Source organism: Clarias gariepinus, chromosome 28 (assembly GCF_024256425.1).
Source record: "Clarias gariepinus isolate MV-2021 ecotype Netherlands chromosome 28, CGAR_prim_01v2, whole genome shotgun sequence".
Taxonomy (NCBI): Eukaryota; Metazoa; Chordata; class Actinopteri; order Siluriformes; family Clariidae; genus Clarias; species Clarias gariepinus.
Window position 1 is genome coordinate 5,102,953 of NC_071127.1, and position 137,048 is coordinate 5,240,000.

The 137,048-nt window shown below is 38.7% G+C and overlaps 4 protein-coding genes across 6 annotated transcripts; 1 reads left to right on the forward strand and 3 right to left on the reverse strand.

Moving 5' to 3' along the window:
* Positions 1–18,727: 18,727 nt before the first annotated feature.
* LOC128516030 (cysteine protease atg4da-like) lies at positions 18,728–30,954 on the reverse strand. Of its 3 annotated transcripts, none has more exons than XM_053490324.1 (11): positions 30,865–30,954; positions 29,769–29,998; positions 29,616–29,699; positions 29,350–29,523; positions 28,981–29,278; positions 28,835–28,896; positions 28,554–28,690; positions 28,380–28,458; positions 27,957–28,033; positions 22,164–22,283; positions 18,728–21,903 (listed from the first exon to the last, which is right to left on the reverse strand). In XM_053490324.1, exons 1-11 carry the CDS (start codon positions 30,879–30,881, stop codon positions 21,730–21,732), a joined length of 1,452 nt encoding a protein of 483 aa, XP_053346299.1. In that variant the 5' UTR covers positions 30,882–30,954; the 3' UTR covers positions 18,728–21,729. The 3 variants fall into 3 exon arrangements, with proteins under 3 accessions (XP_053346299.1, XP_053346298.1, XP_053346300.1); XM_053490323.1 differs by having other exon boundaries at positions 27,957–28,036; XM_053490325.1 differs by lacking the exon at positions 30,865–30,954 and adding an exon at positions 30,692–30,824 and having other exon boundaries at positions 27,957–28,036.
* Positions 30,955–31,867: 913 nt separating this feature from the next.
* Positions 31,868–67,473, reverse strand: mast1b (microtubule associated serine/threonine kinase 1b). The gene is made up of 27 exons (XM_053489819.1): positions 66,907–67,473; positions 57,264–57,292; positions 54,495–54,583; positions 54,128–54,206; positions 53,959–54,025; positions 53,621–53,781; positions 53,315–53,390; positions 50,689–50,898; positions 49,950–50,051; positions 48,671–48,803; positions 47,613–47,680; positions 46,867–46,943; positions 46,364–46,572; positions 43,352–43,490; positions 42,820–42,952; positions 42,505–42,670; positions 42,318–42,419; positions 42,087–42,209; positions 41,649–41,758; positions 41,316–41,470; positions 40,969–41,219; positions 40,488–40,682; positions 39,853–40,082; positions 39,605–39,727; positions 39,381–39,517; positions 39,017–39,183; positions 31,868–37,722 (listed from the first exon to the last, which is right to left on the reverse strand). The coding sequence occupies exons 1-27, from the start codon at positions 66,943–66,945 to the stop codon at positions 36,419–36,421; spliced, it is 4,674 nt and encodes a 1,557-aa protein (XP_053345794.1). The 5' UTR covers positions 66,946–67,473; the 3' UTR covers positions 31,868–36,418.
* Positions 67,474–75,870: 8,397 nt separating this feature from the next.
* Positions 75,871–79,148, forward strand: rtbdn (retbindin). Its single transcript, XM_053490150.1, is given in 6 exon segments — positions 75,871–75,997; positions 77,021–77,201; positions 77,336–77,423; positions 77,537–77,662; positions 77,803–77,899; positions 78,724–79,148. Coding segments are annotated over 5 exon segments (804 nt in total). The 5' UTR covers positions 75,871–75,997; positions 77,021–77,050; the 3' UTR covers positions 79,066–79,148.
* An 8,917-nt stretch (positions 79,149–88,065) lies between these two features.
* On the reverse strand, positions 88,066–89,861 carry junbb (JunB proto-oncogene, AP-1 transcription factor subunit b). Its single transcript, XM_053490371.1, has one exon. It carries the CDS (start codon positions 89,572–89,574, stop codon positions 88,588–88,590), a length of 987 nt encoding a protein of 328 aa, XP_053346346.1. The 5' UTR covers positions 89,575–89,861; the 3' UTR covers positions 88,066–88,587.
* Positions 89,862–137,048: the final 47,187 nt, after the last annotated feature.

Below are 137,048 nucleotides of genomic sequence, written 5' to 3' on the forward strand. Positions count from 1 at the left end.
GACTGAGTGTTATGTGCGTGTGTAAATCATTACAGTATAGAGGTGTACAACGGTGAAAACTGGGTCTTCAGGATGACCTCCAGTATGAGCAATAAAATGATTATCCCTGCAAAAAATTATACCATGTTCAGTAGCTCTTGAATAACTGTGAATGTATTTAGTATATACTGTAAGAAATGCAACACTCTGTGTTGTGCTATAATGGGAAAATAATGAAAGACAGTAAAAGACTGGTGGAGTGCGGAAGCAGTGTCAGCAGAAGTGAATTAAATTTTCTGTACGCAGTGTTTTTATCAACTGACACTGTCACACGCAGCTTTACAGAAATCCATTTTACAATCATAAATGTATCGCTAATGAGCAGGCCAGAGGCAATGGTGGCAAAGAAAAAAACAAGGATGATCAGTGGAAAGAGGATGCACCTGAGCTGAATTTTGAGTGTCATGGCAAAGGCTGTGAATACTTATGTACATGTGATTTTTAATAAATTTACAAATATTTCAAACAAACTTCTTTCACGTTGTCATTATAAGTGTTATAGAAAAATTATGAATTTTATGCATTTTGAAATATGGCTGTAATATAGCAAAATGTGGACAAAGTGAAGCACTGTGACTTCCTTTATGGATGCACCGTATTCACGGAAAGTTCACTGGAAGAAAAAAAAAGTATGGCAGGAAAAGGCACACAAGCAACAGGGATAACCTTAAGACAATTGTCAAGCAAAGCTGATTTAAGAACTTGGGAGAGCTTTTTAACCAAGAAATGTGGTCATGCTGGATCAGTGTATCAAGATCCACCACACAAAGACATCTTCAGGAAATTGACTTACTGTTGCAATCCTAGCGTGAAGTCACTCCTGAACTAGACACAACATCAGAAGCGTCTTACCTGGGCTAAGGAAAAAAAGAACTGGTCCACTGCTCAGTGGTCCAAAGCCATCTTTTTAGTAAAAAGTAATTTGGCAATTAAATTGGAAATCAAGAGATTTTTGAGCATTTCATGCTTTCATCTTCTGAAAAGCTTTATGGATCTGCCCACAGTGCCATATCCACCACTAACTGGTTTGCTGACCATGATATTACATTGCTTGATTGGCCAGCCAACTAACCTGCCCTGTACCCCATAGAGAATATATGGTCTATTGTCAAGAGGAAGAAAAGAAACACCAGACCCAACAATACAGACAAGCTGAAGGCTGATATTAAAGCAACCTGGTCTTCAACAATGCCTGAATAGTGTCACAGCCTGATTCCTGCAGGATTGCGCAAGAATCTCCAACAAAGTATTGACTGCATAGATGAACAGAAATTGAGAATTTCAGAATTGTAAATCCTGTTTTTGATTGAGATTAGTAAATATCTGTATACTTTTAGATACTTTTAGATACTTTGAAGTAAAAGTAATTAATCTATAATATAAGAGCCTTTAACTTTTTAAAGACACACAAAGCAGGCTAGTGGGTGTTTCCAAATGCATGCTTCTGTGCCCTGACAAACTGGCACCTGGTCCAGGGTATACCCCACCTTGGGTCACCTGGGATAGGTTACAGGCATTCCACACTTTGCAGTATAAAGAATGAATAGGTGTGTGAGTGTTTCTTCCTACAGAGTAGATATAGCACCCTGCAGAGTTTTTTTTTTTTTTGTGTGTCTGATAGACATCAGGATGCTGATGTCTATCAGAGACTGCAGAATCCACAAAAACACACAATAAACAAAACAAACAAAGCAGGCACCTTTCTGGATATGCGTTGATGACATTTATATCCATACTTTTCATAAAAGCAGTGACATGTCCAGTTGGTGCAATGATTGATGCCTGGTCTGAATTATTTCTTGTGCGAGCAATCAGACATATGAGATATCAAGCACTTATGTGTCATTTGCACTTTGACATCTGGAGTTTTGTTTAAAAATTGATGAAGAACTGTCACAAAAGATAAAAACTTCACATCTTTGTCACTGGCTAAAAGATAATGTGAAATGTGACAGGACTCTGTTTGGCGCCATAAATAAGATCCAACAAGAACTTTCAACTCCAGCTAAAAACACTTCTGTATGCAAGAAATTCTCAACACAAGTGTTTAGAACTATTTATTTCTGTTATTTGTGCCATGCTGATGGTGTATGATTCAGAAAAGAAGCACAGCGTCACAAGTAAATGGATCCCAAGATTTTGTTTCAATTGTTTTACATAGAAATGGAGAAGTGATGCACTCATACATGGATGTAAAGAAGTTCGAGTTGTATATGTGTTTTTTAAGAAACTGAACATTATAACTGTAATAGTTCTCCATTTTGCTAAATCTCTGAGTCTTATTTTATTTTTATTTATTTTTTATTTTTGGTGATCAATGAACATTTTGTTTAGGTATATTTCACTTATGTCTGGAGATTTATCAGTGGTCTGTATGGTAGAGTATCTTAGATCTGTATGATAGAGGATTTGTGGACGAATAGGCCTGGAGAGGAGGACAAAGACGAAAAAAGGAAAATCTGTACATATACTTCACAGTTTATACTTCACAGTTTAATTCTTCTGTTTTTTTTTTCTCTGTAATCATGGTCTAATAATGTTATTTGTTTCACTTTTAATTCAGTATCGCTTTCGCTAGAAGTCAATAATTATCCAATTAATTTCCAGTGAAGCAATATTGTAAATATATAAATAAAATGTTGTTGAGCTAGATCAGTGCTAGATAATTGGTCACTTGTAAAAACACAATGTAATCTCACTGTAATTGATGACAAAATAAGTATATAATGACAACAACAACGATTTAATAATAAAAATAATAATAATAAAATGAAGAAGAAGAAGAAGGAGAAAAAGATGCAACAATTTACAACAAACAATGCTTGCTTCAAACAATAATTATTAAAAATACAAATTATTCATATTTCTTTATGGGTATTAATACTAAATTTGGTGAAAGCTTCAAAAAGTATATGGCCTGAAATAAAAATCTTGCTTAAAATAAAATATTTCGTGCAAAATTTATGCCCCCCCAAATTAACAACAGTTGTTTTGTTCAAATGCTCCAGATTAGAAAGGCATCTTATGTTATATGGCCATATAAAATAGAATTCTACTGTTTATTTTGTTTAAAAAAAGCTATAAAATAATAATAATAATAATAATAATAATAATAATAATAATAAAGTAGAAGAAGACATACATGAGAGTGTTTTGTTAAAAGCTTAAAAAGCAAAAAATCTATAGTGTCCATAACCATGTCAAAGTCATGTTGCAATATTATAACAATTTAGCATTTTAGAATAATACACTTTTTCAGGTTTATGTCTTTTCATGTGAAATTAAATTTTTCATTTGAATGGCAATTAAAATTATTAAAAGATATCACTCTCACTCTCACTTATCTTCTATACCTCTTTATCCTGTACATTAAAATATATGAATTCTAAAAAGTTACGGACACTACATTAAAGGCCATATTTAACAAATGTGTTTCTTTTTATCTGAAAAATATAAATATGTATGCATATTTTCAAAAATAAAGCATGGATTTGGAATAAGTAAATATTATTATTTTTTTTAAATATATATAAAAACTTAATTTTTTACCTAGGCCTGACACTTTTTAGCAGCGATACAGAGTTTTGGACCTAGGCTTTTTTCCTGTCTATTGAAGTTATAAATAATACAAATAAAATAATAAGGACACACCCACATGCCTTTTCATGCTACTGAGAAAGCAAAATGCCCGGGTGGGTGTTCATTCAGGCTGAAACACACACAGGCTTGTGTCATGTTAAAAAACCCTTATTTTTTCTCAACTATATAGGTATCGTTTTAGATTGTGTCTAGTTGTGCAATTTCAGGGTATCACTGTATACAAAATGCATTGTGGGAAGTGCAGAGGTTATGTGACTGACTCTCTCGTTCTCACTCTCTCACTCAGTTCAGTGTGTTTTGTGGCCGTGTTGATATCAGACACGCCCGATTAGCAAATGGAAAGCAACACAAAGCAGGAATACAGATCGCTTGCAGAGGAACATGTGATTACCATGTCATTAAGCCATTCGTCCTCAGCAAGTGACAGTCTCTGTGACATCATGAACACACTGACATGTGATTGAAGTGTGCTCTGTTCTTCAAGGTTAATGGTGGATGTCTTCCCTTTGCTTTTGCTCCATGCTTCTCTTGTTGACCTTGGAGGGCAATTAAATGCTCATTACAGTGTTATAAATACATTAACACTACATTAGTTAGATAAGGTACAGTAACATGAGTAATACCCTCATAATATACATTTGCACACAAACAGGCAATATGAAAGGAGAAATGTTGGGTATATTATTATTATTATTATTATTATTATTATTATTATTATTATTATTTGTTAATATAGTTATTAAAAGAATCTGAAAAATGAAATGTACTGTGGATGTAAGTCAGATAAAATCAAGCTCTTTACAATTTTGAAGGTTTTTAAAGTTTATCTGCAACAGGAGAGAGACTTGACATGCTGCTGTTATTCACCCTGATGCAAAATAGTGTCGTCTTCACAAGCTGAAAGTAGAGACAGTGTACTTTGGACAAGAAAATAGTTAAGGCTCAATTCAATAAAATTTAATGGTTTTTAACAGCCCAGGCACTCGTCAAATAATTTACTTTTCTTGTCTTCGGTCTTTATAATGTGAAGTGACAAATACTAATGGAAAAATGCACTTTTGTTTAAACAAGCCACTGATAAGTTGTACCTTACTGTTCACTTATTTGGCATTTCCATGAGAAACAAATCTGGCGGGCCCAGCTTGTCATGTTGTAGCTCATGTTGTAGTCTTACCCACACACTCGAATACCACATGCTCTCTACGTCAAGGGTTGCCATCATGTCCCTTGGAGATCTATCAAGTTCCAAAGAAATTTAGTTTGCACTATATCAAAATGTTGATGATGTTAATTACAAAAATAGTAGCATATCTTGAATTGTGTTGCCATGAGATGATAAATAATTAATATATTCCACCAAGAGGAAGTGCAATGTGGCCTAAAGTACACCTTAATATTTAGTGATGGACACAATCAAGTTTAAATGATGTCATGCAATAAAGCTTTATATTAAGCCATGGTCATGTGACCCAATCCTAGCTCGCTAGCTAGAATACATATATGCAGCTATAACACAAAAGAAATCCCATGTTAGCTAAAGCGAACTTAAAGTCCATGTTTTATTGTTTAGTACTGGATGTTGCCTTTTTGGTGCAATGCAGCACCTTGGTTTGGGATCCAGTAAAGTAGATGACTTGTCAACAATAATTGCCAATCCCCCATACCCCTTCCCTCCCGATTTGGAGGGTCCCTCCAGGAGAGTCCTGTTTTTAAGTACCATCTCCAGACTGTCCCATATTTCTTTTCTATATTTTATTTATAGAATTTCACACCTACCCCTTTTGTTATCATAACCTATTCCTAGTATTATGTGTGTGTGTGTGTGTGTGTGTGTGTGTGTGTGTGTGTGTGTGACCAAGGTTGGCTAAGGAATATTTTTCAGCTATACTCTCATACACTATCAAACTCTCTCTCACAGACTATCAAATCTGCTTACGCACAACATAAAACAGCTCAAATGCACTATCATACATTGTTGAATGTGTGAGAGGGTGTTTGATAGTAAAATGAAAAAGATTTTGTAAACACAAGAGAGCAAGAGAGAGAGAGAGAGTATTGACAGAGCTGCCAACTCTCCCAAATTTTCCACACTTTCATATTCAAAACCATCTCCTGTGGAAGATGCGAACTCAAAACTGAGCTCTAGCCTTTTTTTGCCGAGTCAGCTATAAATGGCTTTTATTCTGAATTCAAAATGCTTTCGCTCAATACATGGGTGCAGCATGACTGGACCGCACTGGCACAAGGATCCGCCCATTTGTTCGGTCCCAGTGAAGAGAAATAATATTTATGTAATCTAGTTGAAATTAACACACATTTACAGCTGTTTTGAAGTAATCATCAAACTCAAAAGAAGGGATAATAATAAGAATTATTAAAATAAATCAACATTCAAATGCATTTACAGACTGCAGGAAAGTTCCTGGAGGATTAATGAGTATATGAGGGCAGGGATAGAGTGAGGCAATAGAATAGAATAGAATGAAATAGTTGTCATGTGTGTCATGTGTGCACAAGAGAGACAATCATACATCTATTGCAATCCCACTTTTCATTCAGTTCACTTTGGTGGACTTTTTTCTACTACAGTTTATAATATCTGGATTTTCCTTTTTTTCTCCATGTTGAGGGCAACAAGTTCCCTCTCTGCCCTCATACTCTCTTTGTGTTCTACAGGTCCTGCAAGACCGCTGCATTTCACATCATAATTTTTGTGTTTTGTTGTATTCTCTTTTAATAAGGTGCATTATCAAATAGTAAATAGTGTGTAAATAATTTTACTGCCCTTATTGGCATCATAGTTGGGGAACTACATTTACATCTACATTTACATTTAGGCGTTTGCCAGATGATCTTATCCAAAGCAACTTACAGTACAAAAGTGCTTTGAAGTTTCTGTCATTGGACAGATCCTTACACACAGGTTACTAGGTGATAACCTAAAAATAATATTCATCAATTACTCTTTGCAAGGTTGTTTTTTTTTTATAGGTGCGGGGGTATGATTAATTTGGCAAAATGGCATATGCAGTGGGTAGAGTAGGCTTAGTAGTAGTAGAGTAGTGGTAGTACAGTTGTACTAGTAGAAGCAGCAGTAACAGGAACAGTAGCATCAGTGTTAGAATTAAATAATCAATTTTAACCATTTTAGTAATATGATTTTTGCTATCATAGAAATTTTAATTATGCAATCTGCATGTGTGAATCCTGAATGCAAATTTCACTCAGGAACTCTGCCCCAGGCGAAAAATTCTAGAGGAAAAATAGAGAGAAATGGCAGGCATTTGTCGGATTTATGGTGTACAAAAAGAGGTTTAAGAGTCACAGAGTGGGTGTGATGGTGATGATTAGCTTCATTAGGTCGTCTTGCATCACTAATCCTTACTGTCTGAGATTTACAAGCGTGCAATGCTCTCTAAGTTTCAGTGAGTGTGTGTGTGCGTGCCTGTGTATATTTGTGTGTATTAATCAGTAACACATACTATTCAATTCAATTCAATTCAATTTTATTTGTATAGCGCTTTTAGCAATTTTCATTGCCGCAAAGCAGCTTTACACAGTCAAAAGAGTTATTTAAGTTTGTATGAAATGTGAATTTGTATGAATCAAAATGGTCAGTTTGTCCCTGGTGAGCAAGCCGAGGGCGACAGTGGCAAGGAAAAACTCCCTGAGATGGTAATAGGAAGAAACCTTGAGAGGAACCAGACTCAACAGGGAAACCATCCTCATTTGGGTGCAACAGAAAGCAGTAAATGATCTGCATTTATACAGTGTGTAGGGTGGGAGGCAGTTCAGCTATAATAGCTGATGTTAATTGATGTTAATATGGAGTTCAGGTAGTTATTGAAGACCCAGGTAGACTTGTAAGAAGTTCCAGTCATGAACTATCGAACTGTCAAGTCCCCAGAGAAACAGTTGCCAACACCAGTCAAGGCCAGAACCATCTTCTAGGTAGAGAGAATCATCCCCAGACACCAGACGCATCCCAGAGAGACACACGGGGCATCCATGTGACGAGTGACTTCAGCCAGAAGAGGGGCACCAGGATGGGTCAGACAGGTCCGGAGGGCAGAGGGAGTCTGGATCACTGGCAGCTCAGGAACGACATGTGTAGCTCGACAGAGAGAGAGAGAAAGAGTGAAAGGGGGAGACAGGAGGAGAGAAAAAAGAGAAAGAGGGGGGGGGAGAGAAGAAGAGGAGAGATGGCAGTTAGGTATGGTCACAGTCACACAATGTATAATGTGAATGTATATTAACTGTAGAGTGCAAGCAGAGACTCCGGCAGGACTAACTATGACAGCATAACTAAAAGGGAGAGCCAGAAGGAAACACAAACATGAGGGCTTCCTGACATGTAAAGCAAACAATCACCTCACCGTCAGCAAACCTGAGTGGTCAATGAGAGTGAGGAAGACAGCATCCAAACATACCAGTTCACCATAATACTCTACGTCCATGAGTCCCCCAGATCTGCTTCTTTACCTATGGCAAATCTATTTATAAAAATGCTTGGCTAAATAAATAGGTTTTTAGCCTGGACTTAAACACTGAGACTGTGTCTGAGTCCCGAACACTATTTGGAAGACTATTCCATAATTTTGGGGCTTTGTAAGAAAAAGCTCTGCCCCCAGCTGTATTTTTCATAATACGCGGTACTGACAAGCAGCCTGCATCCTTTGATCGAAGTAGGCGTGGCGGATCGTAAGACACTAGCAGTTCGCTCAGGTACTGCGGCGCGAGCCCATTTAATGCTTTATATGTCAAGAGTAGTATTTTAAAATCAATGCGAAATTTCACAGGGAGCCAATGGAGTGAAGATAAGATAGAGGTGATGTGCTCATATCTTATGGTTCTAGTGAGGACTCTCGCTGCTGCATTCTGGACTAGCTGAAGCTTATTTATGCATCTAGCTGAACAACCAGACAGTAAGGCATTACAATAGTCCAACCTAGAGGTGATAAAAGCATGAACTAGTTTTTCTGCGTCGTTTAGCGACAATAAATTTCTTATCCTGGCAATATTTCTGAGGTGAAAGAATGCTATCCTGGTAATATTATCTACATGTGCTTCAAATGAAAGGCTGGAATCAATGATCACACCAAGGTCTTTCACTGTTGCATTTGATGGAACAGAAAGGCCATCTAAAGTTACGGTGTGATCTAAAATTTTACTCCTAGCTGTATGCGGTCCTATGACTAGAACTTCTGTCTTATCTGGATTTAGCAGAAGGAAGTTAATAAGCATCCAATTTCTTATGTCCTGCACACATTGCTCAATTTTAGTAAGCTGTTTTTTCTCATCAGGTTTTGCTGAGACATATAACTGTGTATCGTCAGCATAACAATGAAAACTAATACCATGCTTACGGATTATGTTGCCCAGAGGAAGCATGTAAAGGGAAAAAAGCAGTGGACCTAAAACTGAACCCTGCGGAACGCCAAACTCCACTAGAGAACATGCAGAATAATCACCATTTAAGTCTACATACTGATAATGATGGGTCAGATAGGATCTGAGCCAGGAGAGGGCTGTACCCTTAATTCCTACTACATTTTCTAATCTGTGAAGAAGAATACTATGATCAACGGTGTCAAAAGCTGCACTGAGGTCAAGTAATACAAGCATAGTTACACAACCCTGATCAGAGGCCAATACAATGTCATTTACTACTTTAACGAGTGCTGTCTCTGTACTGTGATGAGGCCTAAATCCTGACTGATACAGTTCATGTATGCCATTTCTATGTATATATGAGCATAGCTGCTCCGCTACTATCTTTTCCAGAATCTTAGAGATAAAGGGGAGGTTTGATATTGGCCTGTAACTGGACAGCTGACAGGGGTCGAGGTCAGGTTTCTTAATTATTGGTTTAATAACTGCTAATTTAAAAGATTTTGGAACATAACCAATGCTGAGTGAAGAATTAATTATTCTCAACAGGGGTTCTGTTATTGCTGGTACTATCTGTTTAAGAAAATGTGTCGGTACAGGATCTAATATACAAGTTGATGAATTTGAAGAAGAGATGAGTGAAATTAGTTCATTCTCTTCAAGGGGAGTAAAGTATTCTAGGTTCTGATCTGACATGGCTAGATTAACATTTGCATCAATTACATTGTTCGGTTTCAAAACCTCAATTTTGTGCCTAATATTTACAATTTTATTATTAAAAAAGTTCATGAAGTCCTCACTATTGCATAATGTTGTTGTGGAGATTTCTGCAGTGGTCTTATTTCTGGTTAATTTGGCTACAGCATTAAATAAGAATCTAGGATTATTTTTGTTATTTTCTATAAGAGTGAAGAGATAGTTCAGGATGCTCTCCTTCCATGCTATTTGAAATACTAGTAATTTAGTTTGACGCCATTTACGTTCTAATTTCCGAGCGGTCTGTTTTAAAGTGCACGTGTGATCGTTATACCAGGGAGCAAGTTTCTTATCTCTAATAATTTTTCTTTTAACTGGAGCTACATTATCTAGGGTATAGCGAAATGTCGACTCTAAATATTCAGTCGCCTGATCGAGTTCTGTGGGGTCAGACGGTGATCTAATCGAAGTTGGGAACTCTGGGAGATTACTGATAAAACTCTGTTTGGTAGTTGATGTGAATGTACGTTTCATACGGTAGCGCGGCGCTGTGCGTACATTATTACTGTGACACACTTGAATTGAGACAAGATAGTGATCCGAGATAACTTCAGATAGTGGAATTGTGAATAAATTTCTTATACTTAATCCGAATAATATTATTAAATCTAAAGTGTGACCTGCTTTATGAGTGGGTCCTACTACACACTGATTTACTCCTACCGAGTCCAGTATGGACATAAATGCTGTTCTCAGAGGGTCTTCTGGGTTTTCAAAATGAATATTAAAATCTCCAACAATTAACACTTTGTCTACAGAAACGACTAGGCTGCTACTACATGGCTAAACAGTGAATTAGACACATAGTGCATTATAAGACAGGAAATAAGAAAAAAATACTTTTTTCTGATAAGTGGCATGTAAATGACAGACCATGTATGCACGTGTTCATGTTCGCGTGCATGCATGTGTGTGTGGGTTGCATAAGTGGAATGCATGTATTTAAAAGGTAAAGTTTTCAGTGGTGGATGCTGGCATTTCATTCATTCATTTGAATATTTTAAACAGGTGTGTCAACGCCGCACCTTAGCCAAGAACTTTGTGCACACTCCCCAGATCACTCACACACACGTGCATATACTTACTCACACATGCTCACACACACGCACACACACGCACACACACACACACACACACACACACACACACACACACACACACAGATCAAAAGAAAAACACAGTATGTTCAATGCAATAGTCTGGTGTATGCTTTTAATAAACATACCTAATTATGATGCAATGGTTTCTTCCAAATAACTTTACTTAGCATGTTATTCATTCTATTTATTTTAACCATTTTAACTCTCAGTGTATTCATTAATATGTTCATTAAATGCATATAGCTACTATAATTAATGTGAAATTTCACATTTTATGACAATAAATGCAGCTAGAAGCTGCTACATGACATATCTTGTCATTCTTTGATAGAAAAAAAATAGTGCAGCACAAGGATTATAATATACAGCAGAAAAAAATGATTGATGACTGCTAGCTGTCTTGTGGGTAAAATTGAATCACTAATTAGGTTGTGTCTGTTCACTGGCATAGACATAAACAATACTCAGAATGTTTCAATTATCCACTCTAATTATCATCCAAACATCTCACTGAGTGCTCATACATAAGCTTTGACTCATAATTCTAACATCCTTCTGTAAATGAAAGAATTACTGAATCAGGATTTAACAGAAATGTGGATTATACCCAACAAAATTAGCCCTGGATGCAGCTATATATCATAGCTTTATCTAAAGTAAACAAAAGGAGTTATTTATAAAAGGGAACATGGAACACCCCCAGAACAGGGTGCCAATCCATCACAGGGTACACACATACTGTACACACATCACACACTACGGGCAATTTGGGAATGCCAGTTAACCAAATCTGCATCTTTTTGGACTGTGGGAGGAAATGAGTACCTGGAGGAAACCCACCAAGCACGTGGAGAACATGCAAACTCCACACACAGACCCCTGGTGGGAATTAAACCTAGAACCTGCAGGTGTAAGGTGACAGTGCTAACCATTAAGCCACTAGAAGTCTATACCTATACTTATCACACAAAAATCTGAATTAAAATTTTTTAATAATTATTCTACCATCATCATTTAGCAAGGTTTGGCCCATAATCTGTTACCTACTAATACCGCAATCTCACCTACGCAGTTTCATCAGGATTTACTGCAATTTTTGGCGCTGTGATTAGGTTGCCATCTTTCTGTGTGTCGGTACTCGCATAAAAAAAAAAGGGCAGTGGTGGCTCAGTGTGTTAAGGCTCTGAGTTACTGTATGGATTGGAAGATCGGTGGTTTGAGCCCCAGCTCCGCCAGGTTGCTGCTGAATATGGGATTTCATTTTTAAAAAAATAACTTCTGAGTACTTACAGTAAATGGCGGACCTATTGCATTAGATCACTCGTTACATCAAAAAAGTAATCCAAGTACTCTAAAGTTACTTTGTAACGCGTTATACCTAACACTGCTGGTTAGAGTGGCAGTTCTATAAACAAAAAGTTTTTAAGTTATCGACACCCTAATGGTGACTTGTGAGAGTGTTGTTTCAAACAACCCTTTCTCAACAGAGAAGGTGGCCTAAAACTTCACTTATTACCTGCTTAAAATGCTGTTCTTTCATCACTATACACATGCACAATATACCATTGCTGTCATTCGGGTCACTTAAGTCAAGGTATGAATGACTGTGAAACCATGTGTATAGTGATGAAAGAACTGCATTTAAAGCGGGTAATAAGTGAAGTTTTAGGCCACCTTCTCTGTTGAGAAAGGGTTGTTTGAATTAGCCATCTTGAAGAGGGACTACGGGATGGTTTAAAAGAAGAATAAAAGAGGCCATGTCCATCATCTATACCATGAGTGAAACAACTCTGAGCACAGACTGTGTGGATGAGAAAATACTGTAATCTGTGAAAATTATCTTGCAAAAATACTGTCAGCTCAGCATTACAGCACAACTGATTAACTCCCCTACCACCAAAGAACTTATAATGGGCTTAGAAAGGAATGTGTGGCATCGGGAAAGTCTGTTGGCATCATCATTTTGTATGACAATTGGTGCATGAAGAAAAAGTAATCTTGCAGTAAGAGGACCCAGAGGGTGAGGGTTGGTGGCCCTAGCCCTTGCCATCCACTGCAGCTACAGTACATGGTCCATGACCACCATTAAGTTCTGTCTTTTACTAATTACTAATTGTGAACACATTTACACAGTCACAGTGTAAAAGAACTCACTACCACATTCATGGTGGGAAAAAAAATGCTTTGTGGCACTGTTGCCAGTGTTTACCATCCATTTATTAAGGAACCTCCAGCTAGGGACAATGAAGGCAAATATTGGTCATTATATTTATTCTCATTTGTACAACGTGTGGTAGAACCTGTGGTCAAGAATCACACACTACAGGCAATTTTGGAATGCCAATTAGCCTAATCTGCCCCAGCGAAAAAAATATACACTTTACTGTATTACAAATATATTGAATTCAAAGCAACCCCTTTCTTCACTCCTTGACACCACGGGATATTGAATGTCAACTTGTGTACACTGTTAAAGCTATCTAAAAAGGCAAGCTATTGCATATAATTAAAAGACCAGAGGAGAGATGCTATGTTCCACCCTATGTCTTTCTTGTCCTAAGCTGTGCCAAGAGCATCATGGTCTACACTTGAGGTGTGAGATGTTTTCATTTTCATGACACCGCTAGTACTGGCATTAGACTACAACTACCAGAATTCTGCATGGTCTACAAACATGGCTGCCATTGATTATAATTTACTACAATGCAAATCACATAAGAATTTCTCATCCATTCACCTGGTTACCGATTTTGCATCACCAAATACACACTCACCCACAATCACCAAATTACTCATACTTTCACATTCATGTTGTGAAAATATGCTTTGTGTTATACTGTAGTTGACATTCATTACCAAGCCTTGCTTATTATTATCAGTAGTTCCTGATCCTGTTTCTGGTTTTACATCTTACTCATGCCCTGCTTATGCTGTGTGCTAATTGCCTGACCTTTGTCTACGCTTCGATTGTCATTCTGGTTTACAAGTTTATTTTAATTGCTGCGCTAAAAAAAAAAGGTTTGTCCAACCTGTCGAACCATTTAAACCTGACTATTGCAGAACATTTAGGAAGTAATCAAAAGGTTCTCGAAATAAACAAGGACCAATCCTCTGTAATAACAGTTTTTTTTACATCACAATTTTACAAAACAATCACAGACAAATACTGTAAGAGCAGAGGTAAAAAGTGTTACCCCAGCTACAGTAGGTTAGGTTAGCAAAGACATTTTTGCAAACTGTTTCAGGAAATGTTTTTTTTTTTTTTTTTTGTAATGCATGAACTGCATTCTAATAACACTTTGAGGAATATCATGAAAGTGAGAATGCCAAGCATGTATGGCTCCTATGCAGGAAATATAATATATACAACATTACTCCAAGAACTAAGGTAGTAGATAGCAATGTTGTGATTCTTTTAGAATATGGTGGCACTGATCAGGGAAGGAAGAATTTAATATTGTTTTTGAGAAAATTTGGAATAAAAATTTGGCTTCAAAGGACAGGGAAGATAAGGTGCGGGAGAACTACAGTATATGTGGCAGTGATAGAACTTTAGATGCTGATGGTACTGAGAGGAAAGTGTGTGGAAGTGCTGGATAAAGGAGATGAAATATTCATGACAGCGAACATGTAAAGATCAGGGAAGGATGCCTTAGATGTTTTAAAGAAGGTTGGTGGGAAATTCGTCCATAAGAGGCCGGAAAAGTGTAGTAACCAACCAAATGATTCCACTTGGTCCTAGAGCTGGTCCGAGCAGGTGATGAGAAGGTGAGGACCAGCAGAGCAGTGAGCATGCAGCAGCAGAGGGCTTGGAAAAAGTGGGAAAAGGAAGCCCAGCTGGAACGGCATTAAAACATGAAACAACTGGCATTTGCTTCTATTTATACTTAATTACATAATTCCATGTGTTATTTTATAGTTTTAAAATTTCCAATATTGTTCTAGAATAAATAGATAGAAAATTCCAATCTTTGTGTCCAATCTTTTTACTGGTACTGTGATGCGCATATATTACATTTTCATTACAGCATTTGACAGACACCCTTATCCAGAGCAACTTGTTATCTCATTATACATCTGAGCAGTCAAGGGTTAAGGGCCTTGCTCAAGGGCCCAGCAGTGACAACTTGGTCATGATAATGGGGTTTGAACCTGGCACATGACATACTTTGGTGCTCTGGATTTACTTTTGTTGTATGTTGGACATCTATCTATCCATTCATACATTTAGTTATATACAATATGCATTCATAAATCTTCCTGCATTATCCATACTGTAGGCCTCTCACATCTTATCTCTCATCTTCATATAAACAAACTGATGTGTGACATTTTTTCTACACAGCATTACCCACACAACATTGTTTCTGATAAAAAAAGTACTAATGGTGTTATATACCGAAAAATATGAATGATTTTTGGTTTTTATGGTTCAGCGCGTTTAAAACACTTAAAGAAAATCATGAAGCAGAACAGGAATCTGAAAACCAGGGTGCGGCCATGTGTATTCTCTGTTATCTGTGTGATGTGTGTATTTAGAAGATTCCTATCTAAAATGATAGCTGTCTTTTAGAAGTAAAAGGTCTTAAATACAGATCATTCTACACCTTCATACACACCCACACACATATGCACAAATACACCTGGGCACATTCTCAGCACACAGGAATGGTGGCCTTTTTAACTTTCTCTATATAAAGTTGTTATATAAATGGAATGTAATGAATTTTAGTCACAGTTCCATAGAAAAGGGGCATGACTACAGCGCTATGTGAATTATTTCTTTAGACAAGCCCCACCCGGTATGTAGATGATTGTACAGTGCACTCGATTAACATTAACTAAATCCAAGAGCTTCTGTGATGTGTATCAGCGACTACACCCTACAACCTCTTAAAGTTTCACGAAACTGCAAACACATGCACTATGACCTACTGCACTCCAGAATGAGCTTTATAATGCATACTTTATGATAGTGGTTGACCAAATGTCTGCCCTGGCAATTGTGTACTACCTTGAAATTCAATCTCAAAGAAAGCATTGGCATTAAAAAAAAGTGTGATCTGGATTCACAAACAAAAAATATATATATATGTCAGAACACCTCGCTTTAAAAGACTTGTGATGACAAGTTGAGGTTATCCCATCATGAACATGAATGTCATGAAAATCTTAGGCTTGTAATTTTTTTCTTTTTTTGAACTGGCATGTTTTACTCAGACAGACTTATTGTACACATTATTATATAAGAATTTGCTGTACAAGATTGAATTTATTTTACGGGTTTTCTTAAATTACCACAGGGTCAAAAACAGAAATACAAAAATACACACTTAATATTTGGTTGATTGCCATGTTTGTGGCCATTGTTCTGTTGTAACAATCACCAGGTTTTAACTATCTAAGTGATAATTTGTGTTTCTGCTGAAGAATTCTAGATACTCCTCCTTTTCCATTAATTTGTGCAATGCACCAGCTCCACTGGCAGAAAAACTGCCCAAGCCCCTGATATTTCCACTACCATGACAAACAGCTGCTACAGTGGTTGAATGTCACCTTTATTTCATCCAAACATACTTCTAATCCAAACCTTTCTCCAGAAGCTTATAGTATTTCTTTGCCCATGGAGTCAACTGCAACTTAGTAAAGATAAAAGGTATGGATATTGGAGCATATTAGATGTGTATACTGGTATTCCAGCAACTTGTAGTTCATGGCAGGCCTGTGCTAAGGTGGTTTCTGATTTGTTCCTGACCAGATGAACCAGGTTCCTCTCACATGAGCAAGCTAGTATGGGTTTCATTTCAGACCTTGACAAAGAATCTACACCTCCCAAAAACTTAAAATATGTACATATGTTTTAACTGAAGCTCCTTGGATGTTTCTTTTGTACTGTGTGTTGGTCACTACAATGAGTGTATTTTGGCATAGACAAGCTACCAGCTGTAGGACATGATTATCAACAGAAGGTTGAGAGGCCTTGGGCTAGGAAAATTAAAAGACATTCCAGGACTTAAGGCTGCATTTTGGCTTAGTGGTTAGCACTGTTACCTCCAGGGTCTCTGTTCAAAACGCAAATCTGTGCTAATGAAGTTTGCATGTTCTCTCTATGCTTGTTGAGTTTCCTTCCACAGTTCAAAGACATGCAAAGTGCCTGAAGTGTGTAAAAGAGAGTGTGAGTATGCGCCCTGTGATTGATTGGCACCCATACTCTGCCTCATTACTGATCCATTATTGAGGCCTCAATTTCAGTTTTCCTGCTTTAATTTATTACTCACTCACTCATCATCTATATCATTTTATCCTGTATTCAGGGTGGGCCTGGAGCCTATCCCAGGTGACTTAGAGCACAAGACGGGGTACACCCTGGACAGGGTGCCAATCCATCACAGGGCACACAAACACTCATTCACTCACTACGGGCAATTTGTGAACATCAAATTTGCAGGTCTTTGGACTGTAGGTGGAAACCGTAGTACCCGGAGGAAACCCACCAAACACGAAGAGAACATGCAAACTCGATGCACACAGAGACACAGGAATCAAACCTGGCCGAAAAGGGAACCCAGACCCTGGAGGTGCAAGGCGACAGTGTTAACCACTACACCACTGTTCTGCCTTCTAATTTATCTTTTTTTAATTTTTTTAAATGGATCCAGAATTCATTTCAGGGTCATTCTGTGTATTGAACACTTTGGGTCCTCATCAAGTTACAGGATGATCACTAAGGGTCCTAATGTTGGTAGACAGTAATGTATTCTCATGCACAGTATGGATTCTCATGCAGTCGTACAGAAAACTTGCCATAATTCTGTGCAGAATTGCAGCAGTAGGAGCTCCAGTTGAAACCACAGAGAGCTGCAGATCTAGTCTAGCTGGGTGCTTAGAGGAACCGGTTAAAGTACGTAAATGATTTGGCAAGAACTGAGAGGATAACTTTGAACATAAGAAAAAGACAAAAATGACATGGGTGAGGCAGCAATGAATTCCTAACATAGTAGTGGAAAAAAAATTATGAAAAATAAGTTAGTTACATTATATAGACAGGTTTAACAGTGCTGTCTATGAATTTACAGTGCATAATGCAGAGCTCCAGAAACTGATGTGTCTAACCCAGAATCTCTACATGTTTTCCATATACTATGTTCAAGTCATTCTGGGACTTTTACATAATCTGCGATTATGTTGCAGTGTATGTTTTGTTCATTAAATAAATAAATAAATAAATAAATAAAACCAAGAGAAAAAAATCTATTAGTTTATCCTAACCAAAACAGACAAAACGCATCATAATCGCCACCTTACGTTTTTTGCAAAATATATTAAAAAATTTTTTGTTTGCATTTTTATCTTAACATGCTAAAATACCACTTTATTCTCACTGCATGTTGTATGTGTCTGTAGGTGTATGCGGACATGAACCTTTTGTTATTTGTAACATAAAATGTTTGACTCGTTGAAAATTACGAGCTTCTGAGCTGTTCGACACTTTGGTGCCATTCAAGTACGCTCACCTAATAATTATAATGTTTCTGACAGTTTCATTCATTGCAGGGTCTTTAGTGTTCCTGGGATAGGTTCCTGTCTCTCCTTTTTTAAATTTCTTTTATTTTGAGCCCAAAGTCAAAAAAGTATTTTCTAAAAATAAACTAGAATTGTGTTTGTAGGTACAAACACATATTACATATTAAAGATTAAATAGATAAGCAATAAGGATAATTTTTTCCTTTTTTTATGAAAGATAAATAAGCACACCTGTAGGTTTTATTTTAGTGTTATTATAGGAAATTAATTACTATACAATACCCTCATAGCAAAGTATAAATTTAACATAGTGATGTTGTAGCAGATTTAATCTGTCAAAGATGGAAATAAAATAGTTTACAGTGGTAATCTTCACCTCACACATTTTCATTCCTCCTTAGTTGTTTTATTCTCTGGAAGGCTTAAAAAATACAACTGCAATCATATCATGTGTTATCAAAAATGCAAAGGGTATGGCCAGAGGTTTTCTAAATACTTTCTCATTGTTATCAGTCACACATATAAAAACTGACAAGTAAAAACAGTTTATAGCTATAGCTTTAGGCTATAACTATAGCTATAGGCTGTTTATAGCTGCAATAATCTACATGAAAATAGGAATTAACCTGTTTTGTAGACATTCCACAACTTTGAATGGATGCATAATGGACAGATGTGCAGGTTTAGAAAGAACATTATTATTTTATAATACGCAGAATCATAGCACTCAGGAGCATTATGAATGGCAAAATAATGATTTTCTATTCAGAAAGCATATAAAGCATCACTGCATGGTTATACTAAAGACAAAAAGACAGAGACACATTTCGACCAAACATACATCGATTAGCCATAACTCTACGGCCACCTGCCTAATATTGAGTAGGATCAATTTTTTGCCACCACAACTGTAATGCACGGTTCTGACTCCCTTCTATTGGAACCAACATTAACCATTCCAGAAATTGAGTTGCAGTAGCTCTTCTATTGGATTAGTCATTATGGGCCTGTCTTCGCTCCCCATGACCCTGTCACTGGTTCACTGGTTTTCCATCCTTCTAATCATTTTGTTAGGTCCTGACCTGAAACATCCCATAAGAGTTGCAGTTTTGGCGTTGCTCTGACCAAGTTATCTAGCCATCACATTTTGTCCATTGTTAAAGTCACTCTAATCCTTATGCTTGCTTATGTTTTCTGCCCACAACACATCTACTTCAGGAAAAAAAAGTTTCACCTGCTGCCGAAAATATCCCACTTACTTACAGCCACCACTGCAACCAGATATTGTAACTGTACACACTGTGAGATGGGCCAAACTGCTACACAACTCCAAACCGGCAGCCTTTGTGGGATAGTCCCGGTCTGCAGTGGTCAGGACCTACAGTACCAATAGGGATTCAAGGAAGGAAAACCAGTAACAGGGGCAAGGCTTACTGATGCACATAGGTAGTAAAGGCTAGCCTGTATAGCCCGATCCATTAGAAAAGCTACTAGAGCTCAAATTGCTGCAAAGGGTAAAGCTGGGTTTGATAGAAAAGTATAACACACAGTGCACTCAAAATTAAGTGGGTGGTTACGTTATAGATTATCAGTGCAAACGTTTTTTTCTTTTTTTTTTGTTTTTTGCTGAATACTGCAGCAGGGTGGACAGGTTTGGTGAACACAGCTATACATTTTGTCATGTAATTACATGACAGGACAGCAGATCGGTCTCAGATGCTTAACGATGCCCTGGTTTCAGTCGAGTAAGAAAAAGCTTCCAGCGTCACGAGTGATGGATATACCGATCAAGTTACACACAAACATACACACACACAAACTTTATCCCTCCTTAACTTCTCGCATTCAGCACACAACTTTCACTTTTGTTCATCACCAAACCCGTTGCATACAACTTCAAGGATAAGGTCATATTTGAAAAAAATATGTTCCTTTTTTTGTTTGAAAAAGTATTTCATAATGTTTTCTAAATATAAATAAAAATTGCAGCGACAGAAATACAACCTTGACTTTAACAAAAACATAAATGGGAGACGAGGACACAAACTAACATGAATCCCCCCAACCCCCCCCCCAAAAAAAAGAATCAGAGACACACATATAAACACACACATACACATGTATACACACAAAGAACAATACACTTTAACTTTTAAAAATACAGTTCACTTATGACTACACTTATGTTAAATATGTACTGTATGAGCCTTATGATACATTTGTATTAGTCTCCACCCACATATTCCTGCCCCATGGTTCCCCTACCAGGGAACAGAGAAACATTGGCCCAGACACTGTCAATTTTGCTCCATGGATGGCTGTGGCCGTAAACTTTTAATCTCATCACATGTTTATTGAGATGATCGGAATTATTGTCCAATTACCACAAACCGGATTCAGAGCACACTAAAAAACTGTTTCTAATGAAACTGAGGATAAAAGTGTAAATATGTACAGTTTAGTATTTAGAGCTTTTAATCAGTGTTGCAGAAAACAAAGCACTTGCTTTATATGTCTATATTGTTGTAGTGTGTTTAATTAAACAGTACGTTTCACTTAAAGTAGATTTAGTCGGTCGAGTCAATCAAGTCAGTAGTTTTCCTTACTTATAACTTACTTTTACACTGAAGCTATGAGGCTAACCCGGGAAGTACTTGAAGCTTACAGCCGATAGGTGAAGGCATACAATGACTATTTAAAAGCTTACGGTCGATAGCTGGAGGCTTATAGTCTCTATCTGAAAGTTTGCTGTTGCTAGTTGAAGGCCCATAGTCCATATGTGAAGGTTGCTGCCGCTAGTTAAAGGTCTACAGTCACTAATTGAAATCTTACAGTCACTAGATTAAGGCTTATAATCTACTGAAGAATTACCGTCACTAGTTGAAGTCTCTATGTGAAGGTCTGCATTCGCTAGTTAAAGGCTTATAGTCTCTATCTGTAGGTCAGGAATCGCTAGTTCAATATGAAAAAAACTTACCTATAAGCCATTAGTCTCTATCTGAAGGTGTACAGTTGCTAGGTGAATGCTTGGAGCTGCTGGTTTAAGGCTTATATTCAAATCTAAAGGTTTACAGTCGCTAGTTGAGAGCTTATAGTTTCTAGCTGGTGCAAGTAGAAGGTTTTTATAGCTGTTACTTTGAAGCTTACAGTCGCTATAGATAAAAGCTTATGGTTTCTGGTTAATGACTGCAAGTCACCTTTAGGATCTACAAAACCCTGTTTCTAAACCCTGAGCAAGTGCCTGACGCGTAGAAATCTGATCAGAAATGTGCTTAAATAAATATTCTAATTTCATTAACAAATTGTGACTGAGCAAGCTTTACAACAGCACAAATTCGTCCATGCTGCTCCGCTTACTCCTTCGTCTTCCTTGGTCTCTGGGGAGGACAGGTACTCCTGGGTCAAAGGTCAACTCCAGCTGTTCATGCTGGTCCTGCCCACTGCCCTCCACGAAGGTGAAGATGGGATACGTGTCTGTGGATGAGGTCAGAGTCTAGAGGAGGATAAAGAATGAAGAAGAATTTTTTTTTAGAAAGTATGTAAGCAGTCAGACAAAATGATAAAATAATGTACAAATTGCAACATTTCCAAATAATAAAATACATTAATAAAACTAAATAGCTATACAAAATAGCAAATTAAAGAATAAGAAACACTAATTTCCTAATTTCCCTTATGACACCGCCCTTTTTTTCAAAAAGTTACTTAATTAAATGTGCATGTGATTCTGTGTGTATGTACTTCCATAGTTACCGTGGTGACTTCGGAGCGGAGCGTGTCGAAATCCCTCTTGCTCTTAGCATAAAATCCCAGAGTGCAGCTTGGGTCCATGCGGTGAAACGGCAGCTTCCTCGCCGTCTTACAGTGAAACGACTGCAAACATATAGCACCATACAGTATACTGTAACCATAACAATGGTAGCTGGTATCACTAACTAACTAGTCCTGCTTCCTCTCTGGATTAGGTTAATTTTCATAGCAATGCAGATAAAAAGATTAGTTGGTGTAACTCCTGTGATGATGCAGTTCTTTGATTTTAGTGTAGATTTGAGGACAGAAAATTAAGAGGCTGTGAGTTATCTTGTGCTGCAACAATCAAAGTCGAGTGCCACTTCATATTCAAGAACACGTTTGGAGAATGCACATGCTGTTATTTTTTTTCTGCTTGTTTTACAACCTAATTTTTATTTAACTTTCAAAGTTCAAAGTTCTACTGTAAGCATCCACCAAATAGACATAGGAGTAAAAAAAATAATATATATATATATATATATATATATATATATATATATATATATATATATATACACACACACACACACACACACACACACACACACACAGGTCTTTCTAAAAAAATTAGCATATTGTGAAAAAGTTCATTATTTTTTGTAATGTACTGATAAACATTAGACTTTCATATATTTCAGATTCATTACATACAACTGAAGTAGTTCAAGCCTTTTAATTATTTTAATATTGATGATTTTGTCATACAGCTCAGGAAAACCCAAAATTCTTAGCTCAAAAAATTAGCATATCATGAAAAGGTTCTCTAAACGAGCTATTAACCTAATCATCTGAATCAACTAATTAACTCTAAACACCTGCAAAAGATTCCTGAGGCTGCACAACGAGAAGAGGTGACCAGACCCTGAGGAAGATTGTGGAGAAGGACCGATTCCAGACCTTGGGGGACCTGCGGAAGCAGTGGACTGAGTCTGGAGTAGAAACATCCAGAGCCACCGTGTACAGGCGTGTGCAGGAAATGGGCTACAGGTGCCGCATTCCCCAGGTCAAGCCACTTTTGAACCAGGAACAGCGGCAGAAGCGCCTGACCTGGGCTACAGAGAAGCAGCACTGGACTGTTGCTCAGTGGTCCAAAGGACTTTTTTCGGATGAAAGCAAATTTTGCATGTCATTCGTTTGGAGGAAGACTGGGGAGAGGGAAATGCCAAAATGCCTGAAGTCCAGTGTCAAGTACCCAAATTCAAAAATTCAAATTTTATTTGTCACATACACAAACATACACAGTACGAAATGTAGTGAAATGCATTATACGACTGCCATTGACCCTAAAAGAGAGTTAAATTTTACAAATAAGAAATAAATATGAATAAAAGAAATACGATAGAAATTAAATTAAAAAATTAAATTAAACTAGGAAAAATAGAACTAAAAATAAAAATAGAAATGTGCTAGGAAAAAAAAATAGAACTAGAAATAAAAATAGAAATATGATGTACAAAATAGAAATATACTGTGCAAATTGAAATATACTGTACGGTGTGTGCAAATATGCATAGAGCAAAGTGTCTTAGTGCAGAGGTTATTAAAGTGTCTTTGTGCACTGGTCCAGGATGTAAACGTAAAACTGTAAAATGTAGTGTAGTTGTGAAGGTAGGTGTGCAAGGTTATTAAAGTGTCTTTGTGCAATGGTCCAGGATGTAACGTACGACATGTAGTGTATATATGAAGGAAGGTGAGCGTGTAATTGTCCATAGTGTTCATGGATGTAAGAAGATTGATAGATTTGACCAATTATGAAAATATTGTGTAGTTCTGCATAGTGGTGTGGTTGTGGTTGAGAGACCTTATCGCCTGCGGGAAGAAGCTCCTCCTCAGTCTCTCTGTGTTGGCCTTCAAGGAGCGGAATCGCTTCCCAGACCGCAACAGAGTAAACAGTCCGTTATTTGGGTGGCTGAGGTCCTTCACGATCTTCCTGGCCTTGGTCACAAGTCACACTACCCACAGTCAGTGATGGTCTGGGGTGCCATGTCAGCTGCTGGTGTTGGTCCACTGTGTTTTATCAAGGGCAGGGTCAATGCAGCTAGCTATCAGGAGATTTTAGAGCACTTCATGCTTCCATCTGCTGAAAAGCTTTATGGAGATGAAGATTTCATTTTTCAGCACGACCTGGCACCTGCTCACAGTGCCAAAACCACTGGTAAATGGTTTACTGACCATGGTATTACTGTGCTCAATTGGCCTGCCAACTCTCCTGACCTGAACCTATAGAGAATCTGTGGGATATTGTAAAGAGAAAGTTGAGAGACGCAAGACCCAACACTCGGAATAAGCTTAAGGCCGCTATCGAAGCATCCTGGGCCTCCATAACACCTCAGCAGTGCCACAGGCTGATTGCCTCCATGCCACGCCGCATTGAAGCAGTCATTTCTGCAAAAGGATTCCCGACCAAGTATTGAGTGCATAACTGAACATAATTATTTAAAGGTTGACTTTTTTTGTGTTAAAAACACTTCTTTTATTGGTCGGATGAAATATGCTAATTTTTTGAGATAGGAATTTTGGTTTTTTTATGAGCTGTATGCCAAAATCATCAATATTAAAACAATTAAAAGGCTTGAACTACCTCAGTTGTGTGTAATGAATCTGAAATATATGAAAGTCTAATGTTTATCAGTACATTACAGAAAATAATGAACTTTATCACAATATGCTAATTTTTTGAGAAGGACCTGTATATATATATATATATATATATATATATATATATATATATATATATATACACACACACTCACCTAAAGGAATTTTAGGAACACCACACTAATACGGTGTTTGACCCCCTTTCGCCTTCAGAACTGCCATTCTACGTGGCATTGATTCAACAAGGTGCTGAAAGCATTTTTTAGATATTGTTGGCCAATATTGATAGGATAGCATCTTGCAGGAGATTTGTGGGATGCACATCCAAGGCACGAAGCTCCCATTCCACCACATCCCAAAGATGCTCTATTGGGTTGAGATCTGGTGACTGTGGGGGCCATTTTAGTACAGTGAACTTATTGTCATGTTCAAGAAACCAATTTGAAATGATTCAAGCTTTGTGACATGGTGCATTATCCTGCTGGAAGTAGCCATCAGAAGATGGGTACATGGTTATCATAAAGGGATGGACATGGTCAGGAAAAAAAGCTTAGGTAGCCCGTGGCATTTAAACGATGCCCAATTGGCACTAAGGGGCCTAAAGTGTGCCAAGAAAACATCCCCCACACCATTACACCACCACCACTACCAGCCTGCACAGTGGTAACAAGGCATGATGGATCCATGTTCTCATTCTGTTTACGTAGATTCTGCAAATTCTGACTCTACCATTTGAATGTCTTAACAGAAATCAAGACTCATCAGACCAGGCAACATTTTTCCAGTCTAAAACTGTCTAATTTTGGTGAGCTCGTGCAAATTGTAGCCTCTTTTTTCTATTTGTAGTGGAGATGAGTAGTACCCGGTGGGGTCTTCTGCTGTTGTAGCCCATACGCCTCAAGGTTGTGCGTGTTGTGGCTTCACAAATGCTTTGCTGCATACCTCGTTTGTAACGAGTGGTTATTTCAGTCAAAGTTGCTCTTCTATCAGCTTGAATCAGTCGGTCCATTCTCCTCTGACCTCTAGCATCAACAAGGCATTTTCGCCCACAGAACTGCCACATACTGGATGTTTTTTCCCTTTTCACACCATTCTTTGTAAACACTAGAAATGGTTGTGTGTGAAAATTCCATTAACTGAGCAGATTGTGAAATACTCAGACCGGCCCATCTGGCACCAACAACCATGCCACGCTCAAAATTGCTTACATCATCTTTCTTTCCCATTCTGACATTCAGTTTGGAGTTCAGGAGATTGTCTTGACCAGGACCACACCCCTAAATGCATTGAAGCAACTGCCATGTGATTGGTTGATTAGATAATTGCATTAATGAGACATTGAACAGGTGTTCCTAATATTCTTTTAGGTGAGTGTATATAATATATATATACATACATACAACAAAACATTTATGACATACAACAAAATATTTATGACATTTGTTCGAATGTGTGATAGTATATTTGGGGCAGCAATGCTAGACAAGGTGTAAAGTAGACAAGCAAGAACCTTACGACTAAAATATAAAGCCATTTATACTTACACAAATGTATATACACAATCGTACAGTATGATGGAGATAGATCAGTAAAGAAAGGACGCCTGTCCAGGACAGTATCCAAAATCGTATTTTTGTGCTCAATTAAGGTATCATCATGGCTGATCATCATCACAACACGAGGATGCAGCTAAAGTGTGCTGAAGCCATGCATCATTAACCATCACAACAGCACAACATTGAGTGTGATACTCCACAAACACCATTTACTATCACCAAATTATGATTTTTTTTTCTTTATTTAACCAGTAATTTTGCTCCACCAACACATATCCTTCCTTGTCTGGCAAAACTAATAACCGCAACTGGCAATTACAATAATTGTCAGTCACTAACTGTTGCTAACAGGGGTGAAAGTAGGTTTAAATTCTTACTGGTACTACATAGCCAAAAGGTGAGGAGAATAAACCATGGAAGTCGTGGATAGTCCTGTAAATCATTTAACCTTCCCCTTACAATCCCACATATTCCGCTTCAGAATATCAGCTCCATTAACTTACGGGTTCTGGGTTAAAATCCCAAATCCCAAATAAAATCTAGTGCGCTATGTAGGGTGTCCACACACCAAGTAGTGCCCTTGATCTGGGGTTAGAAAGGGATTTGGGATTCAAGCTTGTGTTAGAAGATAGTTAGCATTTTGGAAGGCAGCTGCTCTCTCCTCAGTACTGCGGACCGTACAGATCTACATTCACCCATTATTAGTGTAATTAACCACTGTGATGTGGAGAGATACATATAGGTAATGAACCCAGTAATGTTACTGTCTATTATCACCACTCATGGAATTCCTCTCATTCATATAGATTGCTTAGTCTAAACTAGTGGTCACTAAACTTTTTTCCTGCGGCTAAGATGAAATGATGACGAGACGTCACGGATATCAATGAACAGCGACACTGACGAAATCAGCATGCAATATTGCTGATGGGACGAGACTAAAATGTGGTTTAAAAAAATAAAAACTAATAAAACATGTCTTTATTTTCATCATAACTTAATTTTCGTCACAATCCGCTGCAATACAGTGTTTATTCATTATGCCACGAGCAGCAGTGTTTCCCAGGTCACGGTGTGCGCAGTGATGGGATGATACAAGCTCAGTCTCCTTTAACTCTTTGCCATCACAGCAGTATTACTCGAGACAAAGAGAAGAGATGATATTTGGGCCCATTTTTATGAGGCAGCGTACACAGCTTGAATCAAACTTGATTCATGCAAACACACATGAAACACTGGCATAATACTTACGGGTTCCTCTGACTAAAACTAGAGTTTTAATCGACTAAAACTTGACTAAACAAAAATAGGATAAGATTGACTGAATATGATAAAAACTAACAGGGACATTTTTCCCGGGACTAAGACTACAGTTGATAATAGCTGCAAAAATTAACACTAGTCTGAACTAACTTTCGTTAAGATCCAGAGATTTACGAGTCATGTATGTTTTTGCCAAACAAGCAAAGGTTTTGCGTTGGTTCACACGGAACAAAAACACTATTGTTTTTCTTTTATTTATTATTTCCTTCCTTCCATTTTTTAAGGACTCTGTACAGACCTATTAAATGTTTTGGATTCAGAATGTCTTGTTCCATACCTCTAAGGGGAAGTTGGGCTGAGAGACATCTACAGCAGCCTGACAGAAATGAGGATCCAAATACAGCAGCTGATCATCTGCTTAAAGCGGAAAAAAACATGCACTTTGACATCAGATTTTCATGATCATGTAACCATTATGAATGTCCAGATTTTCCCCCACAATAAGACACTCTGGGCTATAAACCCTCAGCCCCAGACTAAACTTTAAATGAAATAGAAACAAGCTCAACATGGCATAGCTTTCAATTCAGCGCCCTCTGCTGGTGGAGTCCATGGTTGGCTTCCCTGAGCATTGCTGAAGTTCAGCATTGATGTCTTGATTGTAATGTTTCTGTCAATTCTTCATGACTTATGTCTTGATAATAATAATAATTAAAAACATGCATCAGCTAATTTTAAAAAACATGTTTTTCTCACTCACCCTGAAACCCAACAAAGTACAGTGAGTGCTTCGGCTTTCCTCCGATTATTCCCACACAGCACTTCAGCTGAAGCAGCCTCTTAAGGATTGAGCAAAGAAAACATCAACAGGACTGTGTGTAAGTATGTGTGAGCATGGGTGAGCGTGGGTGAAAATGTGCGAGAGTGTCCATACCTTCACATATGGGATATACGCAGGGTTAAGCGTATCTCCGCCCAGTCTCACAGGCACCAGGATAATCACGGAGCGAAATCTCACCATAAGCTCGTCCTGATGTTTCTTGCATACCCTCATCACATCGGTCACATACACTACACGCACAAAGACACTTTTTCTCTCTTGAGTTCTTAGAAGTGGCTTTAAATAAAACTTGATATAAAAACTGTTTATGTCTACTGAAGAGGGGTGGTGGTAGGGAGATAGATAGACAGATAGAGTTAGTTAGTTAAACTCACCAGTGCAGTCTTGAGCGACATACACAGCCAGGTCACTGACTTCAGATGACTCTACTGCCTTCCTGTAACCATACACACACAACCCTTATAGCAGGACGCATTATAAAATAAGGCAAAAAATGTCCCTTGTTGCCGTCGTGTCTTACCGCAGCATGTGAGCGGCAACAGAGGGCCCGTACCAGTCACCCGCTCGTTGCCCTGAAGACTGCCCCAACTCAACGAGCCGATGCAGGCCAAACGGAGCGGACGGCGTGTCCCCAAACCACGCAACCAGACGACGGTGTCCAATCTCCTGCCCATGCTCAACCTCATCCAGTATGGCACCCTCACTCCGCCTCCTCTGACCCCCCTTCTGGCTCCGTCCCAAACCCAGCACAAGGGGTCGAGAGGTTCTGAGCTCCAAGTCGTCTCTGGTCTTTTGCTGAGTTCCAGGCCATATCCAGTCTGAGAGTAGAAGAGCATGTGCACAATAAGTGCGAGTGTGTGAAAAAATGTTTCAAAGAGCATGTGTGTACCTGAAGGCATCGTGTGTAGCACTAGTGCTTGTGCAAGCAGCATCTGGGCAGAGCGTAACGTGCAGCCCCATCCACTGTCTGAGGTCAGAGATGATCCGTGCAATGAGGAGAAGCCTCTCCTGTAGGTCATCCAGAACAGAGACGAGAACACACACCGGAACAGCTGCCTCTCATCTAACACAAACACACACACACACAATTTTTAAAGGTGTTCTATGTATGTGTATGTAGATGTTTGTTTGTAGATGTGTATGTGTGAGACACACCTTCATGACCAAGGTGGTATGTGTGACCCAGCATACACACAGAAGAGTTTTTACTCAGACGAGGTTTAGTTTTCAGAGTCCAGCCTGAAATATACATAGCTCAGTAAAACACACACACACCATGTTCAAACCATAGGACAGGTTGACACACACCTCCGTACTTCACACTGTTCCATGCTGACACAAGTCTGCTCTTCAGCCTGGGTTTGTCCTTCACTGCCTCTGAGGAGTTTGTGAGCTCTGATGAGTGTGGGTAGTTCGAGGGTCCGGGGTGAGGCACAAATTCAAATGACTCCAGGTCTTCTGTGGAGTTAACTTCATCAGAGGTCACAGAGGTCATCATGTTGCGTTGCTGGAACTGTTCACCATGGCAATCTGAGAACCTGTATCCAACCAGATAAAAAAATAAAAAACATGCATTTTTCGGCTGCTCCAGGTGAGGGGCCACCACAGAGAACCATCCTATCCACAAACAACTTTGGCACAGGTTTTAGGCCGGATGCCCTCCCTGATGAAACCCTCCCATTTTATCCGGGCATGGGGCTGGCACTGCATCCACTGTGTTGAGTACTCCAGCCACTGGATGCACTGCCGGTCCCAAGAAACAAAATAATAAGAAACAAAGAGATTATTTTTAACCTACTTTCCTTTGAAAATGTCACAACAGTTATAGCACTAGTAGTCACGGTCATATTGATTTCATTCTATACATGTTATATTTTGCAATCTGACCACATACAGTAAGCATATGAGCGACATCTGGTTAACCGGATCACAATGGAAAAGAGGTGGTTTAACCATCTTGTGTTATACATAGTAGATTATATCAATCTTTATTGTGTTTAAAATAAAAAAATATATATTCTTCTAGTTTATGCATGCAAAACTAAACAGAAGCTTAGGCTTCAAAAAAATATGAGAATATTAGCAGTGTCCCAAACAAACAGGTGTTATATGTGGTAATAATTTTAAAATATATACAATAATTTAATGTATTTTATGTTTAATACTGGCAGAAACGTTAACCAAACCAACACCTAAACAGACATTAATCAATGTAGTGATTGATGGCTCACCTGGCTTACAGAATGATTAGAATGTTTACAACTGTACACAACTTCTAATGCTGAAGAATAAAACAAACACAGTAAGGAGGTTTAACTTTCCGGTCAAGTCATCCAACTTCCTGTAGACAGGATGCACGCCCCAACAGCCAAATATCAGATATACTATTAGACTTTACACTTACCGTGAATATATTCGCATTATAAAACATTGTTTTTTTTAATGATTCTTTAGGGATTATGATTCCCGCTTCATAACAGACGCTAAAACTTTATGATATACCTTCTAGTTCCTGTTTACTCCGCTCTTCACCTGGCAACGCAGGACGTATCGCGCAGCTGATTGGCTGAGACTGGACACGTCACAGGCAAGGAAGCCAATCAGAGACGCTCAAATGGAGGTTAAAGCCGGAAATAAAATCTGGTTCTCATAATAATAATAATACATATCTAAAAAGTGTTATTAGGTTCAGCTTTCAAGATGTAAATTTTAAATAAAAAGATGTATGCACTAATAAATAAAGAAATAAATGCATAACAACTTTTAGTTGTAACCCCAAAATTTCGTTAGTATACAAATGTAATTCATTATTGCAATTAAATAATTTAAACTACATTAATACAGTGTGTAAAATATGATGTAAATATATAAATATGAAACTTTTGTAAAATATATTGTAAGTGTAGAAAATAAAACTTTCTGTAAAATAAAATATTAAATATTAACTTTCTGTACGATTTTTTTTTTTAAACCGCCTCTTAGTGTCTAAGCTGTGATTGGTGGATCGCCATGTCAATCAACTGTGGCGCGCTAACGTTGACACGCGCCTCAGATCTCCATGTCAATAACTAGCTGAGTGAGGAATCAGTCAGTTTGAGCGCTAAGGCGATTTTTAATGGCTGTGTTTTTAAAAAGATTAATGTTCCAGCTGTCGAAAGAACGAGGTAAGTGATGAGGTAAGAAATGTGAATAAAACCAGTGGTAATGTTAGTATTAAATCTGGTTAACAAGGTAAGTGTGTGCTGACAGACACAGTAGCTAGGTTAAGGAGCTAAGTTAGCTAACGTTAGCTGTGTATAAAGCTAATTGTAAAAGGAGCAGAGCGTTTTATGCATTAAAACAAGAAAGTGTGTTAAACCAGCCTGATGTGCTGCACAAAACCACAGAGAAAAAAAAAAAAAAGTGTGAAAGGAGAATGTCAAATCATGAACCACAACAGTAGTCACTTTAATTCTTCTTTTTTTATTCTTATTACTGCAGTTTAGCCTCTTATTTTGCATTGCTTCACAACATTGCCTGAGAAACAAATGGAGAAAATGTAGGCAATAAATAAACAATAAAAAAAATCAAGCATTCAATGATAGAAATGCAAAAAACAAAATAAAATAAAATAAAAGAAATGTGTAAAGGAAGAGTCCATTGATCTATGTACATGATCTGAACATGATCAGGATAATCAAGATATAGTGAAATAATATTAATAATATAAAAAAAGTAAAAAATCATAAAACCCAAAAGCGAACAAATAAAACCTGGCATACAGGCGTCCAAGAATTTTGTCCAGCAGGTGTCAGTGTTAAGCAGAAACATTTCTAGAAGCACGAGATGTGATGCACAACCATCATTTATTGCCCCACAATAGTCAACAACCTGTGGTCAGTTTGGTAAAAAAAAAAAAATCATGAATCCACTCATCTTAACATCTGTCACCATTTTAGTATTTAACTGTACAGTGCATATTAGTCAAGGAAACACATTTACAACTCCTAAAACATGTGCGCACACACACACACAGTGCCTTGTCACTTGGTCACTTTCTCTTGGACACCTTCTAAATCTATTAGATAAATAAAGTGCGCTCTTTACAGTGATTTTTTATTCTGAAACAACAAAGTGGAAAATGATGTACAATGCCTACATGAAGCTAGACACCGAGACAATCAAATAGTTCTCACACACACACACACATCATCATCATCAACAACATCTACAGAACAGAGCAGAACATACAGTACCTAAGAAACATCTTTGTGATGTAGAAGTCTACAGAAATAAAACCGTGAGTGGATGCGGTGTACATGTGTTAGCCTTACATATACAGACATATTTAGGTGTTTACCTTGTACATATCTGAAGAATTGTTTTTTTATTGTTTGAAAAGTGTTTCATTTAGAGAGAGTTTATTAAATGTGTCACACTCAATTCTACAGTTTTTTTTTTTATATATTTTATAAAATTAATATTGTAACCCATTTAGAATGAACAAGTGGACAAAGTGATATTGAGAAATGAAATACTATGTTATCAGCTTTATATCACCCTTTACATCACCCTATCATATCTTTAGCATCATTCCTATATGTACACAGCACAGCTTGGACAAATCGTACAAACTGTTCTTATTTGAGATCTTAACCTTTTTTTTTCTTTGCCATAACTCCTATAAGCCTTCTATAAGTTAAATTTAAACAATATACAAACACAAGACAAGTTTATATATTTTACAGTTTTTTTTAATTATTAATTAATTATTGTTTTTGAAGGGGAACAAGCCAGAGGAGGTATGTTTCTCCTGAGGTTTGGGCTAATGTCTAGGATAAAAGGAAGCAAATACGAGGCTAGCCAACTCTGATGTAAAAGCCCTGTCCACTAGAGGGCAGGTTAAAGCTGGACCACTGAAACTGCATGCGATCATGTCGTGTCATTTTTCATAGCCAGGTTAACGGTGAAAATGAGGGAGGTGACAAGGTTTTGATATTGTATACTAACGCTGATATAAACTTTAAACATTACAAACCGCAAACTGTTAAACATCCACAAACGGTGATAGCACAACGCAACATGGAGACACATTACAGCATTGTTTATCTAGTGACATGATGGAACATTCTGCATGTCAGCTAAGAAGCAGAGCGATACTCAGTGTAAACAAGCAAATCTCATCATTATTTGCCACTTACTAACTGTCTGAAATCACATCTACATACACACACAAAGTATAAAATGTAGTCAAGTAAGAAATATTAAAGAAAAAGATGTCCAAACAATATGTGTTCAAATACACACAAAGCTCTAATTGCATATGTAGAAAGAGATTAACACGCACTCAAGTTCCTAAATTCTTCAATATCTTTAAGTTTACATTGTTCTATCATTTCCTCTCCACATTGGTTGTTTAAAGCCCCAGAGAATCACAATCTGCAATTTTAAGTAAGGCAAAGTAATCAGTGCCAGGGATGGTGTGATGGTACAACTACTTGTGATTGAGCTGTTACTATAGAAACACTAATGTTTCTTTAAAAAAAGATATTGTGTTGTAGAAAATGAATCACAATTTTGACTTCAACAGCACTGTGGTATAAAAAGAGGTTCATGTTGGTCATATCAGTGAGTGATGTGAAGTGGACGGAGCTAATCTCACTAAGGCTGATATCGGATGTCCTGCCACACTGATTTCATTCTAAAAATGTGTCCATACTTAAACTGTCTAAATTTTGACCAACCAATAAATAAAAGCTAGCCGTTGAAAGAGAGAGAGAGAGAGAGTCTAAGGTAATTTTAGCCATTAGAGAAAGAATGCTAACCATAGAGAGGGAAAACTACCTTAGACAGCTAATCTGTGAGACAGAGCTTAGAGAAAGAAAGCTAGCCTAGTGAGTGAAAGCTAACTTTATAAACAGAAAGCTCATGCATTAAATTAGGTATTCTGCCGTAATGCCAATTTTATCATTGGTAATTTGAATGGTCTTAATTCATGGGAGTTTTAAGCAGTTATAAAAGGGGTTATCAATCAAGGGTGCTTGTTAGAATGTTAGCCCATGTCCACCGGAACATGAGTTTCAATAGAACACTTAAACTGGGAATACACTACACAACTTTAGACAGGATTTTTTACAGGATTCAAAATCCTGCCGAATACTACCTGGTCTGCACCAGTTAGCACAATTTGCGGCCAGTTGGCGTGAGAAGTTGGCACAGAAATCTGTAAGCGTGTGAGGGTTACAGACAAGAATTGGCAAGTTTGAGGGAATAACAGACTGAGAACAGACTCTTTCTGAAATGAGTCGTAGTATATCAAGTATATCAAAATCTCCCCTCACCTACACAGTCGTAGTTGATAAAGTAGAAACGCACAAGAGAACGTTGCTGTTGAGAATTTTTATTTAGTAAAATAATTTAATATTAGGTATGGTGTGAAAGTTAACTTCCTGTTTTTTTTTCTCGTTGTGTTTTCTTGGGGCTCACAAACCAAATAAATGCATACTGTCTGTTGTATCGGAGGGTGGAAGTATGCAAGTGTACCCAAGAGTGGGGCATAATAATAACCTAAATGCTGTCTAGTTGGGAAGTGGCAAATAAATTGTGCCTCTTGTGAAAGTTCCATAACTCCATAATCTCGCATACATGTTTATTTTTTTTCCTCTTTCTCTTTTACTTAAAACTTTAATCTTTCTCTACTAAGAGTTGTGAAGGTTTGGTGCGTTCATTTAGAGTGGTAAGTGTTGTCTATGATCACCCGCAGTGTAGAAGCGTAGCCACCGTTTTTGAGTCTGTATTTAAAAAAAAAAAATCAAGATCTTTTAGGATTATAAAAGTTGTGTAGTTATTCCCCAGCTGTGGTGTTGCACTCCACATTCTCTGGGACTGTAAACACTTAATTTACGCCTCACACACTTCCTCGGGTTTGTCGAAGGGGTTGTCACAAAAACAGATCAGTTTCAAGCTCGGACTGTTGCAGGACCAATCAGATGTGTACGATTGTATGTGCTCAAATAAAGCATTGCGTTCATTCCATTTTATTAGCAAACCTTAGATTTTGCATTTTGCATCTTCAAGTATGCTGACATAATTTATTTGCCATTTTGCTATAGAAAAGATAATTGACAGGTTCTGCCACCTATCACAGATGAGAGCATTTAATATGACATCACTGACATGCTGTTGCTATAGAGACCGGGCAGTTATGACAATCGCATTTGTACAATGTTCACTAGCATCAGGTCTTTGCGTAGTATTTATTTAATTTTTTAAAATAATATTTTCTGTATGAATTGTCTTTTCACGATATTTAACATGCAGCTACACAGACAGCGCTTCTTTTTTTTTTTTTTTGCTTTTTTATGTGTACAATATTTTGGTGTTAAATTGCCATTAAAGCTGCAGTATATAACTTTTACTTCAATAAATATAGTTTCAATATTGCATATTTTACCATTTAGCTACATTTGCTGGCTAACTAACGATTTTTAAATGATCATGTATTTAAATTTGTGACTGGCTGTTTAAATCTTGCTTCAGATCCACCCATTATTGAACTTGGCAAAATCAGAATGTGGCACTGAAAAAGCTTAAACGTTAAATTTGAGTTTTGGACTCAAATTGGTCAAAATTCCCAAAATTCATTTCTCAAAAATTCCTCAAAATTCATTCCTCAAAAATTTCTCAAAATTTATCATGGCTCAACACCACAACCCTGGGCACTACTTTAATACTACTTAAATGTAAACAGGTATGGTACTCACTACTCCCAATGTTTTAAATTGTTCTCTGAATCCTTAAAAGTTACATACTACAGCTTTTAAAACTGTCTATACACATACACGCATCTAAGGACAACTGATTGAGAGCACCTTTTTTAAAATTTTGGATACATGTTAATTTGGTGGTTGTGGAAGTATTAGGTCATCGCTAAAGTGTCACTTACAACACATCTCCCTCAGACGTTACGAACAGGAAGTTCAGGAATGCTTGTTAGAGCTCTTTGACTTGGAGGATCCTGGGCCAGGCCATGTTCCGGTAGCTATGCGCCAGGCCCCAGACGAAGCCTCAGATTTTCCCAGCGTACCGGAGCGCTTGTCCTCGCTTGTTTTGGTGCTTGAGTCCTTTCCCTTCCCCCCGTCCTGTGATCCCAGTTTCATGGGCCCAAGCACAGTTTTTGCCACACTGGTGAGCTGAGTGACAAAGCTCGAGCGGTCACCAGGGGAGACAATTCGGGATTTGCCGGTGCTGGGAGATGGAGTAGAGGGAGAAGGGGAAGCTGGGCTTTCCTCCAAAACCTCCAAGTGAGAGCGCTCATCTCGGAGGGTGCGGATAGACCCGGAATGGACTGAACTCTTCTGTTGTTTGGATTTTAATTGAAGCACTCCTGTTTCTGTCATTGGAGGTGGTGATGCTTTAGCCTTGCACTCGCTGCTTCCACTTCTTACTTCCATTCTAATCTCTACAGTTTGGGGAATTTTCACAGGCTTTCCAGGTTCCGCCAGCCCAGATTTAGCTTTTGAGTCATTCTCCCATGCTGCTTTTCCTTTCTCTCGCTCTTTTCCACCCTCACCATGCCAATCTGGTGTTTTCGGCACAATGGTTCCTATGCTCAGTAATGGAATCTTTCCTCCAGGTTTTTCTTTCACTTCAGGGATTGAATCCTGCATGATGGTGGTCTTTTGTGCAAATTTATCTTGCTTTGCAGGTTCACAGATTGCTGTATTTATGGCTTTGATAGAATCATGGGTTTTGGAAGAACCTGTTGCCCCTGTTCCTTCAGACGATTTGTCCTTTTTGTGTAGTTTTAAGTCAGGGACAGAAGGAGAGTCCGGCTTATTTGTCATTTGGAGTGTGTCTGCAAGCGCGTTTTCACCTTCAATCTCCTGCAGGCTTTGCAGCATGCGGTATTCCTCCACACCATGTTTTCTCAGGCCACCTTTTTTCTCTGCCGATGATGGAAAGGAGGCAAATGATTGTGGAGAGGGCGGAGCCGGCTTCTCTGTGGACTGCACCCGTGTGAGAAGAGGTGAGCGGGGCCGTGTTATTGGTGGCGAGGAGTGCAGCTTGGCAGGGAAAGTAGGTGTGGTGCTGGGTGTGTTCGGCGAGGGAGTGTGTGCCAGTGGGGACAAAGGGACGCTCCCGGCTGATTTACATCGAGATGAGCGAAATTGGCGCTGCAGTTTAGGGGACAGGCCGTGTAGAGAACTTGGGCGCATGTGATGAGATGTTGCTGGAGAGTTTGGTGTAGAGGATGCTGGAGAGCTGCTCTGGGATGACATGCCTAAGGACACAAAGAGAAAGGGATACAAGGGGGGGGGGGGGGTTGGTTAACGACAGGTTAGTGTCAGGTTAATAGCCAGGTTTATATAAGGAGAATGTATCTAGTTAATGTGTTAATAGGAATAATTAATAGTATATGCTATGGAATTGATACTAGGAAATAATATAGCTAGATTAAATTAATTAAACGTTTTACATGTATTCTTATTTAGATGTTTTTATTGCAACAGACTGACATTTCAGCTGAGGAGATGTTTTCAAAATAAAAAAAATAATATTAAGTTCAAAGTTTTTATATTATAATGGATTATACATTTTATATTGATATAATTAGATAATATGTGGGTTAATAATATATCCTTTACAAACACTGGGTTAACAGTCTGGGAAATATTGGTGTTGATGTTAATACTGTAGTACCGTGGTGGCTAAAAGTAGACAAAAGTGAAATAAATAAATAAAGTTAATAAAATAAAGTTTTAATGACCCCTTTTTTTGAAAATAAAGACAAGATCTTAAGAATAATTTGTCATTGTACACAATAAAATTGTTATACAACAATAAATATTTAGTATGAAATTATTTCTTCTTTAAAATCTGGCATAGGGTCAAAAAAACCTTCTAAGTACTCTGGTGTCACTCGTTCAATCCATGCCTGCTTGATCAGTTCCTTAAGATCGTGTACAGAAATTTGCCACAGAAGGTCACAATTTACTTGAGAATAGTTTTAGCTATTTTAACGCAGAGGTGAACATCCTTACATCAGGAATTTAAAGTTCTGTCACATATTCGTCCAGCCATTACCTAAACCACCAGCTGTAATTGGAACAACTCTTCAGCCAGACAGGCTTGAACTTCTGTAATTAGTGCCATTTATAGTGTTGGATTAAAAATAGGCCAGAGATAGACCAGTCTAATATACACAACAAAGTAAATTAATATCCACAAGAGAGTAAAGGCATTAGAAACATCAAGAGCTTTTATAATTGAGTAGAGTAAGCATCATCCCCTCACTGAGGCTTCTTTAATTGAACATTGCGTCTTCTTAATCGGTTTACAGTCAAGAATAATTAAACGTAAGTTAGATCATAATGTAGAAATGTTATATGCAAATATATAGCAAATAACTGGAACATTCTAAGCAGAAGAATAGACTATCATTACTCCTTAATCAATTATTAGAATGTATGTGATTGAAGGGATTCAGTCTTCTGGCTTATTTTAAGCATCTAGCAGTCCAGTTGTAGTATGCTAGTCGCAGACGTGTCTTTAACGTTATAGTACAAGTCACTGACCGAGGTGGGCGGAGTCAGGGGGTGAGCGGGCATACAGGCCATGGGTGGGAGAGCCAGGGAGACTGTCACCGGATGACAGAGAGCGGTTCAGAGATGAAAGACTGCGGCTGGTGTGAAGCAAGTTCGACTGCTTTGTGATCTTACGGAATAAAGAACTTCGCTTCTTACTGCATGAGATAAAGAGAAGAATATGGATAGAAAAAAAGGGGGGGGTAAGAAATTATGATAGAATTAAATACTGTTTTGTATAAATTGTATGAATTAATTGAGAAAATTCTTGTTTTAGTAAAAGTTCAATTTACACCCAAGCAACGCAAATCAACATCTTACAGCTGAATTATAAACATGGAGAGGGGCGAGTCACCTGTCTTGTCCCTCTTTGGTGATGGATTTCTTGTTCCGTCGTGCCATCTTGGCCCTTGAGCTGGGCTTTCGTGCCGGTCCGATCTTAATGGATGTGTTTTCAAACGGAGTTGTAGTGACAGTCACTTTATTCCCACTCTGAAAACAAAAACAAAGTGTGTTTAAAATGCCAACTCTATTTAAACAAATCAAACATGAAGCAGATGTCTGTTCAGGCTTTTGTACCTTCAGAATAAGCTCCACCACTTCTGTATGAACCAGACCATGCACAGACTCTCCGTTCACATGTGTGATGAGGTCACCAGCACACAGACCTGCTTCCTGGGCAGGGCCTCCACACTCCACATGCTGCAATTTGATGGTAGGAACCGAAAATTATTGTTTTTTATTGTTAAGCAAGATGTGTGTGTGTGTGTGTGTGTGTGTGAGAGAGAGAGAGAGAGAGAGAGAGAGAGATGAAAAGGCTCTCTTACCCAGACCATGTGGTGGACACTGTAGACATTGGTGTCTCCCATGTAGACCCGGATTGCACGCAGCGTGAAGCCGTACCTTTTCCCTGACCGCTGGATAGTGATGGGAGAACGCACAATGCTGACGCATGGAGAGTAGTCCCGGCTGGGAGATGAGTCACGAGATGACGGGTTGGATGATATGGAGCGGGGAGACATGGGACTCGCCAAAGGAGATGTCCCATGCTGCTCCACTGCAGAAAAACATATAAAGCACATACAGTAAATTTAACAAATAAAAGATATAAAACATAAAATGCACAAGAGAATAAGACGGTGTGAATGAACTGAGAACAAACCAAAAACATGTTTTTTGTTATATAAATATACAACATAATAAATGAAGGAAAGAATATTTCAAAAATCTAAAATAAACAATAAATATGTTAATAAAATAACAATAAATAGTTTAAAATTCTAAAAACAAACAGCTGAAACAAAGAAAATGAATTAAATAAGAAAGTGCAAAGATAGAAAAAATTAATATAATTTATATGTAAAAAAAAAAAAGGGGGGGGGTATTATACATTAATAAAGACTTGAAATTAATGGTAACTGAGTCATACAGTAAGTCATGCCTTGCTGGTGAGATTTCTGACCTGCAGGTATAATGACGGACAAGGCTGAGGCAGAGGCTGACTTTATAACCTTGGCGCCAGAGCGGGTTGGAGTGTGTTTCTCTCCATCAGTAGGGAGGTGCTGATGTCGTGTTCGCCGCAGAACCACTTCACTTGGGGCTCTGGGTCCGAATGGTGCTGAGGTCACAGCTGAATCGTTAGGTTTCAGGAGTTTATCTGTCAATGTACAACGAGGAGAGGGTGGGGATTTATTTACCTAGAGAACATAATCACATCTCATAAACAAAAAATTATTTTATCCTCTTCAACAGCAAAATTGGATTTCTGGAAAATGTAGAATGCAAATCCAGTTAGCCATTAGTGACCAATGTATTTAAAATATTGTTCCCATAGAAACTGCTATTTTCTGTCAGCTCCAAGTAAAGCATCACCCATTGAAGACATCATGCTTGGTTACTGTTCCCATGCAGATATTCGCATTGTAATGCACACCATCACACACCTAATCCTTGTGCCACTAGTGCCGCACTGGATGACTCTGCCACAGTTCCAGCTGAGCTGGAGGCCATTGTAGGACCCTCTAGTGACATCCCTCTGGTTTTGACTGGCACATGGCGAGTGTGTGTGTCTGTATCTGTCTCTAAAGGAGAGGTGACACGGTGCGTGTCAATGAGGGCTGAGAATCTGCGGCGGACACCAGGGGGACTGAAGTCGGACTCTGTGAAGGAGTACTCTGAGCAAGACAGACGCTTCCTGCACACATACACACAAACCCGCAATGCCCTCAGTCACTAGAAGAATGAATGTGATGGATCATTTGCATATACTGTATTTAAACTCTCCACTCACATCTCAGGAGAACCAGTCCTCCATGTTTTGTCTCTCAGAGTGAAGCTGCCCAGACTCTCCCTCTTGGCTCGGTCCTCCCGATGACCTCGCGGCTCCCTGCGAGTCACCACAGGCTTGTGTTCCAGCTGGGACAGGTGCTCCATGCTGCTGTATACCTACACACAAGGCACACACTACACATAATCTTTATCAACATAGAGTATAATGGAAAAAAGAATAAGTGGCAAGTCTTACAGTCATAGACAGGCAGCGAATGATGAAGTGTGTAAGGAGGAGAAAGATTGAAAATGTTTAAAGAAAGATGGGATACAGTAATCTAAAAAAAGGTGTAACCTTGCTGAAGCGAGGCGAGCAGGAGGAAAAACGGCGGATCTCAACAGGCTCATCGTCATTGGTGTCATCTTCATCAAACGAGTGAATGTGATGGTAACGGTCTGAACGTGCTAAAAAAACAGATTTTTAATTCTCTAAATAAATATAAAAATTCTATTCATGATTCTATTTTATAAATGTATTTATAAAATATAATTCACACAATGCAATATATATAATATAGAATAATACACAGATAATTGACTTACTTGCAAAAATTATTTGTTCATTTAGACATTACATGGAAACTATAGCGCTAGTGGTAGTCAGCATATATATAAAATAAACAGGAAGCCATGATGAATTAAAGAAATTACTCTGCATAAATAATTTTCAGCTACATGAACTCAAACTATAATAACTTAAATTAAATAGAAAGCACAAGTTGAGTGTACTGACAGTCGAAGTAGCTGGTGTCCTCCTCCGACTCAAGCTGGGGTACAAATTCAGCTTTCTGCCTCAGTAAACTGTTCCAGTCCAACTCAGCAAAGAACGGGTGATGCTTTACTTCTACCGCACCTCCTGCTCTCACACGCACACAAACACAGCATTAGTGTACAGTACCTGTGCCTAGGATAACCAGAGCTTAACCTGGTTTAGTTTAGCTAGCTTATTTTAGTCTGAATGTACCTGTGCCCAGGCGGTGCAATGGGTTGGTCTGAAGCAGGGCGGAAATGAGGTGCTGGGCATCAACTGGGAGCGCTTCATCAGCTTCAGGCCACACAATGTCATCTACACACATTACACAGGATATTGGTTTAAGTTACATAAACATAAAAGGTAAATCAGTAGGATAGACCAGCGTGTGGTTTCTTACCAGTAATGACCTGCCCAAAAAGCTCCTCAGGTGTGTCCCCAAAGAAAGGCACACAACCTACCAGGAACTCATAGAGGATGATGCCCATGGCCCACCAGTCCACAGGTTTACCATATCCCTGGCGTAAGATGACCTCTGGGGCAATATACTCGGGCGTGCCGCACACCTGAGGTAATAAATAAATAAATGACGTGCAGACACGCTATATTGCTTCTCTGGACATACATTTGTTTAATGTTTAACTTAATAATCCAGCTATAGTATAGAAGTCCTATTGTTTTACACTGTAACCATGACTGCATGTTGTGTGTGTACCTGTTTATCTAGGAATTCTCTGGTGTCCTTTTCGATGTGGCCCTCGTATAGATTAGTCGTGAGACTCATCAGGCCCATTTTAGACAAACCAAAATCGGTCAGCTTTATGTGTCCCATAGAAGTGATCAACAGACTGTGAGAGATAGAAAGAGAAAAAGCAAGTAAGAGATATAGTGTGAGATAGAGATAATCATTGAGCAGATAAATAGCAAGAATGAGGGTGACAAAGTCAGAAATCAAGCACAAAAAGACAGACAGAGGGTAAGAGATAAAAAAAGACAAAAAGATATATGAAAATATTGGTTGTCAGATTATTTTTAACATTTTACGTTATCATTTTACTTTATCATTTTACTGAATTCATGAGTTAAATGATCACAATGTGTAAATATGTAATATTTAAATATGTAATATAAAAATGACTTTAGTTATTTAGTAAATAGGAATGGGGGTGTTGGTGGAAAGCATTGTTACACAATCAACAGACTGTGGGTAGTGCACAGTCTACACACTACAGTCCACACTGTCTTACTTGTCAGGTTTAAGGTCCCGATGCACCACACCATAGTTGTGGATGTACTCGAGAGCAAGGACGGTCTCGGCAAAGTACATGCGTGCCATCTCTACAGGCAGCGCTCCGATGTGCTTCAGCAGCGTGGCACAATCTCCCCCTAACACAGGCACAATAAGTCAGAGTTGTGGTTACTGCTGTTACACAAGTATAGTATACACTGCCTTCATGTGTTTGGGAGCCCTGCGAAAATTCCTCTGTAGCCTGTTTCATACATTTTTACATTAATGTTTTTCACGGCTTCATTCAGACACACTCATGACTGTTATGGAGAAAACCACATAATTATTGCCACCAACTTTTCAATTCAATTTTATTTATATAGCGCTTTTAACAATGGTCATTGTCTCAAAGCAGCTTCACAAAAAAAATTAAAGATTTTTTTTTTTTTTCTAGAAAAGAAAAGAAAAGAAAATATTTGGAAGTGTGTATGTGTGAGAAAAATGTGTCTAGGTAATAATGAAATGAATGAATGATGAATGAAATGTCTCTGATGAGCAAGCCAAGGGTGACAGCGACACCAACAACAAGTGATACACCAACAACAAGTGATAATAAAGGAGGGCATTGTTTGTTTGTTTTGGTGCTAATAAAAAAAAAAGCACAACAGTATTCATTGATGTTTAACTTGCAACACATGCAGTTGTTTTCATTTCTATACTGCAAACCTTTTATGTGGCAAAGCCCTTAATGCTGGGCACACACTGGGGTTTTGTGCTTTGTTGTGAAGGAATGTTCTTCTGGACCATTCAGGTAAGCTCCGATTTCTACAACAATATTCAATATTTAAAATGAGCCTATTGTTTATTACCAGCCCAAGACAACAAAGAAAGTAATCCAACTGGGTGAAAACCTGGCAACATGACTCACAGCTTCTAAAGCGTTATTACCTAGACTGTCAAGACTATACATAACATGTTATTTCATGCAGTTCAGGGTTGTGCCATATGCACATATGCAGTTGATTTACCAGAAAGGACTTTTCAGTTTTTTTGTGTGCTAAACTGAACTTCAGGGTCAAGTAATAGCGATTTTATTTGAAAAAATAAATATATATATATATATATATATATATATATACTATCTATATATACTATCTCTACTATATATATATACTACATATATATATATATATATACTATCTCAGGTTTCATTCCAAATATGCAGTTTATTATTATATATATATATATATATATATATATATATATATATATATAATAAACTGCATATTTGGAATGAAACCTGAGTTTATGCAGTTTATTATTATTATATATATATATATATATATATATATATATATATATAATAAACTGCATATTTGGAATGAAACCTGAGATAGTTACCTATACGCACTGAATGACACATAGATAGTATGCGCGATTCCTTGCGCCATCTGCTGAGAGAATAGAGAGTTGCAGGTTGGAAAAGGCAGGAAACGGCATGACCGGCGCGCAGCTGTCAGCGATTTCACGTAAATAAGAGCAAAATAGCTTTATACTGGCTTTTATTGGTGCAATTTTAAAAATGTAAGCATACAGGGTGATTAAGCTCACAGAACTAGGAAAAGTCATGAAAGGAGGGTCCTGGATTTTGATCGAGTGTGAAGTATTTTTTTTTTTTTTACCCCCTTGCGGTCAAATGACCGCTGCTCGGCGCTTCTAGTGTTAAAGTGATATGTACAGTAAATATTACTAGGTCTTACCTAGTATGGTTTTCATAGTGAACAATCTTCTAACTCAGACATGGCTTACCTGAGGTATGTTTTCATCCAGCAGTGGGACACAATATGTTTCATCAGTGTGTTAACATCACTATAGATATAACATGTATGTATAGATGTAATGCACAGAACTTTGATGATTATTTATTCATTCAATCATCTTTTATAGCGCTTATATACTATACAGGGTTGCGGAGGGTCCTGGAGCCTATTCCAGGAGATAATAATGCACAAGGCATGGTACACCCAGGACAGGTACCAATTTATTTCAACCCACATGCAAATGGAAAATTGGGAATCCCAAGTCTCTGGACCATGGGAGGAATCAACCAAGCACGGGGAGAACATGCTAACTCAATGCACAAAGACGAGGTAGGAATTAAACCCTCAACCATGGAGGTACGAAGCCACAGTGCTTGCAGCTATGCCACCTACTTTAATGTTTATATTCCTAAATAATGAATAAACATGCTTTGTGAGGAAGCAGCTGATGAAAAGCTCTGAGCTGTTGTATATTTTATTCATGCAGGTTCTGAAACAAGCACCTGCAAGGAACATCTGGCACCTCAGCCATAAAACTTTCCCCTGCTTAGAAAGTGATTGATCCATCTGAGCAGTGTTTATGACCATGTATTGTTGTGCTAAGCTTGTGCAGATGGATGACTTAATCCTGAGTGTCCCTATAGACGGCAAAAGAGGAACCACCAAGTGCACCCCAACAGCTGTGTTTATCATGGAGGGGAAAAAAAACATACATTTGAAGTCATTTGTTCAAACTGCAGCTGAAGAAAAATGGTATTAAATGTATTTAAATTATGTTTAGTTAAAAACAAAAGAAACTACTTATTGTAATGCTTTAGTCAGGGGATATGTGTTACTGTTCCTGGACTGTTACTGTCAGTGTGGTACTGTAGTATTGTTTGCCCTGTCTCTGCCCCTTGTTCTGTGATTGGTTTGTTTTTTCAGTTTGTGCAACTGTACTGTGTTTACTCCCTGACTTATCTGTGTTTACCTAGCTGTTTCTGATTGTATGATAAAGTTTTATTGTATACTGTATACATCTTTTAAGTCAAAGCCTTTTTTATTATTTTGAAGAAAAGGTATCATTGTGAGTTTTCTAGTAATGTCTCAGCTCTTGTTCACACAAGAGGCCTGATTATTTTTCAGGAGTTGCCCTAGGTCTTGTTTCTATAGATTTTCTTTATAGGATTATGGCTGCTGTGTGTATGTAAGTGTATTTTTGGTCGTCTCACCCTCCACGTACTCCATGACCATGCAGAGATGTCTGCGGGTCTCGAAGGAGCAGAACATGCTGACCACGAATGGGTTCTCAGCGAATGTGAGGATGTCTCTTTCCACAAAGGCCTGCTGGATCTGGTTCCTCAGGATGAGGTTCTGTTTGTTGATCTTCTTCATGGCGAAACGCTGACGGGTTTCCCGGTGACGCACCAGGTACACCGCCCTAAACACACACACTCAGCATTTTAGTATATTAAAAACTTTATTAGATCTGATTGAATACACGTCTTGAATGATACTTTATTGTACATACAGTGTATATTATTTATAAGCCTTTCTAGAGTTACAAAAGATTGCATAACATTTCTTTTTGGCCAGGCAGTATATAATGGATACAGGGAGGACACAGTTACATACAGTATATACAGTATGTATGGATTAATGGGGAGACCGATAAATGGATATACGGATGTAGAGATGGATAGGCTAGGCTTGGTGGAACTAGAGAGTTTCTCACCCATATGCTCCGTTGCTGATCAGTTTGATGGTCTGGAAGTCAGCTTCTCCAGGAGGTTTTATCATTTTCATCTTCCCCTGAGAGAAATACAGAGCAGCACTTGCTGAGTTAAAGACGTGCACACACACACACACACACACACACCATATTCTCTGTCTGAGCTGCATAAAGATTACTTTTTAAAGAGGTTCTGGAAGCTTCTATAAAAGCAACACTCCACATCCGTAGCCTCAGTCTGAAACATTAGGGCTAACTCAAATGCGCTTGTGAAAAAGAAAATTACTGTCTTATTCATCAGCATTTAAAGTTATTTGGAAAGTTACTTTAGAAATGGCTTAATTATACTCCTTGGTCTACTAAAAAGAATCTGAGGATTGTCCATGAAAATGTATGTGTATATTAAAACTTTAATAATATTCAACACATATTGCTTCTGAAAATGGTCAGTCCCTAAAGTGGTGAAGTTAATTAAGAGATTGGGAATGTAATCAGGCTAAATGGAGGACAGCAAATGGGTCTTTAAATTTTAAAGCTGTGTGTGTGTGTGTGTCTGTGTCTGTGTGTGTGGTGTAAAATTGTGTGTGTAAAATTGTGTGTGGATAAAACTTTTAATGCCAAAAGACTGTCTTTTCCCATAATGCATGAATTGCAGTTTGATAGTTTTGACAGAAATAGTTGCATGTAGGTTAAAGGTAAACCCTGCACATATGTATCTGTGTGTGTATGTGTGTGTTCGTGTTGCTGACCTCTGTAGAGTCATCAGTCTCTGGTGTGAGGGGTCCCTCGCTGTCATAACTTTCCAGATTGACCATTTCTGAAAAATCAGATACATCAAATCAGTCCGTGTGTTCACAACACAGTGCTGCTGAAAGACTGGATTCTGACTGGTCAAAAGGTGTAAGATGTAATTTCTCTAACAGCAGCTTGGGCAGTTTCTGTCTGCCCCCTAACAGTGTTTTAATTGTGTTTTTATAATAGTGTTTTAATGTTCTAGTCACAGAGGAAGATTATATTATTACATGGAATAAGATTACATACTGACAAATGACCCTCTCATGTATAATGACAAAAATTTACATTAACTCTATTGCATAAAGAAAAAACTAAATGATTTCAAGTTGTATTCATATGCCTCTAAATCTTCTTAGGTGAAAGCTGATAGCAAACTGATTCAGTAGTTATAAATGTCTGTGTATTGCAAGTCCAACATGCTTTTGCCTTTGTTTATCATTTGGAGTCCAAAGATGTGATTTTGGCAAATAACTGACCATTAATGTATGCAGTAACCATTTTAACTGTTGGTGCCAAGGTTCACCTTGACCATCAATATGCCGCCTGTTTACATTCTGCATCAATGTAGCTTACATTTCTTTGGGATCTCTATTCATTTCAATAGAGACAAAAATAAAAGAAGCTGGTGAGGAAACTAGTCGCTGGAGCTGCTATAACATAAGTGCAAACAGAAACTTACTTGTCTAAGGGAGGTTCCACAACATTAACTCTGACAATTAATGCTTAAGATATATTGTGTTACTCTAATAAATAAGATTAAAAAAATATGGTCGACAAATTACAACTTAGCATAGGCCAATGGAGTCTTAGTGTCAGTCCAAAGTGTTGTGTCAGTTAGGGCAACCAGCATAAAACATGCTAAATCTATAGGCGGATCATGTTGCAGTGGTGTAATAGGAATTCAACAAAAATACACACTTTAGGGTGATAACAGTTACTCAGCCTAATCACATCATCCTGTTGCTGACTGTTTTCCAATGTCACATGTATTTTTTGTGTCTCAGTGTCTCACCCTCCAGAGGGTCTCTGGTCAGGCCGAGCTGGCTGATAATGTAGCGTGGGATGTCCGTCTTCATCAGTTGTCCCTCTTTGGCGTGATCCTCGGCCGCCTCTAGCAGGTGGTAAAAGTTCTCTGGGTTAAACTCCTACAAGCAGAAAGGGGGCCATATTTCATTATGATAAAACTTCCTGTTCAGGAGGAGCCTTTCACATCAAGCTTATGAAAATTAACATTTAAACATGATTATGTAATAGTTTGATGTATGCACTCTTGTGGTCTGTAAAAGTATGTTTTGCAAAAAAAAAAGGAGAATGCAGTCTTATGACTCTTCATGTGATTTTTAATACACTCATTAGGGGCAGTGGTGGCTCAGTGTGTTAAGGCTCTGAGTTACGGATCAGAAAATCAGCGGTTGCAGGTTGCCGCTGTTGGGCCCCTGAGCAAGGCCCTTAACCCTGTCTGCTCCAGGGTGCTGTAAAATGGCTGACCCTGCGCTCTGACCCCTGGCATATGCGAAGAATTAAGCATTTCACTGCATATCTGACTGTGTATGTAACAAATAAAATTTAAATGTAATTATAGTTGCTTATACAGCTTACACTCTAGAGCCGCTGTCTGGACTTTTGATAGCACTGGAGCTGCTACTTTATCTTGCGATACTTTATCTTGCAGAGAGAGAACAGGGATTATAGATTTTCCATTTATCCTAATGTCAGACAGAGAGGCTGGAACTTTTAAATCACACGCTGGTGCAGGGAGCTATTAGCATGAGTACCTCAGAGTTAGGGCGGGGGGGGGCACTGATCGCTCTTACACACACAAACACAGCATGGAGGACTTCCAATCTAAATGCAAATGCCATCACAGGCCCGTTCCTCTCGGTCTGTCTGTCTGCTATGCTCTCTTGGGCAGTAACATTATAGCGTGTAAAGACGTCGGTCTCCAGCGCAATTTGATTTGGGATGGAGCAGGAGTTTAGTGTAGCTCTGTGTTACCCAATGCATTAGGGAAGCAGAGATGGAGAGGCAAGTCCTATAAGCGAAACAACAAAATAAAGCTGTGTTCTCTATAACATGTTAACATCCTTCTTTGCTTTAGCTTAGTGAACTAATGAATGATCTCTATGCTAAATGTCACTCATCCTAATAACAAGCAAGCTATTAGCAAGGTCTTAACTCGTGGCAGAATGCTCAAGCTCATTATGTTACCCATAATGCAGTGGTGTTTAATATGGCATCTTCTTTCCTCTTTTATAAATTGTTCTTGCAGTGAGAAAACTCTAAACTCTTACCAGACATTCCAAGAGTCGAGCTGGGCGAGAGATGATGATGAGGAGCTTCTTCACGAGTTCCATGATAAAGGTCAGCTCTGAGCTCTCTGAGCGTTCATACGCCTGAGAGACAGACAAACAGAGAGAGAGAGTTGTTTGTTTAAGATAACCTGTATATATTATCTGTGCTAAAACTAAGTAATGTAGTCATAAAGGGCCTGACAGAGAAGGTGTGTGTATCTAAGCAAGGAGCATTACACAAACTTTCTTAGTCAGCAAATGATTAGTTTTGCCTAAATAACTGAAAATCCCCATTACTCTGACTTCCATTATATTTCTGATAGATAGATAGATAGATAGATAGATAGATAGATAGATAGATAGATACCACCAGACAGAAAGAGTTAAATATATAGATGGACAAATAGACAGACAGGTAGATAGACAGACAAGCATGCAGGCAGATAGATAGAGAGACAGACAAATTAGCCAATGAACAAACATACCAAGAAAAATGCACAATTAGGCAGATAGATGAAGTTAAGGACAGAGACAGACAGAATGGCTAAAAAAAAATACAGCCAGACAGGAATTATTTGCTGATTTTATATTTGTGTGTGTGTGTGTGTGTGTGTGTTTGTAAGTGCTTCATTATACAGAGCTCTCAGTGTGCAGAGCAGAAAATAGCAAAACAGCAGAACAGTGTTGCTGACTCATAGGGGAAAGGCACACACAGGGTTTTACACACATTCCCTCTTACATCGTGCAGCAGTTTGTCGAGGTTTTCCTGCAGCTCGTAGAAGTAGACGGTGGTAATGAGGTCGTCTCGGGATTTGTTCAGGCAGTCTCGGGCAAGCTCTATGATCTGGTGGTGGATGAAGCTCAGGACCCCATCAGCGAGTGGGAGCACGTTGTCCGGTGAGAATGTGTGGATGAAGTCTGCTAAGCGCCCCTCCATCTGTGCCGTCGCCTGACATGAGTGCACGCACACACACACACACACACACACACATATGTAGTTGACATCCCACCTTGACTCACTCATTCTCTTTAGTGATTATCCTGTATAGGGCCACGGGGGGTCTGGAGCCTATCCCGGGCGACTTAGGGCACAAGGCAGGGGAACACCATAGACTGGATGCCAATCCATCCAGGACAAAAGCATACATTTACACACACACACACACACACACACACAGTATGAGCAAGTTGGAACACTTGACCAATTGACCTAATCTGCCTGTCTTTGGGCTCTGGGCGGAAACTGAAGTACCCAGAGGAAACCCACCAAGCACAAGGAGAACATTATCTGCCACCATTGCTATGGAAGAGTGCTGCATTAGAGCCTGAGACTTATTTATAGTGTATGTGTATTAAATCATTTTTTAGAGGGAATACATGTAGGTTCAGCTAACGGGCCTGGCGCATTTGGTTTGTTGTTTCAGTTGTCCTAGATAATTTAATAGAAGTTTAATAATGTCTGTGTTAGGTCTTCTAAAAAACATGGCTGAGTGAGCACTGAGGAGAGAAAGAACCTTTTAAAGTTTTCTAAAGGAATAGATCGGATTAAGGTTTTGACTGCACTTTCGTTAAAAGAACATCAATGTAAACTCACTGAAAGTTGCTCTATGAGACATTTTATCCACGTTAATGTCTCTTGCCAGGAATTATGATATGCAAATAAGTTAAGTGATGGACGGCCCTAAGAAAATAACTCATGTGTGTTCCCTCACAAAATTCTGTATCAAAATTCTCCATATGGATTTATTAATAACTCAATTCATTAATAAAGTGATGACCAGATCCCCTACTATCCCAGATATTAAATGTATCAAGTGCTTAAATGACATCATAGCATTCAAGTTCCTTGTTAAACTGAAGCCACCTCTTCAAGCAGGACAGTACGCTGAACTGTTCCCAAGCATAGTTTAGAGAGATCACACTACTCAAACCAACTGGACTTAAGCATGATTCATGCTACTGCATCAAGTCTACGCCATAGGTTACACAAATGGCCTACAGCATTTATAGTTGTGCATCAGTGTGTCTGTGTTGCTCTGCAATTACACCACCAAACCACTAGCTAGTAGTTGGGCTCCTATTCCACTGCGCTGAGTGTCTTTACCACTCTCTGCTAAAGTTTTTCTATCTACTACAAACAATGATGAAAGAAACTGAGTGGATCTTGTTAAAGCTGATAAATGTATAACAACGGTTACTTTTACTGTAGTTACTGCACCGCAGAAAAGAGAGAACACGAAAACAGTCAGTATGAAACACTGAAACTAATGAGGCAGAAGGAGGCATAGAAGAAGAAAAAGTAGGAATTGCCATGCTACCAGTTGGACCAAGCACAGTCATTGTGGTCTTCCTCACCACAGGCTACACTGTAGGTTGCAGCCAGTGGCGGCCGGCCCATAGGGGGCGCTGGGGCACCGCCCTCCCTGATAAGAGGGGCTAAAAATGTAAAATATATTTTTACAAATTAAGTTTTTAAATTCGGTTTACCCACCAGTATGTGCCTACATGCGATATGAATAACATATACAACATTTCCCACCTAGTAACATTCATTCACCAGTGAATTTCCACAGACAGACTTGTATCGTTTCTGTCATGGGCGCTGAGAAAAAGCGCCCCTGAGTGCAGCCAAATAGCCTGTCATGTAGCTGTTGCTAGGGAAAATTAATAAATATGCGGCCAATCAGGTTCTCAGAATTTTATGGTCTTGGGGCGCTGAAAATTCTGCCCCAAGCAGCAGAAAATACCGCGAGATTTAAGTTTTTTTTCTTCTGAGGCGCGGTCAATCAGAGTAATGATGGCGAACTTAACGAGCGAAGAGCAGTTTCCACCAAATTCGGTGAGATCCTTATTAATATACCCGTTTTAGACTGTTGTGTTAAATTGCATTTTTAAAACTGTTTTTCTTTGTGTGAACCACTTTGAGATGCAACTTTGCTTGAAAGGTGATCCAGCTGATCATACCCTTTGATGTTGATTATTGTATTTGATACTCTCTTAAGCATGCATGGCGTATTATACAATGGACATTTGTTCATTTACTTTATCTGTGAAACTGGTGATTTTGAGGAGGAGATTAAATCATTACTGTTAATTGTAATTATCGTCTGACTGTTGATTTTAATTCTTATATTGGACTAAGCAAAGAAATATTTTGTCACATCAGCCCCACCAGGAAAAATTTTCACCAGCCGCCACTGGTTGCAGCATAAGGTACGCGGCTACGCAGTATCTATGAGAAACCAATGGCTTAAGCTTGATTTTACAAACAAGGCTCCTGAATTTCAAATAATACATATAAACATAGTTCCTCTGGTCCATTTACAATGATGTTAAATAAATAGTGTATGTGTGATTGTGTGTACCTTTGGGAAGCGCTCTTTATACACGTGGTTCATCATCATGATCTCATTGTCACAGCAGGAAGCAGATCTTCCAGGACTGCAGTAGTAACCAGTTATTATACAAAAAGGAAAAAGAAATAATAGGATGAGCTTATTCAACAGAGGGACAGAGACAGAAGACATTAAAGAAAATAAACAGTCCCTCAGAATGTTAACTAAAGTAAAAGTGTGCTAAAATGTATTCTAAAGTATATACAAGTTATCTTATCGTATTTCCATATGTACGAAATATGTCTTATCTGGTTTCAACAATTGTCCAATGTGTACCTAAGGCTGCGTGAGCGTGGGCGTGTATGGGGAGAGCTCCGACCCCCATCATCATCTGTGATGCTCTCGGTACTGCCGAAGTGTTTGGTCAGGAAGAGCAGCTCGTCCATGGAGGGCTGATAGGACAACTGGTGCAGACGCTCCTGAGATGAGCTGGATGACTGAAGCATTAACAGAGACAGAGAAAGAGAGACTCTAAATGACCTCCTGATTAATTCTCTCAGTTGATTAAGAAACAGCACTGCTGCAATCAGGGCACATAAACCGCACCAAGAACCCTTTATGATCTAAATAATCTCATTAGCACAGTGTGTGTGTGTGTGTGTGTGTGTGTGTACCGAGCTGGGTGTGTTGGTGCCATAACCAGAAGATGGAAGAGAAGCCAGTGACCAACGGCGACCATCTCTATGGACAGAGGAGGAAAAGGAAGGAGAATCGAATGCAAGATGTTATCTGTGTGTGAGAGAGAAAGATAGTGTGTGTGTGTGTGTATATGTGTGTTTTTACCGTCTGGAGGAAGCTGTGAAGGAGAAGTGAGACGGATTGCTGGGAGAGAAATTGCGAGGGCTGTCAAGCGGGCTGCTTCCTGTGGAGGCAGGAAGACAAATAGCAGCCATGTTAAAAACCCTAATAGTGATCAGAACAAAGACAATGTTAACGCATTACATCACTCTTTCTGTGTGTACAGGTTAAGGTATAACACTAATGCTAACCTGGAGCCTTCATGTTTTATTGCTTGTTTTTATCTGATTAGCCTCATAGTCAGTCTTCTACTACAGCCTCACTGTTGGACTTACTTTTGTGACTAAGTGTGAGTGTGTGTGTTGAGCGTGACTGTATTTGTTAGAAGCGTTTGTTGATGTCGTGTTCTTACCAAGGTGTCCAGGGAGAGGAGAGTGAGCACGAGGTAAAGTGGGCGAGGTCGAGGTGAGGATCAGACTCTTCCTGTTACTGGCTCGGCAGCTGGAACATGAAAACAGCTCACATGTTTACCCCTCTCTCTCTCACACACACTCACACACAGCAAGGCAAAGATGCTCTCTAAGGTGGAAAGAGAGTCATTGAGCTAAAACAAACAGAGTCAGAGTCTCTGAAAGTATGTTATGCAACACACACAGGCTCTTACTCCATCTCCTCTTTTCATCTTTCGCTGTAGGGAGAAAAAGAGTCTGCACTTGTGTGTGAGTGTAAGGATGCCGGGTGACGTGTGTGTGTGTGTGTGTGTGTGTGTGTGTGTGAGAGAGAGAGAGAGAGAGGCAAAGTCCAAATGCAATTTCTTTCCCCCCAGTCTCCTCTGACACAGAGAGGAAATGAGGACAAAGAGAGATTTTCTTGGACAGAAGATTTAGACTAACTTGCGTTTTATTCATATTTATACCCCTTAAAAAGGTATATTTATAGTTCAGCCTATCATGTTTGAAGAATAAAGTGTTGTGTGTCCAACAGCAAGAGCGCCATTGCCTCCATGGTGAGGTGAGAGCATCAAAACGTTGGGCTGCTTCTACACTGAGGCATTACACGACATAAACCCTGACTGGAGCGGTGCATCAGGACATGTCAGATTAGAATATATTCCCACTGGATTAAAAAAACAGAGTCTGAGGAGATGACAGGAGGCTTCAACCAGACAACAACCCCAACACCACAGCAATGGTTAAAGGTTTCAAAAAACAGTTAAGTCAAGTCTCTTCATTTAAATCCCATTTAAAACGTATGAAGAATTCCTGAAACTGTGGGGTCCATTATCTGGACCCTCTTAGCCCTAAGGGATTTGGGAAAAGAGAAAAAGAAGCACAGTGCTGCAAAGAGCTCACTTTGTCATACTGTAGCATGAGACAAAGTTAGCGCTTTGTATCTGGACGCTAACAATGGATCCAAGTTATCGCTGCTGATTAATATGAGATCATGCTAACAGCTCACACTAGGGTTTATTCACTGCTGTCAGAATGAGCTCATGTTGAGTGTGAATCCATTGTTAGTGCTGATGTAAGCTTCTACAAAGAGCACATGAGCATCAGAACTAGACTACACAGCAATAAAAAAGGTGGCCTGGTCTGGTGGATCACATCTGGTGGAACAGATGGCACTAAGATGCACTATTTGAAGAAGACAAGCCAATGGAGGTCTTCAGATACTTTGACACCAGCCTAAACATTGTTGCTGACCAAGTTACACTTCTTTACAACAACAGTGTTCCCTGATGGCAGTGTCATTTTCAGCAGGATAATGCCCCCTGAACAAACAAGTCAGATCCATGGAGGCCCCATCTCACATCTTACAGGACATAAAGGAGTTGCTGGTTGTGCCAAATACCAGAGCTGTTTTGGTGGCACAAGAGGACCTACAATATATTAGGCAGGTGGATTTTAATGGTATTGTGTAAAATTATACAAAGCATCAGCTAATGTTTAAATCAATTAATTAGAATGAAGCCTGTCTTAGCCTGTAGGTCCACAACAGCACCACGGCCAGGCACACCTCCACCTTCATCACCAGCATTTCCACCAGTGATCAAAACAAATATAAAAGCTGTTTTCTAAACATGAAGCAGTGCTTACACGCCCAGAAAGTTCTGAGTGACATAACTAACCCTCCTGGGCAGAACATCTCCATGTCACACTTATTCACAGAGTGACAGATGCAGACTGACCGGGGAGATATGGAGGGAAAGCTAAACAGATCATCTAAGATACAGCAAGGGGAGAGGGAAAAAGAGAAATTGTAATAAAGGAAGAAACATGGGAAAAAATGAAATGGAAGAGAACTAAAAAAAATGTATATGTAAGCAAAGGAAAGAGGGAAAATAGCAGCTGGAGAGAAACAAACAGGAGCAGACAGATGAATAAAGACAGATAGAAAAAGGAAAAGAAATGGAGGGAGAGAAGGCTACAGAGAAAGAATAAACATAGCCGAGAAGAAAAGAAGAGTGACAAAGGGAAAGAGACTGAGAGGAAGAGATACAATAATTGAGAGGAAGGGGAAAGGCAGGAAAATAAAAATTAGAGTGAACATCTCAGTGCAGGTGTGTCTTTCCTTAGCTGTGTCTCACAGATTAAGGGATTAGTAGCGCGGGTGTAGAAAATACTCCCAGAGGCAAGGAAGCCATTTTGGCTCGAGCCCAGCACCCTGCAGTCTAGTTTCAGCTAACACAGCATTATACCAGACTACTGCTCACTGTCCTGGACTAACACACAGGGAGGGGTTTGTGACCGACATTAAGGGTGGAGCACTAAGATTCACTTCTTTCATATTTAATGTTTTCCATTTTTGCTCCCAGAAATAAAGCAGCACACACATTTGTCTTGTGTTCAGTGTGTTAATGAGAAGATCCTGTGTGAGGAGTGAGCAGTTACCTCCCACGCTCACTGTGTGTCAATCTGTGTGCGTGTGTGTGTATGTATGTGTAAATACACAAACGGCTAATGAACTGTTACTGAGCCGGAGCAGTTTAATGCGAGTGTGTGATGGTTTAGACGTGCACTCAGTGTGAAGCGGAACTGGTGGCCTCCAGTGTTTATAAATCACATTAGTGTTGAGGGTTAAACTGTGTGTTTAATGCACTAGAGTGTGGTGAAGTTTTCCCCGTAATGGTCATTCTACACACAAAAAAAAAAAAAATACAGATATTGAGTGTGTCACTCACCTGCTGCTTTTACGTGGCAAAGGAAGATCCTTCTGGGTGGAAGCGGTGGACAGAGGGGAGAGAGAGAGAGAGATCAGATCAGATCAAACACAATGACAATTCTGATACAGCGACAATCAACACTTATTCTCCCTATTCTGTCTCTGTCTTTCTGTTGGTCTCTCTTTCTATGGTATGTCTTTTGTCTCTTTCTACTGTACTGTACATCTGTCTTACTCTGTCTCTCTCTTTTTAGGGTATCTGTCCCTGTCTGTCTTTGTATTTCTGTCCATCTAACTGGCTAACTCTTACAGACTGTCTTCATCTCTTTTTGTTTGTCTGTATCACTTTCTGTCTCTCTCTATCTCTGTGTCAAATTAATATTCTCCGTCGTTTTTCTTTTTCTAACTTTCAGTTGGTCTCATTCTGTCTGTTTTTTTTCATATTTTTCTGTCCATCTTTCTGTCTCTATATCTTTCTATCTGTGTCTGTGCATGTCTCTCTCCTGCTCTCTGTGGGACTAAAACCAAGTGTTAGTAAATGAGATCCCCCAGGACATTGTCAGAGACAGAGAGAGAGAGACAAAGCGAGAGAGAGATGTAAACATCCTGTGCTTGTCTCTCTGTAGTGCTTAGAGATTCACAGTTTTTGTAATTTTTGTTTAATCATGTGACATCTTTAATGAGTTGTTTTCACAATTAGTTTGATCAGTACAGTAAGAGAGTGTGTCGCTCTGTGGTATACGTTCAGCACCACGGACAGCGGTGAAATGTCACACAAACATGAACAACGTGTGTGTGTGCACGCGCAAGTGTGTAAAATAAACTCAAACAGCAAAAGTCAGCTCACACTCCAATATGTGTTGTTTCCGTGCTAGGTGAACACTTCCTTAAGCATGGCCCAGGAGCCTGTAAGCCAGCTAAGTCATTACACACACACACAGTTTCTGTTTTCCATTCATCATTGCTGCTCTGACGCATCCAGTGTGTGTCCTGTGACTCACAGTCACTGAGAGGTTTATTTCTAAAATCCCTGTGTGTGTCTGCTCTACTCCTCATAGAAAAGCCTTAGAGACATGTTCACTCTGAGGAAAGACGGAGCTCAGTGAGACACTCGACTTACCACTGATCTCACACATACACACCCGGTCTGCCACTTTACATTATAGACTGAAGTGTTTTATAATTATATAATTCAAATACATAATGTCAATACATAAAAAAAATAATAATTCAATACATAATGTCATGCCTGTTTCTGAGCCTGGATCTGCACATGGCCCAATAAACCCTGACTATAGTCTAAAGCACTTGCTGAGTTAACCTTCACCACTCTACAGGGTTTAATACACAAATCAGCTCCTCACACTCAACACACTAATTTTCCTGATGTCATTTATTTACTGTATGACGTACTTCAACAACAAGTTTTGCTCCTGTATTTTCTTCTATCTATCTACATAGGATCTCTCTGCGGCGGGACAACCTTATTTTATTCTTAATATTATTACTATAAGATTGTTCTCTGCATTCCTTCACAGATGGCATGGTGACATAGTGTTTAGCACTGTCACCTTGCACCCACAGTCAAGCTTTCAATTCCCGTCTCTTCCTGGGTCTGTGTGCATAGAGTTTGCATGTTCTCCCTGTTCTTGGTGGGTTTCCTCCTGGTACTCTGGTTTCTTTCTACAGTCTATACTCATGATGGATGGTGTAAAAATGTCAGGATATTATTGAAACTCTGCTCTCCTGATATAGAATCACTTTTTTAAACCATTTTAGTTGCAGAGAGAATTCAGCTTGTTCATTCTTGTTGAAGTGTGCAGTATATCCTACCACATGCTTGTTGAAAGAATTACAGCAGCAGAAATAAAACACTTCACATTCTATGCTTACTGTCTTATGGGACTTTAACAAGGCAAATCTCAGCTATGAGCTACCTCAAATTTAGACAGTGTGTCACCTAAACCACCAGACAGCAGTATTTACTCAACCACTGCTACGCTTTGACCAGTGTTTATTCCACTCAACTCCAACTTCTAGGCAAAAGCCTAAAATGTGCCAAACCTTTAGTGAGAATGTTGATAAGTTAGGGATAATAGTGAGGGTGTCAAAGATCTACCTGCCCTGACAGCGCAGCCCTATATGCTTATAGTGGTTATTTTTACATAATGGCCCAGGGATCATTTCCAAGAACACTTTAACCCAGGTTAAGATGTTTTTGATCAGTGAGAAAACAAGGAACCTTGCCTGGAAAAGGTGGTCTCAGGCACAAAACAGATGAATTTGCAAATCCGTGGACATGGAAGCGGACCGCTGTTTAAACACTATGTCTTCTCCAAGATCTCAAATTCAAATTTTATTTGTCACATACACAGTACAATATGTAATTAAATGCTTATACGACCGCCTGTGACCTTAAAATTTTTAAAAACAAAACAATTGACAAGAAATAAGAGAAAAATAAAAAAAGAAGCAAGAAATAAATAAATAGTTTAACTATATGAAGTTAGACCAAAGTATAAAAAATTTTAAGAATATATAAGAAATATAGAACTTTTCCGTATAAGACAAAATAAATGTAAATTTAAGTATAAATGCAAATAAGAAGTGGAATGAATGGAAAATGTCCAGAAGGGTGCAAGTGTGCAATATGTGTGCAAATGTGCAATGTCCATGGTTGTCTGGTCTACAGTGTATTGGGGTGTGTGCACAGATGAATAATTTTCATAAGTGACCATTTCTGTGCAATGTTGCAAAAACACGGAGTCCTGTGTGTTAACCTGGTTGAGAGACCGTATCGCCTGCGGGAAAAAGCTCCTCCTCAGTCTCTCTGTGTTGGCCTTCAGGGAGCGTAAGCGCTTTCCTTATAAACAGAGAGAACAGTCCATTGCTGGGATGGCTGAGGTCCTTCACTATCTTCCTGGCCTTGGTCCAGCACCGCTTGCTGTAGATTGAAGTCCGGCTCTGTAGAGCTCGTCTGTCCTGCATGGTGCTGTTTCCAAACCAGGTCGTGATGTTTCCCGTCAGGATGCTTTCTATGGTACAGGAGTAAAAGTTTCTAAGCACCTTGGAGGGCAGTCTGAAGTCTCTCAAGCGCCTGAGGTGGTAGTGACTCTGCTGGGCCTTTTTCACCACGGTGTTGATGTGACAGGACCATGACAGGTCCTGCGTGATGTGAACACCGATCTCACACAGATTATCACACACAGATCTCTGTGTGCACGTAGCACACACCAATCATATCTTCTGACTTCAAAGCTGATACAGTAGGAAGGCATGTGAGATTGTTGCTCTTGACTATTTTTCAAAATGTAAATAGTATTAGGAATACAGCAAAAGTTATCTTCCTTGTTGTCTTCCTTTTTTTTTTTATTGCAACTCAAGTGTATAAGTGTATACTGCCACCTGTTCTATCGGAGCGCGTATTGTTTTATGACTAAAGAGAACAATAATAATGTAAACATTGGTCTGCAGACTAGTTGAGGGGGGGATCAATCATTCCTGAGCATAGTGTAAATCGATTGTATCAATTATAATGTGAAAACCCCATGAGTGTCATCAGCTGACCTGGAAAAGTTCTGTCAGGACAACATATTTTTTATTATGATCCAGACCAAATATAACAACATACTGTAGTTTACCAAAGCACACCAAAGAACAACTCAAGTGTCTCTGCTCAGCAATGGAAGAGGTTTCTCAGCTCACAACTCATCCTTAATCTGGAAAGGTTTGCAAGAAATCAAACAACAAACTGGAAAACCCCTCACTGCACACAAACATGCAAGCTGGGAGATGACCTAAATAAATTCTACTGGAGGTTGACTAAGGCAGCTGGACCAGACAATGTGTCATTCTACACTTTAAACCATGTGGTGAACAATTTGCCCCAATATATACAGACATTCTTTGACTTCGAATAGTCTCTGCTTTTTTCAAATCATTAATGACAATCCCTGTCTAAATATACTATACCACTTATAAAGGTGCATCTTAATAAATTAGAATGTCATCGAAAAGCTGATTTATTTCAGTAATTCCATTCAAAAATTAAGCTTATATAAACATATAGGTTTATTAGACACAAACTGATAACTTTTAAGTGTTCGTTTATTTATTTATTTTTTGATGATTATGGCTTACAGCTAATGAAAACCCAAATTAAAATTAAAATATTACTTAAAATAAATGTAAAAAAAATTTAATGTTGAAATGTTGGACTACTGAAAAGTATGTACTAACATGTATAGCACTCAATTCTTGGTCGGGGCTCTCTTTGCATGAATTACCTGGTTTAAGGACTAAAAGGACTGGACTGTTACTCAGTAAGCCCTCTTTTCAGATGAAAGGTAATTTAGCATTTCATTTGGAAATCAAGTTTCCAGAGTCTGGATGAAAAGAGGAGAGGCACAGAATCCAAGTTGCTTGAGGTCCAGTGTACAATTTGTAGAGTCAATGGTGGTTTGGGGAGCCATGTAATTTGCGAGTGTTCGTCGACGACACTGTGTTTTATCAGGTCTAAAGTCAGCACAGCAGTTTATCAGGAAGTTTTAGAGCAGTTCATGCTTCCCTCTGCTGACCAGCTTTACGGAGATGCTGATTTCATTTTCCAACAGGACTTGCACCTGCCGCACTGTAAAAATTACTAATACTGTACCTGGTTAAAGCACATGGTATCTCTGTGCTTGATTGGCCAGCAAACTTGCCCAACCTAAACCCCATAGATAATTGTGTAGACTAGTGTGAAAAGGAAGATATGAGACATCAGACCCAACAACACACAAGAGCTAAGAGCCGCTATTAGAGCAACCTGGGCTTCCATAACACCTTAGCAGTGTCACAGACTAATCGCCTCCATTCCACACCGCATTGCTGCCATAATTTATGCAAAAGGAGCCCCCGAAAAAGTATTGGCATTTCACCCTGCAACACCTGAACAACCTGTGCTAAGACTCTATTCATCAGCATTTAATATGATTGTGCCGGAGTTTCTCCACACTATGCTTACTGTGCCTGAGTCTCTGTCTGTGGATCACTAACTTCACTAACTGACAGTCAAGAGGCAGTGGGTTAAGGTAGGAAAATAGACCTTTCACCATATGCACAGGAACACCACACGACTGTTCTCTCTCCTTTTCTTTACTGTCTATATACTGATGAATTCACCTCTTTCAGCTCCTTTGTCAAGCTCCCAAAGTTTTCACACATGATACATTTCATTTGCTTGACTCAGGACATGTGCAGCAATAACAGCCTTCAGACTGTAGAGTTGATAATAGGAAAGCCCTTGTAGGAGAGTCCTTTCATTCATTTCTCAATTAACTAGCATGGTTACAGCTGAAGAGCTAGTCTCTAGAATTAAGAAGCTCAACAGAGTCCTGAGGCAGGTGAAGAAAATCAACCTGCCTTAGACAGTGCTGATCCAGACTGCCATCATGGAGTCTAATCTCCTATCACCCATTACTGTCTGGTAGAGTGGAGCTACCAATCAGAACATGCAAAGCCTGCAGTGCATCAACTGCTCAGGCAAGAAGATCACTGGCTGTGATCTCCCTCCTATCAATAGGCTGCAATAACCAAGCAGACTGCAAGAAGAAGAGCAAGAATAAGAAGAAATAAAGGAGAAGAACATTCACACAGCACAAAAATAATAAAAAATATGAAGAAATAAAGAGAAAGAAAGAAGATTTGAAAACCAGGAAGAAAGAAAAGGAAGAATGTATGATTCATTAATGATTCATTGGTCAGTAGTCCATCCTCTTGGTTTTGTTAATCTGAATCTATCTCTTTCTCACACACACACACACACACACACACACACAGTGAGCAAGTCTTTCCTTTAAATTAACTAAAAGTGATTCATAAACACGCTGACCACTAATAATCTCGGTCTGGACGAAAAACCCAAAGAGGCAAATGCAACTCATATTCCATTTTCTGTGTGTGTGTGTGTGTGTTCTTCTCTCCAGGCTTAATGTTGTCACGTTCAGACTCAGCTGCTGCTCATTACTGCCCCCTTTACATCAGCTGCAAATTTACGCATGACCATGCAGCTGCTGTTTTACCTCTCTGATGTGATCGCTTGCAGATCTTTCTCTTTCTCTCTCTTTCTCTCTGGTGTAATTCCCCGCTGTGGATTTCCTGTTTTAGTACTTCCTGTGTTAACAGTCTTTCCATTGTGACTCTGTACTGTTTGTCATTAAGTTCATTGTGCAGTGGTATCCAAGCTCCGGGTTTCCGATTGGTGTTTCCTGACAAACATCCTGATGGACGCATCAAAGTGTTACGTTTGCAGACATGTTATTACAACGGTTAAATATGATTAACGTGTCATTGTTTGATAAACCACTCGGTCCCATGCTGCCAGGGGAAAGTAATCAACTTCAGCATTATCTCCTGCTACATCACCCTGTGCATGTGTGTGTGAATAATTTCCTGTAACAGCATGACAGGCCTATGTTCTGCGTCTCTGATATTCACCCCTTCATTGTTTTTTGAAATTTGTAGACACACCCATGGTGGGTGTACATGTGTGTGTTAGTTCATGTGCATGCCTTTGAGCCTTTCACACACATACCTCTCTCACAATGCATTGCCGAGGAGAGACACACTGATTAGACAGAGCGAGATCTTCTAAACCCCACACACAATCTGGTGTCATGTTTACTCACTGACTCACAGCACACTCCAACTGCATGAGTAACAAATTGCCCAGCTCCACACGTCACACCAGCTCTGACGTCACGTCCGTCCCACACATGTATGCACGTGCATTATTTAAATCCTCTGAGTTGGCCAGGATGCCCGCTGCCTGACGTTCATAAATGTCCTGTTTTACTCTCATGGCGTGCTTCATGCATTAATTTAATAATTTCATTTAAGAACAATCTCGGTCTGGAATTTTTTTTAATATGATTTCATTTGCATATTTGTGTGTGTGTGTGTGTGTGCACTCCTCCTGCGCCATCATTGTCTAAATGTCGAGGAATGTTAAAAAAAAATCAAATCAAGTGTGTTGCACTATAAGAGGAAAGTAATCCACAACCGGGTGCTGTGATGTGACCTGATGCAAAGGTACACTAACAGCACATCTGGAAGTGTTTTGTTCCTCTCATACTACATTAATTTACTACAGCTACATCCAAGTCTTCCAACACCTTGTGCTTTTTATTCATTTCTACTTCTCATTTAATGCACCGGCTATAAACACACATTCCCTTTACAGTCCTCTCTAATGAAGTTAAAAGCTTGTTTTGTTACAGTCAAATAAAAAAGAATTAAACCTTTCTGTCCCTTACTGTATATACAGTATTAGAAATCTTCCAGAGTTACCTCTGACACTGGAGACTCCTTACATCAATGTTAACCTTAATCTCCTTAGAGAAGCAGCATTTACACAGGCTTCTAATCTGTGGCTGTACAAGTTATCGTAAATGATTTGTTACTATGGAAAGATATGATAGCAATAATAAAGATCGATGTGCAATTAATCAACGCCTTCTGACCAAACAGGACCCAGAATGCAACAGTGCTGTGGTGCAAAACTGACTTTTTGGCCCATCTGTTTTCCGCTGTAAGAAGAACATGCATCACTACAGCTGAGTGGAGAATGCATTAAACAAGCTGCTCACTTCCCCATAATGCATCTCTCTCTCTCTCTGTAGTGTCATAAACAAATGAAATCATAGATCTGACCCCTGACCTTTGTTCCTCAGAGGCTGGGTGCTGAGCCATATGGTGGCGACAGGGCAGCCTGGCAGGGGTGTTAACTGTCTCTTCTGTGCGATTGTGTGAGTGTGTGTGTTTGCATGCGAGTGTGTTTGTGTGCGTCAGATGGAGTGAAGAGACCCAAAGGACAGAGAAAGCCGTTAGAGGACAATTATTTTCCTGTCAAGATAACAATCCTTCCCCCGTGTCGAAAACGTGCGATACAAGATAAACACGCACGCACACACACACACACACACACAAAATCATGCAAGCGCATCTTTACATTTGTTTACTCAACCAGTGTATACAAAAAAATAACAGCACATATGTGTCTGTCAGTCTCAGAGCAGAAGGTGTGACCTTTATGTCTGCTAATGTCAGTAAATGAGGCGGGGCTTATATGTCTGCTAGTGTCGGTGTAGCTTATATGTCTCCCCAGTGTTAGTGAAGAAGGCGTGGCCTATATGTGTCCAAGTGTCAGTGAGGGAATCGTGGGCCATATGTAGACCAGTGTCAGTGAAAGAGGCGTGGCTTATGTGTCTGTTAGTTTCAGTGATGGAAGCTTGGTCTATATCTCTTCTAATGTCAGTAAAGGAGGTGTGACCTTAAATCAAAAACACTCGTTTAAATTCCCTAACAGGCTGTTTATTTTCTACTTCTGTTTTGCATTTGCATATGCAAAATGCTTTAATAACAAAAAACTTGGTAAAAATGAAAATGAAAGCATTTTGCCACACAGCATGGACACTCCAGTCCTGCACAACATGTTTGGAGATGTGTTTTGTTTTGTTTTTTAAGAAGCATTGACAATAAATTGTCACAGCTAATAATAATAATAATAATAATAATACAAAGACACATTCTACAACAGGAGTTTTGAGAACAGGTGTAGAATTGGGGCCTATTCTAATGTAAACTGGTCGTGTAATTCTAGAATTGTTTGCATTTACACGCTGATCTATGGTGCTGATCTTTCATGCAAAATCTATGGTGCATGTGCCAAAGAAGTAACAAAAAGAATAGGAATAACATAAAATCTGTTCTAACATCTAGGAAAATTCCACTTTGAAAAAGATTATAAATTTTAGACTGTTATGTCATATCTACCCTGTTATATGGTAAAAGTAAAATATGAACATTGGGTAAAAACCTTAGCCTGCCTAGAAACCTCCTAAACATTTCATGGAAAGAAAGAAAGAAAAATGAATAATGAAAGACTACTGATCTCAAGAGGGAGAAAAAATGAATTGTGCGTAATATCATGAAAAAAAACATATTTTTGGAAACTTAAATAAAACCATTGAAAGGAAAATTCAAAGGGAAAAAGGCATAGGAAGGCATCACTCACTCACTCATTGTCTATACCGCTTATCCAGTATACAGGGTTGCGAGAGGCCTGGAATCCTTTCCCCTGAGACTGGGGACACAAGGCGGGGTACACGCTGGATGTGCCAATCCATCGCAGGGTACACACACGCATACACACTAATTTACACACTATGGGCAATTTGAGAACGCCAGTTAAGGTAATCTGCATGTTTTCGGACTGTGGGAAGAAACCGGAGTACCAGAAGGAAACCCACCAAGCAGAGGGAGAACATGCAAACTCCATGCACACAGACCCAGGCGGGAATCGAACCTGGACCCTTTACAAAGTGAAGGAATTAGAAGGGGAAATTCAAGGGGAAAGAAACAGAGGAAGAAAATGTCTTGATAATATTTCAAGCTGGAATGACACCTCATATGAACAATGCAAAACGAGCAGCATGGAACAATGAGCACAATGACGACTCACGACTTCCAACCTTGAAACTGGACGATGAGGAAATCTCGTTCTGGACTACCTTTGACTGGTAACGCGCCCTCAGTGTACTATCGGTATATTGGTTTTGCGGTTCTCGGTGGTATCGCGGTGTGTGACGTCAGTGCAGCAGCTGAATGATGGATACTCTCACCTGCAGCCGCCGGCGCCGGATGATGCCGGTGTCGTCCATGGTCGGGCCGGATGATGTCCCGGTGGCACAGCGGAGAGAAGGAGGGCTGGTACACGGTTCCGGTGTGTTTAACCCGAGCCCGGGGGATCCTCAGTCTACATGCAGCCGCTTGAACCGGAGAGATGGTGAATCATCTGAGCGCCGCCGTCCGAGGACACATCGCGGTTTAACGGTGTGTCACTGTTTCCTTAAAGACTGTGACACACACACACACACACACACCAAGCATCAATGCTGCATCCGTTTCGTTTTTCCTCCTTTATCCGTTATCCGTTATCTATCTCTGATCCTTTGCGCGGATCAAAGAGATCAAAAAGAGAAAAACAGCAGCTCCGTTAGCGCGTGTAACATTTAAATAGAAACAAAAAAATGGAACTCGAGCGGGAAGAGACGCAACGCGGAAGTGTGCGCGCGTGTGTATGTATATGTATATATATCTATGTATGTGTGTGTTTGTGTGTGTGTGTGTTTGTGTGTGCCACCCGTTATTGCAGCACCGGACGCACGAGCTCCTTGTCTCCTCCTCGCGCTAAAAGCAGCTGATTCGCCCGTGCGCGCGCCCCCTCCGCTCCTTTTATACAGAGCGCAGAACAATGCGTGGGCTAATCTCACACACGCGCGCGCGCTCTCTCTCTCTCTCTCTCTCTCTTTTCCACCCCCATATATGTGTGTGTGTGTGTGTGTGCTGTTGTACTCCTAACGTAGTAAAATCAGAATGGAGATCACCTGCGTTTCTACTGCGTGACATCATCATCTACCGTGACGTAGAGTGACGTACACACATGCCAAGATGGTTTATTTGTCTTTTGTTTGTTTACATTGTACATCTTGTAAAAATAGATATGTCTGTATGTCAGTATGTTTACCTGTATATTTGTCTGTCTGTACAGTATGTTACTGCCTAAAGTTTAATCTGAACCATAAATGAAATAAAAATGTTAAGTAAAAGCGATGTTATGAACTGTCATGTGCCGGATTTAATCATCTTTTTTTTAAAAATAAGCTATTAATTAGCTACTTGCTCAACGTAAACAAACACCTTCACCAATAGATATAAAAAAAAGAGAAAAAGCTAAACTGAAATTTTTTTTAAATAACAGTGCTGATGTGGTATAAGTGAATTTTTAAAAGCGTGTTTTTTAAAACAATAAATCTTAATCCGATCTACTTTTTGATTTCTCATCTGTGATTCACCCGATTACTCCCTGTGATTACCGAACAAGGAGCTTATTTCGCTGAGAATGAAAAAAGTACAACTAAGTGTAAAGAAGACATAGCATACTCAAACTTAGAATATTTTATTTCTTTGTATTAATATTTTTTTCTGAATTCTGCCATACAGAATGACAGGCAAACATGCACAGGGGCTTCAACCTGAAATAATATCACTAATTACAATTTAAATATCTCATAGCTTATATATATATATATATATATATATATATATATATATATATATATATATATATATATATAAACAAAGCTATGAGATGAAGAGGAGCTAAATCTAAACCTAATTACAAGCAGCCGGAAGACCAACGCCTAAACCTAATTACAAAATAAAAAATGAAAGAGTAAAGTAAGAGTCTTGCTGTGTACCTGCAGCACCTTCATGGGCCACAAGAGGGTCACGGCCCATGCTTTGGGAAACGCTGCTGTACACCTAGCCTGTCGAACATCATAGCTTAGCCTGGCCTACTTTAAAATGTGCTCAAAAAACTTAAGTTAGCCTAGAGTTTAGCCTTCAGCAATATTATCTAACACAACAACTATTTCTTAATGAAGTGTTGAATATCTCATGTAATTTGTTAAATATTGTACTGAAAATTAAAAACAAAATTGTTGTAAGGGTACTCACCATTAAGATGCAAAAACAAATGGCAAAAGAGTAATCTGAGCAACGTGAGCTCAAGAAAAGTTTCAAATTCAGAATTTGAACTACTGTTTTTACTGAATGCGTTTCACTTTCACGTCATCATAAATCAAGCAATTGAAAGTCGAGAATCGTTCATATAGGAATTGCTAGCATAGTTTTACATAATTTATATCAAATAATTAAGGTGATTTGCTGACATATTAAAAGGCTATAGTCATTAACTAGCATAGCTAGCTGTGTTTTAAATGATCCATTACACATGCATTATAGTAAATTATGAATTTCCAGCCTCCACTATTTTAATCAAAAAATATACTAATATCTAATATGTGAACATTGTAATATATACAGTATATATATATATATATATATATATATATATATATATATACCAGTAAATGTCTTTAAATAAATATTATAAAATGTTAGTTATGAATATTACATTTTGCTATGCCAACCATAATTATGGACTTTGGTTTGGAGATTATACCAGGTTCTGGCAACCCCATTTAGGGAAACCACACACTATGGCTGAAAATGGTAAAGCAGTAGAGATGAGATCATTTGCAGACGAGATCCAAAATTACGTCAGTGTTTCTTGGCTGGTTATGAGAAGCTAATTTTACAATGCATCAGTCTTTCATGCAAAGAGAAGACAGACTGAAAAAAAGGAGAAAGAAAGCTAATAAGAAGGATGGAAAGTATTTCATTTGTCAACATACAGTATATCGTACACGTATATGCACCACATACAGTACAACATAGAAAACCATACAACATGGGTCAGAAGTTTCTACATGTAAAAGACAATGAAAAGATGCTAATCCTAATCATGTTGCCACCCTGAGCAGGTCACAATTTCAAAACTAAAGTGGCTGAAATAAAAAAAAAAAGGACAGTGGAAACAGTGAGAATCGCTGACAGCAGATGGTGTGATCACTCACCCTCTACATTCGTCATCACACATGCCAAAAACAGCAGGGACAGTAAGTTATGTGATCAAACTCAGAATGAGTTGTACAGAGAGAACCACTGAAGACTGTATCAGTGACTGAATGCAGCTCTGAAGGTTTACAGTCCTTTAACTTGTTTCATATGTCCAGGAATAGTAAATCAAGCTGTAAATTAACTAAGAGGTAACACAGGGACAAATCAGACGTCAGATCTTTAAAGAATGAAACTCAAAGAGACCAAACAAAAAATATTCAGATATGGTAATAAGCATGTCAGATCCATAAACAATGGAACTTAAAAAAATATATAATAATAATAATAATAATAATAATAAATTAATTAATTTAAAGAGTGTGACAAATGAAAAATCTTAAGCGCTCTAAAGACTGAGAGGTAAGCCAGAAAGAGTGAAACTAGCTAAGCATTAAAGCCCTAATAACTCTTACTGACCAAGAGCCAGAATTCTAAAAACTGATACTAAGCAATAGTAAAAGTCCAAAACACCAGGGGTTAGAGCTGTAAAGACTGGGACTAACCAAGTATCAAAGGTCTAAAGAGTTGGACTAAGAAAGAGATAAAACAACAGGTACAAATGAAGAGACAGAACCCTAAAGACTGGTACTAGAAAAAAGATAAAACTCTAAAGGCTGAAATTTAGGAAGAAATAAAACCCTTAAGACTGGTACTGTGAAAGGTATAAAACCCTAAAGAATTGGACTAACCAGAAACCAAAGCCTTAAAGGCTGGGACTATTCAACACCTAAAGCCCTAACAACTGACACAGAACAAGTCTAAAACCTTAAAACTATGACTAACTAAAAGTCAAAGCCTTGAAAAATAAACCTAGTTTAGTAAACTAATCAACAGTCCAAGACCTAAAATAGATCCAAAAATCCCTAAAAAAAAAAAAGAAAAAAGGCAAGGCCAAAATACTGCCACTAAAAGAGAACAAATGTCCCAGCCCTTAAGGCTAAGACTAACCAAACATTTAGTACCAACAGTTACATAGTTCCAGCCCTAAACACTTCAGCATTCTCCTAAGCTTTTTATTTACATAGGTTACTTTGTCGTACTTTGTCAAAGTAAAGCACCACAAGGTTGCAAACAATAAGGCAAATATAACATTTTAATTATTGTGTTATTTTTTTATAATTTTTTATTATGCAGTATTTTTTGTAATAAAAAAAAGTAAAAAGTAAAAAAATATGATTTTAGCTGTTATTTTAGCTGTTGATTTTTGTTGATTTTTAAAACATAATTATTTAAATTAAATGTGCATGCGGCTGTGCAAATAGGCTAGTCTAAATATCTGGATAAGATTTATCATTTATGGATGAAAACATGTAAACACAAATATAAAGTAAAATCTCCACTTTTGATTTAACACTCTAGAGTCTAGCAAGACCTATTTAAACATTGCGTGGTGTTCATTTAATAATTTGGCTTTGTAAACACATTCCAGATGCTTTCTTTTAGTGTAGACTGGATCAAGAATTTGTGGGTTGTTAATGTTTTTTTTCTTTTAACTCCAATGATGTGAAAAAACAATGTGAAACTGCAAGTTCTGCTCACTATATCTTTTATTTTTGTTTATCTATTTTATGCAACTGTCTGGTTGTTTTTAAAGACGTTCGGCTTACTGTAACTGTAAAACTACTAGAGTCGTGTTTTCACTTCTGCCATCTTAAGATATTTATTTCAGCAGGTTGGTGTTACTGGAAACATAATAGTAGATTATTCCTGTTACTTACAGAAGGAAAGCTGAATCTGCTGACTGTTGTGCTCAGAGTAAGGATGTACAGTAATACATTGTCACTAAAAGAGGGCGCTGTTTCACAATACTGTACTGCCTGGCTATCACACCCTACAACTGCTGAAAAAGCAAAAAAAAAAAAAAAAAATGTGAGACACAATTCTGAGGGAATTTTATTTCCTTTTCCATAAACTTGGTCTTTTAATTAGAAATTGTAATGAATACATAGATGTTGGTTCTTGTAAATTAATTGGAATAATGTTAATTAATGTGATTATGAAAGGGGGTGTGATCACCATTAAATGGAAGTAGGTGGTGGTGGGGGGGGGAGTATAGATCAGCTATAAGACATGAAATAATTATGAAATTGTCATAATAAATATTCCACATGTTTATAATATATATAAATATATAGTAATGTATACTAAACTGCTGTTCAGAGATCTTCAGAAGTAACCAGATTTACTGAGTGTGCTCCTTTAATACCACATTAGAATCTGTTGATGATTATTCTGAGACGTTTTCCACATTGTTAATGAAAATTGATTTATGCATTTTTAAAAACTTAAAAATGCAACCTAAATTACAATGTTACTTTTTTCTTCTCACTTGCCTTAAACAAAGAAAATGTAGATGAAAAAAATGTATACTTTTGTGACACTTATTTTGCAAAAAAAAACAATGCAGTTTATTGTTGTTTTTTATGGTTTTATTTGAACATCATATTATACTCCTCATTAACAATGTTGTCCAGACTGTTACTGAGAATGAAAATAAAATCCTAAATCCTTAAAATCTTTTTCAGGCCGTTGAGACATAATGCTAAATCATGTTTTTCAAAATATAATCTATTATATGAGGATTTCAGGAATGTATCATGTGTTGAGGATTTTGTTTTATTAATAGCAAAGGAGCTTCAGAAAATTTGGAAATTCTGAAATAATATGTCTCATGTCACAACTGAAGTCACAGAAATCACATTAACTCCATGGTAAAGTTTGATGTGAACATGACTTGAATCGATTGCTTTTCATCTTTATGATTCTATGCACTGTGCTGCTGCCACACGGTGAGCTAATTAGATGAACTGCATGAAAGAATGAATAAATGAATGAATGAAAGTTTAGGCCCTGATGAGCTTTAAATATAGATTATGACACAAAATATATATTTTTTATCCATATCTAGCTGTATTCTTATAACCCTTAGGACATACAATATCTTGTGTCAGGTTTTATTCTACTACAAGCTTAGCTGGTTCCTTACCACAATATTTGACCTGGGTTGTATTAGGAGATTTAACACTCCCTCCTCACTGCTTATATAATATCTTCCCTGCATTAGCACTGTTATGTGCACTACAGTGGATTAAGGCTATAAGAACATTTTGAGCTACTTGTCGAGGTAAACACAGAGGCCCGGGTCTTTTGTGGCTGTTTCCTGGAATAGCTTACACACAAAGCACACATTGTTCCTGTCTAAATGAGAAAATCCAAACGTCCATTTGCCCTGTCAGCCTGAAAATGAACCAGGCCTGAGAAAGCCTGCAGGTCAACTGTTCAACCATGGTTATGAAACAGAATGATTTATGTAACTTTGCCCTTAGTCAATAGTACAAAAGTGCATTCAAACAAGTTAGTAGTTATTACTGTCAGCTATGATGTCCATCCTTTTATTTTGACATACATCTGTTCTTTTGTCTCGCTAGTTTGCGTATGTTTCCAGTTCCCTTGTTTCCATCAAATGTGCCATTTTACAGTACCAGTAGTATTACTATGGATTTTAGATAATTTTATCCTTATACATTTTGAGAAGCTGATTTACTGGACCACAAATAAGTAACAGTCAAATGATCTGTTTCAGATACATAACCACTTGTAAGTCCCTGAGTTAGTCACCAGTGACCATATTCCAGTATTTAAAATTTAGAATTTCATTCAAAGATAGCATAGAGATACTGTATGAAGAAAAAACATTTAAGCTGATTTACACATGCAATAATATCAGATTTGTGTCAGAAGTAAGCAAAAAACGAAACATTTGGCAGTGTAAATGCAGCGTAAGCTACTCTTTTAAGGCCTGTTTTTCTGCTCCTTGTTTCTCCAGTGAGCATCATATCGAGGTTGTTCACTGTCTCGGCCCCAAATCATGCTAATGTGTGGTAGGTAAAATTACTGACTCTCACATCTATCTTATTAAGCAGCAGTGTTGGGTGTAACATGTTACAAAGTAACAACGTACTTTGTCACTGGAAAAGACGCCTAGTTGGTACGATAGGGTCACAGACCATTTTCTTGAAAAGAATTTACTTTAAAAAAAATAGACAATTTTATGATGTAGGCCGAAAATGAGCTTCCCCTATTTGACAGACCAGTAGTCGCCACTGTAGGTGAGATAGGGGTATTAGATTATGAGTGATGATGATAGATTAATTATAAAGCTCTTGAGTAAAACAACATGCATGAGGAATCACAAAGGAGTTTTAATCTTCTGCAGTGGAAAAGTACTCAAACTAGTTACTTTTATCAAAAAGTAACTCTGTAATGTAACTGATGACATTAATTTTGTAATGTAATTAGTTACTTTAAAAGTTAATGTTCCCCAACACTGTTAATAGTAGTGAATTCACCAAGGTGAGGTAAAGCAATTCCACTTTTTTTCATTTTTAAATGAAAATATCCATGATATGCATGAACGTAATTAGTTCTAAATATGCACACATGATTCTAAATTGTTCATTTTCATGAAGTCTGGAATGACACAACATATCTCATGATCACTAGAACAGTAATGGTTTAACATCAATGCATTAAACAATCCACAACTATGCACTCACAGACTTATATATGCTTTCGGTTGTGTTTTATGAAACACAGGTAAATCATTTTTGAAATAGAGATTTTATAGCCTGCGTAACGCTGTTATTGCAAGAAACCAGACCCAATATGTGATTAAAAAGTGATGTCACCAAGATGTAGAGGAAAAAAATATACAAACAGTGCCTGGGCTTATATTAAAGCATAAATTTTGGAATTTTAAAACAGGCACAAATTGATCTGAGTCTATCATTGTTTCTGAACCTTCTTTCCATAAGTTTTCATTCTGTAAAGATAAATGACCACTGACAATGACCATTGTTAAAAGCCCCATGCAAATAAAATTGAATTGAATTAATTTAAATAATAATAAAAAAACATCAGTAAGTGGCATGATGGCATAGTGTTTAGCACTGTTGCCTTGTACCTCCAGGGTTGAGTGTTCGATTCCTGCCTTGGGGTCTGGGTTTCCTCCGATTACTCTGGTTTCCTCCCACAGTCCAAAGACATGCAGATTAAGTTAATTGGCATTCCCATATTGCAGGTATTGTGTAAGTGAGTGTGTGGTTTGTGCAAGTGTATGTCCTGCGATGGATTGACACCCTGCCCAGAGTGTACCCTGCCTTGTGCCCAAAGTTTCCTGGGATAGGCTCCAGGCTTCATGTGCCCCAGTATAGGTTATGCAGGTTAGAAGATGAGTGAATAAATGATTGAAGTCTTAGTACTAAGTATAAGTATAACTTATAAGTATAACTTATACTTAATATAAGTACTGGAGTCTCCAGTGTCAGGGCTTTGTAACAGTCAGAAATAATCATAAACTTAAGAGGTTTTCAGGCAGAGGAGTTTGACTTTGTGGCTTCTCATTTCAGTAATATTTATGATATTTTATATAGTATGAATATATAACTATAAATATATAACTATAAATTACTATATTTAGTAACAGTATGTCACAGAATTTATTAGTCCTTACATATGATACCACATCTAAAAAAAAAATTTATAAATCCAGTTTCATCACTGAATAATAACTAGTGTGAATATGGGATGAAACATGCAGTTTGCACACTACTAAATGAAAGCTTTAATTCCATCTCAGCTACCTTGCATTTGTTCAGGTAAAATTCTAAAGGCACAAATTTCAGACCCAATAATATCGTCTATGCTGATCGAGTACATTTAGGACAAACATTCACTCTGACAGTTTTAGTGATGAAGTAAATCCCTCACTGTTCAGTTTTGTCCAGACTTATATAATCTCTGTGATATGTACATGCACGGTGTAGCTCTGTTTGTTGCTGACTCTGCAGCAGTTTATGTGGGAGTCAGCAGAATTTGGGGCAGTTCACTTCACTGTCATCAAGGGTACTTAACTGTGCAAAGGGCTCGGGAGCTGCACCACGCTGTGTTTCTTATACTTTTATTTTTGCAGGTTGCAACCTTACATAACTCTGTATGAGTGTGTGTGTGTGTATGTGTGTGTGTGTGTGTGTGTGTGTGTGAATGAGGGGGTGTGTTATTGTTGTTGTCCTCCACTGAATCAGAGACACAAAGATATTTGATGGTAAAACATCGACTCTAAGCAGATAAACAGCAAAACAAACTCAGACAGAAGGAAAGAAATCAAGTACAACTTGCAGCAGAGCTCAGGTACAGCCTTAAAAACCTTACTTTTATGCTAACATCTCTTTACTTGCTGGGGTTTTTACCCTAATGTCTATTTAATTACCCCAGTTTCCTTTAATGCTTCACAATTTACCCAACTTTTATCCTAATATATGATATTTTAACCCCTCTTTTGCTATAATGCCTTTCAATTCATCTGACTTTAACCCTAATGCTCCTTTATTTATCCCAAATGCTAATATCTCTTTATATACCATAGTTTTACTCTACTTCTCAAATTATTACCATAATGTATTTTTCATATCTCACTTTTCTACCCCAGTATATCTTTATTCACTTCAGTTTTATGCTAAAGTCCCTTTATTTACTTCACTTTTTTACTACACTATATGTTTATTCACCTCATTTTTTACAATGTCTCTTTATTTACCTCACATTTACCCCACCCCTCCATTCACCTCACCTTTACCCAACTATAGTTTTATTTATCCTGCTTTTACTCTGCTGTCCCTTTATTTACCTCACATTTACCTTACTGTACCTTTATGTACCTCATTTTTACCCCACTATACCATTATTTACCTAACTTTTTAGGGTAAAACTTTCTCACATTTACCCCAATGTACTTTTATATAGGTAAACAGTTGTACCCTAATGCCTCTTTCTTAACCCAACTTTTACCCTAATGCAGCTGTATTTACCCCAACTTCACTCTGAAGTGGCTTTTAACCTACTGTATCTTTATGGATTTTACCCCACTATACATTTATTTACTTCACTTTTTTCCTACTGTACATTTATTTAACTAATTTGTACCCCAACACACTTTTACATATAGGTATACAATTTTACCCTAATGCATCTTTATTTACCCTACCTATAATCCCATGTGGTTGTACAGTATTTACCCCTTGTTTACCTCACTTTTACCTTACCATCACCAGTAACTTAAAGTATCTAGTGTCCTTATTGAACAGTGATCTAATGAAGCCTAATTTCCCAGTGACTACCACTAACACTCGTCTCCAATGTGCAAATTGACATCAGGTGCAAATTGACTTGCTTCCTCTCACTGAAATGGACCTTCTCTCGTCACTCAACCTGGCGTGTTGGGCAAGTCTGGTTGCATTTGTTTGGTGCAGGAAAGAGGTGTGTCTTCAGGATGGACTTCATAAATCCAAGCCCGGTCCAGAGCCCAGTCTAAAAGAATGTTCATTGTACAAGATGAGTAAGTAAATGTTTTTATATAACATACCCATGTTCTTTTGCATTGGATATTTTAGGAAAACAATGACATTTATGTTTTTTTTAATTTAATATATTTACTGCTGGTGTGTATATAAGGTTAAGGCTATATTTTAGACTCTTGCTGCTCGGAGCAGGACATTGCGAACCTTACTGCTTCTACTAAAGGTTTATTGTGGGACAGGTGTGGATCTCCCAGTCCAGTGTAAGTGTCACCGCTTTGCTAAGATCCATACACAGTTCAGAGCAACAGACAGGTTACTTTGAGTAATTGCAATTAAACAAATATCTCTCTCTCTCTCCCCCCGCCCTTTTCAGATGTAAGGAGGTCCTTAAAAGAGTTATCTGTTTTTACCTCTGCTCTCCTGATGCCACATACTGGCCACACCCTCAAGGCTCCTCCCTCAGGGCGGTGCCTCTATGCCATAGCTTCTGCAGAGATTGGTGAGGCCACACCCACCTTATTAGCATCACATATGGAAAACCAAAAATTCTGCCTTAAAGCATGGTCCTTTATTTTTTCAGAAGTACAAAATGTAAAGTAATTTTAGTTACTAATATACTAAAGTGTTGTTTTGTCTCAGGTATGAAGTCTGTAAATCAGACCTCACATGTGCTTGAGACTGGAGCAGTGACCCCAGAGGACTCAATTGCACTGGCAGCTGCATGCCTTATCAACAGGTAGACCACACTCAAGAGATTTCATTAGATTTTGATGGAGGAACTAATTGGATGGATGGATGGATGGATGGATGGATGGATGGATTTCAAATATGGATAGCTCATCAATGGATGGATGATGAATATTGATGAATCATTCATGGATGGAAAGATGGTTTGATGGATAGATGGTTGGATGGATTATAAATAGCTCATCTGTGGATGGATGGGTGGAAGGATGGATGGATAGATTGATTAGATGAATGAATTGATTGGGCTGGATGGATGGATGGATGGATGGACAAATGGTGGATGAATGGATGGATTGGTTAATAAATAGATGGATTTTAGATTGTAAAATATAATCCTATTTTAAAGTTTTATTCTATTGTACACACACACACACACACACACACACACACACACACAAACAGAGAGAGAGAGAGATAGCTGTCTTTAGGTTTTTGTGCTTCAAACATAATATTAAAAGACCTGAGGCAGATTATGACAATTTTGCTGCTTATATAAAACTCAGATCTGACCGTAACGCTACTTATTAGGCAGATGCATTGCTCTGTTTGCCCAACAGGAGGAAATGTCTCTCAGTGTGGAGCATGACACACACTCCTCAATCTGCAAAACGGAAAAAGAAACATAAAATCTTCACTTCACCATGAACATACCTAGATCCAGTATTACATTCCAAATGCTTACTCGTCCCACCATGACTAACAGCGTGAACTTGACTGCGTTCTTCTTATATTAATCACTAAAACTGATTGGTATATGTGTGTGTGTGTGTGTGTGTGTGTGTGTGTGTGTGGTGTGTGTGCATGCGCATGCAGATGTATCAGCATGGCCGAGACCTCTGCGAGAGCTTCTGGGGCGATTCTTTTGTGGCAGTAGAGGATGAAGCCGTAAAGGTCAAAGGTCACTGCTGTAGATGTTTAAACCTAAATGACTCGGACCAAGAGGTCATAGCAGCTCTGAGAGCACAGAAGGATGACCTGGATAAACTAGACACCACCAAACACCAAGAAAACACCCTCTGCTCCCACGGTGTAGCCACAATACCCCCGAAGGGGCAGTGGGACCATGACAAGTCTGTGCTGCACAAACGCTCTGCTCCCTCTGTCCACGACTCTGAGGGCAGCGGTAGCGGCTTCAAGGGTATCAATCTGAAATGATTGGAATTATCTACGTCGTGAATTATGACAATCGTACAAACTGTTCTAAAACTTGTGTTTTAGGTCACATCTCCAGTTTCCTCCAGAACACTGTGTATAAAGTCAGGTACCAGGGTCTGAATTAATTAACAAGCTGTCCACTGAAATGGTAATTCTTATTATTTTTGGTCTCTTAAAGACTTACACATCATACCTACAGCCCCCTTTCTGTCTAATTTCCTTCACACTCTGAAGCAGCAGTCAGAAGTGCGAACATCAAAAAATATTCATATATTCACACCATCTACATCAACTTATACACCCTTCATTCAGAAGTATCTGGACATTGTGTCCATCACACTCATATGTATTTCTTCCCTAAAGTGTAGCTGTAGCATTACAATTTCTCTTCACTGGAATAAAAAGACTCAAACCTGTTCGATTTTGTCCACAAAGCCAGCTCTATGAAGATATAATGTGTTAAGGGTGTAGCAAAGTGGAAAAACTAGATAGACCTCTGACTGAACTCAACAGCTTTGAGATGAACTAGACCTGGACCCTCGTCAACATCCACTATCAGTGCATGACCTTACAAATGCTCTTGTAGCTGAATTGAATGATCACTAATCTGCACAGACATGCTGCAAAATCTAGTGGAAAGCCTTTCCTGAAGAGTGGGGTTAATATAAACAGCAAAGTCTGAAATGCAGTGCTCAAGAAGTATGAGTTTATTCAAGATTATTAGCATTATGTAGCTAAAGAAGAATCTAGACATCCTGTATATAATTCTGAAGACTCCGTAATCAGAATCAGTTGTAGCATAAATGTAACACTAGGTGGCGATGTTGGATTATTATTATTAATATTGGCACCATCTTAGAACCCTCCCCCTACATACCCACATATACGCACGCACACACTCAAATACATGCAAGAACACACGTTTATTTATCCACTAATAAAAACCACAATGTTAAGACAAGCAGATTTAATTTGTATTCTTAAAGCTCTAGCTTTGGGCGCATGAGCGTGGTGCATGGTGTAAACCCAATGATTTTCAAATAACAAACATTCTAAGCTACTTCTGGCATAGGAAATACACAGAGTTAATTCCTTTGCCTTTGCCCCATTAGCCTTCCTCAGTCTTAGGTGCCATTGTTGTGACGTTCATGATTCTGGATGTTTTTAGGTTAACTTGTACTTACCATCTTTGGACAAATGATAAAGTCATTAGGGTAGCAAGAGTGACAGCTCCATGGTGCTCTACAGTAGTTGGTAACTTGACTGCCCAGGCTAAAAAGTTGTAGCCAGTATAATGTAATAATATATCTTAGTTAGCTAGAGGCTTTTTTACAGTAGACTCTGTTTGCACACTTAACGAAAAAGCAGTATGTCTCACATGTAGCCAGGGGTAGCTCAGTGGATAAGGCATTGGACTACGGTTCGGAAGATCCCAGGTTCAAACCCCACAACCACCAAGTTGCCCCTGTTGGGCCCTTGAGCAAGGCCCTTAAGCCTCAACTGCCCAGATGTATAATGAGATAAAAATGTAAGTCGCTCTGGATAAGAGTGTCTGCCAAATGCCTAAATGTAAATGTAAAATATATAATTCAAAGCTTGTTAACGTCATAATTTTCACTGTATAATGTGGGTTAACTCTTAAGACCACACTGTATATTCATGGTCCTTCTTTATATGGTACACATATGTACTAAGTATATATACAAACAAATATTGTTAGTGCATATATAATTTATATATACACCAATCAGCCATAAGATTACAACACAAAACATTAAGCTCATTATTGTGTGGGTTGCCCTTGTGTGCGCCTCTGGCCCCTCAGGGCATGACTCAACAGGGCCTCTGGAGGTGTGCAATGGTGTCTGGACCCAAGATATTGTCGATGGATCATTTGGGTGCTGTGGTTAGCATGGTGCTGCCAACATGGCTTGGACTAGTTTGTCTGGTTCATCCCATGGGTTCTCAGTCAGATTGGAATCTGGTTAGTTTGGAGGCCAGAATGACGTTAATGTGTTTTAGATCCAACTTAATTCCATGATTTATTATTCATCGTCTACCCAGGGCAGATATACAAAACTTTCCTGTTTGATCTTAAGGGGCATTTTAATGTAGTCAGTGAAAAGGTTTTTAGACCTTTTATGAAAATCCCAGTTTTCAAACTATTTTTTGATGGCTTTTGGAGGCCCATGTCAGAGCTGTCGTCTGCTCTGTTACATTTACATTTAGGCATTTGGCAGACGCTCTTATCCAGAGCAATTTACACATCTGAGCAGTTGAGGGTTACGGCCGCGCTCAAGGGCCCAACTTGGTGGTTGTGGGGATTTGAACCTGGGATCTTCCGAACCGTAGTCCAATGCCTTAACCACTGAGCTACCCCTGGCCCCAGAGGAGAAACACATCCCTTAATACCTTGGACATGATTTGGGACTCTTAGAGGTTCTTTGGCTTTTCAAGAGCTCCACGTGGAACCCCACAACATTTACATTTGGGCATTTGGCAGACGCTCTTATCCAGAGCAATTTACATTTTTATCTCATTACACATCTGAGCAGTTGAGGGTTAAGGGCCGCGCTCAAGGGCCCAACAGTGGCAACTTGGTGGTTGTGGGGATTTGAACCTGGGATCTTCCAAACCGTAGTCCAATGCCTTAACCACTGAGCTACCCCTGGCCCTAACTAGCTCTGTTAGGTTGCAGTTCTTTTGTTGTTGCTCGCCTTGAGCACTTTGCCTGCTTGATGTATATATATATATATGCTATCCCAAAAGACTTAGGGCATGAGGCAGGGTACATCCTGGGTGCCATGGGTACATCCAAGGGTACATCCAAGCCAGTTAACCTAATCTGCATGTCTTTGAACTGTAGGAGGAAGCTGGAGTACCCGGAAGAAACCCACCAATTACGAGGAGAACATGCAAACTTCATGCACACAGAGACAGGAATCGAACCCTGGCATATTTGCCAGGCATAATTGCTTACCATTAAACTACTGTGCCACCATTACCATAAACCCACATGGTGAAAATGAAAACCTTATAATTATGGCATGTAAGCCATATATCTTGTGTCCATGTAGGTAGATGAATGGGTAAGACAATTTCAAATTTACACACGATAATATACAGTACATGAAGATACATTACACATATGATTTCACAAAAACTTCCGTGCTAATATAATTGTGCAATGCTACCAAGATATGGTCTCTTCAGGCAGGTTTCTGGTATAGAGCTGCACATTACACTTTAGAGGCTTTGGGGAAGTTCTGCTCTTTAAAATTTGACATTTTCATGGCTTTACTGTCAGTCTCTGCAGGTGGGAAATGGGGGGGATCCTCTAAACTCACACTGTCAGACATTTTAAAAAACAATGACCTAATCGCTGGTGCTTGTCACATCACATCAAAGCATGAAAAGTTTAAAAATATCTACATATGAATATATAAAATTCAAAGTTCATAAAAGTCAATATGGAGTCTATTTTTCTTCTTTCTCTGGTCGTTTCACCTTCTAGTTCAGGAGGCTGTTACAAATAAAGCTGCTGTGCAACACTTCTGGATGTAAAACGCTGGATCTAGAGGAGAACAGAACAGAAAAAGTGCCAATGTGCGTCAAGCTCTTAGAGTTTGTTAGTCTTTTTGTGTGCTAATGCGTGTTTCAGATCTGAGGGTGGGCGGAATATTCATGAGGTTAAGAGAGAAGGTGGGATGGAAGGACAAGGGTAGGATTTAGAGAGTGAGATGGAGGTGGGATGGAGCAAGTATGAGGTAAATGGAGACAAAGAGAGAGAGAGGGAGAGAGAAAGACAGAGAGAGAGAGAAGTGGGATGAAAGCATGACGGAGGTGAGTGGAGAGAGAATGTCAGTTGGTCTGAATGTGAGTGGGGAGACTGAGCCCACCATCACCTTCTGTCGTCAGCAGCTGCATCATAGAAGATCCCTCAATGTGTGTGTGTGTGTGTGTGTGTGTGTGTAGGCCTAATGCTTGAAAATACCCACCTTCTGACGTCTGTCATCATTTTAACCATACCAAGTAACCTCTACAATATAGGAAACTGCTGTCTGATGTAAAAGATGTCTGATGTAACCCAAACAGGAAGTGGTAATTACAGCTGCTTCCTCGACAAAGGAAGTGCGTACAAACACACACACATCGGTTGCACATCTATGTCTTTGACTGCTATTGCAATTCTGCCACATTGATTTTGAATTCTGGATTCTGATTGTTCAGGAGGTGTTGATTAGTTTGCCATAACAGCAGCTCTGACAGTAGTGTTTCATTTACATGATGAAGGTAGATGCTCATCAGAGAGCGCTTGCGAATGTGTGTAGTGTAGTAGTGTAAAGTGCAAAAGACCCACGAAGTACAAGATAAAGTAGGAGTGTGTGTTAATTTTCCCAAGGAAAAAAAAAAACCCTCAAAGGAGCATAAACGTGGATGGAAACTAGAGCCGTACTGCAGATCTGTGGTCAAGTTCATGTTGTCTGAAGTGGAGTTTTTTTTTTGTGTGTGTCATCCAGTAAAGAAGAGGTGAACTGGGGAAAAAAAAGCTGTTACAGGTTAAAGGTCAGGTGGACAGCTTGTGAGTTGCTGTACATCTAAATCTGTCTGGAAAATCCCTGCTGACTTTTCCTAATGAGCTGGACTCGGAAAGGAATGCTGCAGGGAGGAATAGCTGCTCACAAACTTAAAACTGAAGTACAACTGCAATGTTAACTGTAAGTCTGCAACAAATACTGTAATTATCCTCTTATTCAGCTTCTCGAGGAATTTACAATCTCCATATTAGTTATACACTTCGTAATGAGGTCAGAGCGTTAAGAGACTCTTGTGCAAAGTTGCCAGATTTAAACATTCATACAATTCCTGGTATTTATAGCTTGGAAAAACTGCGATGCTGGATGAAACTGCAGAATTAGATTTCCTGAAAAAAGTCCCGTTGACCTTTGGTTTGGAAAGATTTGCTAATGCTTCACAGATTCACCAAATAAGAAATAAAATTAGCGAAATAAAAGCCACCCTTCAACTTCCAGTAAGTAAACACGCTAGGCTTCAGAGACTCTGCTGTTTATTTAATTAAGAATGTTAAATCTATCCTGATTTTGTATTTGTTACTGAAATCAGCGCTTAAATGTTCTGGAATTGTGTGGTTTTATAGTGGATCCTTAAGGCTATCAGCAGGGGTGTAAATTACACAATAAGGTATCTGTTCATAAGGTAATTCAATTTTTTTGTTATCATTAAATCAGCTACAATATAATACAGTGCTATTTTCATTTGTAAGCTCAATATTTTAGTGGTGTAGTGGTTAACCCTGTCGCCTCGCACCTCCAGGGTTCGATTCCCACCTTAGGGTCCGTGTGCATGGTCAGTTGCATGTTCTCCCTGTGGTTTTCTCCCACAGTCCAAGAGACTGTGAGTGTGTGTGCAATGGTTTGGCACCACATCCAGGATGTACGCAAGCTCATGCCCTATCTCCTGGGATAGGCTATAGGCCCACTTCAACCCTGTACACAGGATAAAGCAGTATCGATGGTGATGAAAACATTTTTCAATATAACTTTAATCTGATTTGAAACAATGTTGTTAATCTTTCGGCTGCTCCCTGTGAGGAGGCACCACACTAAACCATCTGATCCACACAACAACTTGGCTCAGGTTTTATGCCAGATGCCATTCCTGACTCAACCCTCCTATGTTGTCCATGCTTGGGACTGGGACTGCATCTAGTGGCTAAGTTTGGGCAGGAATTAAACCCAGGCCTTTCACATGGCCGGCAGGAAACCAATGACCCACTAATGCTCAGAATCTTCTTTCAAAGTATGATTTCAAATCTCACCATCAGTCTGCAAGTGTGTAGTTTTGCATGTTCTCCATGTGATTTTCTGGTTCCCTCCCAAAGTCCGGAGACATGCGGTATAAACTGATTGTTGTATCCAAATTGCCCATAGGCTGTGACGGTGTGTGTGTGTGTGTGTGTGTGTGTGTGTGTGTGTGTGTGTGTGCTTGTGCTTGTGCTCTGTGCCAAATATGTTTGAATCTGTTAACAACCAATTTCTTAATAACTACTATTGTATATATGGTCAAAGTCATTTTCTGTGACAGCAGTTATGAGGGTGGCACAACTGCTGCAGCACACACAGTAATCTGAGTGCAGTTAGGAGGAGAGTGACAAATTGGGAGGGTGGGGTTGTTGCGGGTTGGACAGGGCACATGGCTTTAGCCGCGATGTTAAGCGCACATGAAGGGAAATGACAGGCTGCTCTGGAATTTCAGAAACGGAGCGTGGGCGCGCGTGGGTGTACCGTGAAGGGAGGGGTGTTCGAGCACTACAAAGGGAGAACTTAAGGGTCGGCTGCCTTTCAAAAGACGAGTCAGCTTTCAAACTTGCACCAAAATCCCCACAATGAGCATCCAAGAAGCTTTAGAGGGGCCAGAGGCGTTCATGTATTCCCCTAAATGCACAAACACACACACACACTCACACTCACATACACACACACACACACACATACACACACACACACACATTACTTTTATGTTTTATGTACAAAGCTTAGTTATTTACTTAGTTAGCTTTGGGTGCTAAAAAGCTGCATATACTCAAATTGGAATGATATACTACTTGTTAGTTAGTTCGTTATTTAGTTAGTTAGTTACAGTACTTTACATTTGCACCACACTCTACTCATTGTATGAGACTGGATGTTTGAATAAATTTATAAAACAGCCTTATAGAAAAGTCACATGGTTTTTACACATTTCTCATATACTATTCACACACACATCTCACATCTAATTCATGTGAAATGCTTTTGTGGTTTGTTACGTTTTTTTACTATTATTTTTTACACATTCATTTTAAATATGATGATGATGATGATGATGATGATGGTAATCATCCCTCCCTTCGAAAAAAGTATTAGCTGCTAGTACTTTTTCTTTGCTTAGAGAAAGTGAAAGACTGTGAGTCGTTTGTGTGTTGAGGTTGACAGTCAGAATGACTCACACTATAGCAATAAAAACATGCTATAATATAATATAATATAATATAATATAATATAATATAATATAATATAATATAATATAATATAATAAACTAATGCAATGACTCATCTTTTTATCTGATAACAATGACATTTTCAGTTCCTTTTTCCCCCTCATTTTATTTTGTGTTTATGCCAATGTGTCTTCATGTCTTTTTGAACCCCCCCCCCCCCCCCCCCCCAAAAAAAAAAAAAAAAAATACTGACTATTTGGTGACATTTTTATAAAGAAATGGTATTCATTAACCACAAATATATCACTGAATAAATTCTGCTGAGGTCATGACAGAAAGGTCACCTATGTGGACCTTTTACACTTTAAATAAGAAATACTTTTTCATGTCATATTTTCATACAAGCTACATACTGGGCTCTTTTACATTCTTAAAAAAAATAAAGGTAATATTGGTACCTAATCTTTTATACAGAGCGGTTAATGTGCATCATCTGAAACAAGTATATAACTTATACCTTACTTTAAGTGCTAAAGACTAAGGGCAGCATAGTGGTTAGAGAATTGGACTATGGATCAGAGGGATACAGGCTTAAATCCAATCACAACCGAGTTGCCCTTGAGCAAGGCCTTTAACTGCTTCAACTGCTCAAATGTTTAATGATAAAATGTAACTCACTATGGATAAGGGTGTCTGGTAAATGCTGTAAATGTAAGGAAACCTTAAGGTACAAAAGTAACACTACATGCAGAACATCATGTAACATTATTTATATAAAATATATAAAAATATAAATATACTCTATAGACCACTGTTGTGACTCTACTATTGTGTACAGTCCAATTTCTACTGATAAATGATACCTATTAATTTAATCAATGTCTTCAACTGGGCAAAACAATTATAACTAACAGTCTTTTTTCTGAGGTTGGTACAAGGATGAATAATGAAGTTGGGAGAAAATGTCATGTCCTCATATGAGGACAATCGGGTCTCAAGAGGATATCTCTCTTTATCTATCTATCTATCTGTCTGTCTGTCTGTCTGTCTGTCTGTCTGCCAAAAATGTATACACTTAAGGAAAAGAAAAACTTGTATAAATATTTAATACTAAATGTATTGCCATATGTTATATATTGATACATACAGTATATTATGATAATATTATTATTAACATTATTAATAATATATTAATAAATATACATCATACTTTTTTCCTAAAGTATATATATATATATATATATATATATATATATATATATATATGTGTGTGTGTGTGTGTGTGTATTATATATATATATATATATATATATATATATATATTATTATGTATGTATGTATATATTTAATCTATACATTTAAAGATGTGCATGCTTACAACTGCTGCTACAGTGACAGGGAAAGGTACAGAGCAGTACCTCTTTATTTTTTAAAAGCATGTTTTCGTGGTGGATATTTGCCTAAAAGGTGTAAACAGGTAAAATGATTCCGTTTGCACACTTCCCCCACTGTGAAAATATTCTATTTTTAAATAAAAACCCACTGGTGTGATGTTTTGGTGGAAAATGCTTGAGATTCTGCGTTTTCCAGCCCCCCTACACTGCGCTAATCCTCGCTTGTAGACTTCTTGGACAGAAATGAAACCAAGCAGCAGCAGCAACAGCGTGTGGGCGGCGGATTTTCGCGCAAACACCACTTCCCAGCTGTGACGTAGGAAGAATTAAAAATGCCCATATACGGACATGCTGGCTGACGTAGATAGGAAAGACCTTTAACGCCCAAACTCTGGCTCGATCAATAACCGGGGCGAGTCCGATGTGTTGAAACAAAAACAACAAGCATGAAATGTGGAAAAAAAAAAAAAAAAAAAAAAAAACTTATCTGGGCTGTTCATGGAAATGCAGTAAACAGAATGCTTTTAAATCAGGTCTATAATAATGTTAATTTCTTCTAGGTCAAGGTTCATCAATGTGAATGAAGAAGTCAAAAAACTCCAGATGTATATTTCAAAGTTTTTTTTTTACTTAAATAAACAACAAATAAAAAAGAACATTGTAAACATCAGACATTGTTAAGTCAGGATCAACCCGACTGTAAAACAAACAATAATTTACACATATAGAAATGACAGTATCAGGAAATCAGATGACGTCATACATACATACATACAAATCTCCCTTTTGATCATCATAACATTAAAAAACAACGTTATTGGCATGAAGTAGGCATTACTGGCCTGCTCTCTCTCTTTCTCTCTCTTTCTCTCACACACACACTCAGTCTCTGCAGCCTACTTGGCTCATGTGTGCTCAGTCGCTTCACTTCACGGCGATCTAGTGAACGGTGTCCGGCAACCGCAAACGGAAGTACCGTGTTTTGCTCGTTTGTTTGCAGAATGTCATAAAGGTCCATTCAGAGGCGATCATGAATGTCCGCTGACAATCTTTCCAGTGTTTTGAGTGTTAGTGAATAAAGGATGCGTGTCTGTGTGTGGTTGTGTGCATGTGTGTAGTTTTCTGCTTTCAGAAAGCCTCCATCTTGCTGGTGAGCATGAGCTGGCAGCCGCTGCTGACGTGCCGCAGGACCTTCTGCTTGAGCTGCGCCACCTGCTCGCGCAGGAGCGACGCGGTGCTCGAGAGGCCGGCGTTGTCCGACTTGAGCACCTTGACGCGGTCCTCGAGGCGCGCGATGCGCTCCAGCTTGCGCCGGCGGCACTTGGTGGCGGCGAGTCGGTTCCTCAGGCGCTTGCGCTCCGCCTTGATGCGCTCCTGGCTCTCCATGTCGATGGGAGAGACGGGCGGCGAGCCGTCGCTGCTGTGCATGTCCGGCACCGTCTGCGGTTCCTCTTTGAGCGCCACGAAGCGCTGCGCGGGATGCACGCCTCCGGTGAGAGCGCTCGGGTACGCGTGCGTGGACGCGTCTCCGTGGTAGCTGATGGTGGCTGACGGGTAGCTCGAGGACGCCGTCGTCGTGGACGCGACCAGGCTCGGGCAGTAAGGGTTGAGCGTGGTGTAGACCGGAGGAGCGTCTGGCTGCAGGGCGGAGCCGAACGCCGAGGGAGCAGCCACCGAGCACGTCGTCACCCCGCCCGCGCCGATCGACACGTTGGGCGGGGGCTGGTTCATCTTGTGCAGCTCGTCCAGCGCCTTCACGAAGCCCTCCGCGAAGCCCTCCTGCTCGTCGGTGATGGCGCGGTGGCCGTACAATTGGTACTGGCCCGGCGGCGTCGGGCTGGTCAGGACCCCGTTACTGGTCTGGATGATCAGCCGCTCCAGCTCCGGAGAGGCCAGCTTCAGAGAGCCGACGTCCGCCTGGGACGCGTGGTACAACGGGTCGGACTTGAGGCTGCGGAAGGGCTCGTTCAGGCTGCTCAGGCTCATGGGCTGATGCTGAGGCTGATGCTGGGGCTTCTGCTGGAGCTTGTAGTCGTGCAGCGCGGCGTCAGCGTGGCCGTAACCCAAGAGGAAAGAGTCGTCATGGTAAAAAGGCTGCTCCATTTTTGTGGACATAAGAAGGTTGGAGGCTTTGGGGCTTACCTTTACACTAATCAGTCAGGTGTGTGTGATTCAATCAGAGCGACACCAATACTAATGGTAATTAATAGCAATGATAACTCTTCTCCTTGTGTTCAGTGTCCAGTCTGAGAGTCCAAGCAGAAAGATCCCAGATAGAAACAAAGTGAACAAGTCCAAATCCTTGTGAAGTCTTCTGCAAGTCAAGTCAGTGCGCAAAACTCTCTCTCCTCAATATTATTACACGCACTCTGTGTTCATGTGCATTGCTCTCTCGGCCGCCACATTCGCTTTTATGCTGACAGCCAGCAGCTCGCTCTGAACGCAGCCCTCTGATTGGTTGGAAGTCCTGCCCCGGCCACGAAACACGCCCGCTTTAATGACGCGCACGACGTCATTGCCAGGAACTGCTGGGACTGTAAACAAGCCCCTGGGCGAAAAGGAGGCGAGAGCTCTATAGCGGCATAAATAATGCAAAAAAAAAAAAAACACTAATACACATATACACATGACATTTTACTATTTAGAGAAAAGGAATAAATAATTTATCATTATGCAAGTCAGACACATTTACTCTTACTGTTCCAGGTTAAATTACATCGCTCTTCAGTCAGCACTGAGACTGATCTCTGCGCATATGTAGAAGTGTGTATAGAAAATCATAAATAAATAAATAAATAAATAAATAATAGTATTGTGTGGCTTTAAATAAGGACTAGTTACATTTATTGTTTAGGAGTCAACCGGATAGGAAACTGTGTTTAATGAATAAATTAATTAAATATGTGGCTGTTTTTTTTTTTTTTTCTGTAATGTGTAAATGTGAAAGTTGCACAATAAACTGGTTATACCTGGATATGCGCGTGCGTTAAGCCCGCGTACTTATGGCCACTTTTTTCAGCACCCAGTTCCTGCCGGAAGTCGACACATTCCATATATGGGTATGATGACGGAGTGGTTCCTGTTCGTGGGAAAAGCGGGAAGCCCGGCCCACTTCCACCTCTGAACACAGAGAGGCACTCACTGCCGTTTATTCACTCAGAGCAGGACTGCTTCATCTAGCTCCAGCTACAGGAGCACAGATTTAGAGTAAAGTGTGTAACAATGATTTATTTAATAATAATAATAATAATAATAAGAGAGAGAGATAAATATCTATAGCTATAGAACATATCTCCATCTATATCTATCTACTATATATATATATATATATATATATATATATATATATATAAATATATATATAAAGAGAGAGAGAGAGAGAGACTCAGACAAAAAATATATATATACACCTTAGGAAAAGAAAACTGGTATAAATATTATAATACTAAATTTATAGCAAAATGTTATTTGTATGATAATATTAATAATATTGTATTAATATAATATACATCATACTATTTTTCTTTTTAAGAAGTGTCTAAACACCCATCTCCCCCCCCCCCCCCCCCCCCCCCTCCATGGAGATGAAAGTGAAAACAATAGAGAGAATGAAGCAAGGTGAAAAGATGGCAGAAATTGCTCATTTTTTTACATTAATTGTTCAACGATTAGCATAAAACAAATCCCACTTTGCTGTTATATCTCTGTTATTAACTATCTTAGTACTTAGAGAATGCTTGTTGGACTTATGAACAAATTGGACCTACAAACCAGCTCTCAAAATGAAACCCATTCATATGTCAGAGACTAACTATAGTATATTTTGCAGCATTGTACACAGCATTTCCAATATAATCAACCATCTAACACCCACTTAACATCAGTAACAATTAATTGAGTTAAATAACCACCAATAAGAATAACAGATTTAGCGCTGATATCCATTAGATATACGTATCTCCTAGATAGATGATTATTGATTATTGATCCTATTCCAGTCGAACAGTGGACATTTTTTATACCTTTTACATAAATCAGTGTATCTCATTTCTCTTGCAAGAGCAAAGTAACACTACTAGAGATCTGAAGTTTCTGTTAGTCTGTTTCAGTCTCAGCACAATGTCATGTGTTTCGTTTTAAAAACAGTGCCTGACTCATCTGGCACCCGTAGCCGGGTTTTTTAGGGCTGGGATGAGGGGTGATTTATCTCTTTCGGGTCTGACCTGTCAGACACATTTTGCAGCTGGGACGTTTATTTCTTGAAGGCACTTGCAAAGAGGTCCAGCAAGGCAACACACCTGGGAAGCAACATGTGTTTACTTGCCTGCTGTGTCAGCTGTGTGTGTGTGTGTGTGTGTGTGTGTGTGTGTGTGTGTGTGTGTGTGTGTGTGCATACAGTTCCCAAAAATAGGCAGTGGGGCTTTCTCAGCCCCAACATGTATAACTGATTTCAAGGAGCAGTGGTCAGAGTTCTTACAGGTAATTTAAAGAAGAGGCGTGACCAGCAAGTTGAAGGATCTGTACTAATGACCAGGTGGGTTTGAGTTCAGCTTCTGTGGGTAAGAAAAGTCCCTAACCTTCAGTCACTCAGCACTGTGCTGGAATGCATAGATCTGCTTATATATAATGTTGTTTTTAATCTTTGCTCTAGGGTATATATATATATATATATATATATATATATATATATATATATATATATATATATATATATAACAAAAAAATAATATATAAAACAACTCCTGGAGATGACAATAGGAATAAACCTTTAGAGGATTAGACTCAACAACATTTGGATGATATCAGACAGTATGACCATAAATCAGTCCCTGCTATATCTATGTGTAATGAGGTTAAAAGTTCATTATAACGGAAGAGGCATTTAAGTTCACTTTCATTGACTGAGACTTGGGTACGAAAATGATGGTGGGAAATTCAGTCCTAAACTACTGAGTGCCTGCAGTCACTTATCTGCAGTCTGGCAGTTCTGAACCTGTGGGGACATTTAGCTGGATGCCTTTAGCAAAACTGTTTTGTTCTTTAGTTTTATAGAAAGATAGTAAAAGTGCAGGTTTAAGACTGAGAGAGGGAAAGAGGGGGAGAGGGTGGGGGGAGGGGGGGGTTCAGGTCATACAGGGTCCAAGGCCTCTCTCGTACTGAACATGACGTTCACAGTACACAGGATTCGTGTTTGTCAATTTATCTTGGCCTACATTTAGTAGGAACAGCAGCAAGCATCCGTGTTTTACTGATATTGATTGAAAACTTTGGCCCAGGTTCAGTTCTGGTATTTATTTACACGGTGGACGGAGGCAGAATCTCTCCGGCTCCTGGGCAAACGCATCTGGCAAATGAATAACTACGAATACGAGAGGTTTAAATAACACATTCGGAATTCCTGTTTTTCTACATACTGGTACATCTGTGCAAATAGATTTCGACATAAGAGTGCACAATACAGGCAATTAAAGGCATTTCCCTCCAAACACATAAGCACTCACACACACACAGTTTTGTTTTCGTGTACACTTTCAATGCTTCTATTGTTTTACACTGATGACTGCCTGACTAAACACCATAAAGGAAATAGTTTTATCAGAATTGAGGTGTAGATTTTGGTGTCTCTACCTCTGTATGCGTGTGTGTGTGTGTGTGTGTGTGTGTGTGTGGTTATTGTCATTTGTCTTGCCACATGCTGATTTTTTTCGAAATCCAATGAGAACACAGAGTTACCAGCATGAGCTATACATGCCTCCAGGTGTTGACTGCTTACCGTAAGTGTGTGTTTGTGCTTGTGTGTTCATGTCTGTGTGTGTGTGTGTGTGTGTGTGTGTGTGCGCACAGTACATGTTGAAGGCTACTGAAGAGTACACTATGTGGGTGTTCATCACTGTTGCAACAGAATACTAAAAGGGACACAGCAGGATCAAAGTGTTAAACTACTGTGAAACCTGATGTGGGTTTTTCAGTGAAGATGAAGCTGATAATGATTAAAAAAAACAAAGCCAGAACAAGTGCATATAGAATCAGGAGAATCGTTTGGGCAAATAAGTGATATTAAACATTGAATATGCTCATTAATTTCTCTTATCCCAAAGGGCGCACCAAATATGAACAAAGAAATCGGTTATGTTGTTTATATCGTAGCTTATCCCACTTTCATGGTGTGGGATAATTGGTCACGTGACCAGTGCTGAAAAAAGATCTGCAGAAAATAATTGAATAGAGTATGATAGAAATATAATATGGTGATGTACGACTATACATCATACATGGCTTTAGATGTACAACATTTGATAGTTATCTGAATAGGAGGGTCATACTCTCTCTCTCTCCCCTGTCAATCACAGCCAATTACGGCCATTCCTGTGCTCATTTTTGCAGAAGAGGCACATGGTACTAGTGGTTAGCACCACTAGTAGTAGTAGTAATAGCATCTGAGTTTGCATGTTTCTCCCTATTCTCAGTGGGTTTCCTCTGGGTACTCCTATTTCCTCCTACAGTCCAAAGACATGCAGATTAGGATAACTGGTGTTCCCAAATTGGCCAATGTGTGTGTGCCATTTGATTGATTGGTAACCCATCCAGAGTGCTCTAATTCTCCTGGGATAGGCGTATGGGCCCCCTGTGACACAGGACAAAGTGATTGACAATGATGAAGAATGATGATGTTTGCAGTAGAAAGCAGATACACTAGCACTGTCCTATCTGTCGAGAATGTTACATCACCCTCTGATGCTGCTTGAACAACAGTTTCAGCTTTCATGCTCCCCAGTTTGTACCTGTTATATGATGGGAAAACTGGCTGGTGGTTGCGAAGTGGTCAAGAATAAGAGGGGAGGAAAAAAAATGAAATTCACTTGATGCAGCATGCTGTTGAAAAAATGATGCGTAGAATATTACAAATATTTCATATGGAGAAAGTGTTCAGGTGTAAGTGAAAAACTATTTTTTTTGCATTTTTTTATATTCTGTAATGTACAACTCATGGGAAAGGATGTGTTCCACTGTGAAATCAATTAAATAAAAGTAATACAGACTTTTTTCATGAATTATATATGAAGATAAATTAAAGCTACTTTAATTAGTCATGAAGTACAAGTTACTGTTCCACTTTGCATAAATACTTATAAAAAAAAAAAAAAAGCAGACTGTGGAACCAGACATTCACAATATACACAGACACATTCATGTTGCCTTACTTAAAACAGCTCATGCAGGTTGCAGCAGTTCCTGTCTGGTTACAGAGTGTGTGAATCTTCCGTCCTGCTTTCAGACAGGTCCCAACAGCACCGCCGCACGTGTTGTTTAGTGCCTTCACACAGACCACCTATTGTACAGTATACGCCTTCTCCACACACACATACTGTACACTCATGACCTTGTTATTGTGTGTCCATGTCTCGTATGCCGCCATGCTTGTCAGAGAGATGGGCCCCTGCTTGACCATGTTCTTGGTGACTCACTGTGTCAGGGATCTTCTGGATGACCCTCGCTGTCTTCCAGACTTTTACTGCAGTCAGCAGGAATGAAAAGTGGAGTGATAGAGAAGGAGGTGAATGCGGGATTGTCAACACTTTTTTCCCTCCTGTCAGCAGAAAGACATGAAGAGCTGGAGGCCAGGAAAATGAACCACAGACAAAGAGGGGATTATTTCTAATCATATCTGGGATTATTTAGGTGCCTGGCTGAGTTTCAATAATAAATATACCCATAAGGTCATGGGAGATGACAGAAAACTATTTCACATTAGGCATGTCTCATTTGGTACCCATCTGCCTTTAGACACTGTATTGAAATAAGCATTGTTTATAATAATCATTACTGATATACAGTAAAATATATGTGGCCTGGAGTCTTCTTAGTTACTCCTATTTAAATCAAGCTCATATTTTTTATTTTCTTCCTCCACGATGAATGACGTATAATCATGACTAGAGTTGAGGCATGTATGTTGGTTTGATCTTATATTTTAGAAACAGCTGATTTTCTGGGACTTTTCCACACCACTGTGCCTCGAGAACTATATCCACACCATTCTGTGTAACTCCAATTACAGTTGTGTGAGAAGATCCCAGGAGATGAACACTTTAGGAAATAATCAATCAAGCTGGCACCATATTGGAGGTAGGGCTTGGAACTTCCTCAAAAAAAAAAAAAAAAAACCTGTTCAACCACCAGATAAAATATCCATCCATCGAACTAGGGACCATGGAAGCCAATAGAGACCATTTGGTCTGGTGCAGGCCAGAGCAACAGCAAGTGCACAAACAACGAGAAAAGAAGACAAACAACAACTTTAAGATTTTTGCCATTTACTAATACTGGAACAACAAACTGATACATTACGCATTTGGTGCTTTAATATAAAGTAATAATTCCAGGCTATTCAACTGGACAAGTTGAGATATATAGAGCATGGTGTTGTTTTTGGTTTTTTTTTTGGTTGAACCCAAAGATACTCCCTTGAATAACCTGACGCTCTTGATCTGTAAGAATCTGTTGATTAGATAATTGTATAATTTTGTAAATAAGCTGGAGTACGTGTTCCTAATAAACTGTCTAGTGGGTGGGAATAACTAATCAAATTTATATATTTTATCTAGCCTTCTATAACTATAAATATATGTTTATTGCTTTTTCCTCTCAGACTAAAGCATCAAAGTATACTGATGTACTGTATATACATAAAGTAGTAAACAAATAATTTAGTATAATGAATGAAATATACTTGTCTACAGACTTGACTTTAATTTAGAAAAAATTACTTTTAAAATGATAAAACATTATAAAACAATATATAAGGACCAGGTGAAATATAAACGTTTTCAACGTTATAAGGGTTCGTTGAATATGAGGTATAGTTTCATTGTTCTTTGATTTCAACAGTCATGCTTTCAATACAGAGCAGCATAATCACGATCCTCATGTTAGCTCATGTTGTTCTATTTCTGTGAAGCTTAAACAGATGACCTGGGTCAACCGGGCCAACTGCACAGAGCACGAGGTTTAACCAAAAACATACAAACAGGCCGTCAGTTAGAGATGTCAAGGGGAATGTGAAAAGGTCGCAGCACTGCCCCTGAGTCACTCCTCCACTTTGCTTGTCCACTTTGTCCTACACAACGACAGCACTCATGTCTCTGGAGCTGCTGTTGATGTGTGTGGTCAGGCAAGAGGACAGAAATAAACCCTTGCATCATCAGCTCAAGGCCTTAATGCCGCTGACGTGTTGACCACAAACCCACAAGCAAGCTGATAAGCATCGTGCTAACACCGGATGATTAGCACTTTGCTAACAGGTCTGTAGCTGATGAGGCAGAAAAACAATGCAGACACCACTTACACCTCAGCTCTCAATTTTATCTTATTAAGTTTCTGAATTAAGCTAGCTGCTAGCCATTTTGTTGCCGGGGTGAAATGTAGGAATGGTTGATTTTTCACAAAAAAACGTCCTTCTATTAATGATTACAGACATTATTAAAATCTGTTGATGTGGCATATCTGCTATACAAGTGCCTGCACAGGAACTGATACTATAGAAAGAATAACAGAATGACGCATTAGGAAGGAGAGCATATCAGAATGAGCACGTTAATTTGTGCTATGCTATAACTGATTATAACACATTTACATTGTTTTAGACTGACTAGAAGCAGAGTATTTTAATAATCAGCGCTGTATTATAATCTCTGTTTTTTAATTACTGTACATAAATATGCCCAAAAAAGTCATTAATATAGTTAATGGTACGTTACTGAGTTGATTTATCAAAGACTGCATGTATAAGCCCGCTGGTCAAAGATCTGTGTGGACTCATAAATCGGTCACATTAAATGCTCACACACATCTTTGACATGTTATCTCTCACATACATCTCTCGCCCTGAAAGGGTGGCTTCAGAAGGGGAAAACTTTGCCCCCTAACAATAAAGGCTCTATTTTGGTGTAGGCACGAGTTTAATGCTCCTGTTTACAGCTGGTATAATACTGGAAATTTTACTTCGCTGCTTTCATGGTCAGAAATAAAAGAGATTATATTATAGTATGCACCATACTATACTATACTATACTATACTACACTACACTACACTACACTACACTATATTATACTATACTATACTACACTATATTATATTATACTATACTATACTATACTACACCTCACTACACTATATTATACTATACTACACTACACTATATTATAATATACTACACTACACTATATTATACTTTACTACACTACACTATATTATACTATACTATACTATACTACACTATATTATACTATTCTATACTATACTACAGTACACTATATTATACTATATATATACTTATATATATACTTATATATATACAAAGTATATACTTATATATACTTTGCTATACTATTCTATACTATACTGTACTGTACTATACTATACTATGCTACATTAGATTATGCTGTACTGCACTATAGTGTACCATGCTGTGCTATGCTACACTGTACTGCATTATAATACTGTACTGTACTATACTACACAGCACTACACTATGTTGTATTATAGAATGCTGCACTTTACCATACTATACTATGTAACAGTGTATTATACCATGCTACACTATACTGTATTATGCCATATTATGCTGCAGTTTTATGTCCTGTAATGTGCTACAGTGCTGTGAAAAAAATATGTCCTCTTTTCTATTTTTTTTTTTTTATATTTGTCACGTTTGATTGAAAGTTTTTTTTCACTAGATTTTTGGGGAAGCCTATGGGAATGTGTGTTCATTGGGCTGCAAGAACATTTGTAAGATTGGGGACTGATTTTGGGTTGAGGAGGTCTGGTGTGCCTTAAAGACATAGTCATTCAATACAATAGTGTAGTAACAGATTTGGTGTGAGAATCAAGTATCCCCGTATTTTTGGCCATTGTGTATGTCTCAATATAATGTGCAAAAAATAATAAACTCACAGTGACTTGTAAATGGAAAGTGATTTAAATTACATTGGATTCTGCCTCAAATGGATTAGACATCAGATTTGTCCATATTTGAAACATTAACCAGTGTGCAGAATAAACAAAATATCACATACAGCAGATGCTCATTCTTTTTAGAGACCCTGCATAGACGGTGGACTGGTGATTCGCGTGCAGTGAGTGTGTGAACACTCTTTTACTTTTGATGTTTACTTCTTGTTGTGTGCCTCTAAGTCTTTCTGTCTCTGTCTGCTGTTTGAAGTTAAATAGAAACCAGGTACTTAAAAAGTCCCATCCTGGCATTCAAACTTTCCCTGACCATGGTGTGTGTGTGTGTGTGTGTGTGTGTGTGTGTGTACGTGTGTGTGTGAGTGAAGCTCCTGGCTCACTTCCTGTAAAAGATCAAATCACATTCCCCCACATGTGTTTGCCTTCTCGTCCCAAACAGTAACCCTGCCAAGCTTTGATTTAGATGAAATGTAAGTATGGAGCTGACTGTTGCTGTGACGAGGGTATGGAGCTTATAAAGATAGAGGTCAACTTTATGATAATGTAAATCAGGATGATGCTGAGTAATTTCCCTCTGTAACTGATCTGCTGATCTCAGTGCTTTTACACGGCCTCAGTCTCAGACAGTCTGGGATTAATATCGGCAATATAAATCATCATCTCTGAACTTTGTTTCATTATTGAAGCTTGAAGCAATTGATACAAAATCGACACCATACTTTTCAAAATGTGTCCTTTAGCTATGTCTTCTAGCGCAGTCCTTTCACGCTGTATTGCTGAAAATTGGTGCAATTTGTTTTAATTGAATGTGATGGTGGAAACAGGGAGTAAGGTTAAACATGCGGGGATTTCTTTGGGACGTAAAAAGGAGTCTAGGCTTCTAGAGAAGCTGATGAGAGAATTACAGAGGGTGCAAATCCTGCATTACGTCCTGCTCTGACTATTGCCAAAGATAGGTTATTGTGGATTGTTTCATAGTTGTGTAGACTTCTAAGATTTATAAATGTGTAGACTAATTCTAGCCAATCACAATGAATAATCTGTGGTTTTACCTTTTTGACATCTACTGTTCATGGAGACACTCAGTATGGCATTCTTTTTACGTTTATGTGCTTACATTCACATTACACAGCTGTAAAAAAAAAAAAAGAATTTGTTCCCTTTCTGACTTCCTGATCATCAAACTAATTTTAATACTACACAAAGATAACCAGAGTAAATCCTGAAATAAAACAGTTTTGCAAAGAAGTATGCAAAATGTCTCCACAACGATTTGAAAAACTCAATCAATCAAACACGAGTGCCACTGTTTTTTTTTTTTTTTACGGTTTTATGATCGTTTGATGATTTGAATCATATATGTGTGACAAGTATGTAACAAAAAAACACCAGGCAAATACTTTTTACAGGTTAGGAATGCTTGTGCCACTTATAACTAGAAGTGGACTTAAAATCTGTTCCATATAATTTGCAAAGTTCTGTCAGTTAAGGCTTCTGTAAACAGCTCGTAAGTTATTTTTTCAAGTAGTTTAACTCTCACCAGATACAGAACACTTTCTCAGAAAGAGAATGAGTGTTAAAGAAACATACAAACAGCAAGCTGATAACTACATCTTATTAATCTGGCGCTAAAGGTTATACACAGTGTTAAAACATTGAAACCCTGCCAAAGAGATAAAACCCTAAAGAATCCTGAAGCTTGAGACATATGAGAAAGAACACTGGTTGGGTTATGAGCAGATCGTCCCAGGCTGAGATGGATTTTGAGTCAGATGCTTTTAAATCTTCCATTTACAGCTTATGATTCAGTTTCTGATCACAATTGAGTTCAAAGACATAATGAAGGCCTAATGCTTCAGCATATAACCCCTGACACTGACTGCATCATGCGCCATGTCCTTTACCAGGTTTCGTTCTTCATGGTTTATTTTATGTGCCAACTGTAGGATGAACCAGAGATTCCTTTAACAGGGGGTTGATTAATAAGAAATGAGTTGGGTGGGATTTGTAGAGCATGGATCGTCAGGGTCATCATCCTTGGCGTCTCCTACACAGGTGGAAATCTCAAGCTCAATATCAAGAACCCAAATTTACGCCCCTGAGATGAACAAACAAATTAACAAACAAACAAATAAATAAATAAATAAATAAATAAATAAAGTCACTTGAAAGTTGCAGAAAAGAAATCTGTTATGAATCTGTACTTCTTCTTAGGAAACACTGCTGCGACTTTACTGTATGTGTATTTATTACTGTATTCCAGGACAGCTACTGCCTTTATTACTCATCACGGACAGACAAACAGAGTGATATTTTCTTTCTGTTCACCTCCTCAAATTTCCTTCTTTCTATCCTTTATTGTGTACTTGTTTCTCCCTCCCTCTCTCTGGCCTCCTCACCCTCCATATCTCTTCTTCTTTATATCTTTCTCCTTCTCTCCTCCCTCCATTTCCTTTTATAACCTCTCTCTCTCTCTCTCTTCCACCCACTAGGACTGATAAACTCAGACAGAAGCTGTTTTCACTGAAACCTTTTGGCCTTGTAAGTGTTCTTCATCACGCTTACTCCCTGTAGGCTACCTCCTCTAATGTTCAGAGTGTGTGTGTGTGTGTGTGTGTGTGTGTGTGTGTGTGTGTGTGTGTGTGTGTGTGTTTAAGTTTATTCTTTAAACACTATACAATATGTAAAACATAAATAGTAAATTATATTATAGATTTTTTTTTTCACATTTTTAGATTATAAAGTCCAGCGCATACAGTAATTGCTTATAACATCACTTTAACTCATCATTTTAATTGAAGTCTGCGGGCTCCGTTTGAGTATTTTACACGCCCTCACCTCGGACTGCTGTGGGTCTGTTTCCTATAACAACCCATGTTTGAGCTTCACATCACTGCTTGTTATAAATGACACAGTCAATCAATCAACGTTTATTTATTAACCACCTTACAGCAACCGTAGTTGAACTAAAGTGCTTCACAACCTTAATTTAAATGACAATCAAATGGCAATAAAATATACAAAACATATATAAAATCATTAAATACCAAAAGCTATAAATGAGTTTTGAGTTTTGCATTAAACAGAGGCAGGTCTAACAGTAGTATAACAGACCTCCTGTGGAATGGTGTTCCAGACCACTAGTAGGTTTTGGTCAGCATGTGAGAAAAACTTGTTTTAAACTTCCTGATGTCAACAATCAGCATTGATCTGTCCATTCATTTTTGAAGATTCAGTTTTTATAGTCTACTTTCCTTTTTTGGATTAAGCCATGCTATGTTGCAGCTTCAATTCCGTTTCGTGAATATTTTGGTGTCTTGTAGGGAATTATGGTTGTTTCTGTGTCTTCTACATACTCTGTGTATTTACGGTAAACTATCGTTTTGATTGTGACGCATATAGCCATGCTCACCTCAAGGGAAAAGGCATCCAAAAACGCGATGGTTGCTGTGATATAATCTACTCATAATGTCCCTTCTACTCAACCTTTAGATTTACTCAACCTTTAGATTTATGATGCAGATTTACCTTCATCAAATGCAGACTGGCAAAGTTTCATTACATTCTGTCAAGCCAGTTTTGCGTAATGCTGGGACAACATCTGGCCAGACAGATAGACATACAGACAGATTTTTTTCTGAGACTGGTTTGTGGTTCGTGGTGTAGTGGTTAGCACTGTCCCCCTGCACCTTCAGGGTCCGGGTTCGATTCCCAGCCAGGCTCAGTTCCCGTCTCTGTGTGCATGGAGTTCTGTGTGCATGTTCTCGCCGTGCTTGGTGGGTTTCCTCCGGGTACTCTGGTTTCCTCCAACAGTCCAAAGATATCCAGGTTGGGCTACTGTAATTGGTGTTCCCAAATTGCCCGTAGTGTGTGAGTGTGTGTATGTGTGTGTGCCCTGTGATGGATTGGCACCCTGTCCAGGGTGTACACCGCCTTGTGCCCTAAGCCTCCTGGGATTGGCTTCAGGTCACCGTGACCCTGAATACAGGATAAAGTGGTATAGAAGATGGGTGAGTGAGAGTGGTTTCTGGTTCTCTAATGTATGAGTTTTAATATATCATCAAAACCTTTCTTTTATTTATGATTATAAATATGATATGATTATGGGAGATGCCTGCTCAGGACCAGGGCTAAAGCCAATGTGTCATGGTGATCCTTTAGGAGTAAGATGAAGTGATGAATAAATGACAAGTCAGCGAAGACCATAAAAGAGATGTAAGGTAAACTGATAATGCATTAGTAGAGAGTGTTACCACACACACACATGCACACACACACACCCACACACACACACACACACACATGCTGTCACACACACAGCCTGGGAATGTTAGAAGTCGTTGCCTAGAGGAAGTGAGAGCTGAAAAAAACAGCGTTATAACTGCAAAAGGTTTCAGTGGAAACAGAGATTGTCTCAGTTTATCAGTTATAGTGGGTGGAACTGAGACAGAGACGAGGAGAGAGAAAGAGAAGGAGGATAAAGATAAGATGAGGGGGAAAGGAGAGAGAAAGGAGTAAATGAAGGAAGAACAAGAAGAGAGACTAATGGAGACAAGGAAAGAGAAAGAAGTAAGGGGAAGAGAGAAACAAAGGAATGAGAAAGTGAGAACATTACAAATCGAAAAAGATATAAAGAGAAGAAAAATGAGACTGAAAGAAACGGAAAGGGTGAGTGTGAGAAAGGAAAAGAAAAAGAAAGGGATATTAAGAGAGACAGAGAAAATGGTTAGGGGAAGGTAAAAAAGAGGCAAAGGAAAAAACTGAGCAGATACAGACACACGAAAGGAGACAAACACAGAGACATAGACAGAGAGAGAGAAAGAAGGGGATAAAGAAAGAGGCAAAAAGATGGATACAAAGGCAAAGACAGACAGGTAGGCAGACAGACAGATGTGAGTGAGACATGTTGAGAGTTTCCCCTGCAGTAAAGTTAGACATGTGAACATCCACCACCACCGCCTCTCCCTACAGCTACACACACGTCTGCAGAGCTGTCAGCTTTCACACACACACACACACACACACTGCTTTGCTTTTCTCTGCATGAACTGAGCGCTTGCTTTTGTTCTCGCTGCATCATAACATTATAAACAAAAACAACACCCTCGGTAACCATGGCGATTCTATCCTTCACCTCATCCAATTCTGGTCCACAGTGCATGATGGGACGTGTCAGCATCGATCACACACGCAGTGGAGCTCTTTCCACAGTGCAGTATGTGATTTGAGACACAGGCCTGGCTCTGCTCATCGCTGCAGTTGGCACTTAGTACACTAATTACACACACACACACACTTCTACAGGCTAATCGCACAGCTCCAAGTGTTAAACACACTGTGCAATTGCTCTTTAATACATCTCGTCACAGCACATGGTGTTAGTGTGTCGGGTTGCAACCTGTAAGCACATGACTCAGTTAGGATTTAATTGGGTTAATTAGCTCTTGTGTCTCTATATATGTGTATACACACACACACACACACACACACACACACAGTCAAAATATCGACACAAATTCTCATTCAGTGATTTTCATAATTCTTATTATTTTGAACATTCTACATGACTACAGACATCCAATCATATGTAATTATGTAGTGATAGAAAAAGTGTTGCCCTTTTATGTGTTAATTAATATGTTGCTTTGGCACACTCATGGCATTCTCTCATCAGATTCCAGAGGTCACCTGAAATTGTTTTCACTTAATAGCTGCCTGGGCAAGAGTTAATTTGGTGACATTTCTTGCTTTCTTAATGTGCTTTAGACCATCAGTTGTTTTGTGCAAATGAACGGTGGGTACAGGGTCAATAGTAGTATTATTGTTACTAAAACTACTGCACAAATCCATATTATGAAAAGAAATACTCAGTTGAGGAAAGAGAAAAAACATTAGAACATTAAGAAATGAACATTTCAACAATCCAGGTGACTGGGGAATCACGTGAGATAGTTTAATCAAAATTATTCATGGTGGCATCGGGTCACTAAAAATTTTGCAACACTTTTGTTTGAATTCTTTCTATACTGTTTAATGGCTAACTATTAATAATTTAGCAAATAAAACCGCATACTGGATAAACTATCAGACCTTAAAGCATTTACCGATCACCGCTACAACCTGTGCACAATGGAGGACGCTACGGCAACCCGAATAAAAGAAAGAAGGCTTCATCTACCAACACAAGCTATCTACAGACTACGAACATTGAGGTCAGTGTATTAACTTTTATCAATAAACAAACTAGATCTGCTGGTCACACTCCACGATAAAATAAAAGAACTTGAATTTGCACAAAACTACACCGAATAACTAGACCAGTCTAATACTGTAGCTCTCTGCAAACCATGGAGAGCAAAAAAATCTAAAATAACCTCAGTTATAAAGAGAGACAAATCAATGAAAATACCCATAATACATTTACATTTATATTTAAGCAACTTTCCAGATGCTCTTATCCATAGTAACTTTTAAAGGTGCTTTGAAGTTTTCATCATAAAATATATACTTATACTGGTTATACTCGATGTTCAAACCAGAAGCATGCATCACAACACAATTACCCCTAGCCGACAATGCCAAGGTCCTGATTAAAGACTACAAATCAACTCAAACTCCCAACAGACACTGTACAGTAAATCAAATCACCTTTCACCGCCTTCACCATCTTGGATCTTTCTCAAACAGCACACCCCGGCACATCATCACCAAACTGGATCACTATAAACACAAGGAGCTGATTAGGAGTAAAGAACGAGAACTCTTAGGAACCAAATACAGACTGAACATCAGTTCCCACGTAAAATAAATGAACGTTGCAAAATCTAGGGTTAGGGTTACTCTTGGCATTCTCTTAATCAGCCTTTTGAGGTAGTCCTCTGGAAACAATCATGTAGGAGGTCCCAGAGGTGCTGAGTACTTGGTGGCTGCTTTTCCTTCACTCTCTAATTCAACCCACTCCAAACCATCCCACTTGGATTTACATCAGGTGATTATGGAGTCCAGGTCATTTAATGCACACTTTTTCTTGGGCAAATATCTCTTACATATCCTACGTAGAGGTGTGTTTGGGGTCATCATCCTGCTAAAAAACAAACGATGTTTCCACTAAGCGCATTCCAGTTGGGTGCCTTGACCCTGAAAAATGTGTCGGTTCCTGAGGCTGGTGAGTCCAATAAACTTATCCCCTGCAGCAGGTATAGCTCTTGACCTTCCTTTTACTGGGACAGTCCTCGTAAGAGCCAGTTTCATCATAGTGTTTTGTGATATTACGAACTGCACTTGGGGATACATTTAAAGTTCTTTTAATTTTATGGCTTTAATGACCTCCATTTCTTAAAGTAATGATGGTTGGTCTTTTCTCTTAACTTAACAAGAGTGTTTCCTAACATAAAATGGATTCGTACAGTAGTTGTAGTAGCACTAATAGGGCTGTTGACCCTGTACCTGTCTTGTGTCTTCTGCACAAGACAACTGATGGTTTAAAGCATATTATAGGCATGAATTGTCACAAGTAATTTCTTGACAAGGCAGACCTGAGAATGACATTCGTGTGCTAAGCTGTCATCAAAGATAAATCTAGTTACTTAATTGATTTACAACATGAAACATATTTTTTGTTTACTACTTTAACATTTTTACAACTTTATAAGAGCCATTTATGCATAAAATATGTTTTTCTTGAAGCAACATGTGCTGCCATTCAGAAATCCCTGTAAGTCCCAGCCTGACAAAGCCAAACCACATTCTGCTTACACATGCATGGCTGCTAAACACAGAGAACGGGTGCTAGACTGGTCTGCCTGCTCCAACTGAGAATGTGTGGTGAAGTGCAAAATATGGCAATGCAGACCCCGTACAACTGATCAGCTAAAAACCTGCATAATGGAAGAATAGGGAAAACTAACGCTTAAATTAACATAAATCGGAAAAGGTCTTAAAACCATTTTCAAACATTTTGAAGGTGAACATTCTATATAGCTATACTATAACAAAGATTATTTACAAGTGAAAGGCCTTAAGACATTTGACAATCTTCCCAGTAGCGAAGGCACCAGCACAGTCACTCCAAGGCCAGACCATGCAATGCTCTGAGAAACTACCTCTCAGACCATACTGGCCTAACTGAGCAGGTTAACGTCTATCACAGCACAATTAGAAGACGACTGAACAAGTACAGTTTGCTTGGAATTGTTGCCTGGAGAATGTTTCTTCTGTCTACAATGAACATGGAAGCATAACTGCTTCTAGAAAAATGTCCTTTGGACATACGAGACCAAAATGGAGTTCCCCCGTAACATGGTAAGCTGTGTGTTTGTCTTTCTTCCTGTACAAAGAGAAAAATATTGCCACTAAAAGTACCTAAAAGTACAGCTGAGGAAAAGAAAATGCATAAAAGGGAAAAAAATAAATGACTTTGGTAAGTCGAGAAATGCTGAATAAATATAATGAAACATATTACTATTTAATATTGAATGCTATTTTTATAGTGGCTTGATGTCTTCATGGTAGGTAACTAGCTGATGTAGGAGTTTCTAAAGAAACCAGTTTTTTATGTTTTCAAGAACACAGGTTTGTAGGAGTTTTTATTTTCCATTAGAAACAAATAACCTTTAAATAATAATAAAAAAAAAAACTGTATTATAACTTAAGATAGCGTGATGAGGCACCTGAGGGAAGATCTAAAGCAGCAAGACTCTTAATAATTAACTGGGCTGGGGGGGTCGGGGGGATTTAAAGATGGAATGTTACATGAGTTTAAGAGTTTTGTTCGGGACTGAGAGAAGACTACAAGTGCAGTTCAGCCGTTAGCAGCAGCAACAGTTACCGCGCTGATAAACATCCTGTTTTTTTTTTCACCTCTGCTTTCCGGTAAGGTTTCACCAATCACATCACTGTTGCAGGATCAACTGTACTGTAGACTGTACAAAACTGTACTGAATGAGGTGTAATTATGAATTCATCTTGCCGTTAAATGTGAGGTCCCACCGTTGCTAGCCCTGAGCTCAGCACTCTCTCTCTCTCTCTCTTCTAGATACACCCAGACTCCACACCCAGGCACACACAGCACTGTCTCTTTCCTCCTCTTTCTCTCGATCTCGGCCACAACACACACTCACTCATATGCTTGTGGTTTAAGCTTAATGAAGGAGACCGCCTCGGTGCTCGCTGCCTCGTCACCGCAACAGAAACTCGAAAAACTCAGTTAAGTCATCTGCTCACAGAGACATGAGAGCTCTGCACACAGCAGGGGAAAAAAATGTTAAGGCGTTTATTTTTAAACTGTTATTTCTTGAGAAGTTCATAAAACACTTGTGCAGGTACAGAAAAATAATCAGTGAGGAGTTACAGCAGTTTTATTAAAGAACAATAAATATTACTTTTATAGTTACTATTAAAGGTACGTACACTGTCATGGAACGTCCAGGAAATACGTTCCCGTCCTCACCTACAGTGCATTATAACCACTATAAACAGTGTTAATCAGTTTCTAACTTTTTTTTCCATTAATTTCATAAGCCAAAGTGCTCACACTGGAGACTCCTTCCATCATTGTTAATGTTATCAAATATCTTCTTATAGAAAATGTCACAAAGAGCTCGTGAGTACGAGTTTTATTATAAAGGAAACTTCACCATAGCAACATATTATAAAAAGACATTTAAATGGAGCATCTTCAGTACTAGTCCAAGGTCTAATATTCCACTAATAATCACAATAAAAGCCTTATAAATAACCTTTATAAGCCACAATAACCTTTATAAACCTGTTCAACAGGTAAATATTATCCATGTAAACACTTGGTCTGATCATTTCTCTCCTGTTGGACCAAATATATTCTTTATGTGCATGTTTGCCCTAACATTAGGTAACATGATTTTCCTGAGGGACATTTAGTTTCCATCAGTAAACTCCATGAGAAAAATCATTGCTCTCTGGATGAAAAATGTCTTTACTTTCATCCACTGGCTCTCTGGCTGAGGAAGAAGCTCTGATTGGCTCACCTTTCCAATGTAGTAAACCAATCAGAGATGAGACTGAATTCCAAATCATACGCAGAAGGTGGGATTTATTAGAAAGGATGAGAAGCCCAACCTAACATCAAATTTGGAGGAAACAACACTTTTTTCTTCTTTTATTGTATGCCTTAGGTTAAATACTTCACAGCAACTTTGTGCATGTCATAATGTGACATAGTGATTAAATTTTGTACGAATGTCAACACACGTTTTATCTGATCACCATCTATGTAAACAGTTACGTTGAAATCTGTAAGAGAAATGATTTTAATCAGATTGAAGAAATATTGTCCATGTAAACGTGGCTATTGTAAATCATCTGTTGCTATAGAAACAATGATAAATTACACCCTGTGCATTAATATGAACCTGCACTATTGATTAAGAGAAAGTAATCATTCACTCGTCTATTCATCTTCTATATCGCTGTATAGGGCCGTCGGGGCCTTGAGCCCATCCAAGAAGATTTTGGATGTCCATAATGAGACGTAATACTTATCTGCTTCAGCAAATATGATAGGCTTTGTAGCAAAAGTCTTGTTGCACATATCAGCAAGAACCCCTTTGAAGTTAATGTCCTTACAAAATAAAACATCCATCCTTGTAATCCAGATGTATAGCTAGGCGGATATGACATTTGAACCCCTCCACCCCACCCCACAATAACATCGTTTTACATATTAACTAAACTCTCCCCTTGCTTTGTTTAGTTTGTTTGATTTCCAGTCATTGTACAAAGAAACACAACAATCCAATCAGAACCATATATTTTATTGACACCTTACTTTAACAATTTTAATGGACCCTATCTTGCACCTGTTAATTAACATTATTAATATGGACATATTGAAGATGGTCGGATTCATGTAATGTATTGTACACCACTGCTATGAGTTACATTGAATGCAATACAATAAAACCCATTTCCCTTCCTCTTTCTCCATCTCACTCTCCCTTTTGCTGTCTCTCAGGAGAACCAGAAAGTCCTCTCTGTTGTTCTTTCCACCTCGCTAACGCTGACTGAAGTCACGCCAAAATGTTCAGCAGCTCAACCGAAGAGAGAAAACAGAAATAGTCGATCGATGTGTGCCAAAAAGTCATGCCGTGTGCACACACACACACACACACACACACACACACACACACACACACCAGACAAGCAGGTGAGAGTGAATGTAATCCCATAGGTGTTTCTATATCACACACACACACACACACACATGAATATTATCCCTTAGCTGAAAAATGTTAATCCCAAATGTATCCCAAATGAATAAGATGATGCTAACTTGTCTGTTCTTAGCTAGTTTAACAAACTTTCATTTCTTAGCTGTTAGTACATAATGTAACATGAAATTTTTCAGACATTACCTATTTAACCAGCTACCTACCAAACATTTACATTTAGCAGACACTCTTATCCAGAGCAACTTACATTTCTTTAATCTCATTACACATCTGAGCAGTTGAGGGTTAAGGGCCTTGCTCAAGGGCCCAACAGTGGCAACCCAGTGGTTGTGGGATTTGAACCTGCGATCTTCCGAACCGTAGTTCAGTGCCTTAACCACTGAGCTACCCCTGCCCACCTTCCAAACACCTTCTCAGTCTACTTTGACAGCTGAAACAACTGCTAAACATATGCAGATGACATTTTAACAAGTAAAGAATGTTCATGTGAGTTGTTCGTGACCATGTACACTGAAAAGAAAAGTCAGAAATGACCAGCGCTACCTAGTGAGCCAAGATGATTAGCAGTTACTGGAGTAAAAACAGATGCTGGCTCATAGTGGTAAAGATCTGGGAGTAACAGTGGTATGGGCACTGAGTGAAATAGAAAGTGCGTTCTGATATTTTTTAGCAAGAATGACTACGTTAGCGAAATTTATACGCATGCTCACAATGGTTCTTATTCACCACAAAAGATCATTTCTTACCTAAAGACCTGGGTCAAATGGTCCAAACGAAGTTGAGTACATGGAGTAGTTTCTAAACCATTACTTATGCAAAACATTAGGTAATTAATTAATAAATTCACTTGGGATAAAACACTTGGGACTTGCTGCTATAATCGACTTCAGTCTGTGACTCTGCTTTATCACGCCACTTAGCCGTTGATTATTTTCCTGTAACTGCACAACACAAACTGATTTATTCTATTTTACTACATTGTATGTGTTCCTTGATGGTTCCGAGAATAAATATTGTCTCCTAGCTCCCTGCATGATGTGTTCTTACAAACTCTAAAACCTTTTGTAGAGAGACAATCTAAGACTAAGTCTTACCGGCCTGGGCTCTACACTCTCTGCAGCTCTGTATGATATGTATCATGGATCTCCCTGACCTGATTTGGAAATATTTTTAAAATGCAATAGCTGATTAAGGAATCCAGTTTGCATGCACTTGCATGAACACGCAGATTTCCACTGAATAGACATTTGACGTTCTTATCAGTGTTATCTCTTGCGCCCAGTGTAGTGTTTTTAATAGATAGATAGATATTGAGTGGATAGGGTTGTGCAAACTGAGATGTGCAGATTGTTGAGATCAAAAAGTTGAATAAGTGACTGGTGAAAGATTAGGGTTCTGCTGTTGTAGTAAAATAACTAATTGTTTTACTCCTTTTGCATGATTCTCGCTTACTCACTCATCCTCTATACCCCTTTATCCTGTATCCATGGTCGCATGGGGCCTGGAGTCTATGGCAGAAGACTTAGAGCACAAAGTGGAGTACACCTAGGATGGGTTGCTAATCTATCGCAGGGCACACACACATTCACACATTACGAGCAATTCGTAAAAGCCAATTAGCCTAATATCCATGTTTTTTATTACTGCGGAGGAGTCCCCGGAGGAAAGCCACTAAGCACTGCGAGAACATGAAAAACTACACACACAGACCCCGAGGCGGGAATTGAACAAGGAACCTGGAGGTGCAAGATGACAGTGCTAACTACTATGCCACCGTGCTGCCCCTTTTGCATGATTATTTATTTATATTTTAATTTAGTAATAAAAAAAACACAAGGTGAAAATTTACAGAAGCACCTTCTAACTAACATTGGAGACTCCTTCCATAAATGTTATATGAAATCATCCACAATTAACACCAAAAACAATTTCAATTAACACAGTTCCATTAAGAATGAGCTGTTGCTCTTAATACTTCTGATTAATCTCGATACAGAATTCAACAGGAAATATGGCAGTATTTTGCTTCATGACGATTAGCATGTCTGCACCTTCAGGTCAGCTTTGTGTGAGCTTTGTGTGAGGTGTTTATGAATGTTGTGTGTTTTCTACACTGAGTGATATAAAGAGCACCCGGTCATCTGTGATGTCTTATAAGTTCACTCTGTCGCAGATGAAAGAAGGAGTGATGGTGTTGAAAAGAAAATAACTCATCACAGAGAGAAATGGCAGAATAAAGCTAAAGCAACGTGAACCTTAGACCGAGGTAGATGAACACACAACTAAACCATGTTTAGATTAGGTGTCTGTCAATGCGTAAGATTAAGGTTTCCCCCCAAACGCCTAGATCGCTCTAGGACAGCTAGCGTTATCTGACCCGTTTGTGTGAAAGATAGCAGGTATTAAACACTGTATCCTGGATGAATCCAATACCTAGCTAAGCTAAGGGAAAGGTGGATTAATAAGTAAGTACGGAAATGTTGGTAATCTATTGTGTAAGGTAATGTTACGGGAAGCTGAAATGTACAGTAATGTGATCTGGCATGCGCTATTACTTAAGCTATATACAGGCACAGTCGAGAAAAAGTACTGTGTTAACTGTTCAGTTCAGAATCAGAAATGTGACCAGCAGTCTGCCAGGAACCATGAGGAATGTGAAACACCCAGGTGGAAATGAATGAAAAGAAGACGAAAAGGAAATGAAGTGAAGAGAGGTGAAAGGAAGGAAGAGGAAGGAAGAGATAAAATAAAAGAAGAGAAAGGGAAGCAGTGCGGAGGAAAGAAAAGGATTTAAACTAAAAGAAAAAAGGAAAATAAAAAAGTTAAAGAAAGGATGAGAATTTTTTTAAAGATTATTATTATTATTATTATTATTATTATTATTACCTTTATTTATTTATTACCTTTTCTTAGTTAACAACTGTGAGCACCTGTAACCGAGTATAAGTAATTTCCCTTTGGGATTAATAAAGTTATTTGAATCTTAAATCTTGAATTTGAATGAAAGGGAACGAAGTAAAAGTAAGGAAGTGGAAAGGAAAAGAAAGGAAAGGAAAGGAAAGGAAAAAATATCTAACCAGGAAAATGAGTGTAGAATAAAGGAAAAAGCAGGAGGAAAGTAAAGGAAACAAAAAAATCCTAAAACTTAGCCAGTAAAATATTCAAGAATCTAACCAAACCTATATACAATTTATTAAAATAAGTTTAAACAAACAAACTATAAGATTAATAATTATGTTTCTAGTCAAACATTACTAAAATTGTAAGTGAAAAGGTTCTGTTGTCAGATAATTGTGCTGCTTTCAAGAAATCAATTCCTACAAACTAGTTACTGTAAATTATTTGCTAAAGGAAGTTTTTTTTTTTTTTTTTGCTTAAAATTTTTGGTTGGTTGGATCTTACTTAAAAAAATCAAAGTAATCTCTTGTAGTATTATATTAAGTAAGTAATCAACTATATTTAGATATTTTTGCTTGCTAAGATATCATTTGGTTGCGGTAAAAGGAAGGTAAAAGAAAGGAGGATAAATGGGAAAAGGTAAAGGTGATTAGATGGAACTCCTCCAAATGGAAGGCAAATTTCATTAAACAAAAGAAAACAGAAATACCGATGGAATATAAAAAGGAAAGTATGCATAAGAGCGATTTTTGTAATGAGGATTCCTCACCTCTCGCTGTTCTACACTTCTACTACACAGGGTGATACAATAATCCACACAGGACGGTACTGGTCCCTGATCAGAGTCTGCTGTAAAACATGTGGTTGTCATGGTGATGCTCACGTCTGGGTAGAGTTTTGTATGTCTCTTCTCAGTTCTGGTACCTGCAGTGGATGGTGGAGTAAACATCAGTAGATGTCTAGTTGAGCCTTGCCTCTTACAGAAGTTCTTAAATTTGCGCTTCACATAACAGAGCGGTAGACTGATTGCTATCATAATCTTTGACCTACTGAACCAGTATCGGGATGTATTTACTGATTGAGACTTCAAAGCATTTCTGTAACTCACACTGGATAAACATGTCTGCTCAATGCGGTAAATGTCAATATAAATGACTGATGCTGCTTTTTCATTGACACCAGAAGTTCGCTGGTGTGTGGATGTTTACTGTATGTAGGTCTACTTTACAGCATGTCTACAATGCAGCAAGCCATCCCCACATGTAAATCACACCTCTATTTAACTCAGCACACTGTTACTCACATGACTCTCCTTATTGGGCCTACAGGCGCAAGCAGGTCAATACGGGCTTACACTGATACAGGTTCTGCCATTAGTGCGATTTGACAATTAGGCCAAAACTTGTGCGTAATGACTTCCTGCTTTCCTTTTTTGTCTCTTCTTGTCCTTTCTCTTCCGTTTATTTTAAATTTTCTTCCTTTTACTTTCATTTTTCTTTTAATTCTCTTTCATTTTATTTCCTAACCATTTCTTTTTTATTTCCTTTCCTAACTTTCTTTCCTGTCTCTTTTTTTTCTTTGCTTTCCTTTACTTTCCCTTTTTTTGGATTTCCTTCTTTTCATTGCTTTTTAGCTTTTCAATTAATTTCCCCTTAAATTCCTTCCCTCTTATTTTTCCATTTCTCTCATTTCCTTTCCATATCCTCTTATTTTTCATTCCCTTTTTTCCTACCCTTTTCCTTAAGATTTCTTTCCTTTCCTTTTTGATTTTCCTATTTCTTTCTTTTTCTTTATTTTTCCCCTTTCCTCCTTTTTTCCATTTTCCTTTATTTCCTTTGCATATCCTTTTATTTTTTTTTATTGCCTATTACCTTTTCTTTCCTCCCCTTTTCCTAAATATTCCTTTTATTTTAACCTCATCTTCTACATTTTGCCTTAATTTCTCATGTTTCTTTCATTCTTTCCTTTCCTTAGATCTTTCCTTTTCTTTTTTCTTCTTCTCGTCTTCTCTCCAGGATCAGATCAGCTGTTTTTCCAGGCCACATCACAGACCGCCGCTTTAATGAACCCTAACAAGCACCTGCGTTATAAGCATCCTCATCCTGCTCGCAGGTCATCTTCCTGTAATCTTGCCCGTTTTATTGTCCTTCCATGAATGTTTATGACGCTCACCTGCATCTGTTCATCATGCAAACTCAGGCGCAAAAGTGCGCTTGTGTTTTAGTGAATAAGATAAATTTTAAATACTGTAGGCTCCCTGTAGAGACCCTGAAGACCCTGGCCGTGTATGTGTGTATGTGTGTGTGTGTGTGTGTGTGTGTGTCTATCTTATTAAACTTCTAAAATCTAAAGAGAAATATTCACCATAGAGAGCTGCAGTTCCGTCACTCAGGTTGTAGATGCAGGTCTGACTTCCTGTACTGCGGCACTTTCAGGCAGGATGTTTGAGGTCACACAGACGTGAAAGTGGCTGACACATCTTATATCTCGCCGGAAGGTGTTAGTAGGTCAAAACTTTTTTTCTTCTTTTCTTTCAATGAATTTGCTAAACATGAAAGGGCTGTGATTAATACAACCACTACACTTACACACTTGTGTTTTTGATGTCTTACTAGGTTTTCAGGCGCACATAGGGACGCTACAGTAAAATAAAAATGTCACGATGTGACGGAGGAGCATTCTGCGTAGACGTCAACACTAGAAAATCCTGAAAGTCTTCAAAGCTGGTATATTTCCAGGCAGTTAATAAGTGCGTGCTATTTTGATGATTTGCTGAAGGTGTGTGTAGAATTTTCTCAGCAGCACGTAAATGTCTCTAAAACAGAAACATCACACTCTCCCAAATAACCTTGTATAAACAAGCAGAGATTACCAGGAGGATCATTGTTATACATTAGAAAGTGAGCCCCAGGGACAAACAAAACAGTAACCTGGGCCAGAACCAACATTTTTTACACTGCTTGGCCAAAACAAACGGTTGCACAGTGTAATATTTCTTTAAACCAACTTTTGTTTTGGTTACAGCTGTGACTTCATTTCAATAAGCTTATGCAATGTCAACATTTATTTTTATCCAGATTTTCATTGAATTCTCTCAAAAATCTTGCATTGATGACGTGATGCCCATGCCCACATGGAAGAAAAACTGCAACTGACTTTTTGACATTTTGGGCCACATAACATTGCTGAGTCTAGACCTGACCAACGGAAGAAACCCAGATCATAACACTGTCCCCGCAGGATTGAACAGTAGGTGCGAAGCATGATGGGTGCATTGCTTTATCTGCCTCTCTTCTTACCCTGATGCACCGGGTAAATCTGGACTCATCAGAATACATGACCTTTTTTTCCAGTGCTCCACAGTCTATTCTCTATGCTCCATAGCTAAAAAAAACTATTTTTGATTAGCTTTACTGATTTCATTTTCTTAAGGCTATACGTCTGTTTAGTCCCAATCCCTTGAGTTGTCTTCGCATTGTGCATATAGAAATGATTCGATCACTTTTAAACACAGCCATGACTTCTTTTTTTTTATGATTTGACTTCACGAAGTGATCGCCTACCACGCTCGTTCATGATGTCTTTGTGACCACATTTCTTCCTCAAACATGATGGTCCACCACAATCCTTCCAGATTTTAATAATGCATTTTACAGTTCCTAACAATATTAAGTGGTTTTTTTAAGTAGATCCCAGACAGTAATTCCTTCTGAAACAGAGTAGCATCTTTGCCACACACACACACACACGCGATATGCCTTCTGACATGGTTGTTTTGTCAGTCTAGGGGCTTAAACCCAGGTCTACAGGGTGACGGCTGAGGAATTTACCACTGAGCCACAGAGGTGATAGGTTTGGACCCAACTAAATGCACTCAAAGCAAAAGTGTCAGATAGAGTAGATTTATTTTAAAGATAATACACTGGGGGGAAACAAGACACAGGTGATCCGAATAACTAATGAGGAAACACAAGCAAAACTAAGGCTAAGGGGTTAAGAGGGCAGAAGATAAATACATGATGTTAACCCTTGATCTGATCATAAGCGGACATCAAAGTATAGGTGTGAACAGAGTTATATAATATGTTTTCTTGACGTTAGTCTGACTAAAACCAAACTTGTAAACATCTTAGTCTGACTGAATCATACTAAAAAACTGAATTGCTCAAAGTGAGGCCAACACATTCAAGATAATACAGTTGAGAGTTCAATTATTCCTTCATGCAAGGGAACACAAAATGGTCTCTTTGCTCTGAGCATGCTCCACAATTTCTACCCTTGGCTTTGACACAAATTTTGAACAAAATGTGTGACAGAAGACGAAGCTAGTAGTGAAACAAATATGGTGAGTGCTATTAAGATCCTTGCACAAGAACAGTCATCCAATAACCTTAAACCCCAGTCAAGCTATAACCATAGCACGCTGTAATCTTAGTCTGACTTACAGTAACTGTGCATGTAAACATACAAAATAACACACAGATCATCTGATCACTCAAACCACATTCAGAGCTGGTCAAAGCATTTATAATATGAATGTAAAAGCGTATCAATGCATCCCAAACACAACTCCCAATAAACTCCTTCGTCACCTTATCTGGGAAATCATCACAAGATGTTTTGATTGCTAAAGCCGATGAAATGAGACAAGAAGCTGCTTTTTAGTAGCTTCTTTCATCAGCTCACCTCCTGTTCATTCATAACTAGACCGTTCATGACTTCCTTTCTACATACATTCATCAACGTATACCATATCAATTTGTTGAAACAAAATAAACTCAGTAGCAATAAGCATTTGCATAGTTTCCATCTCACACACAACAAAATCAGATAAATTTTTTTTTTCAAACACAGGCTGTACAGAAAAAGGCAAATGAATTGAAGAAAACCACTCCAGATAAGTGTAGGTAGTTTCAGGCTAGCTGAAATATGTAAACAGCAGAGAAATTAATTGCTTGATTTGTCACCTGATGTTTCGAAAATGTTAATTCACCACTCAAATTGAATTTTTCAAAACAGCTAGATGTTAAAAGCAAATCAAGAAGCAAAAACAGCAAAAACTTCACAAGCTATTGCTTATGCTGTCAAAAAAATTTTCTGGTTACCGGGTGAGAAGGAGATGTTTTATCAATCAGCGTGCTTCCCATCAAAAAAAAAAGGGAATTTAAAGCTAATTCACAGTTTACCCAGCTGGTGAAATGTATTTATGAACATATATAACTTGTTACTATTTATCCATCCATCTATGAACCTCTGTAGTCCAAATAGGGACCAGTGAGGCCAATGATCACCATTGTATTTTTATGACCATGCTGGAACCTCCAGTCAACATTCCAGTGTGAATCCTCATTCACACACTTTGGGAATTTGGGAACACCTATTAGCCTAATCGGCATGTCTTTGAAAGTGGGACTGTGGGAATAAACTAGATTAATAACTTGTTTTGGAAATCTAAAATTATGAGGGGGATTTTTGGGCTCATTTCTTTCAAACAGGAGTGTATGATATAAAACACTGAACTAGACAGCACTAGCTGACATATTTGTGTTTTAGTTACACGCACAAAGTTTAAATTGCTGCTGCAATTGATGCAGTCATTCCATGAGACTTCCCTTGTGACTCTCTCTAGCTAGCTATACCTTCTAATGTATATTTACATTTATGGCATTTGGCAGACGCACTTATCCAGAGACACTTACATTTTATTTAATTATACATGTGAGCAGTAGAGGGTTAAGGCCAGTGGCTCAACAGTGGCAACTTGGTGGTGTTGGGGTATGAACCTGGGACCATCCAATCAGTAAGCCAAAACCTTAACCACTGATCTACACCCACCTTGACTACCATTGGTCTTTCCTGATTGTTATTTCTTTCTACCCTGTAAAACAATGCTGAAAGTGTCCAAAATATGCAATATTCCCTTTTGAACAGTTGATCTTGAGATGTATCTTTTTCTGTTTCTCTGTAAATCCTTCATAACTGCTCAAATCAGAGGTGCTGGTTGTTAATTGGTGATTTCTGAGGCTGGTGACTCTAAATAGACTCCTCCACTGCAGCAGAGGTCAGTTTTGGTCTTGCTTTCCTGTGATGTTCTTCATGAGAGACAGTTTCATCAAGGTTGATTGATGGGTTTTGCGAATCCACTTGACAATACTGTTCTTGCAGGAACTGTTCCAGAACAGCTGAGCATTGCTGTTGTTACTTAATTACCTAATGCCATATATGTTATATAAAATATAAAAATGAAATCTCTAGTACTGAATAAAATTAATCACTAAACAAAATACATTCCATATATAAACGGTGAAGTAACCAGTTAGCCAATAGGATGTTTTAGTCACTTCCTTTGATGTCACAGCTATAATTGACTGTGAGTAAAGAACTAGGTCAAAAGATGTCTGATTTATTTATTTATTTATTTATTTATTTACTATCTTTGACCAGACTATGGTAACTTTGCGTATTACCATTTCATTAGGGAACCAGATCTCATCACGTCTTAAAATTACCATTAAGTCCCTGTCTGCTTTGTGCCATGGGACTGATGCAAAAATGTATTTTTAGAGAAGCCGAAAATAGCTATTAGTTTAACAGGTCATATTTTGTTTCTTGTTAATTGCATAAAATTCTGACGATTATGATAACTATAGTTAGAAGAGACAGAGAGACAGACAGGCAGAGAGAGAGAGAGAGAGAATGTCTGGAAGCCAGGAAGCACAAGCAGAAGCTCGGAAGTTGGGGCTTCCCGAGCCCTCGTCATCCAAATTCAGAATGAAAGAGAGAGAGAACAAGGGCTGGAGACCAAACAAGAGAGTGAGACAGGAAGACAGACAGGAAGGAAACAGGGACACAAATCTGTCTAGAATGGTAGCGTTCTCAGAATCACAGCAGGTACAAAGGAAGGACAGGGAGACTAATAGACTGAGAGAAAGACTGAAAGGATTTCCAGCTGCTCAGGAGTGAGGTCACATGGGTCAAAAGGTTTCAGCCGGGCACGTAACCAGTGGGTGGGATTACTGGAAATCACTGTGGCATCCTGAGATACCTTTTGTATAATATTATTACATTTAATAAATGTTGCTCAGCCCACAGGGAGAACTTTACGAGATTTAGACAAGGACAGATGGAGGGATAGTGAACAGGCTGGTAGAGGATGGATGATAGATGGAGGGAAAGTGAGCAGGTGGATGTTGTTAGAGATGGATGGTAAGGTTTATCTCAGAAATCAAGAACATAAAAACATGTTACGAAAGGAGACAAGTGTGTGTGTGTGTGTGTGTGTGTGTGTGTGTGTGTGTGTGTGTGTGTGTGTGTGTGTAAAGTACAAAAAGTAAAGGTGTTGGGATATTTTAAACCTTGACGATCAATACCTCTGCACAATACAGAAAGCCTTCTGATGTGTGTGTGTGTGTGTGGGTGTGTGTGTGTGTGTGTGTGTGTGTGTGTGTGTGTGCGTGCCATTAGGCTCACTGGCAGGGAAGATGTGTGTGGGCTGTGAGCCCTCCTTCTGAGTCTGGCTTGCTCAGCTGGTAAGTTCAAGTACACTCTGGGTGTTCGGGTTCTACACACACACACACACACACACACACACACACAGTTCTATATTTGAGTTGACAGGCTTTTTTCCCCAGCTGGCTCTGTAGGGATTAGTAACCTACAGGTGGCTCTGAGAGGCAATGTTTTTATGCCACACACACACACACACACACACACACACACACACACACACACACACACACACTATTCCCATTGCCCTCCTCCTTCTCAGCTCCTTATGTTTGATGTGGTCTTTAGAGATCCCTACTTTTGAGAAATTCTTCACTTTTCTTTGAAGTTCTCTCCGCGCTCTTTTTTATCCTCTGTGGCTTTCAATGTTGGAGCGGGAAGAAAAGACAACAACAACAAAAAAAAAGAGCTTGGAATGCAACAAGATACGCCTACACACTCTCTCACCTCGGCCAGCCAACATCAGTAGTTTATCAAACGACACACTCAAATCAGTGTGATGTGACCTTCACATGCTCTTTCTCTCTCTCCCTCTCTCTCTCTCTCACAACCACTCACACCCTCTACTCCTCTTTCCTCACCCTCTGACTGACATTAAAAAGCTCCCTCTGAAGACCAAAGCATGGGAAGAAGCATGTGAAATGACTCTGACGCAGTTCAGCTATGCCAGAAATGTTTAAACACACACACACACACTTTCAGTTTAATTGAAGAAATAATAGAGTTGATTTCTCCAGAACTAACCCCAAGTGACGACATATCCGTTTACTCCTCATTTAGTGGTCCACCAGTCATCCAAATTTAAGAAATTTTTTTTTTCAATAATTTCAAAAGTCCAAAATTGCTGGAAGCACCAGAGTAGGATTTGACCTCACCACCATCCAGTTCTCGGGAACATCCAAACTCCTGGCATGTGATGATCTGTTCCATCTCCTGATGTCATGATAACAGAGATGTAATCGTTTCCGAAGTTGGCTGGTACAAGATTTCATACCACATGTGAATCTTATGTATATCTCATCATTTTCATCACTTTATCTTGTATACAGGGTCGCAGGGGCCTGGAGCCTATCCCAGAAGACTTAGGTTACAAGGTGAGGTACACTCTGGACAGGGTGCAAATCCATTGCAGTGCACACATATGCTCTTTCATACATTTTACATTTAGGCATTTGGCAGATGCTCTTATCCAGAGTGACTTAAATTTTTATCTCATTATACATCTGAGCAGTTGAGGGTTAAGGGCACTGCTCAAGGGCCCAACAGTGGCAACTTGGTGGTTGTGGGGTTTGAACCTTGGATCTTCCGAACCGTAGTCCAATGCCTTAACCACTGATCTACCCTTGGCCCCATACGCTACAGGGAATTTGGGAGTGGCAATTAGTCGAATCTGCAAGTCTTTGGACTGTAGGAGCAAACCAGAGTATGTGGAGGAAACCCACCAATCATGGGGAGAACATGCAAACTCCTTACACAGACCCTGAAGCAGGAATCAAAACCAGAAGCTAGAGGTGCATAGCGATAGTACTAACCACTGAGCCAATAAGAGGTGGAGGGAGGCTCTGGAGAGAAGATACATGAAGATCAGTACAATCAAGACAGAGTACATGTGTGTAAATGAAAGAGAGAGAGAGTGGGGAAAAGACCTGCTGCAAGGATTAGAGGTAGAGACATTTAAATATTTAAGGTTGACTGTCCAAAGCAATGTGAAGTGTCGTAGAGATGTCAAAAGAAAAAAAAGTACGGGCAAGGGTGGAATGGGTGGAGAAGAGTAGCAGGAGTGATCTGTGACAGAAAGGTATCGGCAAGAACGAAAGGGAAGGTCTACAGGATAGTACTGAGACCAGTGATGCTGTATGGTTTGGAGACGTTGCTGCAAAAAGACAGGAAGCAGTGACAGGAGGTGACAGAGCTGCACTGTGTTTAGGGATCCACAAAAATGGCCAGGATTAGGAAGGAATATACCATAGGGACAGTGTAGGTAGGACAGTTTGTGGGCAAAGTTAGAGAGGCCCGATAAAGATGGTTTGGACATGTGTGGAGGAGAGATGAGGGCTATATCTGGAGGATAATGTAAGAGACGGAGCTGCCAGGCAGGAGAAGAAGAGGAAGGCTTAAGAAGCCGAAGAAGATGAAGAAGAATATGAATATATATTCATATTAATAAAATAAATATTAATAATTGCTTACAACATATTTATTTTTATTAAAATAAATATTAATAATTGCTTACAACATAATAAATGCATTCTGATTGGTCGAAGGTGTTGATTCATTCTCCATAATGAGCTTAGTTTTTTCTATGGCAAAAGCTTGTTTACAGGGAGATGGATGCAAGTGCAAGGGGAGGAGTTTCTGCCGGTGACGATTTGTAATAGCGTGGTGCAAGAGGAATAAATCATCATAAGACTAACGAGCTTCGACTTCTTTAGAAGTTGAAGTATCAACTCAAGCTTTTTACTCAAGTAAAAGTGTAAAAGTACTGGTTTCAAAACTACTTGTGATTTGGGATACTGTATATGGCAATTGAAAAAAATGCTTTTTAGTACAATGCAAATACATTAAAGAACCATATATGTGTACTACTGAGCATTAACATGTTTTATGGAGAAGAAGATTTGATAACTAGTTAAGTATTTTAATGGTGCAAAAAGTCAAACTTCAGAGGCGTGTCATCGGTAACCTTTATTGGAATGTAAATGTACATCCAAGCTTAGCTGCAGGAATCTGTGAGGGCAACATACAGGAAAATTAGTGCACCCAGGGCAGGCTTAGGAACAATTACTCTTGTATGGTTGTTTACAATAAACATTAGTGCTGTCAGAATGTATGATTAGTCCAAATTTAATCAATCCAATGATTAATAAAATATATATATGTATATTATTCCTGTTACCTTGCTCGATGGTGCTTGGTTGTGACATTTCGCTCGAATCTTGAATCTCTATCGCGGACATCTTCGTCTACTTATCACAACCTTATCAACCGAAAATGCTATTTTATTTAAACGTCCTTGCTGGAGTGTGTGACGTGACGTCATGTGCAGGTGCGATGGATCGCGTCCCAACCAATAGGGTGTCGGAATGGTATGTTTATACTTCTCATCCAACCACAATCAAATTCGTTTGTTTGTTATTTGAATGACAAGCTGAAATAAAATAGGAGTAACGAGGCTATATATATTAAAATGTAAGGAGTAAAAAGTACAGATAATTGCGTGAAAAATGTAAGGAGTAGAAGTAAAAAGTTGGCTGAAAAATAATTACTCCAGTAAAGTATAGATACCCAAAATTTCTACTTAAGTAAGGGAACAATGTATTTGTCCTTCGTTACTTGACACCCCTCCGCTAAGGACGCATTGTCTAAAAAACAATGCCTACACTAAGGGCTGTCCACTGACTGCAACAAACTGTGATAATCGTCCTCACTGCTGTGACCTTTTAGCCAACTCCAGACCAAGATCTGCTTGGAGCAGATGAGGTGTGTGAATGTCATGAACGTATTGATTTGGACTGTGCTTTTAGACTCCAAGTAGGCCGCACACACACACACACACACACACACACACACAATCAAACACAACGTCCACAGCTACGATCAACATAATGAAACCCGCAGCACCTCCTGGAAAAAAATAGACTAGACGGACAAACAGGAAGCAGCTGTTGCCAGGGAAACGGGCAGAGTGTGGGCGAGATTGTGAGGTAAGACAAGAGGAGGAAAAAAGAGAACAAACGAAGGGGAAAAAAAGGAAGAAGAAGAAGGAGGGAGCCAAGGAGCAAGGCTATGCGGATCAGATTGAATAACGCTCAGTAGGGGAAGAGAAAAGGGAAGCGAATGTGAGTTCAGTGTGTGTGTGTGTGTGTGTGTGTACCTGCGTCCATGGCTGGGAATAGCATAACTGACGCACAAAATGACAGGCTGGATCTGAAGCCCTGGCAACCGAGCTATTATTACTAAATCAGATCTCTCCCTCTCACTCTCACACATATACACACACTCTGATTCCATCATTTATGTAACTTTTTCTAAAATAATAGTTAATCCCATTCACGTGTCTGTGTCCATGTCTATTCGTGACCACATTATATTTTCACATTTTGATTTTATGTTCTGCAAAGCTAATCACACACACACACACACACACACACACACTTAGCTGTAATCCTAAAGATATACACGTTGTTCATCCTGTTCATCAAGTCTCTTCTCAAAAACCTGAATACACACTCTGATCAAAAATGCATTTATATTAATAAGGCTGGAGAGTTTAAAAACTGGAGCTAGCACTTTTTTTTTCTTAAGGCAGTATTTGCAGTCTCGCAGTATAAAATTAGTGGAATGGCATGAAAACAAGAACACAAATCTAGCATTTAGGTGTTTGTAGGGTGGAAGCTCACCTTGAAGATTTAAATGAAAAAGAGACTAAAATATACAACAAAAAATGTTCTGTTCCTAATTTCCATCCACAGGATTGTGGTACCTCGAATTAGGAGCGCCCCAACATAAGAAATGAATTCACATCAAGAAGTGAAATTTTGCAAGAAATAGAATGTTTTATATGCAAAAACATGATTATTGTGTTGGAAATTGGTAAGACTGGTAATATTTTGGGGTGGCTGAAACAGATGATCTACTTTTACATTTCCTATGGCACAATGCATTTTGCAATACGAAATTTCACCTTAAGAACTCCGATTAGAGCCGCTATGAAGGCTTTAAGGATAAGTAGCAGATATATCTTAATATGTTTGTTTTATAGTGTAGAAAGAAATAAAAATCCAGAATCATGGAATTAGAGGGTGTGTCCAAACTTTTGACTGTACAGCATTTTGAAGGAAGGCTATGCTGTGATCGTGCAACACTGTAGAATGTTAATACTGTTGATAGTTCCAGCGACCGTATAAATACTGTATGACAGGCTGAACATTCTCCGAACCTGGAGTACCTACAGTAGAATTGTCACTTCTATAAAGTGTCACCTCATCCGTATGCGTAAGCATAGCAGAATTCAGCAAAACCCTGGACCTGCACTTTGCATGAACTCCTTTTTTTGTCATATGACTGTCAATTCATCAACCACCTACGGTGTATGAACACACAGCCGACCTATCATGGGTGTCAGTGTTTTTCTAATACTTTCCTGTTTTCACGCTCACATTCTCTTCAATTGCTTGAGTTTATCTTCACTCTTTATATTGTAATAATTCCTGTTTTTCACCACCGGATGTCCTGCTCTTTGCTTTCTTGGATTTCTACAGAACATGCGAATGGATCATGCGAAGTAGAAGATGTATGTGACATTTACTCGGGGTGTTTGGCTTAGGATTTATATACCTCTTTATTCTGCTAATAAACCAGAGAACATTCCAACACTCCTTTGTGTGTGTGTGTATTGTGGTTGTGTTTCTTCTGATCGGCAAGCAGCGGTTCAATATCACATTTTAAACTTAACAATGGGTTAACTTTACCTATGAGTACTTACATTATCTACACAGGGACAATGGTGGCTCAGTGGTAGGGGTTTCGCCTGCCATGCGAAAGGCCCGGGTTCGATTCCCAGCCAGTGTCCAAACCCCCCAGCCACTGGATGCACTGGATGCAGCGCCGGTCCCAAGCCCGGATAAAATGGGAGGGTTGCGTCGGGAAGGGCATCCGGCATAAAACCTGATCTCACTTCATCAAACTTTCACCTGTTTGGTCGTCTGAAAGCAGCCCTACAAAGATGAAGATTTGAAGACAGCGGTGTATGTTTTTGCTTGCAGCTCAATGGTTACTAATCAGATGGGTGGGGGTTCAAGATCCAGCAGCTCCAGTGCTGCCACTGCTGAGCCCATGATCAAGGCCCTTGATCCTGCTTCAGGTGACGATGTGTCCTGGCTGACCCTGCACTCTGACACCAGTTTTCCAACTAGGATATGTGAAAAAAAAAATTTCACTGTACTGTTTTTTTATTTTTTAATAAGGGAATATGAAAGTTTGATAAATGAAGTGTATTGAAAAACAAGGCAATTATGTTAAATAATGATGTATTTGTCTTTTCTAAACATCTTTTTACAGCAAGAGTGGCAATAATTTTTGACTAACCCTTACATATTCTTATGAATACATGAATATTATATGATATATTAATAATTGTCTTGATGCCGTATTATCTCACTCCAGAGTCATGGTGCTGACTCAAAGCTGTACTAATAGCAAGAGGAGAATGTAGGACAGCCTTCTGAGCATCAGCTTTCCTGGAACGCTGCGTGTTTGGAGACTCCCCTGCTGAGGTGCACGTTCTCGTTTTCCACATTACCTTATCAGAGAAGCGCCTGGCACCGGAGCGGCGGAACATGCACAATGAAGAAAGTGGCACAAATGACAGGGACGTGTGATTGAAGTCACAAACTGCAGGTTGGTGCTGTTTTCAGAAGCCCTAATCCAGGGCCAAGGTTTTCTGAAGAGCTTCTTTAGAAATAACTGATAGATCCATTGACTGATAAACATCAGTGAGTCATAGAGAATTTGGTTAAAAAAAAAAAGAAAGAAGGAAGGAAAATTTCTGCAAAATTAATATCATACTTTCCTATTAATGACAAGGAAAATAATAAAAAGGTGAAGATAGGGTAAAATGTGAGCGGTAAAATATTTAAATAGCTTTACACTTGTTAATCTGCATCTGATCTGATGTTTAAATCAAAAATAAAAGTGTATATAAACAGTAGAGGATTACACATTTCGATCATTTCACCCGACAAAAGAACAGAAATCCAAAGTTGCTCAAAAGCAGGTTAAAACAAGTCGTGTGCAGGCCTGCCTGTCGGTTGCCATGCTAGTCGACTTCCTCTAAACGACGCAGAAGTGCGTCAATCGAGTGCACGTGTGCAGCGTAAGGTCAGCCTGCTAGCTGTTTTTTCTTTGCTACCCATCTTGTTTGCTAACCAAAAGAAAAGCAGAGGGAATTAGCATGATTGCTAAATTTCATGTTTGCACATTAGAAAGAAAGCATCTACTTTCTTTACAAGTTTTTTTTACCTATTATAAAAAAGTGTCATGATTTAACAGTTTAAACTGTCTAAGTGTTAACTAGCTGTAGCATCATCAACAGATAAACTGTAGCTATTTAAATGTTAGAGTTTGTGACGTTTACATTTAGGCATGTGGCAGACGCTCTCTTTCAGCAAGATTTATAGTACAAAAGTGCTTTGAAGTCCGCGACATTGGATAGATCTGACTATAAGTACCATCAGTCTTATATTTATATATTTATTTCATTTCTTTTTAATGACCTCACTGACATTTTCTTCCCGTTAAGTGGCTAACTACGGACAATTTGGGAACACAAAATAAATCTGCATGTCTTTGGACTGTGAGAGGAAACCAGAGTACCCGGTGGAAACTAGGGGAAGAACATGCAAACTTCACATTTGCACACCAACCCAAGGCAAGAATTAACCCTCACTCGGCCCTGGAGGTTCAAGGCCACAGTGCTAACCAAAGTAAAGAACAGATAAATATAGAATTGGACAATTGGATCATAAAACGATCTGCAATGGCAGATTGTTAAGACAAACCGAACGTATCTGTTAAGCTCAAGTATAAGTAAAGCTACTGTATAACAGATCAGATCTGTACACAGAGAGTTAAACAGGTTTGATTATTGATGCTTACATCATAACATAGTGAGGATATTCATTCGAATATTAGGCCATGCCCACTGGAACATGTCTGAATAGAAAAGCAGGTGTGTTGTTTTTTTACAGTTGTGTTGTTTTGTTCCCTGTAACTTTCAGATGGAGATTCACCCCGAGTTGAAACGTGGAGGGAAAACTCGGCAAGCGGGCGTTTAAAAACAGCACCAGCATGTGAGAGCGGTTATTCAGGTTCACATTAAAGGCAGCGTGTTAATTTCCTGTCTTGCGCTTATTAATATGCATTCAGTAGAATTTCATGAAAGGAAATGGAAAATATCTAAAAATATGCTTGTTATGATTAGAGCTTTCTGTTGGTCCAAAGGTTTTGGAACACCATGAGTTTATATATCCAATATACAGAATATATTTTCCATCTTTTCTATTATCTATATCTTTCTATGCAAGGCCTTCTTCAAACATATGTACACTGGCCATTTTATTAGAAACAACTAATTTTATTAGTTCACCTGCTTATCTGAATTACAGAATTGCAGTGGAGCAATTAATCACAATGATGTTTGATGGAGTAGCTGCAGGTTAATTATTCTAGATTTAATGGAAGTTGAAATTCTTTGTTGAGCAAAGTTGAAGCACTTTGCTCGCAGCTGATGGACCAATATTACTTTTTTTTCTCTTGAAACTTTATGTCCATTCTTTACATACCTATAACTTATACATACCTCATAACTTATAAGAGAGAGAGAGAGAGAGAGAGAGAGAGAGAGAGAGAAGTTTATGATTAAAAAAACCTCAGACAAAACCTTAGGCAAAAAACTGTATGAATTAGCTAGAAATGTATATAGCACTGTGCATCATTAAGCACACACACATACACACAATCTCTACAGACATGTTGCACAAGAGCAATAAACTCACCCCCCCCCCCCAACACACATACATAGAATCAGACACGTACACACACTGCAAAGTTTTTGAGAAACACCAGTCACACAGTTCAAATCGTACGTCAATGACGCCTCCCTAACCGCAGCCATGGGAGATGGTGACCTCATCGCTCTTTAAAGCCACCTGATTGGCTGATTAAAAGAAGGAAGAAATAAAAACGTTGGTTTTTAAGACACACATGACAAGAACAAAATGGAAAAATATGATAACACTGACACAAATATACAAACACACACACACACACCAAGTTTCCACACTGAGGTTGTGAGAGGAAGGAAGAGCCTGGTTTAGTGGGTTTAGTCATGTGATCGTTTATCATTCCAGCTGCAGATATTCATTAGTGCATTTGGATTGAATCTTTTTCTGGAGGTCCGTCTCTTCACTTCCTCTGTCGTACCACACACACACAAGCAATTTTTTATGAATTACCTCACTTTTAAGCAAGCTCATGAGTGAGTATTTTGGAGTGAACCATGTGACCTGTCCAGAGTGGAAAGCAACATTACAGCTAATGTATAATATTGAATGACAGAATGGACAAAGACACCTCACACGCCACATCGATAACAAGGAAAAGAAGAAATCATCACTAGTTAATAACAGTTCACCAGATGAAAGGTCAATTTAGTTTGTATTTTGTCTGATACACTATATGGACAAACACATATTTGGCCAAACCTGTTAATTATTGAATTCAGGTGTCATCAATCATGTCCCCTGTCCCCAGTGAAGGGCAATCCAAATGCTTTAGCGTACCATGACATCTTAGGCTACGTTTACACTGTCAAGTAAATGTGACCCAATTCCGATTTTTTGCTCATATGTGACACATATCGGATATGTTCTATGTCCGTGTAAACAGGAAAAAACACATGCATTCCGATATTTCGAGATCGGTTTCAGGCCTCCTTCACATGTGGAAATAAATCAGATATAAATCAGATATGTGTTAATGTGATTGTCGTGTAAACAGACAGATCGGATTTCCTGAGTCATTGCGTTCTGTACGTCATTAAAACTGCGACTTCTTCGTGGTTTAATAATGTAATGTTATTCTCCAGTGGAAGTGCGTGTGAAATTATACCATCGCAGGTGACATGGAAGAGGAAAAGCACTTTTCTTATATATATATATATATATATATATATATATATATATATATATATATAGTGTTATATATATATATATATATATATATATATATATATATATATATATATAGTGTTATATAATATATAAGGTCTGATCAGGTGGTGGAGGGTCGAGTTGCTAGATTGATGGTCAGTTGTGAGTGAGGCTTGGAGCCTAGTTAGCCTCTGATAGGCTAATAAAGAATAACGGGTGCCAAACCATCGCATCACACACACACACACACACATTGCTACAGGCAATTTGGGAACCCTAATTAGCCTAACCTTATTTAAATTTTGCCTTATTTGAATTTAGTCTAACCTATATTTAAACTCAAATGAATACCTAGACAGTTTTTAATCTGGTTTCCAAGCACATCACAGTACAGAGACAACGCTCCTAAAGATAATAAATGATATTCGTTTAAATTCTGACTCCGGCAAAATATCAGTGTTGGTACTGCTAGATCTTATCGCTGCGTTTGACACTTTCGATCATCACATACTAATAGAAAGACTGGAAAACTGGGTCAGGCTTTCTGGAATGGTATTCAAATGGTTCAGGTCATACTTAAAAGGGAGAGGTTATTATGTGAGTATAGGAGAGCACAAGTCCAAGTGGACGTCCATGACATGCGGAGTCCCACAAGGCTCAATTCTTGCACCGCTCCTGTTTAGCCTGTATATGCTCCCTCTAAGTCAGATAATGAGAAAGAACCAAAGTTTTACCTAGCCTTATCTCCAAATGATTATAGCCCCATAAACTCCCTCTGCAAATGCACTGATGAAATTAACAGTTGGATGTGCCAGATTTTCCTTTAATTGAACAAGGAGAAAACTGAAGTCATTGCATTTGGAAAAAATGATGAAGCTCTGAATTTGAATGCATACGTTCACTCTAGGGGTCAGATAACTAAAAATCAAGTCAAGAATCTTGGGGTGATTCTGGAGACAGACCTTAGTTTCAGTAGTCATGTCAAAGCAGTAACTAAATCAGCATATCATCTCAAAAACATTACAAGAATTAAATGTTTTGTTTCCAATCAAGACTTGGAGAAACTTGCTTTTATCACTTTATAACTTGCCTTTATTGTCCATGCCTTTATCACAAGCAGGGTGGATTATTGTAATGGTCTCCTCACCGGCCTTCCCAAGAAGACCATTAGACAGCTGCAGCTCATCCAGAACGCTGCTGCCAGAATTCTAACTAGAACCAGAAAATCTGATCACAAAACACAAGTCAGATGTGCTAAAACATTAGTTACAATTTAAATCTAAAAACTCATCTCTTCAGCTATGCATTTATTCAATGAGCACTGTAGTACGTCCGAACTGACTGCACTGTATTTTGTTTCTTATGTTTTCAACAGTTTTATTTTTATTTTTATTTTATGTTTTTTTATTAATTTTAATTAGTCTTTTATTTTTTTAATTAAATTTTAATTAGTTTAAAGTTTTGTTGCAAACTGTTTTAATTTTTATTTTAAATGAAATTTAAAAGTTTTTGTTAAAAAGTCTTATTGCTATTATCTTTTATTTCATTTTCATTTTCAATCATTTTCATGATTATTTTCTTTTTTATTCTATGTAAAGCACTTTGAATTACCATTGTGTATGAAATGTGCTATACAAATAAACTTGCCTTGCCTTGCCTAACCTGCATATCTATGGACTGGGAGGAATCCCATTAAGCACTGGGAGAAAATGCAACTCCATGCATATAGGCAGAAATCAAACTCCGGAGGTACAAAGCCACAGTAGTAACCGCTGTGCAAAAGTGGTAAAGTTGAGAATGATTTTAGAGCTTGAACGATAATTTTTTAGAGATCTTTTCCAATTTTTATTTCTTCTGGGTTTACATAGTCGTAATTTTGTTACTCAGATAGTCAGTTCATAACATCTGATTTGTTAATCAGTCGACTGTGATCTTACGGGTAAAAAAAAACAACCACAATTTACAACCTTCAGGGTGGTTTACAAATAGGGTTTTCACTGAAACCCTCAGGCTGCCATAGCAGACTGGACCACATCTGCAGTTTGTAAAACTTATCCATAGATTATTTCTATTTGTTTTTATTATATCAAGTTCAATTTAATTCGATTTAATAGTGCTTTTAACAGTAGACATTGTCACAAAGCAGCTTTCAATAGCAAAGATTTTGGAAACAAATTGATACATTTTCATACTTTATTGTTTTCTCACTGATGAATGAGCCGGAGAATACACTGGCTAGGGAAATCTTTAGGGAGAATCTCAAATGACTTAAATAGGAACCCATCCTCATTTATGCAAAACCGGACAACATGACTGTAAACAAAACTCTCCATAACTGTTATAAAGTAAATTATTATTATTATTATTATTATTATTATTATTAAAACAATTTAACCAATTACCACCAATAATCTTCGTCATACATTTGAAGCAGCTGCCCTTTGATAATGAACATAAAAGCATTTTAGTTTCATATTTATTCTTTAAAACATCAAAGAAATGCCATGTTTTCTACTTACACTTGACACTTGGTTTTAACCCACACTTCAGAAGTGTGACAGGTAAGCCTAAGTGCATTGTATAGTGGTGTGTAGAGAATGCAGCCAGCCATCAAGCTACATCTCTGAAACAATGGAGTGATCTGGAAAGGTGGAATGATCTGGAGAGGGGAAGAGAGGGGCCAAGTGGAGTGATAAGGAGAGGTGAAGAGAGGATGGAATCTGGAGAGGTGAAGAGAGCACCTAGGTAAGGTAGGAGTGACTAGGAGGAACAGGTGGTGTGATTGGGAAAGATGAGTAGCAGAATGAGGTGGGGTGATCTGGTGATCTGAAGAGAGGAAAAGGTGGAGTAATGAGAAGAAGTGATTAGAAATGAAATAGAATAACAACTATACAATACATATTTACATATCTGAAGCCATTGCACATGTCACTTTATACAATACATGTTTACCTGATATTGAACATGACACTTGCCACTCTGACACTTTAAGACATTTCAATGCCACTTTAAAACACTTTAAAAAATGTTATATATATATTTCCCCCCATATTCCTGTATTCTATTATTTTTACATGCCCTTATTTGTACAGTTGTTAATTTTACTAGTTACATTTATTTTCCTTTGTATTTTATGTTATTTCTTTTATTAATATTTATTTCTTATATATAGTTTTTTTATTTTCTTTTTAAGGTCACTGGCGGTCGTATAAGCATTTCACTGCATATCGTACTGTGTATGACTGTGTATGTGACAAATAAAATTTGAATTTGAATTTGAACTACCAGTGTTGTGAGTATGGTTAATGATGAGTCGACAGCTCAGGCATGAAATTAAATCTTAATTAGTGGATCGAATAAATAGGTTTGATTTGACTTATTTGCCATGTTCTTCCTAAAAATTCTTGCCTTTAAATGCACAAAGTTTGAAGGTGCTGTGGTCTACAACAGCGGATGTAAAGTGCAACTTTGTGCCAACGGTGAGGCCCCACAGGGGGTTTCCCTAACACACGACAGTTTGAGAGCAACTTACTCATCACTGCACTGTCTCAGTGTATTAAGCCTGACAGCGGATGGCCACACACACGCACACACACAGGCACACACACACACACACTCACAGTGAGACCACCACAGAGGTGTGTATGTGCTTGATGTGGGACCACCAAGGCACAAAACATGTTCGCTATTGTGTTTTTGATTTACACATATTCATTAGCACAGGACTTTAATCACTACCAATGCTCCATTTTACTGTCAAACACACACACACACACACACACACACACACAGGCACACACACAAACATGCACACACACAAACACGCACACACACATATATATATGCAAATGTGCATGTGTGTTTGTGTGTGTTTGATGGACAGATGGTGTATATGATGTAACCACACTTTAAGATTCACCACGCAGTTCACTCTTAGGAACACAGCCATCAATCATTTTTTATCAAACATAGACCTGTCAGTCAAAACTAGACCAGTCAATTAGACACAAAGCCAACAAATGCTGACGCAACAATCACATACTAACCCACAAAACACTAACCCATCAATCATACAAAGGCCCTTCAATCAAACACTGACCCATCAAACACTGACCCAACAATTAAACCCTGAACCATCAATCAAACACTGACCCATTATTCGTACACTGACCCATTTAACACGGGTCTATTAATCAAATACTGACCCAACATTCAAACACTAACCCATCAATAAAACACTCGCCCCTTAATCAAGCCCTAACCTATCAATCTCTGACCCATCAATCAAACACTAACCCAACAAACAAACACTAACCCATTAATAAAACACTGGAACATCAAACACTGACTCATCAAACAAATAGTGACCCAACAATTGAACACTGACCCATCAAACACTTACTTATCATCAAACACTGATTAAACACTAACCTTACAAAAAAAACACTAACCCATTAATAAAACACTGGAACATCAAACACTGACCCATTAAACAAATAGTGACCCAACAGTCAAACACTGACCCATCAAACAAATAGTGACCCAACAATTAAACACTAACCCATCAAACACTTACTTATCATCAAACACTGATTAAACACTAACCCAACAAACAAACACTAACCCATTAATAAAACACTGGAACATCAAACACTGACCCATCAAACAAATAGTGACCCAACAGTCAAACACTAACCCATCAAACACTTACTTATCAGTCAAAGACTGATCAAACACTAACCCATTGAACACTGACCCATCAAATGCTATCCCATCAGTCAAATACTGACCCATCAGTTAAACACTAACCAATCAAACACTAACCCATCAAGCAACTATTAACCAATCAATCAAACACTGACCTGTCAGTCAAACACAGAGCTGTAAATACAAGGTCCTGTGTTTGCTTTTCATTCACTTCTCCCTATAAAACCCTATCAGGCACAACTGTAAGTCACTTTGGGTCTCTGCTATGAATGTAAATATAAACAGAGGCCTTGTGGTTAGATTTGACCGCAACTTATTTACAATGAGTCACTATCACTTCTCCTGTGGGAATGCTGTAAATCTAACAATACGACCTGAATAAGGACTCGTAACTGCAATATTAATGCGGTGGTTTGTACAATTATTGAGCTCAGATGCAGACACTAGAGTTCTCATGTGACCAACTACAGATGTAATATATTAAGGATCCATACAGTATGTAAACTACTATTTACTGGAACGTTTCCCTTTCAAACCAGGAGACACAAACCTTTATCGTGATGCTGTGCAAATGCAAAACCTAACTGTCACACCTAAGAGTGGTTAAAAGAGGACAGTACAGTCTCCGTGCATTCCCTTTACCCATCACTCGTAGATGTTCACGTGTTTGTGTCTCTGTCTTAGTGTTTGTCTGTCTGTCTTGTCACCAACTGTACACCCTGGCTCGTACGCTGTTTGTTTTTTGCTCCTGTATTGCGATGAGTCGCCCGCAGCTGCTGTGATTCATGCACATGACTCACGTGAAAAAAGCCGAGTGTCCCATCTGCACCTCACCAGACATGGAGCTCCAAAAAAACAGTCCTGGTATTCAGAACCATGACTCACGTGCCTATAGAGGACACTTAGTGGGTATTATACACTGGGCCGTCTGTTTATTAGCCACGCCCACCTTTTTATTGGTATTAATTGGAAGTTGTTCAGGTACCACATGACACATTTAATACTGATGGCTGTCCATCTGCTGGACCAGGGGAAACTAACCACCACGAGACCACAGAAGTGCTCAGAGGTTCTCATACAAGCTGCACAGGACTTCAGGGATCTACTGAGTCATGATGTAGGGAAAATATTATATCAAATTCTGTATCTCTCATGAGTGCATGAGGATATTTCTGCTCTGGGTCCAAATGTCTTAAAAGCAGGATGTAGTACACATTATGGGACATATCCTCTCTGTCCCTCTTGCTCTCTCTTTCTTTCTCTCTCTCTCTGTAAACAGTTCCAAATTGGAAGTGGAAATGTGGTGCACTCCAGTAAATGACTCAGTACCCATTTAAGAGCACTGTATGAAAACCTCACCACATCGGGAATGTGTGTGTGTGTGTGTGTGTGCGTGTGTGTGTGTGTGTGTGTGTGTGTGTGTGTGTGTGTGTGCAAGAGAGAGAGAGAGAGAGAGAGAGAGAGATGAAGCTTGTATAGACGTTTCATAAATTACAGCAGTGGATTTCTTCTCAAGCACATGGAAGGTCTTTGTATTTACTGTAATGCTCTTCAGTGTGTGTGTGTGTGTGTGTGTGTGTGTCCACAAGGCCTGGCATCATCTACACCCGGGATCATTAAACAGTTCAAGCACTTTATTTTCCTGGAAGCTATTTCGATCATTACCTCTGGATGCATTTTATACTGGAACCTTACTGGAATTCATTGCATCCTAACCAACTTGATAAATACTGCATAACTTTAAAGGAAAGTGTGAGTGAGGGAGAGAGAGAAAGAGAGACAGAGAGAGAGAGAGGGACCAAGCTCTAATACTAATACTAGCCTTTTATATTCACACAGCAGGATAGCATGTTATGATCTAAATAGCTAATTTCTAATTCCTCCTAAACACTAGCTCCCTGAGTAAATAATTAATCAACACATCTTATCTTCCACATAATGATTTCACAGCTAAATAACATCACATGGTCATAAGTAAGACAGAATAATGCTTCTAGCTCACTATATTCTCATATGGTGGCAAAATGGCTTAGAGATTGGCACTGTGGCCTCACACCTCCAGTGGCCGGGTTCGATTCCAACCTTGGGGCCTGTGTGCATGGATTGCTTGGTGGGTTTCCTCCAGGTACTCTGTCTTCCTCAAACAGTCAAAAGACATGCAGTTTAGACTAATTGGTGTTCCAAAATTGCCCAGCGTGTGTGAACCTTGACCAGAGGTGCTACCATGGTCATAAAAGGGGAATAAATACAGTACAATGCTCTCCATTGGCCTCCACAGTCCCTAGTTGGACTACAGAGGTTCCTAAAGGAATGGATGGAAATTCATATAAACTGACAAGTTCATAACTATCCGACTCCTAATAATTTTTGACCCCTAGCTGATTAAGTGTGGCGGCACAGTGGTTTAGTGAATAGGACTGTGGCCTCCAGGGCCTGTGTGCATGGAGTTTGCAATGTTCTCCCTGTGCTTGATGGGTTTTCTCTGGGTACTCTGGTCTCCTTCCTCTTTATGAGGCCAAAGACATGCCCTCATTAAGTTACAATTTTCCATTAATCATTATGATATTTCATTTATGGCAGTATGGTGGGTTA

Excerpts from the sequence above, each read along its gene's own strand:
- LOC128516030 (XM_053490323.1), bottom strand. Across the intron at positions 29,279-29,349 it reads GCTACACACGATGCCTTCAG|ACTGGATATGGCCTGGAACT; the intron begins GTACACACATGC and ends TTCTACTCTCAG. Across the intron at positions 28,897-28,980 it reads GTTGCCGCTCACATGCTGCG|GAAGGCAGTAGAGTCATCTG; the intron begins GTAAGACACGAC and ends GTATGGTTACAG.
- mast1b (XM_053489819.1), bottom strand. The coding sequence starts at position 66,945 with ATGGACGACACCGGCATCATCCGGCGCCGGCGGCTGCAG. Across the intron at positions 42,420-42,504 it reads TTTTGGGCAGGTCATTACTG|ATGACATTGTGTGGCCTGAA; the intron begins GTAAGAAACCAC and ends TAATGTGTGTAG. Across the intron at positions 39,518-39,604 it reads TGGTGGAGCTTATTCTGAAG|AGTGGGAATAAAGTGACTGT; the intron begins GTACAAAAGCCT and ends TTTTGTTTTCAG.
- junbb (XM_053490371.1), bottom strand. The coding sequence starts at position 89,574 with ATGTCCACAAAAATGGAGCAGCCTTTTTACCATGACGACTCTTTCCTC.